Source organism: Euprymna scolopes, chromosome 15, assembly GCF_053919585.1.
Source record: "Euprymna scolopes isolate OS-2025 chromosome 15, ASM5391958v1, whole genome shotgun sequence".
In the NCBI taxonomy this organism is placed as follows: domain Eukaryota; kingdom Metazoa; phylum Mollusca; class Cephalopoda; order Sepiida; family Sepiolidae; genus Euprymna; species Euprymna scolopes.
In genome coordinates, this window is record NC_136496.1 from 11,815,871 (window position 1) to 11,960,049 (window position 144,179).

At 34.1% G+C, this 144,179-nt stretch overlaps 1 protein-coding gene across 4 annotated transcripts; it reads right to left on the reverse strand.

Moving 5' to 3' along the window:
* Positions 1–1,121: 1,121 nt before the first annotated feature.
* On the reverse strand, positions 1,122–108,331 carry LOC145293723 (serine incorporator 1-like). 4 transcript variants are annotated; one of them, XM_080140168.1, is made up of 14 exons: positions 108,121–108,290; positions 77,528–77,692; positions 74,751–74,950; positions 72,259–72,338; positions 67,052–67,189; positions 59,844–59,920; positions 58,027–58,123; positions 56,646–56,732; positions 56,055–56,178; positions 53,134–53,207; positions 32,968–32,997; positions 30,118–30,144; positions 5,905–6,058; positions 1,122–3,473 (listed from the first exon to the last, which is right to left on the reverse strand). In XM_080140168.1, exons 1-14 carry the CDS (start codon positions 108,151–108,153, stop codon positions 3,335–3,337), a joined length of 1,425 nt encoding a protein of 474 aa, XP_079996294.1. In that variant the 5' UTR covers positions 108,154–108,290; the 3' UTR covers positions 1,122–3,334. The 4 variants fall into 4 exon arrangements, with proteins under 4 accessions (XP_079996294.1, XP_079996295.1, XP_079996296.1 ...); XM_080140169.1 differs by lacking the exon at positions 30,118–30,144 and having other exon boundaries at positions 108,121–108,331; XM_080140170.1 differs by lacking the exon at positions 32,968–32,997.
* Positions 108,332–144,179: the final 35,848 nt, after the last annotated feature.

The following is a 144,179-nucleotide window of genomic DNA, read 5'->3' on the forward strand; positions in this document are numbered from 1 at the left end:
CCTAGGAAGGAGGTCCCTTGATTTCTGATAACTTTATCTGGAGTAAAATGAAACAAAAAGAGAAGATTATAAAGTAATTTACACATAAATTTACACATAATTTACACATTATGGTAAGGAGCAAAGCAGTTAACACAAAGAGTTACATTGTGCTTTTAGTAATAAGTTAGTGTTTTACTATTTTAAGACTCATTTATACAAGTTCATACATCATCGAACAAATAGAATTTTAGTAAATTTCACAAGAATTTTTCATAGAGTTCCTATAACTCTCAGAGAAAAGTTGATGAATTTTATCCTTTCTTCAGAGTAATTATTCAGTAAGCCATACTTTTCTATATTATGTTATAAATTTTAATAATTATTAAATTTATTGGGTGACCTAATTACAGGACATTGGAACATGTGTTAAAAAGTCAAGATAAACGGCATTCAGCCAGGAATTACTACACAATTTACGCACTCAAAAATTCAAACATTATTTTATTAGCATATATATGTTTATTTATATACCATCAAAATAAAAATCTGGAAAGTGATTGGTCATTCTTCTCATAAGTGTAGGAATTGCTGATTGGAAGTATTAAATTCTGGCCCTCTGTTAGTGGTCACCATTCAACCACTCAGAAGCAAATAACTCAAGATATATATTAGAGATAAGAACTAGACAGTGTCCATTCAAGCGGGTGCATCCTAGGTGAAAATACTATTATGTATTTACATGTCATGTCAAAATTAGTAAGAATTCCAAAAGTTACAAATAATTGTCGAATAGGAGATCTACTAGAAAAAAATGAAATAAAACATTAGTGATCCATTATTTTCTATTATGAATTAGCAATTTATTATAAAGCGTATATCGCGTATATACCCTGGATCTTAAGAACTCTACATTAAATTCTGTGATTCAACAAACTATTTTTAATTGTAATTATTTTTCTACTTCATCTCTTTTTCTGAGGGTGGGTTACATGACATGCAAGTACATAATCGTGTTTTTACGTAAAATGCACTTTTTTGAAATCCAATTATACTACACAAGCACCAAACATGTCTATTAGAAAGTTTGTAGCCAAATATACTTTTGGTATACCCAAGTTAAAATGAATAAATCAACACAATTTGACTGTGACCACTGTTTATTCAAGACAATGGGGAAAGAAAAATAAAAAAACAAACAAAAATAACGTGCTACAAGAGTAGCTAAACCATTTGTATCAAGTTTTACAGATTTTATATATAGACAAGAATAATGCACAAAGAGGGGAGGGGGTGAAGAAAAATACATATAATTTCTTCCATCTTACTTTCAAAGTCTTTTGTGCCAATTAAATTTTCTTTTTCACAATCATTTGTTTCCGTCACATTCAATCAGACTCCTTTAGGCCACAATAAAAACAAAATCCAAAGATAAAACAGAAATTTTTTAATGTAAAAATTTTAAAAGAAAAATCTTCGATATGAAAACCTATCACAAAAAAAAAAAAAAATTTAAGCAAAGACAACGCCAGTTCCAAGGGAGATAACTTGCTATATAAAGTTTTCAAAAAAAATTTTTTTTTTTCATTCTTTGCCTTAACACAATGATTTCTTCAGACAAAAACAGAACAAAAAACAGGAATTAGTTGCAAGGTTGGGGAAGAAGAAGGAGGGGTAGACAACTTTTTAAAAATTTTAATTTGTTGTTGCAAAGTTTTTTCTTGTTTTAATTCAGCTGAAACTGATGATGAAGATAACACATTTGATGAGATAATCAAATAAAAAATGGTAAATACAGAAGGCCTTAAAAAGTCATAAGATTTCTATTGAGAATTTGTTTTATCTCTTTACAAGAAACAGATTAGTGAATTTATTTCAAAAGCATGAAAAATGCAATTAGCAAATTTTGTGTTTAAGTGTTGTCATCATAAATGAATTTTTTTCCATGCTACCCTTTTTTAAATCATGCTACTAATATAATATAGATCGATTGTTGATCAGTTTAGTTCAATTCTGTAAAACACTTAAGATGCAGAAATCAATATCATTCTAAGAATGCAAACTAAAACTAAAAAAAAATAAACTAGATGCTGTATTTAAAATTTTAATTTTTTTCTCCTTATTTGATTAAGGATTATGATCTAATAAATAAAATAAAGCCAGTTTATTGTTTGTCATCAATAGCTTTCTTGTCGCAAAATCAATTCTGGTTAGCCAGTTTTTTTTGTCGATCAGTACTTCATGTTATGAATTAGAAATTTTCATTAGATTATAATTCTTTCCAGGCCAATCTTTGACTGGAGCAGAATAATTTTCATAGAGACACCATCCTAATAATAATAATAATAATAAAATTCATAACTGCTTGTCAAAATATTTTAGACACAAAAAAAAAAAAAAAATACAGCATAACTCAAAAAAAAATTACAAATTCAAATACTACCCATTAAGATGGGTAAGTACAGCTAATATTTTTTATGGATCAGATTAGCATCAGCAACAGGTGATACATCAATAATCAACATATTGACTGGCTTGGACATGCTATAAGATTGGCCCCAGAGAGAATTACTAACCAAGTTCTGCAATAGACCCCCGATAAAAAAAAACACCAAAAATGAACTGGAAGCAAGCAATCAAGAGAGATTTGATTGCAACAAGAAAAAGCTGGAGGAACGCTGTGGATTTGGCTTTAGACCAAAGACGATAGTATACTTTGACTGCCTCATGCATCGGAGGATGCACGAGTTCCTAAGTTTAAGTTAAGTCTAGAATCAAAGTGTAGTATCTGTTTTTACTTTGTCAACTAGGGAGGTTATTAATTTTTTTACAAATTCAGAACGCCCTTTTGGGAGAGTTGGATATTCACGAGCTTGCATATTCGCGGTAATCTATCAACGATGCACCGACATTGACTATACAGTTAGACTAAACTTGAGACCTACAATGTGGTATCTCTTTCGATTCAGTGTGCCCCAATTTGGGGGAGCTGGCTATTCTGTGCATTAAAAACCGACCTTGTGTCAAACTTTGTCCTTGCAGGAAGGCAAGTAAATAGATACTAATAATAGTAATAAATAGAAACAAAAAACTAATACTTGCTAAAATAAAACGTACACATTCCTAGAATTTTATTGATTTCGAACCATTACATAAAGCGTTTTGTGGAAAGAAGTGATCCACCATCAGCCTCACACAATATTAGCAACAAAATCTTAACGTAGTGTCAAAGTTTTTAATTTCACAATCTTATCAAAGAATTTTCTTTTGTATAATGTTTTGTTTTTTTTTAATTAAAGTTGTATCACATTGCTACTCAAAACTTCCTTCCACCTCCTTCCGCAGCTCGTCATTCTTAATTGAAGTCCCTGTTGCTGAGTAAAATCGGTGCAACTAGTGTCCATACGTAGAGGGCCAGGGCCAGCCAACTGGAGATGATTTTAACCCACATGGAGGCTGTGTTAGAGTTGAGAGTTTTCAAGTCAGAACTTGGTCTGAAAGAAAGAAAATAAAAATAAAAATGCAACTTTTTGATAAAGGATAAAGTGTATGTATCAACTGAAGGTTTGTACACAAGTGTAAGCCTACCAACTATAACCCATTAACTACCAGAGTTTCAAAATTTGTTACTGTTGAATGGAAACCATAATGACTAAAAATGGGTTGAAATTCGTGATGGAACCATTCCAATACTTTTCCCCAATTCTGTGCTAAATTCCCGATTCCCATACAATTACAGATTCAGATTCTTTATAAATCTGTAATTACTTAACTATAAGATTGTTATTTTCTCTGATTTTTGTAAAAAAAGTTAAAAATGCAGCTATTTTCCTAAATGTCAAAATACACTTGTGGAGGATGATCTATCGATTTTAGTTTTATTGGTATTTTAATATCAATAAATATTTATTATTTTATCATTGTTACCAGCAATGGAAGATTTTACTTTAAACAAAATAAAATTTTAAAAAAAAAGACAATTAAAAGAATCGTTTTGGCATCGGAAAATAGGTATCAATTTTTCTGATTCCAATACCGATTCCCCGAAATCTTCCGATATGAGTAGAGCTTCTTTCTCAGAAGTGCACGATTATGAACTCTCTTCCGTTTGCCTGTTTCCCCACCTGACTACAAGTTGGATGTCTTCAAATCCAACATAAACAAATTCCTAAAAAACCGCCCCCTTAAGTAAGACACACTATCAAATGTCCAATACTAATGATTACTACAATACTATCTCATTGATTACTGTACACGCAATAACCCTTATCCGTGAGTGGATGTAAAAAAATAAATAAATAAAAAAATTCCAATTCATCAAAATACACAAATTGAAAGGAAAAAGTTACTTTATTTAGAAAGTGAAATATTGACTGTCCCATAAATATAAATGCTTATTTAAAATTACACTTGTTTAAAAAACAAAAAAAATCTTTATACTGCATGTACTCCTGGAAGGAAGAAGTCATATTCCAAAGATTATGGAAATTGATCAAGTAGCTATTTTTTTTTTTTTAAGAAAATCAAATTTTACGATATGCTACTAGACACCATATTTTAACATTTGGAAAAATTCAAGATTGACAATTAAATTTTACTTCCAGATTTTCTTTGTATTCAAAAAAAGACATTTTAATTGCTAAAAATCATAAAATTTGATTTTCTTAAAAAAAAAAAAAAAAAATTTTTTTAAATAGAAAAATATTTGATCAATTTACATGATTTTTAGAATATGACATCTTTGTTCCATGATGAGTACATACATCATAAAGATTTTTCTGTATTTTTTTTAATTAAGTGTAATTCTAAATAAGCTCATATATATTTTAGAAACTAAGAGTCTATACATTCAAGATAAAATTGACACATTAAGTAGCTGTATTCATAGATGTCCCCTGATTTTGCAAGCAAGTCAAATGATCATCGCCATGGCGTTCCTCAGCCAATCAGCCGGCAACATGCACACACCATCATACATAAAGGACAGCAATGTTTCGACATATATTGTGCAAATAATCAAACATAACTTTTGCATCCAGTTTTGTGAACCAATTCTTAATTTATATTACAGATTAGCAATGGATGCACTTTCACACAAGTTCATACATAATTGAACAAATCAAAATTTCAGCAAATTTTACAAGAATTTTTACGAGGATTTCAACAACTCTCAAAGACAAGTTGATGAATATAGATAAATTCATCCTTTCTTCAGAGTAATTATGCAGTAAACACTGCTATTATGTATTATCTTTTAGATTTTTTTAAAAGAAATTATTTGGTGTTCTATTTATTGGACTGTGGAATCTAAGGAATCAAAATGAGCCAATCATCCTATAGTTAAAAAATAGTATCTTCTAGTTTTGATTTTTTGATGAGAGTAAAGAGAAAATGTTACTCAAATAATCCTCTCGTTTAATGCAAGTCAGAATTAAAATATGGAAACATAAAAGTGTACCGTTGTTCTCTCTGATCACCACATTGGCTAACTCTCAGCACACGGAACCAGACACCGCTGGCTCTCAGCACACGGAACCAGACACCGCTGGCTCTCAGCACACGGAAACAGACACCGCTGGCTCTCAGCACACGGAAACAGACACCGCTGGCTCTCAGCACACGGAAACAGACACCGGTGGCTCTCAGCACACGGAAACAGACACCGGTGGCTCTCAGCATACGGAACCAGACACAGCTGCCAGGTCGGTCGGCTCACTTTCTAAGAGGTTAGAGGATAAGACTTGCAAGTTTGTACAATCGCCATGAATTTTTTCCTTCTCTTCACCTCCCTTTCTTTCTGATCTTTGTTTTCCATTCTGTAACGTCATGGCTTAAAATGCCAACTCGGCACATGAATCGTTGTTTAATGGAAGATCCAGACTACATTACAAAAAGACTAAAAGAACGTCGTCCAATAGCACTCACCTGAACCAATTTGTGAGGGTCATCATCACGTAGAGGGAGGCAAGGCAGAACATGAAATGAAAGAAGGAATAGCTGTAGGCTACTTCTTCTTCCTCGTTATCCCACACATTCTGTCCACCTTTCCCAGTTTCCAAGTCATCAGACTTGTTGGATCCTAGCAAAAAATAAAAATTGTAATTTAAAAAACTTGCAATCAATTTGGGTTTTTTTATAAACAAAAAAAAAAAAAAAAAAAAAAAAAGGTGAAACTGTACTGGGGGATCACTCGAAGATGGTCAATGTGCACTGGTTGTCCAGCCTGCAAACGGTGTTTATTCCGAAAATCATTCTTAACATGGTGAGGTTGGGGGGGGGGGGGAGAATGTTTATTCCAAAGGTATTTTCTTAGTTTCAACCTCCCATAATCAATTTCTTAAAGGTAAGTCTTCAGGTGGGTCCCGAGTGCATTTTAACCAAAAAAAAACTAAAAATTAAATGAAGACAATTTACCAAAATCTGTAAGGCAAAAGCATATTGAAAAACAAAATTTATTATCTTTGCCACAACATAATTTCTCTTACTTGTGCCATTATCTTACAGGTTTAAGTCAACTAGTTTACAATTAGGAATAAAAAATCTCATAAGGGTCGTATCCAAGGAAAAATAACAAAAATAATTTTCCCTACGACACCAACATTTACATACTAGTGAAAAAACAATGACGATACTAAAAAGAGCTCTTGGTTGGTTTCAATAAAAAGCAGAGGAATGTTGTCAGCTGGTTCGACTACACCATACCCAGCATTACAAGCTTAAAAAAAGTGAAAAGATCAGCTGACCAAGTGAATATAAAAATAATACACTACTCCCATTATTATCCTCATCTTTGTCATGTTTAAAACGTTTCAGCCATTGTACCAATTATGTTAAACCTAAACAGATTCTCACTTTAATTAAAAAAAAAAAAAAAAAGGTCCAGTAATATGATCAGTGAGAGGTATCATGTAGAAGTAAATTTCCACTTGAAGTGATATTAAGCAAGAATAGAAAATTTCCACAAGAAATTAATGTCTTAGGAAATGTTGTCTCAGTAAGCCTGGAGAGAGAGAGAGAGATGACAAATACACAAATAAAATCTTTCCCTTTTTTTTTTGGTCTGCAACATTTCTCCTCTCCCCCATGCATAACATTCTATAGAGGAATTTAAAGAGAAAAAAAACTTTTTGGGGTATACTATAACTTCATAAGCAACAGCACAAGAATGTTATTGCTGTTATCACAGTGAGAGAGCCAGATGACTGCTATCAATATCACAAAGAAAAGAGAAGGAGGGTGATGATTAGTCTTGCAAAGACAACACTTCGATATCTATCTCATATATAAAATGTGTGCGAGTTCATTCCCTATGGACTCCAAAACGGCTGCGCATTTTTTTTTTTCAATTTCACACAAATGTACTTTATGTATCTGGGAGTGTTCATCAAAATGCCTTTGAAAAATAGAAAAAAATCAATAATCAAAAAAAAAAAAAAATCCGATTTAAGAAAGAACAGTCTGATCTGAACAAAAACATCACAAAAGTATTTGAGAAGTGTTATGATTGCACAAGCAGAAGAGCCCAACGTATAAAATCAACATTACATTCTTTGATAAAGCAATCCATTTCAAAATAAATGTTTCCGTTTTAAACATAATTGAACCGTGATACTTGAATTTTGCATTTTAAACCTTAATTCAAACCATTGCATAAAAATGATTCTATAAAATCAACAGTAGGTTCTCCACAGTGTAATCTAGACTACAATGTATTGTGGACTAAATCGCTGCAGGGAGGCATGTGAAGCTTCCTCTTAGTGAGAGTAGAAAAGTAGAACTAATTCTTGCTCTCCTTTAGTTCTCACATTTCATGAACGAAGTTTGTGATAAGGAAAGAATTGCTGTTTTGTAGGTTGGAATCTAACACGTATTGTTGGTTAATTTTTTACGTGATGTTTTGCTTTTTCTTTTAAAAGCTTTACATCAAGTGGCTTCATGACTTGTCTGGGGCGATTTCCATTTAAAAAAAAAAAAAAAAATCTACAAAACATTGGGATAACATGACCCAATGACACTTGACAACTAACTTGGAAGTGCATATATATGTAAACATTATCAATATCAATTATTGTCATTGCCAAAAACATACAAACCAAGATAACTTCTCGGAGGCAAGCCTCAAAAGAGGCAGCCATGTTTTTTTTTTTAAATGAAGAAATCGAAATTATGTTAAACAGACGTTAATATGTAGATAAGCAATTTCATTTTCAAACAAATACAAAAAAAAAAAAAAAAAAGAAAAAAAAATTTTCTTTTTTTTTGCCAATACATGCATTAGAACAAAAAAATAAAAAAAACATTTTGATCGGAGGAAGGAGTTTAAAGTAAGACATATCAAAGACACGTACACATTTAATAACAATAGCACAAGAATTGAATATGTTAATTAATAATTAGAAATCCAATTCGAACACGAGAAAATTCTAATACAAGTAACAGCAAAATAAAAAAAATAGAAAATACATAAAAATGACATGGTCTGTCGGAGGAGCAGTCTCTACCAAACTACTGTCAATTTTTAATCTAAAACTTTAAACTTCATATATAGGGAATTTGGGCCTGTGGAACAAATTTGGTTTGGTTTGGTTTTTAGCTGGTAAAAAAGTTGTAGTCAGGTGGGAAACAGGCAGACGAAACAGAGTTCCACAGGCGTGCACTTCTAAGAAAGAAGCTTTGTTCATGGAATCTACGTTTTGGTTTTGGCACAGATAAAGAGTGGGGAAAATTTTTGACAGTGATTTCAGCTAGACGGGTGTTTCTCGTGAATGATCGGCGAGGGGAGACCAAGGATTAGAGCTCAGACGAGCACCTGCCATGGAAGTAACGATAAAACAAAGACAGGCTCATAACGTCTCTCCTGTGGGAGAGAGGTTGCAGGGAAGTGAAAAGGGGCATCCCCCACCAAGCCACGAAGCCTATTTTGTACTCTGTCAAGGCAGGATAGAGCGTTTTAGCAGCTCCAGCCCAGATGTGGAAACAGTACTCCATCCTGGGACGTACTTGGCTTTTATATAAGTAGAGAATTGACTAAACTATTATATACATATAATATTCAATAAAGAATTTGCTCTGTAATAATAAATACGAAATCTATATGAAATAATATATATTTAAGCACATTTTATGACCAGGCAATGCCATTAACCCTTTATGACCTGAATTATGATGTAGATTAAAAAAATATTTGTTAATTTTAGATGGCGGCATATTGAATGTAAGTAATTGATAGTTGCAATCTAGAGGTATCTGACATCTACCCAGATACTGAACTAATATGTACAAGGCGTGTTTGAATCGATTCCCACTTTATTTATGCCGTTCTATTCATTTATTTATGAATGAACAAATTAGTTCAACCAGGTCATAAAAAGGTTAATAAATAAAAATGCTGAACATCAAAACAAGTCTTAAGGTTTCAAAAATTCATTCCTGAATTGTCCACATGTATACATGGCCTAGTGGTTATTTGCATTGTTTCACAAGCAGTTTTAAGTTGAGGTTGAAGGTTCAATCTTTGGTACAGGCGATGATAACTAAGAACATAAAATTAACCCTATTTGAATGAGAATAATTTACCTCTGTGATAAAAATATAGGCTCAGCTTGAAATTCTGTCAGAGACAATAATTTCCCAAGCCAGCTAGAAGATTCCAAAGTTTAAAAAGATGCACTTGAAGACTGTCGGAGACTACATTGGTCGGAACATTGCAACTGTACCTATTTACTATGCCTCCCCACGGGACAGAGTTAGACACCAGGGTCGTTTTTTAACGTGGAGAAAAGGTACAAAAATAAAAAATTGTCTCAGTCGTGAAGGACTGATCCTCCACCGAAAGAGAACAAAAAATGGAAGTGCAGCATCTGAAGAACAAATACTACACTTTGATCTTGACCAAAAGGCCAAGTTATTTTCTAACAACCAATAATAAAATAAATACAAAAATGTTTTTCATTTGAAGAAATAAAACGAAAGTGAATTATTTTTGCCTTTCAAAAAAGTTTTTAAAATTTTACAAATCAAAAAAAAAAGTTGTTTTTTTTTTATAGTGACTTTTTTTTTTAGTGCCGGATGCAAGTGGTGTTTTTAATTTTGTGTTTCAAAAGAAAAAACGAAATTGGGAAAAAAAAAAAGTGGAAGAAAATGTTTTAAATTAACTTGATACAAAGATTTGGTGCACAAGTGGTGTCTTTTGTGTGTGGATCAAAAGCAACAAAGAAAATAAAAATACTTTATTTAAAATAACTTTGTTTGCCAAATTGAAAAAAAAAAAAAAAAAAGCTCATTTAATATACAAAGTTAGCTGAATTATCAAGTCAAACCTACATGGCATTGCAGATGACAAATCGCTAATTTATTCTTACTAACCAGTCTTTTTTTTTTTTTTTACTCTAACTCCAACCAAAGCATAATGCCACTTTAAATGTAAGGCCCACTATTCGGGATCGTGTCTAACAGGGGGTTGTGGGGAGTTGAGTAGTAAGATATTTGTTCACATTAAATTTAAATTTCTAGTACAGTCAGAAAAGCAAGAAATGGAGAAATTCCAGGTCTGGCAGGCCAAGGGAAGAAACTATTAGAGTAGAAGATTTTCTGGCATCTAGGAAAATTAACTGAAGGGGTGAGATTTTGCTACTTTGAATTAGTAGGGAGTCTTTACACTGGGGAGGGGAAGGACAAGTGATGCAAGTTCATCAAAACACACGCAAAAAGAAAAACAAAATTCCAATCATTTTCAATTATTTCATTTTCTTTCCAACTCATTATTTATGTAAAACACAGTCGATACTAGTACAATGTAAACAGAGATTGTTGTATTGGTTATATGAGACAAAAACTTGTAATACAAGGGGCGTGCAATAAGTAATGCCCCTGGCCCACTTCCCATAGCAGTAGAGCAACGAAACTTGGCAGTTATTAGTCTTTCTCTACATAGGAACCACTCAGTTATGCATTTCTCCCATCGTTGGATGCAGCTCTGGAGACAGTTTTTGTAGAACACCTCAGGTTGGTCCTCCAACCACGATGTAACTTCAAAAATCAAGGCTGCATCATCTGGGAAACGCTTCCCTTTCAAAAACAACTTCATGGCTGGGAAGAGGTGAAAGTCAGAGGGTGCAAGGTCAGGAGAGTAGGGAGAATGGGGAAGGATTTCATAACCACACGCTCGTGCTTCTGATCTGACGACATGCGAGTTGTGAACCGGAGTGCTGTCCTGCAGGAGGAGGGTACCTTTGCTGATCTTGCCCCGCCTCTTGATTTTGATAGCTTCCCTTAATTTCCTCAAAAGTGAAGCATTATAGGCTCCTGTAATTGTGGTACCCTTTGCCAGGAAATCTGTCATCACTACTCCGTCCTGGTCTCAGAAGACTGTGAGCATGACCTTGCCAGCGGAGGGCTGCACCCTTGCCTTCTTTGGAGGTGGTCAGTCCAAGTGCTTCCACTGCATTGACTAGATCATAGTAATGGACCCAGGTTTCATCCTGTGTAATCAGTTTTGAAAAACTTTGACTCATCTTCTTGGCACATCTCCAAATTCATCCTCGAGCACTCGACACGTTCTCGCTTCTGGAACGGTGTGAGCAACCTGGGAATCCATCTGGCAGACACCTTATGCATATGCAAATGGTCATGAATGATAGTTTCCACAGACCCTGTACATTAGTAATCTTGACATCTTGGGCTATTTGCAGAATAGTAATACGGCGATCTTCCAAAATGGCAGCCTCAACTTGACGGACAGATGCCTCATCAATGGCAGAAGGGGGCGACAGGGTCTGGGAGCTGTTTCCACAGACTTCCGGCCATGTTTGAATTCACAATGTCAGCGTTTTACAAGGTCATATGATGGGGCATTATCACCATAAGTTTCTTTCATTTCATCAAAAGTCTCCTGTGGTGTGCGTCCTTTCAAATACAAAAACCGGATCACTGCTCGGCATTAAACAGGCTCCATTTCACACCTGACTCAGTTCAAACACATGTAAAACAGAAACCACAATTAGTTCAGAGCTGTAATTTGCCACATAACCCGTAGAGATATAAATCATTGCACATGCAAGATTTCAGCTAGATCAGACAACTGGAAGTGGGTCAGGGGCATTACTTATTGCACGCTCACGTAGAAGCTAATTGATCACTCAAGCGGAAAAAGTAAAGGAATGTTGAGTGAAATGAAACATAATTTAAAGACACACCACTTAAATTTTTTCTTATTTTTTATAGTTTATTCTTTGATTGTTATCCTTATCCTAACCTAACAAGCGGCAAAATCCTACCCCTTCACTATTAAGGTCATAGACACTGGAAAACCTACTCTAATAGTTTCTTCTCTCAGACTGCCAGAATTCGTTTCCTGCTTTCCTGACTGTACTGATATGCAGAAGTTTCAGTTTAATGTGAACAGACATCTCACTGCTCAACTCCTCACAATACCATTAGACACAATCTCAAATAGTGTCTCCTTATGATCAAGTGGCAATTTACACCTTTAAACAAAAACTTAACAGACTTTGAATCAGATGTTTTATTTTACGCCCAAGTGACTATCAGATGATCTAAAACACGATATTATACTTTGATAAGCATTTTCTAGGAGGCAGTATATGTTCAAAAAATATAACAGCAATATCAAGACCAGTTGCATGGACAACCTGCAAGGTACTTTAAGTGCACTTAAACATTTTTAACCATTCACCAATGACATCCAGTGTTAATACACCTGAAGATGGTCGAAACATTGAAAAAATATCCAAAATCAGAACAATAGTCCGAACAATTCTCATCTCAAAAATATACAAATATCATACCAAAAAAACTGGAACAGACCCGGATTTATTTAAAAGACTTGTTGTTGTGTTTCTAATTTCTAATGACTGCTCGTCGGAAAACAAAAACATTTTTCACCATTTACCAATAATATCCAGTGTGAATGCACCTGAAAACGATCGGAGGTTACATCAGCCGAAACGTTGTGAGCAAAACAACCAAGGTGAGAATAGTCCAAACCATCCAAATAATACAGAAAATAATCTCATCTCAAAAATATACAAACAAGACTTAAATGTGTTGAAAAGTTTCGCCTTTACACACAGAACACACACAGCACACACAAAACACACACAGCACACACACACAAAACACACACACTTTGAATCTGATTGTTTATTTTTATTTTACAGTAAAATCCAAGACTGTGCCAATAAAGTATTAAAAAGACCAACAACCAGGAATTAAACCGACTTTTTCATGTCATTCAAAAAAACTAATTCTTCAGTGTTTAGCGATCGGATTTCACACTTGGTCTTTAGCATTTCATTTCAGTTGAGCATTTCAATAGATTTGAAGATTAACAGTCCATCATTTGATTGGATCAGGTTGAACTTTACAGAAAGCTTAAACTCAAGGTTAAATAAAAGACATCCTTTCACTATTCATCGTCTTCTTTTAGCTTCAATAGAGCGGAGTCAATTACGATTAGCAAAGAAAAGAAAACCTTATCTTTTCTTCAGACCAAGTGGTGCGAATAAATTAAAGCAGTTAAGAAAGTAACACAGTTCAAAAACAAATGGGAAAACTGAATAAGATCAAGATCGAAAAAAAATATAGTTTTATAAATGTGCTTTCGTCTTAACATATCAAACCAAAAATAATTTCTCATCAAGTGTTAATCTCACTACGTTTCAGCCGATCTAACTTCTGGCCTTCAAGTATATTTTGTTGAATTCAGAAACCTGCATGCTCTCATTTTTTTTTAATAGAACCCTTTAATTTATAATATTGTCCAGACTGAACCCTTTATTCAATTTATAATATTGTCCACACTGAGGATTAAGTACTTGGTAAAATTCAGTCCTAAGTGACACTCTTTGAAGGTTGAAGGTTCAATTCACAATGTGGATGATTCTAAGAATACAAATGTGACACAAGGAAACCATGCTATCCTGTGGATTAAATAAAAGATTCTATTCAAAATCACATGTAGATTCTTAGAGTTCTAAAATAAAAAAAATAACAAAAAATTTTTTTTTAATTTTTTACTTGGGAGTCACCACTTATCAAGGCTCGAAGGCCACTCAAGGATAAGAGTTAATGAATGTAAAGTAGTAGTGTATTAATCGTTAATGGTGTAAATTATGTAGAATTTGATTATTTATAGAGACAACTCAACAAGAACTTGTTTACATTGGATTTGAAGGCTGCCATGTTGTATTCAACTGGGAAGCAGGACAGCAGAACAGTGTTCCACAGATGGGCATTCTGGAAAAGAAGCTTTGTTCATGGAATCTGTGTTTAGATTTATGCACAGATAGAGAGCGGGGGAAATCATATGTAGTGGCTGTAGCTAGTCGAGTATATTTTGTGAAAGTTTGGCAGGGGGGAAACCATAGATTGGAGCTCCAATGATGCCAATGAAGAAGTTTGGAGGTTACATCGGCTGAAACATTGTGTGAATAACACTCAAGATGAGAACAAATAATCCAAAGAAAACCAATTATCATTCCTTATCTCAAAAGTGTAGACACATTATATCAAATCAATAGAAAGTCAAATTAATATGAACATGGAAATGACTAGATACTATTTCATAAACACATCACACATGTGGAATTCTAACGACGTTGGCTTATCGGGCAAAAAACAAAAAAAAAAAAGTACAAATATTCTTTCCACTATTTACGAATAGAAGCCATTGACAAGATACACCTGAAAAAGCTTGGAGGTTATATCAGTCGAAACATTGTGCGAATAAAACTCAAGATGAGAACAGTAGTCCAAATCATACAAATTATCAATCCTCATCTCAAAAATTTAGAAAAATTAAATTTCTGAAGTTTTATCTTTCTTGCTTTTAGTAGAATTGCATTTTCTAAAAAATAATTTCATTATAACAAGTAAATTAAACCAGGAAATTTTATTTTAAAATTCAGAGAAGCATTTAAATACAAATTTGAATTTACACATATAGTGCTTGATACCTTCTCACCAGAGCTTTAGAATACTTGGATAAATTAAGTTTCTTTTATTTATTTATTTTTTTTTTTGTATTAGTGTTGAGCAATGGTTTCACACCTTAAACAATCATTATCCAACTCAAACACGGTAGATGTTTTATGGACTTTCACATGATCATTCTGATGCAATTTACTGCATAGGACTGAAGGTATTCCATGTGGAGAATTTAACGTTTTTTTAACCTTGAAATTTATATATAAAAACTTTAATTTTATTTTCAGTCTTCCATTTGAAAATTATTTTTCTAGTAAGTCATTTAATCTCCTGCAATCGCTGAACCAACTTGCTTTCTCAAACTCACAATAGTCTAAAGTTTTCAGGGATCATCAGTTGTTTACCATGAAACACTGTTTCGGGGATTTAAAAACAAAACAGTATATTATATCATGGCTCCTCAGCAGGATATTGCATCCAGTTTTTTTGTTTGAGATTAGATTAATATATATATATATATATATATGTATATATATACATATTGAATTTTATAATTTTAAAGTATAAATTTTGGAAACATCATAGATTCAGGTAACTTTTTATAATAGACCGTTTCTATACATTTGAGGATTTAACCATGTGGAAAAAAATGTATTCATCACACACACACATATATATATATATATATATATATATATATATATACACACACACACACAGTGGAACATCTAGATACGAAAGACTATGCTTACAAAATGTGATGTAAAAAATTATTTTTATCCCTGCATACAAAAAAATTTTAAATATGAAAGATACAAGTAACAGAAAACTATTTTTCAGGTACCAATTTTTTTTCTTTTTAAATCGGAATTTTATTCGATTTAAGAAATTTTTGTAATTTTCTGGAAATATTTGTGTTGATTTTTTTTTTTTTTTTTTTTTTTAATCTAGTAAACATTTTTTTTCTCGTACTTGAATTTATTTTTTCTATTTACCTCCATCCCCCAAATTGAAATTATTTTAATAATTGAAAAATTAATGTATTACCATTTTTACCAAATGTGAGGAACATAACAATGAAGATTTGTTTTAATTTTTGTCTGAAATTTTTATAAGAGGTGGGAGAAGTTTTTTTCTTATTATTTCTCTGAGAAAAGTAAATAATCCATTTCACTATGAATCCTTTTTTCTTCCAAGCACCTGCATGCCATAGATTTGATCGAGATTGTTACCTTATGAGTAATGATTAAAATAAGGATTGAAAAATTATGTCATATCTTTCAGTTGTTTTTATTCAATAGAATTTTAAATTTGGATGTCAAATTAAAGTAAAAGAATAAATAGCAAGTAACGGTATTAACAATTAGGTTAAGTAATATTTGGCTCTTGTTTCATTCTGGTTTTGTACTTATTGTAAAATTTAATGAATGTTTGCATAGGGATTGGAATGGATTAGACAATTAAAGTGTTAAATGCCCTTCAGGATACAAAAATTTCAAGATACGAAAGCCAAGCCAGAACCAATTAATTTCGTATCTAGAGGTTCTAATCTCTCTCTCATATATATATATATAGATAGATAGATAGAGTTGATGCAGTGATTAAATGACTTGCTGACTAGATGGTTTTCTAACGATTGATAAAAAAAATTTTTTTTTTATTTTTTTTATAGTTTTAAAGGTTAAAAACTTCAAAGACTATATATACAGGGTGATCCAAAAAAGGCAAAAAACATAGAAAGTATATCTAGAACATATGCTGTAGAAAGGAGAAAAAAAAAGGCCAAAGACCCTAGTGTTTTGATGTGATGTTTTAAATATAATAAACTAGTTATGACCAAAGTTTCATTTCATTCGGACAAAACACTAAGAAACGAAGCCTAATTAGAGTGGGAGCCCGTTTTTTGGGTCACCCCGTATATATATAAAGGAGTAAAATCTAAGATTAGATAATTAAATGAAATCTTATTAAATAGGGCTATGAAAACAGAATATTCTTTTCATTGTTTTGACTCTCGAATATATATCCGACACAGACACAGTTAATCAACCGAGAACCACATCACTATATAAAAGCATATCGTAGTGGTGCATAAAAGAAGCCGGGAACTTTTAAACACACCGGAAGTTGGCACCTGCATCTCTCAGTTTAGGTATGGAAGCACATAATCGATACAATTTTCAATTATATTTTACACTGTCCATATTTTTTTTTATTTTCTTTTAAAGTTGAGGAGTTCCTATTATTCTGATGAGTAAGGGCAGAATAAATTCAAAAATTGACATAATTTCTACATGAATGACTCTGCGCTATGAAACAAGTGCTGTCAAGAAAAAAATGTAAACACTTCCATAAATTAAATGAAAAACTCGTGTACATAAACAAGGGTTCATGCCAGCCAACCACAGTGTTTTAAAATATGGTAGATAATATTAGCAAAAGAATATCAAGACTTCCTTCGAACGCCGAACTGTTCGAACAGGCAGCGCCATATTATAACGAGGCACTGCATAAAAGTGGATTCAGTGAAAACATAAAATTCCAACAGACTCAGGATCAAAAGAAAAAAAGGAAAAAGAGACAGAATATAATTTGGTTCTCACCTCCGTTCTCACTTAATACAAAAACTAGAGTTGGACGCTTTTTTCCGTAGACTTCTAGATAAGCACAGACTGTACAAAATCTTTAATAGGAACACTGTTGAAGTAAGTTACTTGACAGCACCATTGATCAAGTGTATCATATCTAGGGAACCAGGAAAGATAGTCAATGCAGGTTGCTCTTGCAGGATCAAAAATAAGTGTCCATTGGAGGGCAACTGTAAAGCTGAATCCCTTGTTTATGAAACTACAATAGCGGACCAATCTACAAGCATACCGGAAAAATATATAGGTATGACAAGGTCCATTTAAGCAAAGATATGTACATGAGCTCCTTTAGAGCTAAAACAAGGATAAAAACAGCATTAGCAACCCGGGTGTGGGAAATAAAATGGCGTAATGTAAGCAAACTATAAGGTATTTTCAGCTTCTTTTCCAATTTTCGGATTTTTTTTTAATTATGTCAGAACGCATTTTATTTTCTTTTGGTGGATTGATTCTTACTATTTCTTCTGATGAGTTAAGGGCAAAATAGATTCACTGATTGATATAATAATTACGTGATTTTGTGCTACAAAACAGGTAGTCAAGAATTGTAAGTGTCAACTGAATTAAAGCAATTGTAAGATGGTCAACGTCAATAAATTTGGAATATAGACTTTTGTCATTCATTATATGTTCTCTAATTACATTAAGCTTCTTACATAAGGATTGTCATATATTATGAGGAAATAAGTGAATAAAGAATATTTCCATAGAAATATATATATATATATATATATATATATATATATATATATATATATATATATTGTTTAAGACAAAAAATATGCCTATGTCAACAGCAATTGTTATTATACAGCTAAATGTACAAGACGATTAGTCAAGAAAAGATGGATTTTTTTCTGAAAATGCGGGGGGGGGGGGGGGGGCATGTTAGAATCCCATTCGCCTAGGCGGCAGGTGACATGTCTAGGTAGAAAGTGTTTTTTTTTTTTTTTGCTTTAGTTCGTATAGTCACCACTCATCAAGACCCGAAGCCCACTCAAGGATAAGGATTAATGGATACCGGAATGGAAATTTGATAAATTTCTTTTAAAAAGGACAGTTCTTCAAGAACCTGTTCACGTTGAAATTTAAAACGATCAGGTCATAGTCGGCTGGGAAGAAGCTCTGTGGTATTATATTCCTCAGACAGTTCTAGGAAAAACTACTCTTGGAATTTTCGCTTAGATTTAGGCACACAGTGGTGTTAAAAAAAAAAAAAAAAAAAAAAAAAATTTAATAATGAGATGTACGAAAAAGAAAATTATCTGAATAACCTTTTTATTGGTCGAAAATTTTAATTTAATTTTAATAAATAGAAAGGTTATAAAAACAAAAAAAAATATGCATTTTTCTGATCGTTTAAGGCATGACATTTTAAATTCCAATATTAACAGTGATTTGTTTTTTTTAAACAGTGGATATTCTATTTTGGCATCTAATAATAATTGCCAAACAAATATATGAAAATCGGAAAAACTAATAAAAACTTGCAAGTGAAAGAAAATGTTTAAAAAAAGGTGAAAATTTAGAAAGAAATACTAACACTATTTACAAGATTTATCTATGGCTTAACTCTTCATACTAAAACAAAAAATTAGAAACGTCTACGTAAACAGCAATTGTTTCTATTTTAACATTATTTACATAATTATTTTGTGCGTTAACCACCTATACTAAGAAAAAAAAAAGGGGGGGGTGAAATATATAAAAGTCTATGTAAACAGCAATTATTATCATCATGCCTTAAATAATACAAGATGATTAGTCACGAGAATATTGCTTATCATCCGGACATGTGAGAGGAGCATGGTGTTAAAATGGCATTCGCCTAAGCGGCAGAGGCAGGTGAAGTGTCTAGGTGAAGAGGAGTAGGAGTATTTCAATCAAGTGGTGTAAAAAAAAAAAAAAAAAAAGCATCTAATGATGATTGCCGCAAACACATATAAAAATTAGAAATAAAACTATTCAAAACTTGTAAGTAAAGAAAATGTTAAAAGGTAAAAATTTAGAGAGAGAGAGAGAGAGAGAGAGAGAGAGAGAGAGAGAGAAAACAAAACGGCTTCATTTGTTTTAAACAGAATTTGCAACATTCATTTAATTATAATTATTTACATAATCCATTACCATTTTATCTATTTTTATTATAATTGATTAACAAAAGTTGTTTTTGTTTTCAACCACTAAAATGTTTTAGCACGTAATTCATTAACTTGTTATTCCAGGTTGAATCACCATATTTCAAAGAATTCGTTGAATATGAAAACAAATGGATTGGCATAGTTTGGAGGGAAGTAAAAATTGGTAATTTATGACATGATAGTTAATTATCTTTGCAGTTTTAAGCAATACAATATTCTTGACATCCTTATTAAAATAAATTCGCCATGATGTTATCTCACATAGTAAATCTGGCATTCCGGCATATTTCTCCAGACATTTCATTGTTGCATTGCTTTCACCATTTTCTTGACAGTGATAGCTGATTTGGCATCCCCGACGAAACATCTTCCAACAGATAGTTTAACCAAAGGAATGATCACATTCTTAGACGAATTATTAATATTATTATCAAACATTCCTTGACTGAATTTATAATTAGTATTATTAAAAATTCTTCAGCAATATGATGTACTGAATTAGTACTTACTAGACTGGGTGCCTGGCATTGCCCGGGTATTTGGAGGTGTGTGTTGAGCAAAAAAAAAAAAAAAAAAAAATGGTAGTAGTGTGCGAGCCTTTTCTAGTCTCACACAAAAACGTTCACATTTCAAGCTATATTACTTGTTATATACATACGCGCACGCAAACATACGCACCCACGTCCACACACGTACATATATTCACGTTCGCATACATACACTCACATTCACGTATATACACACACACGCTAACGTACACACATGTACGCGCACGCGAACACACACATGGACGACGTCACTTCCGCTTTCAATGGAAATCCACACATGCGCAAAAGACCACCGGAAACGAGTATAAAAGAAAGAGACATTAGCGGCTTCTGCCTTTTCGAGACTAGCCGCCTCTTAGGTGGTTGGTCAGCGCGCTAGCCGCCATTTCGGCAGTCGCGCGCACACGCGTACCAACAGACCATATGTACACATTCTCACTCTTTCTCTCTCTATCTACTACTGTTCTCTGAGAACACCTTCGCGTAGCTAACTGACGTCAACCCTCTATCCTCTTCTTTGTCTACACGATGGACAGCCATTTCTCATTCTATTACATTACTCACTTCTCTTCCCACGCGCGAAAAAACGATAGTGACCCAAACTTGAGATAAACACAAATTTCCTTTTCTTTCTACAACACCAGTCCCGCAACGAACATTGGTTACACACGCGCGGACATGAACACATGTTATAACTAAAACGTTCATGCTTTCAACAGTAAATAAACGACGTTTATCTTATCCATCAATTAAGTCTTTGTTTCCTTCAATTCCATTCATTATTTTCTTGTAGCAAGCTAGGGTATTATATATCCTGGTCCGCAACAGTAGACAGGCTTGAACCCGTGATGCAAAGGGGGAAAAGAAAGTGAAAGAAAAACTGATATATTACATGTACGCTATGATGCCACAGGTAGTGAAAATGTTCAAATTTAGCAATGTCAATGAAAAAATTGCCAACTCAATGATAATTAAGTTAGAATCATAGGAGTCTGTGAAGACATGAAAGTGGCTTTTAAACCTGGCCTATGGCCAGTCAAGCTTTTGCTTTCTCTCGTGGCATTTATTTTCTTCCCCAAGAGGTCATTCCCCACCCCCCCAAAAAAAAGGGGAAAAGCATCCAAATGAATAGCAATTGTCTGATACGAGGGATTTCCCCTCACCATGATCAAAGCTAATTGCTTCTGGACGTCCCTGGAATGAAAGCCAAGAATCTGCCTTCGTTTTCAGTTAGTTTCGCTTTTATACGAAAAACATGAGAGGAAGGAATAGCGTGAATTTTGTAAAAGTCGCTCAAATAAAAGATAGAGACGACCTTCGTTCGCAAATCGTAGATATTATAATCTAGGAAGTATATATATATAAAAAGAAAAAAAACTATCAAGAGCCCACCCCCTCCCCAGAAAAAAACCTTTCTTGGGCATACAAAAATATGCACGCCACGCTTACCTTATATATATATTTTTTATGTTTATTGTTTTATATAAAAATAAGTGGAACAATGTGAACAATTCTTAATTTTATTGAATAAATGTGTAGTATTTATTTCTTGTAACTTTTTTTTTCACGTGAAACATACTTTAAAGTAATTAATTTTTTTTTTTTTTTACAGAAATACTACTACTAATAATAATTTTTCTAAGAATGTGATAAATTCCTTCGGTTACAATATCTGTTGGAAGATATTTCGTCGGGGACACTAAATCATCTATCACCATCTAGAAAACAGAGGAAGTAACCCAACAATAAAATGTCTTGAAGAATATGCCGGAAATCTTCACTTATGGTGTTAAGATTATTTTTTACATTTTTTTTTTTTTTTTTCTTTCTTTTTTTTTACATTTTCACCCCAAACAAGGCACATTGCCACTTTGATGTAGGGGGATACTATCAGGGGTATTATGTAGGGAGTTGGGTAGCAAGATGTCGGTTCACATTACACTTGAACTTCTGCATGTTAGTACAGTTGGGGAAGCAGGGACCCATCAGGGAATTCCAAAGTCTAGCGGTTCTGGGGAAGAACTAAGCTGTAAATGAAGATCGCTTTTGTTTGCTGAATGAATTGAAAGATATGCATAGGAAATTCGATATTAAATGTCAATTACAACAGGTTTGTATAAATTTGAATCCAAGCTCAAATATCAAATCCGAAAATATGCTTCTAACCATCAGATTTATCATGAAACTAAAGTAAAATGGTAAGACTTAATTTTTTTTTTTATAAATATATATAGATAGATAGATAAATAAAAAGGAAGTGTGTGTCTGTGTGTATTTATGTCCAGCTAAAAGGTCAAAAACTACAAAACTAAGATCCACAAAATTGGTATAGTATACTTAATCAGTGTCGTATTTTAAGTGTTATGTACTACATTGGAAAGCAAATGCTGAATCATTCCACGAGGAATCTATTATATAAAGGCGAGTTGTCTGTACGTCCAACTAGAGGAGAAAGAGGGAGAACGAGGAAAGGAGAGGGAAAGAGAAAGGTAGAGAGAAGTTTTAATAGAAATATTATTGCACTTTTGTCTCCGGCAACACCTGGTAGCCCTGCTAGAGTGTATATATATATATATATATGATGAGAATAAAGGAAATAGCATACCAACGAAATAAAAGAAAAAGGAACAAACCAAGTTATGTGTTCATCAACGTTTCGTATTTATTGCAAGACTTTCTCTGGATGAATGAAATTAAGAAAACAAAACACCAGTACAAATATTTGAAAATATATGACCCTGTTCCATTTTAGAAACAAAAAAAGTCATGGGAAATTCGGGAGGAGGGGGGGGGCAGTGCTGTGAAAGAGTTTTTTTGTTTTTTTTTTAATATATAGTTGTTAATATATTTAAAAAGATATGATTCAATTCATATTCTTTTCGGAACAAATATGTCCATTATAATGCAAATATAGAATTTATATTTATATATATATATATATATATATATATATATATATATATATATATAAAAATAGATACACCTACTATAATAATTAATATATATAATAAGTCAATAAATCATATAAAAATACACTCATTTCATTTTAGTTACCCATCCATATTTGAATAACATTTTTTGAATTTCCAACAACTCCTTTCAATTATGAAATGGAACATACATTTCGTTACATCAAGAATATATTTCCAAATATTTGTGCTGGTGTTTTGTTTTCTTAATTTCATTCATTCAGAAGAAGTTTTGCAATAAAAATCAAATGTTGATGAACACCTAACTTGGTTTATTGCTTTTCTAATCTAAAAATGTAAATTGAACCAAATTAACAGCAGATAAATCTATATAAATAATAAAATATAATTGGCTGAATGTGTTTCATGTGAATATATGCATGTTCATGCCGACATTTTTTCCACGCGTGTTTCTCAATTTTTTTTAGGGAGGGAAGCTATTAACACTGCAATAAGTTGTTTTTTTTTTTTATGTTCTTGCAGACTTCACACATCTCTAGTTTCTTTTAGCTTTTTTTTTCACCAAACCCCTTTTCATCCCGCAAAATTTTTTTTACATTGTTTCCGAGTTGTTTAGGAATCTTTGACTATTAAATGAAACACGTGTAAAACATACTACATTAAAAAAAAAAGTGTGAATTAAATACATCTTTTGCTTTTGGAATGATAACTACATGCGGCGTCTGGAAAAGATATGCCTACGATAATTAAAAAATAGTTTTGTTAGAACACTCAATGCCAGTCATTTTTAGCGGAATAATTTAAATCCCGATGTTAATGATGGCGGCGCAACTAAACTTTGACGAAAAGAAATCAATTATAAAATGCTATCGGAAGTACGAAAATGCAATTAAAAGGCTTTTCAGCCAAAACAGGTGTCATTTTGAGAACATCAAGTGACGATACAGTAATGTTACTGTTTGCATATTTTAATGCATTTGGAAAATGTAATTAATTTTAACAAACACCTGCTTCGCAGTAATTCAAAAAGGTGTGTACAGCCTTTTGAGACACTGTTTATAATTACATTGTATGATCGGATTATTTACAACACTGATACTGTTCAAATTTTTTTTTTTTTTTTTTTTTTTTTTTACTATTTTTCACCTCAAACAAGGCATATTGCCACTTGGAACGTAAGGATCTAAGGATCTTGTGTCAATAGGAGCTGTGGGGAGTTAAGCAACGACTTGACATTAGATTTAAATTTCTGCAGGTTAGTACAGTAAAGGAAGCAGGAAATAGGGAAGGAATTCCAAAGTCTAGTACTCGGAGGGTAGAAACTATTAAAGTAGGCTAGGGACCGGAATAGTACAAGGGTGGGATTTTGCTGCTTCTTGGGTTAGTCATGAGTATGTACATCGAAGAGGTACAGGTGCAACGAGTTCATCAGTGCACATTTCATTCAAGTATTTGTAAAACAGGCACAAGGATGCAACATTGCTGCGATGGAATAGAGGTTGGAGCTACATCGTTTGTATGGGATTAGATTTGAAACTCTTTTTGGACTCTGTTTAAGACTGAGAAACTAGTGGTAGATGCACCAGCCTAGATGTAGCAAGAAAACTCCATGCATGGGTGAATTGTGGCTTTAAGATATATAAAGATTGATGCCTCCGTTCAGTCTCGAAAGACAAGGGATAACCCCTGTAGGGGCAGCTGCGTGTGTAATTGTGAGGCAAGGGTTGCGCAATCCCAACCACACTTCCTGAATCGGTATTGTTCGAGTCCAGTGGCAAGGAGAAGTCCAGGACAACTAGAAACAATGCCGAGATAAGCAGAGAGTACATAAAGCACCTGGAAGTCCAAAATAGTCACCCATTTAGCAATGACCAGGTTAAACGTGGCTTAACTTTGGTGATCTGACGGGAATCTGTGTGTCAACGTGATTATGCCATATAAAGATACGTCTTAAATCATGGATGCTCAACCTATTTAACCCTGGGGACACAACCTATAATTTTTTTTTTGTGGATTTCTATATTTAAGTAACAGACAATTCATTTTTTTTTTTTTTTTAATTATTGAAATTTTAAAATAGACCGTATCAAAATAACAAAAGTAATTTTTATGAGTAATCAATTGAAACAGTTAATATTCACCATTTATTTATGTCAAACTTTACTATTCTCTTTTTTTCTTTTTGGTAAATGCATCAATCTGCTTCTACAAGTCAGGTAGTTGTGAAAATCGACTCAATCAAATCATCTGCACATACACATATATATCATTAGTTATCATTCCAAAACCAGAAGATGAATTTAATTCACACACATAATATTTTGTTCATATTTTTATGAAGTATATCTTACACAGGTTTTGTTGAATAGCAAAAGCCCACTAAACAAATCATCAGAGACAAATGTATGTTCCTTGGAAAACAGTTGCTAAGTTTGTTTTTGTTTTTGTTTTTCATTTTCTTCTTCCTCGAAATGAAAAAAAGACTTGAAGAAAAAATATTGATAAAAGGAAATGGAGACATGTAAAGTTTGCAAAAATATTAGAATAAAAAAAACACTTGTTGGAGTGTTTATATGCACCCATCCGCAAAAAAGAAAGAAAATAAATTCAAAGCTCATGTGGAGACAATATCTTATGACATACAGTGCCGGCAAAAAGAAATTTTTTAATTTGATTTTTTCAAAAACTGCAAATTTAAGTTAAATTTAATGTAATTGTTTAAACAACCTATATACCTCATTTGATCCACCTTTTATTACTCTTTAATTTTACCTATTCATATTTGACTTTTAATTTAAATATTCTAGTGTTCACGTCAATTTAAAAAATTACATTAAATTTAGCTTAAATTTGCAGTTTTTGAAAAAATTTGCTGACTGTATATTACATGCTGATATATATGAATTTGTTAGTTTTATTTCAATATATCTCCTAAAAATACCTTTTTGTACTTTTGATAACTGGACTTTCTTTTAAAAAAGGGTATATATTATATTTTATGTATTTAGCACTCATGACTTACATGAAAGAAAAATTCAAGAAACCATTTTCCTATCCTCAAATTTGGCTGTACTACTACTGCTGCTACACGTTTATCATCACTTGTTCAGATTTAAGTGAAGAGCATTTGGGTTTTCAACTTGGTAGAATGTCTTCTTTAGACTTGATTCGATCCATTGCTTCTGTTCAACTATGATGTTTCAAGTCTTGCTTGATGTTCGCTCTACCTTTTCCTAGGTCAATCTCTTGAACAGGCTCTAGGGACAACAAAGTTAATGATTCTCCTTTTTGTCACTTGTTGACTGCCATGCATTAGATATGGCCAAACCATCTCAGTTTATTCCAACATAGGGGCTCATCTACTGAACTGAGGTCACGCCTGAATCTCAGCTCATCAAAAGAAGTTCTACCAGCAAGCTTTGATGAGCACATCCATCGTATCATAGCATGATTGTTGCGAGTTAGTCTGGTAATGCCTTCATCTGCAACAAGCCAAGTCTCACTGGCATACAGGAGACCGCTTTTAATACTGTTTTCACAAGCACAAATTTGAAGCCGCTTTCTAAAGTTAGCCTCCACTTTCACTAACGAAGAGCAAGGAGCATTCGTAAAACATCAGTTTCCTGTGACTAACCCTGTATATATATACAGATTCAAAAAAGTTCAAGTTTACAAATTGAATAATTCTGTAAACTTAAAGCAAGTATAAATATTAATACTAATATTTACAGGATATCCTTACCAGATGAAAAAGCTCAATATTTGAGATAGAGCATTTGACTATGAATATTATTTCGCAAACTACTTTCCTCCTAAGATAAGAACCATTTTTTTTTTTTTTTAAACTGCATGGAATAAGAAAAAAATGTTACGTTTTTGACTTGTATTCATTGCTAAATAATAAATTGTTGTCAATTCTTATTTGCAGAGTTGAAATTGAATTTCTAATATACACACACCTTCAACGCATGGATCATAGTGTGGCCTATAAAAATTGATATAATTGTCATCCTTAGTTCCAATCCTCAAGGCCAACCATAGAAAAGATGGACCAATAGCATCGATAGGGATTTGAAGAGCACCGGCCTCAAACCTGAACAAGCAATGGATCAAGAACCGTGAATTTAGGACCTGGTCGACAGCAGAACTTCCTATCCTCGGACACACGAAAGAAAGAGAAGTAAAACCAACAAGTAAGTACGTCCACAAATGTACACGTACAACTGATGAAATTGTTTATAGTTAAGTACGACTCATCACAAAGAATTGCAAACAATAAATCTAATAAATTGTTTTATGAAATAATGTAAGCAAATATAAAATCTCATTGAATTAAAACGAAAGGAAATTTCATTTAAATCGAAAAAGAAATTATTTGACCAGCAAAATATAAGACTGAATGCTGACAACAAATCACAGCAGAGGCTAATCATCATTATCATACTCTGGACATAAAAATACAGAATGTTGCGAAACGGCATGCCATGCAACAAGACAACAAAAATAATTACCTTAGCACATCACCCTTTTCTCCCCCTACACACACACACCTTTACTTATGGACAGGGTAGATTGCTTAGTTTTCTTTACTACTGTATATATATTTGTATATAATAATAAAACAAGGGGAGTAAAATTGCCTTTAAATTGATATTTAAAATTGAGAAATTTAAAGGATATAGCCCTATAAAAAGGCACTAATCTATATATCTATAAAAGTGAAAGTGTCTGTCTGTCTGTGTGTGTGTGTGTGTGTGTGTGTGTGTGTGTGTGTGTGTGTGTGTGTGTGTGTGTGTGTGTGTGTGTGTATGTATACATTTCCCTACTCAATAACTGTCAATTTTCAGTTTACAGACTCGAAATTTGATATACAGGGTACTGAGATTTGGGAAAATCGATGTGATCGGTTTTCGGCCAGAAATTTGGCTATTAAGGGGTCAAAGTTCAACGATTTGACCTTTGAGAACTCTACCAAACTCCTCCGACAATTTTGGGTCTACACACTTGAAATTTTAGATATAGGTTCCTTGGATATGGATCTAACTTAATAACTTGATTTGAGCCCAAAACAATAAATGTTAAGGAGCCATAATAGGCGTCAAAGTTTTTAAAAAATTGACCGCTTTTTTTTTTTTTTTTTTTGCTCAACATACACCTCCAAATACCCAGGCAATGCCGGGCACCCATGCTAGTATATAATAATATATAAACTATATAAAAAAATATTTTTATATATGTATAGAAAATCTCATTTAAAGCTATCCAAACAAATGTGGCGAAGAGTGGAAGCTCAATATTAAATGTGATAGAGCTTAATATACAAGTTTATAAATTTAAAATGTTATTTAAATGAAGTTTCATAAGTAAAAAGTTGCCCCAAAAACTTTTTTTATTGACTGTTTCAAAGTTTTATAACATAAACCATCAAATGACAAACTCTTCAGAAATTGCACACACTGTTTAAGTACACTTACTGAAGTGGCGATCTGAAACTGTCAACAAGTTTATATTTTGGCCAATTATATCTTTAAAGTAGAATTGTTTCCTAATGGAATTAATTTTAAAATATTGAAGCCTTTTCTTTTTTTGTCCTTTCTGGAGGTTCAATCTTGGTTTTCTTTTACCATCTGAAACTTATTGGGCAAGTCAGGCATAGCATGAATCTTATCTCCTAAATATGGTTGGATTGCAGAAACGATTGTAGATTTCTAATCGGAATCGGAAAAATCAGAACTTTTGCGGTTAAGCATATTTTCCGATGCCAAAACGATTCTTTTAATTATCCTTTTTTATTTGTTTAAAACAAAATTTTCCATTGCTGGTATTAATATTAAATAAATATTTATTGATTTTAAACTACCAGTAAAGCTATAATCTATAGGTCGTTGCCCACAAGTGCATTTTTACACTTGAGAAAATACGTACACATTTAACACAACAAGCAAACGATAAAAAGTCACCATCTATGATTAATTCTCTTGTAGACAATTCACTTATAATTAGGTTGTTTTTTTTTTTTATTTCCTTTTTTAAAGCCATGGCAGCGCCGCATCATATTCTGTACACAAGTTACAAAATCAGGATTCATTTGCACAAATAACTTGTAAATTTGGAAGAAATTATTTTTAATCAATGCACTAATCTTAAATCTGCATATTTCCTTTTAGTTTTTTCTATTTTTATGGGTATAGCATTTGTTTCGATTCTTTTTCCCTATTTTCAGTCCCGTGAGTCTATATATCTATAAAAGTGATAACGTGTGTGTGTGAGGACAATTCTCAACCTATATACTCAATTTTTTTTATCTACAGACTTGAAATTTGGTATATACGGTATTCAAACATGTGGAAAACTTTTGAACTGGGTTTCATAAAAAAAAAAAAACAGGCTGCTAAGGAAGCGAAATTGAAAAATTGGTACTTGGGGGGGGGGGGTCACCAGACTTATCTGTTTGTCAACTGTTTCACAACTGCGTGTGCGCATTTGTGAAATATGACATTACTTATGTTAATAAGTAGGTTTGAACGTGTCAAGCTGGTTTAATGGTTATTGTACTTGATTCACTGTCTTTAGGTTTTGGTTTCAATCACAAGTATTTTTTTTTTTTACTTACAAGAAGTGAACTGTTTAGAAAAAAAAACAATCGCATGCACATGTCTCCGTTTCTGTATTAATTAAAATATAATATTTATACATATTTTATAACTGGGCAACACCAGGTGGCCTGCTAGTATGTGTGTGTGTGTGTGTGTGTTTTAAGGTAGAATAGCGAATACAGAATTTTGTGCCAAGCTTCAAAAAGCACAGAACAATCGATCTAAAAGATGTAATTGTTTTGTTAATAGAAACTATCTTTCTCTCTCTCCCTCCCTCACCCAGGGGTTCATGTAGACTATAAATAAAGATAAGATTGTGAACATGAATTTACCTCCATAAAAACTTCCTTCAAGTCGTTCTGGAAATATTAAAAATACCAGAAATATTTATCCATAAAATTTTTTTTTTTTTTTTTTTTTTTTAAATTTTCCTTTTTGCCTGTTCGCTCAAGAGAATGGCATCAATTAGTAGAGAAAAAAATTAATAGGTGTACACATATGCATGCGTGATAATAATGGCACAGTTTAAAATGGCACAAATGGAGAAAAAAAATAGGAAATAATGACACCTGGTTAAACATAATTGTTCTTAGCATGACCAAAAACTAAAGTAGTTTTTATAAATAAAATATTTATTAAAGTTATAATTTTATATATTACTATGATTACCAAGATCAGTATTTGAGCTTAGCTTAACCGATGTAAAATAAAAAGATTTAGTACTTGTCAAGAATTTCCACAGTATTAAAAATAAAACAAAAATCTGTATTGATGTATGTAGCTCTAATGAAATGAAAACATATTCCAAAAATCACGTAAATTAATCAAGTAGTTTTATTTTTATAAAGGAAATGATATTGAAACGATTAATGAGAATTCATAGACATTATAACATAAATCTTTCAAGTTTGAAAATATTGAGTTATCTCCCTTTTTTCTCTTAGATTGTTTTTCAAAATGGCGAACATGTCTAACACTCTTTGATTGTAAAATTTGATTTTCTTAAAAAAAAAAAAAAAATAAACTCCCTTATCAATTCACGTGATTTTTGTAATACAATATTTTCGCTTCGTCACAACTATGTACATCATGCAGATTTTTCTTAATATAGGGGAAATTTTGGACAAGAACCAAATATTTTTTAACAATGAGAAATGAATGAGGATTTAAATGGTTATCAATTTTAGAGGAATCTTTAAAAAAAAAAAAAGAAAAAAAAAAGAAATGAATAAAAAATGCTGTATAATATCATTTAAAAATAATTTATATAGAAACTATTACGTATATTATTTTTATTGAAATTCATTATTGAGATGTGTATTATTGATATTAATTTATTTATTGCGGACTATTATTCTCATCTTTCTAAGATGTTTCATGACACTTAAGGGTCTGTGGCGCAGTTGATAGAGATGTTGAATCTCTACGGTTCAAGGTGAGAATTATCTGAAGATAGTGGTTTCAATCTTACACAAAGTCGACCAGAGGTTTACTTGGCCAAAAATGTGGGGAGACGACAACAACTACGGATGGCAGTGCATTCAGTCAGGAGATTCAGAGTTCCTATCCATCGTGGTTACCACCTGATTGATGAAGGCCAGAGGTATAGTTGGCCAAAGCGCCGTGAAACAACATCTAAGAAAGATGAGAATAATAGTCCGCAATAAATAAATTAATAGAAACTATTACGTTTTTTGTTGGAGAAAAAAATTACTAAATTATAGTTAAAAAAACATCTTGTTACATTATATTAATATGGCCAATGTAAATAAATACCAAGTCTAAAGGGAAATAATTGTTTGTCTTATATAGCAATGAAAATACCCCCCTCACCTTTTCTTTTTCTTCTTTTTTTTTTAAATTAAGGTAGTGGGTTATTTTCCTTGCATAATACAAATAACTTTGTTTCCCTCCTGTCTCACACAATTTATTTACATTGGCCATATTTTAAAAAAAATATCCAATATGGCAAGATGTTTTGTCACTATTTTTGCTATCCTATTCAAATTACTTTCTGTTTGTTGCATTTCTGTTTTTTTTTTGTTTTTTTTGTTTTTTAATTTAAATTAATACTTTTACTAGTGATGGGACGATTCCAATATTCCCCCCCCCCCCGATTCCAATACAATTACCGATTCCAATTCTTTATAAATCTCTAAATATTTCACTATGAAATTGTTCCCCCCCCTCCCGATTACCATAAAAATACACGTTAAATGTGCAGATATTTTATCAAAAATAAAAACACATTTATGGAGGATGATTTATCAGTTTTAGTTTTATTGATAGTTAAAATCAATAACTATTTATTATATAATCATTACCATCAACAGTGGAAGAATTGGTTTTAAACAAAATCAAATAAAAAGTTCATTAAAGAAATCATTTTTGGCATCAGAAAATAGGATTTTTTTTTTCCAATACCCCAAAAAGTTAAGATTTTTTCGATTTCCAATTAATAGTCCCAGCACTAACTTCTACACAATCAAGTGATAACACTCTACCCCCATAAATCAAAGGGTTCGATTTAAAATTATATATATGCTCCCTGGTTTGACTATTAGATACAAGTTTTTAAAAATGAAGCAGAAGGTTAGAGGTTGTCGTGGCTCTTTGATAAGATGCTAGACTGCTGATAGTGTAGTTGTGAGTTCGATTTTTGTTGAATGATCTATGCCGACGACAGGTTATATTTAGAAACCTGTGTCCATGGATATACTTTATGCACGTTCAAATATTTAAAATATTTAGATAAAATATTTTATAAATAATAAAACCAACGTAATCCAAATTTAGAAATTTAATAAAAATTTTTAAATTATGTTATTTCCATTTTTTTTTTTTTAGATTTGCACTATACTTAAGTATGCCATAATCACACACAATACACATATTACATAGAATAAAAATCGTCAGGGGGTGAGAGGGAGAGGGAGATAGGGGAACAAGTGCAAACATGACATAATGCAGACATACAAATCATTCAAGACATCAGCAGAGAAAATAAAAACATTCAAAAACAAAAAAAAATAAATAAATAAAAAATAATAGAAAGGCAACAGTAACAAATCAGCTGGACAAAAATGGAGATAAAAAAAAAAATAAAAAATGATATTCATTTAATGAATGATTTTGTGGTCAAGCAAGAAAATGAGAAAAGACAAAGTGAACAGTGGACATACCATTGTCATTAAGAAGTATGGCCTCTGTCGCTAAATGGCCGCAAGTAAGAAAAAAAAAAGCTCACCATTAGACGTGGCTATAGAGAATCAGAATGTCACATTACAAATACAGAAAGAAAAAAAAAAAAAAAACAGGACAATCACACTTTTTTTATTTTGTTTTTAAGGGGTTCCCATTCATTTTTTTAATGGGTTTTTCATTCATTTTTTTAATAGGTTTTTTTTTTTTCATTCATTTTTTTTTTCAAAACAGTTATAAAAAATAAATATTTAAATATGGTTTCATGAAATATCAATTTCTCACAAAATAATTTGGAAAGGATCCACACTGAGCCCCTTCCCTCCAAAGGTTGCCCATGGAATCATTTGTAAATTCACAATGCTTTCTGAAATCCAATCATATTTGGTACAAATAAACAAGTTCCTGATGAACCGCCCACTTAAGTAAGACACTATCAGATCTCCATTACTAGCTATTACTACGATATTATTCCATTGATTACTATACACACAATAACCCTTATCCCCTAGTGGCCTCCAGGCCTTGATAAGTGGTGACTTCCTTGCAAAAAAAAAAAATTTTTTTTAAATAAACTTCAGTCTATGCAAGTTTCAGGCAAGAATATTCAACAGTCTTTCAATGATGAACGCAACTTGATACAGTATGCAAAATTATCAACTGACACTCCTGTCTTGACATCGTCCTTATTTTGGACATGAGGGCCCTAGTCAGTTCAGAAATAATCCAGAAATTGTTTCAATAGACATTATCTTTAAACTCACAAATAAAAATCTGGAGCTGGGGGTGATATGGCTCAGTAAGGAAGACACCCATTCAAGATCACACCTAAGGTGACCAGTGAAGTCAGCAGCATCTTATCATTGAATAATAGAACAAGGACTGTTGGACATTCATGTCGGAAATCTGGTGGACATGTCAGGCAGAGACAGAAGTTAATTTGCCCCAAATATGATTGAATTGCAGAAAAAGGTGACATTTTAACCATTACTCTGTACAATTTCAATTTATTTTTTAAGTATTTTTTTTTTTTTTTAATAAAGACAACTTATTTTACAATAATGAAAAGACTTTTCATTTACATAAATGTTTATATATTAATCTCAACCTAAAAATAAAAAAAAGAAAAAAGTCATATGAAAGAACCTCAAAAAATACACTTCATAAATTGATAGTCAATCATGCAGGATGTACGTCTGCAGGTTCGTTAACTTATTTTATTCTACAAGACTCAAAAACTCGATATTTAATGGAATGAATACACTGATTATACAGATTGTCATAAGACAAAGCAAAAGGAGTGAGGGAGGGGGTTATTAATTTAGTTATAAAAGTTCCAGAGAAAGCATAAAATCCTCATATTCATTTTAATAAGTGCTTAACACAACATTTTCCAAAATGTACACCTTCAATCATGTTTGCAATGTTTTTGATTGATTTAAGAATTTGTGGCATGACTTTTTGAAGCTGAACAATTTAAGTGCGTTTCATTATTGCGAACCCATCTAGGGACAGGTATTTCAACTAGCTGAGGATAGCTGATGCCATAGCAAGGAATCCTTGCATCATGAAAAAAGGTATTAGATGCAAGAATATTAAAAAAAAAAAAAAATCTTAGTATATGCTAAGATCAAAGTGTAGTATCTATTCTATCTACAGTAACCAGAGAGATCCTGCTAGATTGAAGCATCTGTTTTGTATCAAGTATCCTCTTTTTTATTGGGATGGGAGGGGGGGGGAGATTTTCCTCATATTAAAAGCAAACCCAGTATCTAACTTTGCAAATAAATAGAAATTTTAAGTGAAAACTTCTTCAGATTTTACAAATATTTTAAAGTTTTTTTGTTTTTTTTTTTAATAAAAAAGGGAAATGTTTTGGGGTTTTTTTTTTACGGATTTTCATGTGCATTCAAAACATTTCTGTTCTAGTTTTTTTTTTTTTTTTTCTTTCACATATCCCATTTTCATTATAGAAGATAAAAAACAAAAAAAACAATCATCTAATGCAAATCGCTAACAGTTCATTTTTATTAAATCGAAAGACTTCATCAAAATTTAAATTTCTGAAAGGCATTGTGCGAAAGCAAATCTTAGCTAATAAACGCTTGTGTTATGTTAATTAATCAAACTATTATTCTCATCTTGAGTGTTATTAGCACAATGTTTCGATCGCTGCAACCTGTGACCTTCTTAGGGTATTGAAAACATGCTTCTTTTTTCCTTAGAGAAAAAAGAGCTGGCTCTGCATTACAAGAATTCAAACCGTGGGGTTGAAGGTGGGTCTGTAGATCATAAAGAAGGTTCAATCTTCAGGGGTCACTAAGATATTTTTAAAAGGCTTTCCTATAGTTCGAATTCTTGTAACGCAGAGCCAACCTTCTTTTCCTTAGTAGAGATAAAGAAGCATCCAAAGAAAGTTGCAGCGACCGAAACGTTGTGCTAATAATACCCAAGATGAGAATAATAGTCCAATTAATCAAAATAACACAAGCATTCACATCTCATCTCAAAAATTCAGAATTAACCAATAAATATTGAGGATATATGCTAAAGAGAAATAGGAGAATTATGTGGTAAATGTGTAATGTGAGTTCAATATGATGAGCTCTGAGGAAAATTAAATCTAGTGAGTAAGGAGAGCTTTGTGCAGAGCAGGAGACTTTGTTGGTATGGCCACAGTAGGGGTTAGTAGATATTAAACAGTTGAGGGTTGATTCGCAGGAGTGAAAGACATAAAAAACATGGGAAGCTGAAGTGATGAGGAGGAATTAGAGAGAAAAAGCATCAGCCAGAAATTGGTTAGTTTGGAAGTCAATTTCTCAAAGCCGTCCAACACATGCCAGCATGGAAAACAGATGTCAAACTGAATATGACGTAAAAGGCAGCAGACATAAGTAAAAAGCAGATTTTTTTTTTTTTTGCTTTGTTTTTATTAAGGAGTTGCCACTTATCAAGGCCAAAAACTACTCGAAGACAAGGAAGAAGTCAGAAAAACAGAAACAAAAATTTCACAAATGCCATATTGGGTCTAGTTTTAGTAAATATCCTACTGTATCTTTGTTTTCTATTTGTTTTTGTTGACCTTCCTTCTTTCCAACTTTTTGGCCTTCTCACATCTGTTGCTTTTATTTATTTTTTTTTTTTTTAATTTTTGCAAAACTTAAACTCTGATGAAGTCTTCATTAATAAAGACGAAATATTTGCTATCCGAATATGTTGATTGTATAGTGTTTGATTACCTACAACATTTAAAAAGGCATGTAACAGAAAAATAGGGCAGATACTAAACTTCATATAATTAAATACTAATATAATTATCAAGATTAACTCATGCCTGATAATTTGATGAACTACATTGAAAATATTTTTAAAAAATTAAAAAAATAAAAATATTAAAATAAAATGAATTAAAAAAAATTAAAACTCCTTTTGTTTAAATGTAATAAAAAGTCTTTTTTGATTATTCTTTATTTTTTCAAACAATGTATTGCCACAGGTTAGTACAGTTAAAAAGGGCATTATGTTGCACCATTATATATATGTTTATTTATACAAATATTATTGGCTACATATGTGCATACATGTTTCTGCTTTTGGTTATAGCATGTCTTAAGGCCAGTGTGTATTCATAAAGATCAAACTCGAGGTTCTTGAGTTTGATCTCAATTAATACACCCGTTTGAAGATGCAATATCTCTTAAAAGAGATACTGCAGAAACATATCTGCACATATGTAGCCAATAATGTTTATATAAATAAATATTACGCTCTGTTCAGCCATTGAGTACTCTTTAATAAACACAGAAGTTTCAGTGGATTTACATCTAGAAAACTAAAACTATACAATAATTATAAAAAAAAAAAAAAGTTAAAATGTTGCAATTTAGAATTTACAACATTTATTAATCTGTATCCCTTTTTTCGAATAAGAAATTTTACCTTATACTATGAAGTTTCAAAGAATGGCTTATTTTTCCTCTGAGGATAAGAGCCATTCTTAGAAGCTCAATAGAATAAGAAAAAAAAAAAATTTAAACTGTATACCTCATTTCAAATAATAAATATTTAAATTCTAATTTACAAAATTTTAACATCCTTCGCATACTGGCGCTCTATCTCAAATATTGAGCACTTTTATCTTGTTAAGATAGTCCTATAAATATTAGCATTAAGATTTATTCAACCACTTTAAGTTTCCAAAGTCGAATTTCTAAACTACATATTTGCAAGTACTTTCAATTTGACATATCAAATTATCCAGCGAGGGTAACCCCCCCTTTTTTTTTGTTTTATACAGGAATCACATTATCAAGGCCAAGAGGCCACTCAAGGATAAGGGTTAAAGAGTGTACAGTAGAAATTGGACAATATAGTAATCATTAGTAATGAAAATTCAGTAAATTTGATAACTTAGATGGAACAGCTCATCAAGAACTTATTTACGTTAGACTTGAACACAACCATATTGTAGTCAGCCGGAAAGCAGGAAAACGGAAGACAATTCCACAGGCATGCAGTTCTAAGAAAGAAGCTTTGAACCCTTTACACCTATTTTCTCTTACTGTTAAGTTTTTATAAACTAATGTTAACTGTAAAATGATTATATACACAAACAATTGAAAGGAGTTTATCCGAACACTTTCATGGTAGATCCGATCTTCAGAATATTCTTGTTCTACACGTCTGCATGTATTTAAATATACTATAAAAAGACTGGAATAAGACTAGGCTTCCAACGATAGAACCAACTGTGAAACTGCAATAAAGTTTTAAGATAGACTTTTAATTAGTTTATAAGGATGTATATGAAAGATCTGTCATGGTTGCTGAATCAAGACAAATCATTTCTGTTTCTATTCTGAGAATTTGATATTTCATGTTTGTATATAACAATAACAGATAGTACATAGAGACATGAATTGATCAAAACATTTCAATCGTTTGGTTCATGTCAAATAAATGGTGGGGAAATGTGTGAAGAGGAATGCTCTTAACCGGTGATGTTGTTATTACTGCAAAGTGATATGTAAAAAGGTAGCTGCCTATTGAGAAATAAAAAATATTAAAAAAATAAAAATAAAAAAATTTTTTTAAAAAGCATCCAAATGACCAAAGTGAGATGAAGCTAACCTCAACCCAATCGGAACAAAGATGAGGTGGAAAGAATAAGATGTGCATGCGTAAGAATGCTAAAACGGTTCTCTTTCTCTCTTACCATAAATTGGGGAGGGGGGGGCAGTTGCATAAATCGGCCATCCCTGAAATGGAAGTGCTGACAAATGGTCATCCGCTGCACAGTCATTTTAATTAAAAGTGGAGAATTCATGAAATGTTTAGTTTTTATAAATTGTTGACAGATTTATTTTTTGTTGCAATATTCAAGATATTATATATCTAAAAAAAAAAAAAGTAAATAAAATAAATAAATAAAATAAAAGATTAAAAAAATAAGGAGTGAAATGGATATTCCTATCCGAAGTCACCAGTCAAAAATTGGGTTTGAATATTTACATTCGTGCTCACCACAATCTTTGGCGTTACGAGACATAAAGCTATTTAAAAAGTTTTAAAAAAATACTCTTTGACTAAAAATGAAATTCTCTAGCAATATTATCTAACTTCTCTCCATGAAGTTAGTCAAGATCAGATGTAGTTTTGAAAAGCCAATGCACCAAGATAAATATACTCTGGCCTACAAAAAATACCTGAGCAGTTCCATTGGCATTCCCTGGCAGACGATTAACAATAAGTAACACGTTCTAAGAGAAGTTAATGCTCGAGAGAGTGAACCTCTTGCGATTAAATAGAACCGTACCTCAGTCCAACAACAATAAAGTCACAGCTGCACTAACAGAGCTGAGGACGTATCCCTGACTTGTACGAACACATACTCATGTTAAGTAAGCAAGATCATATATAGATGAAAATAATGAACAAAATGGTATTTTTTATGGAAGGTTAAAAGTAAGCAGAGAGTAAAAAATTCCATTGGAAGAAAAGTTAGAGTCTAGAAATATGTATCAAGATATTATGTCATGGACAAGAAGTCTGAAAAGAAGCATGACAAAAAGAGAAAGATCTGCCTCTGCGGCCTGTGAGCTAACTTTAAAGCTATATCTTCATTCACTTCTGAAGGGAGAAGGCAAAATATGAAAACAAAAAACAAGCCGTTAAACAAGAATGTTGTTTGCGTTTTATTTGGTTACCTTACTGTAACTAGGAGATGTGAAGATACAAAAACTTCAATTGCTACATCACTATCAGGATCATCCTTACAACCAGATGTCACCATCCAAGTAGCCATTTACTACTAGCAATGAACAGCATTTTTCTGTCACTGTAGAGTCCATGGGGGTTGAAGAATTTTCCCTAAGTTTCCATTCTGTTGATTAAAATTCTATTTTAATTTATTCGAGATTGCATGTTAGGTGGCTATCAGTTTTGCCAATCAGATGCATTAGTCAACCGAGTCGCTGAGCACGGTTAGAATGTACTGGAAATACTGGTCTTTTACCAGCAGCTGCGAGTGGCAGACTATCAGTTTGGCCAACAAGTCAAAAAAAAGGGGTGGACTTGCCATATTTCTTTGAAAGATGGATGAATATAGATAATTACAGAGTGGTTTCTGAATAACTAACTGGTAAGATGGGATGATTTGCTGCAACAAAATCTGGAAAAGTAGGGCTAAAATAGGACCATTCATTCTGACCTGAACGAACTAGACACTGGCTGGCATTGACATTTCAAATCAATAAAAAAAATCAAATTTAATTTTTTGATCTTAACTTAACACAACTCGTACATTGATTTATACAAAGTCACTTATTAACAGAAAACCTGCATAAGCATACACACCCCAACACCAAAATCTGAAGCATATTAAACATGAGAGGTGCTAGTTTATAACTAAAACCCTTCTCCAAGAAAAAACAAAAATAAAAGAATTATGATGATGTATGTACCCATGACATAAAAATATCATACACCAAAAATCATGTAAATTGATAAAGTAGTTTTATTTTTATAAGGAAAATCATTTTTAAGCGAAATTTGAGTTTTTTCCAATACACCCCTTCCCCGTGTAAAGAATGGTTTTCCAAAGTCTCAAAGTTTGAATTATTTGAAATTATCTCCCTTATCTTGCAAAAGAGCATCAAGAAACCGTTGTTTAGCCTCAAAAATTTATTTTGCTGTTTAAAAAATAAAACTATTCAATAAATTCATGTGATTTTTTTTTTGTTTTTTTTTTTTCCCCCCCTGTAATGGTACGTCCACCATAAAGATTTTTTATTTTAGTATTTATGGAGTTGAGTAGGGATATGGACTTGTACCTACTAAGTGCTATTTGTCTTTTAAGCTTGTTTACAAATACTTGTGTCATGTGAAGTTATGCGACAAAATAACAGTTAGCAGTGAAGACATCTGCCAGGAATTTTTTATTCAAAACATGCAAATTTGTGTCTTTTAGAAAACTAAGAATTTTCATCATCTAATTATGTCCATATTAAATGGAATTGCTTTTTATACAACATATTGGCATCCTAGTTTTATTGCTTAGCCTTTTGATTAGAGCAGAGTGTCGTATCTGTTCTGATACTACACCATAGCTTTTCTGTCCTTGGTTAGTGAAAGAGAAATCCTTCTGAACTGATATCATTTTATTATCTTTTGGATTTTTCCTACTTTAAAAACTGACCCGAGATCTAACTTTGCCCTCAAAGGGAATAAAACTGTTATCCTCATCTTCATAGTGTTGTTTCAAACAGCAACTATGAAGACGAGGATAATAGTCTGAAAATAAATAGACAAATTACTCATCTCAAAGGATTCCAATAAAAAAAAAAAAAAAAAAATCGTAATAATATAGAAGATACATATACACCTTAAAAAATGTAAACAAGAAAAAGTATTTTTCAAATAAACTTCATTCCAGAATATTTTAATTATTAAAAATCCGAAAAAAATATATTTACTTAAAAAAAAAGAAAAAAAAATAGATAAAAAAATATATATATATATATATATATATGTGTATGTTTTCTTATTGGAAAATTGAGAGCATCAAAAATTTTCGCAAAGTCTCTATTTACTCTCCCCCTACCCCCACCCCAAAAGAGCACAGTTAGACATGAGGACAGTTTCTGATGTAGGAAAAATCCAGCTCCCAAGAAGGTTGGTAGGGGTCGGGGGTACTCTGGATTGAAACAAAAATTAAATTGCTCGACTCAAGAAAAATTTCTCCATTAAGTCCAAAAAAATCTAAAATGCTATATCAGAACAAATACAGATTCCCGCTTTGATATGGAAACTAAATTTACAATGCATCTTTCTTTTGGGAAGTGAATATGTAAAATAATTGCAAACATGGGTGCCAGCATCTGTCACCAGCTTCTTAAGCCGCATGAGAACCACATCAACCGATTTCACAATTTTTACTAATCACATTTATTTCACATTTATGGATAAGAGTTAATGAGAAACAGTTGAATAATGAACAATACTATGAAAGGATTGAATAATGATTGAAAATCTCCACATAATGAACCCACTCAAAACACTCGACCAAGAAAATAGCAATTCTTCCCTCTGTCAGGAACATTACTCACACAATGTGAAAATTAAAGAAAACAAAATAGAGGAAAACCATATAACTTTCACTCCCTGGTTCATTGATAAGTAAAAAAGAGAAATCAGTTGATGTGGTTCCCATGTGGCTTGAGATGCTGATGACAAATGCTGGCACCCGTATTGAATTCTAAATAAAATCTCATACTATACACTTTCTTGTTATATTCATTTCTTGTAAGGGTCATATTTTAGTAATAAATTACAAGCATACAATAATAGGCAGTTACAATAAACTAAAAATAAAATTAAACTAAAAATATAAAAATTTAAAAACTAAATAATTTCCACTTAAAAATGTTGTTTCTAATAAGTAATGATTGGAATGCACGAAAAGAAAGAAAAGTGTTCTATTGTTTATAGAGTCAGCTTCACGTAACGTCAAATATGCGTTATGGGCAAATAGAAATGGTGCTGAAAGTTTGTTTTTTTTCTCTTAAATAGAAAGGAAATGCTCTTCATAACTAGACAAAGGGCCAAAAATAAAATGCAAGGAAAATCCAAAAGAAAGGAATCAAATTTTTAGCAATATCTGAACATCTCTTTCAGAGGAAATCCGTTAGTAAATCAGTTTGATATGCTTAAGTTTTTTTTGTTGTTTTTCTATCGGTCATGATTAAGTTCACATAACATGTTAGATAACTTTCTAGAAGGTTCTACTTGTCCAACATTTGTCATGTTTAAATTTGAAATAGCAATTTTTTTAATTAAATAGACATGAGATACCATTTGAAATTAAAGATATTTTATGAAATTTAACAAAGCCAAAAACGATATTGTTTTCTTTCAAATAAATTATTTACGCAAAGGATGAATAAGCAAACTTAGCCGTACAAGATCTTTCTCAGTTCTGAATTTTAGAGATGAGGGTTGTTTGTATTACTTGTTTTGATCGGACTATTGTTCTCATCTTATGTGTTATTTGTGCAACGTTTCGATCAATGTATGCCTGACGAAGGTCGAAAGCTACATTGACCGAAACATTGCACAAATAACACTCAAGATGAAAACAATAGTCCGAAGAAATCAATTAATACAAGATCTTTCTCAATCATTTTTTTTTCTTTGTTAACCATTTTTCAATCAAGGATGGAAGTCCAATAAGGTGTTGATCATGTATCGTCCTCAAATCTCAAAAGTGCCAATATTATTCTACAGGGTGGTCGCTAGAAAAGTGGGAAATTTGAAGGTCAGCTTAGATCACGAATAAAATGCATGAATGCTATTTTTTGGTTGGTGCTGTGTGAGTGTTGTAAAAATAAATCGTTGTTTGACACGGCAGTGAAGTGTATGGACAACATTTTGAGTATAATATAACATTTGTCTTTGTAAAACTTATTCTTTGTAAAAATAAATCGTTGTTTGACAAATTTCCTGGTTTTCTAGTGACCACCCTGTATTAACCGCGTCACGTAAACCACAAAAAAAGATCAGACTATTCGAGATCAACACCTGATCAGACGTTAATTCTTGAGAGATTATTATATCTGCAACAAAAAGAAATGCTTGAGAAGGACCTTATATGATTGAAAGTTTGCACATTCATTTCATTAATGCAAATAATTTATTTAGAAAAAAAAATTGGCTTTAATCTATATAATCTGCTTGTTCCTTCCTTAGTCTGTATGTTACGCTTTCAAAAAGGCAAAATACAATTTTTTAAGACTAAACTGTTCCAAAAAGGCCAAATTTGCAAAATTTATAAAAACAAATCTGGTAATCCTAGACAAGAATATGAGAGTGATCTCCCATTGATATAGCCTCGTTTTTTTTTTAAATATTATAATGATAATATATGCCGATTGTTGTAATGTAATGAGAAAGGAACTTGTAATTTTGGACATGCAGTGATTCTTCAAAGAAAGAAATCGGCGAAAAGGGAATATTCAAAAGAAACAGGGGAAAAAGAAAACATTGTCTGCGAATAAGTGCTGAACTGAAGGAATAAATTAAAGATTGTCTTTTACAGTGTTATTTGATTATTTGTATTGAACTATGTAGCATAATATTACTTTGAGTATTTATTAGTATTTATTAATTTATCTTATTCAGGTCAGTTTTATATTTAAAATACAATGGACACTATTTTTATAGGAATAGTAATAAACTTATTTGCTGTGGGTTATTGGTTTTCCTGTTCCACAAACTAATATTTTGCATTATCCAGAAAAATCTCAGCTTAAGTATGAAATTGAATTTTAAGAATTTTTTTTTTTTTTTACGTAAAGGTGTGTTTCTTTGGTAAGAAACCTCAGAAATTCTAGCCATAAAAACTTTTTGTTTCTTTAAACTCAAACACCAAATAAATGGTAGGAGAGAAATGCTCGAGAGAGAAACCAGCACCATGAGAAATGAAAAGGCGAACTTAAAATAAATCATGTTAGTTTCACTTACCAATTCTGAAAAAAAAAAAGGTTTTAGTAAAAGTAATTTTAAGTGTTTTAAAGGGTTTTTTGTGTCAATGGTAATATATTATATTAAGAAAGGATTTTCTTGGAGAATCATCAGACATGTAGTATCAAATATCTTTCTCAAAGAAATGATTTTTTCGATTTTCGATAATCAATCTAATTTTTTCATTTGTTTTTTAAATTAAAAAGATGAAAGGTGACAAAATCCCCTTCCATTGAATACCTGTTCTATGTGCAGGGAGTATATCCAAATCTGTTAATACAGAAATAAAATCGATATCTCAACTAGGCCTTGGACAATTGCATGCATTGGCTCTGCTGTTTTGATAGCATTCGCACCCACAGCTCTTCAAATTGTAGAGCCATGGTAATTTCAGAAAGACAAGTAAAGGCGGCAGTTTCCTATTGCTTTCTGTCTTGACCCCCCCCCCCGAGAGTTAAACGTGCAACCTAGAAATTTCTACGACTGTACGGTGCATACAGAGGCTAGTCTTCCCCTAATGGTCACTCATCTGGTACTGGTTAGGCTCATTGTTGCTTACCTTTGATGATCTGGCAAAAACCGGTGTGTCTACGTGATTGTGCCGTATATTGGACAAATAATCAGAATGTTTTAGACTATTGCAATCAAAAAATTTGTGCCCATCATCAAAAAACAATTTTTTTTTTAAAAACAAACTTTTTCATTTACTGATACTCGTGATAATTTGATTTTTAACTGGCAGTAAAACTAAAATCTATAGTTGACAACCCCACCCCCATCCACAAATGTATTTTTATATTTGCAAAAATATGCAAATATAAAGCGTGTTTTTTGTATTGGAACAAGGAATTTAGAACAGACTTGGTAATTATATCTGAAGCAGGAATTTTGGTAATTGTATCGGAATCTGGAAAAATATTGGAATTTTCCTATCACTAATCAGAAACTTTTTTTACACTCAGAAGAATTGCACCATTTTTTTGACAGCCTAAACACTGCATACAATGCACACTCACAATATATAGCATAACATTAATGCACTGGTTTCATTAGATCACCTAAACAACATTGAGCCTGATGAATACCAAATAGGTGTCAATTTGAAGATATCAGGCACTTTATGTGGGAGGATGGCTATACCTCCCTGAAAAAAATCTTCCGACAGATACATACAACTGCAGAATGCCTATGAATTTAATTCATTAGAAACTTCCTCCTACAGGACCCAGGTGGATGTCACACTAACAGACGTTGCATTTATTCACGCTGGCCGAAATTCACTAAAAACTACCCTTGATACTTCCACCTTTATACAAATGTACGACTCATACACTGTACATTTTCCTAGAAATTATACATTATCTTATATACCATACATGGCCTCTATTCAGTCTTGAGAGACAATGGATACTTCCTGTATGGATGCCTGTGCATGTAATTGTGAAGCAAATGTTGCACAATGCCCCCCCTCCCAAATCAGCAACCAATCCACCTGGATGAGTGAAAACGGATTCTAATCGCGTATTTTGTGACTTCATGTTCACATCCTGTTTTAAAAGGTTGATCCTACATTTTTCTTTTTTGATGCATGGTTGTTTTTTCATAAGTTTCTTTTAGTTATAGATTATTTTTAGTCACGTGCAAGCGACTAAGTCATTCCGTCGGTCCGTAACACTGGTGCTTGACCATTTTGGTTAAGATCAAAGGTCTGTTGTTGATAGATGCTGTTCTTAGCTTTTTAAGCTTTTCTTGGCCTTTTGGCCAAGATCAAAGTGTAGTATCTGGCCGGCAGATACTGAAAGCAAAGACCATATGTGGGGGCGACCCCACATATAAGACCTTGATCAATGTAGGGGCAACTCTTCATACCAATTGTCACTATCCAGCTCCCCTACTCCCCGGGGAGTTGGTCCCCATTACCCCCTTCACTCCTCACATTAAAAATCGACCTTGTGCCTAATTTGCTCGGTGGGGCAGCAAATAAAGACCCTTTTCTTAGCCTTTTGGCCAAGATTAAAGTGTAGTATCTGTCCTTACTACATGCTGTACTTATGTCTAACTTTGTGATATAAAGTGGGGGATCATTTTTCTGTATTAATTTAATGTAAAATGATCTCCCACTTTATAACCAGTCAGTCTCAAAGCCATTCAAGTCATTCTCCAGATCATTCAAGTTGTTTTTGAATGATTCCAGTTATTTTTTAAGCATTCAAGTCATTCTTAACGTCATTCAATTCATCATTAAAGTCATTCTAAGTCATTTACTTTTTATTTATTTAAGTCATTTCAGCCAATTTTTCGGTCATTTTAATTTATCTTTAAGAATTTCATGTCAATCCTACATTCACGCATTCATTCATTACACGAGAGCACGCGATGATGGCCATCAGCCTTGTTTAAATTATAGTGAATTTATTTACAACTGAATAAACAATACAGCGTCTGAGTACAAGTCAAATAATTAAATTCTATTTACAACCGTAATGTAGTATGATATAATACAACCAACTTCAACCAGCCCTGGGGGCAGGAGGAATCTTTGCTCCACCTTCCTTATTGTTGCTAAGCAAGTCATGGATGAACGGATGGTCGTCCCCTGCCGAGGATGAATTGGGTAGATCAATAGGTTTGTCTCAATAGTTTACAGTGCGGTGTCTGATCTACTAAATACGACATCCTGAGCCTGAAGTCAAGTGAGCTACAAGCGATCTCTCATCTCACGCTGCACAGGGGTTCAAAACAAGACAGTAACATCACACCGCTACACATTTCAAGTCAATTGGACAATTCGCATATGTATATAATTGTTATTAGCATTATTTTATTTTAGAAAATTTGCAATTTTTATAAAATTCTTTATTCCATTTTATGTTCGATTTAAAACTATTATCTAATATAGAAAAGACTATATGACTGTCTCCATATATTCAAACTGTATCTCTTCTGAAACTAACAGTGTTAGGGGCCTCAAATGATTGCATTTTTTACGGACCGTTCTTTTATGGGTCTTTAGCTGGTTAAAATAGTTTTTAAGGCGTCAAAATTGAAAAATATCGTTACACATTTTGTACATTCATCTTAGTTTATTTTTAATCAGTTCATATGCGTGTCACGTTGGTACAGTGGTAACATCACCAGCTTTGAATACTTTCGTTTTCGATTCTATCCGATTGTACCCAAATACTTTTTTTTTTTTTACTTTTGAAATCACGACTATAATAATATATACAAAATCTAGACAAATTAAAATATATTTAAGCGTGTTTTACGGTCGGGCAAAGCTGAGTGCCCACCCCACTAGTATTTCTTTAATTTCATGGAATTTTCCTTTTATATTTTTTTTTTTTTTATAATGTCTAATTGATAATATATGCTTTTCCTTTTACATCTTTTTTTTTTTATAATGTCTAATTGACAATATATCCTTTTCCACTTAGTATTTGATACTTGAAGTGTAAAAAGCTTACTGTAACCCTTTGTTTCAATAATATATCTACTTTCCCGATATAGCCCTTATAAGAATTTTTCTAAATAGATTATATTTGCATTATTTATATCTTGCTTTATTTTATTCATATATAATATATATATATATATATATATATATATATATATATATATATAGGGTGGGCCATAAGTCACGCACCAAAGAATTAAGCGATATGAAACTGTAAAATCTGCCGGGCAAAATATATTTTCTTTTCTTTCGGCATAAGATACATTTTTATAAAGTAATAAAACTTTTTGTTGTATTTATCAGTTGCTATAACTGTCAAATTTAATTTCAATCAAAGTTTTTTAGTTATAATTTGCCTTTTAAAAATTGTTTATTTTAATTTCAGGCATTCATTTGACAATTGACGAACGAGTTGAACTGGTGCTTATTATTTCAGTTTATTGGTTAAATTTGGTTTTGATAAATAACGTTTATTACTATCAGAATTATTTCAAATCCTTTGGTGCGCGATTTATGGCCCACCCTATATATATATATATATATATATATATATATAAAAATGATAACATACACAATATATCATCAAATGAAATGTTATGAAGACCGGATATGTGTAAAAAAAAAAGAAAAGGGAAAACAAATACAAGAATAGATCATCAGAAACGAAAGCTTTACCAGTTTCGTTTGGAGCAACAACCTCGTTTTTGATGATTTATCCGTGTATTTGTTTCTCCTTTTGTCTTTTTTCACACCCACACAACATATACCCTCCTCTACAGGTGGAGCACTCTTGCGTAATGCAAGATTTATGCCATAAAAAGAATTGAAACCTCACCATTATCAGTATCATTCAATAAAAAAAAAATTTTTTTTTTTTAAAATAGAATAAAAGATTTTAAAAAAACTAAATAAAAAAAAAAATTTTTTAAATAAAATAAAAATTCATTAAAAAAAATTATATTTCTTCCACCTACAGTCAGACAACAACGACTCCGACATTAGTGGGTCATGATCGGTCGTAAGTAGCATCAGGATTAATGTGCTTGCTACGTCTAGCCACACTAACGAGTCATGAAATGCGAAAACAGCTACCCGTGAACAACAGAACTTAAACCTATAGAAACGATTATTAAAAGGTTGGGTAAAATAAATCTGTTGTAATTATGAGGATATAAATTTTAGTTAAGAGAGATTAAACGTGCCATTAATAAGATGAAATGTTAGTAATACACACACACGTTCGACGATGAATTATCAGAAAGTGGAGAAGGTTAGAGAACTAACATGGGACATGGAATAGGCAAATAAATACATTACCAGGGATTCAAAAATTATGTTCAGTTTGAAAAAATTCAAATTTAAACCCACCTTTATCTGCAAGAAATTTAAACAAAAATATAAAGCAACTGAAATAACAGTTTAAGTCTACTTTTGAAATTTATATGCAAACTTGGTTATGCAAAGGATAATTTTAACAATTTCAGCACAAAATTAAAGTGAAACTAAATTTTATCTTCTACTTTCTTATACAGAACAAAATGTATTTTTTTTTTTTTTTACATGGGGATCACCACTTATCAAGGCCTGTAAGCCACTCGGGGATAAGGGTTATTTTGTGTACAATAATCGATGGGATAATATCGTAATAATAGTTGGTATTGGAGATTTGATAAAGCGTCTTAAGGGGGCGATTAATCAAGAATTTGTTTATGTTGGACTTGAAGACATCCAAGTTGTAGATGTTTTTAGAAGTGAATTATAATTATTAATCCTTCATTCTTTTGAGTGGCTGTACAACTGACAGTAAATTATACTCTAGTTTTTATGCTATGTTTTGCCGTTGAACTTTGTGTCTAGACACAGCGCGGATAAAAATCCAAATTATCTCAGAAATGATTGTATCTGAAACTTGAATTCATGGAACATATATAAATTATGGACATAGTCAATCCTTCCAATATAAAGAACAAAAAAGTAGCCTGTGCGATGCATAAAAATTTGGAAGAGAAATTTGCATAGAGTCCAGCCAAACTGATAAAAAAAAAAAAGAAGAACACAATTAAAATAGGACAATTGTTTATTGTTAAATCTTTTTTTGTGTGTGGATTTTAAAAATTTTGTTGCATTGTTTACTTACAATCACATTACAAAAAATATCAATGAATTTTTATACACACATGAATCATCCTTATTGAGGAATCATCAGTGTGGAAGATAATTATTCTACCAGTCAAACATTTTGAAACCCTAAGATCCAAGTTCATCTGACTAGATATATTCAAAAACTACATTAACCAAAGCACTAGATATATTCAAAAACTACATTAACCAAAGCACTAAGATATATTCAAAAACTACATTAACCAAAGCACTAAGATATATTCAAAAACTACATTAACCAAAGCACTTAGATATATTCAAAACTACATTAACCAAAGCACTTAGATATATTCAAAACTACATTAACCAAAGCACTTAGATATATTCAAAACTACATTAACCAAAGCACTAGATATATTCAAAAACTACATTAACCAAAGCACTTAGATAAGTATGTTTCAGTTTGAACAAAAAGTGATGCAATAATATTGTGGGATGTGCATCTGCGCTGGACATTAATAGAAAGGAAATATTTTAAGCATGGCAGCAATATATGAACATGCCATTGTGCATTTGCTGCACCAGCTGTGGTCATCCCTTTTCATTGTACCCGGAAAATTCCAAAACAAAAACCACAAGCCCAATTTATCTCTACTTAATATATAAAAGGCACTTTTTTGTATGTGTGTGCATTTGTTCCCTATGCTGAAGCGGCTGTGCAGATTTTTTGAAATTTCACACAAATGTACTTTATGTGTTTGAGAGTGTTCTTAAATAGGTTTTGCGTCAGAATGCCTTCAATAAATATCAAAAATCAATAAAAAAGAAGGATTTTGACCAAAGTTAACACCCTTAACACAACTTAATACCACAAGTGCATCTGAAAAATTTTGTCACACATGCAGAAGGGTTTGTATATAAAAATCAACAGAAGGGTTTTCAATGAGACAGAGGTGCAGTCAAAATGAATGTTTCTGTTTAGAACACATTTGTATCATGATACTTGACTTTTGCATTTTAAACTTTAAGTCAAGCCACTGTATAAAAATAATTTTATAAAATCAAGAGAAAGTCGGCTTTCACTGTTTCCTCCTCCCATCTCCTAAAATCTTAACCGCTGACAGATTTTGGACTTTTGTTAGTGATCACCATTCAACTGCCCAGAAGTTGACTACTGCAGATAATGGTAAGAAAAATTTTATTCAAAGAGGCTTATCTGGAGCTCATCTAGAAAAAAAAATTAAGTCACTCTTCCCAACGTCCCAGCATAACTTTCTCATTCAATTAGGTACTATTTTTCTAAATAAAATATTTGCTGCACAGTTGGATTGATCATGGATACATTCACTTCTGTGTTGCCTTCTCACCTTTTGATCAAGCATGAATCACCTGCAAAATCTTCCACTCATGCAAAACAGAAGACATCAAGTGGAATTTCCACAGGCCCCACTAGTTATAAATTAACAATTAAAATAACTTTTTTCTTTTAGTTCCAAGATAAACACATATTTTCATATTTAAAAGTTTATTATATTTTTGCTTGTTTATGTTATATTTGGTTTCAAAATTTTAGAGACGATTGGTAATTTCTATTAATCGAACTGTTGTTCTTATCGTGGACAAGATTTTCACATTTCGAATGATGTTAGCCTTAGATATTCTTTAAGTACATTTTATCGAATTCAGGAATTTGTACAAAATTTCAAACTGAACCTTCAATTTATGAGAGTAAAATGCTCTTATTCTGTCAGATATGGCTGGAACAAGAGCAATTTACCATTATGGGTGCGTTTTAATTCCAAACAGATTCAAACATTCAACAAAAATTACCTAAAAATAACAAAAGGTTACATTGGCCGAAACATTGATGAGAACAGTAGTCCAAATGATATAAATTATTCCTATGTTAATGTTAAGTTTATTAGTTTTTTTTTTTTTGTTTTTGTTTTGGGAGGGGGGTCTTTTTCACACGGTGACAATATTAACTAATAAAGCAAATAATGTAAGGGAAATAACTCGTATTATAAGCTAGAAAGATTTATCTCCCTTACATGACGAGTTATTTATCTCTACATTAATAATCTTTTTCTTTTTACTAAAGAGTCAGCAAATCTACTCTAGGATAAAAGGTTAATGAGGTGGATTGTTAGTTTAATGATGAAGAATATTATAGGAGGATTGAAAATAATGAAATGAACAAAGTTTGAATATTTATGGGGATGGTTTGAGTTTGATGATATTATATTCGAAGATGGTCATGTCAGTCTCCAGAGAAGCAATCTAATGATAATGTGTTCTACAAGTGGCTTGCACATTATTTTACTTTGTTTCTTTTAATTTTTTTTTTTTTTTGTTTTGTTTTAGTTTAAATTGAAACTTTGTTAGGATAATTATTAAAATAAAAACTTCTTTTTTTTTTATAACTTTAGAAAATATGCAACAAATGTTCCGGGGAAACACTATATAATAGAGAAAGGTAGTTTGCTTGGAGCATTGCTGGTAAATAGATATGGAAGAGTATAAGAAGGCTATAGCAATGCAGAGAACCGGCTGTTGTATTGGTGTGATGAATGAACAAAAGAGGACAAATGAAAGAAGGTTTTATTTGTTTTGTTATTTTACTTAACTTTGCATTTCTAATTACATCAAACAGTAAGTTAATATTTACTAATTTGTATTGTGATTATCTTGAAAAATAAATGGATATTATTTATTTAAAATTAATATTTCAGAGATAGTCTCCATCAGAATTTTATAAATTTTTTTTTTTTTTTTTTCTCACGGTGTTAATATTACATTGTAATTTGGCTTATAAACATTTTATACATATTATATTTTAAAATTTAAACACCACTTCTATCATGGAAAATACAACTGACTTTCGTATCATGTGCGACAAGCGTAATCTTCTGGCATTTTAAAATTAACACCGCAGACGGAGACAACACTAACTCTTTTTCTTTTCAATTTATCATGGCGAGGAAAAAAAAGAAAAAGAATGTATAAAATTCTGAGGATAGCATCAATCGCCGAAATTTTAATTTTTAACAAATATTTGTTTATTTTCGTAATATTGCATTGTAATTTGGCTTTCAAACGTATTTTATAATTATATATTTTTTCTTTACAACAAAAAATTAATCAGCAAGGAGGATAACTCTTATTTTCGATTGAAGAAAATAATAGAAGTTGACTACCTTATGTGAAAAAAATAAAAAACTTCACTACATCCCATTTGTATAAGTAAAGCTAGTACAGGAATAAAGAAAATACCTGAGTTTTGTGAAAATATATATTTAAATCAAAACATAATTTATATTTCCAGAGTGTGTGAAAATATATATTTAAATCAAAACAAATTTATATTTCCAGAGTGTGTGAAAATACATATTTAAATCAAAACATAATTTATATTTCCAGAGTGTGTGAAAGAAATGGCAAGCAGTGCTGATGGAATGACATCTTTAAGAAAAGAAACTTATTACAATGCTCACCATCACCACAAAACAAAACCAAAGATACACAAAGGGAAAGGCATAGAAGGCATAAAAGATCTATTATTTGTACGTACCAGTATCAGCCTGGAGTATGGTCCGTTCAGACATGGTAATCTTGCCTACCTGGCTATTGCTGGATGTCCTGATGCTGAAAGACGAAAATAAATACAACCAATTAAAAAAGAAACGTGTGTGATCTTGGAGGCGCATACATGTGTATCGGATGTGTGGTAACGAACATATTTAACCAACATAAATAATTGCCGGCTAATTGACAGACACCTACCTGGCTGGAAGTATAAACATGCAATGATTTGACTGAAACACAAGCAAACATAGTGTATAAAAAATATGTCCGTTCTCAAAAGAAACAATACAGAAATGGAAGTCATATTCTGTAAAGAGTGCACAGGCGACATCCTAGAACAGACGTTTTAGTTGTGGATGTGTGGGTATCCAAAAATATATTAACTAGCTCGATTTGAAAATAGGAGAAAAATAGTCGGTTAACAAATTCATGAGATTAATTTCTGTCCACATTGCACTCTTCATTCTCACTAATTCTTTTTAATCATCACAACCAAATATACAATGTATTTTTTATACATAAGTGTTTGGGTTTTTTTTATAAGCACAGCAACAAATAAGTTTCCAGACTTTTTTGTACGGGCATTTAAAATTGTGGTAGACTCTTGAAAATAAAGTATGTTATTGCTATATATCTTGTGAGATGACTGACAAATTTTTATTATTTCAGGTTTAAATGAACAGCTACAGCAGGAATTGGAATACGCCCTACTAAAGCCTGATCGTCACAATTGGTGAATTTCAAAAATGTAATCTGGGTGTGAGGTTACTTTACAAGAACGATATGCAATAAAATTCTGTTTTAAACTTGGAAAATGCCACAGAAATGTATGGAATGCTTCAGACTGCTTTTGGACCATCTTACATGAATCGAGCATCAGTTTTTGAATGGCATAAAAGATTCAAGGAAGACAGAGAGCATAAGGGATGATGAAAGGTGTGGGAGGAGTAAGGAAATCACAATACCAGAGTTGATTAGCCAAATAAAGACTTTCATAGATAAAGGCTGTCATGTGTCTATAGAGACAATAAGTACACATTTTAATGTCACTGTGGGAACTGTATGCACAATTATTCACGAAGAACTGAAGATGCGGAAGATTTGTGCAAATGCACCAGTTCACAATTCCATCCTTGTCAAAGACGATTTAACCAACATGAGCATCAAGACAGTTCCTCACCCTCCATATAGTCCAGACCTTGCTCCCTGTGACTTTTGGTTATTCTCTAAGCTTAAGGAAAACCTTAGAGACTGTCGCTATGAGACAATTGAAAAAATGAAAGAAGCTGTAATGAGGGTTATTGACATGCTCACACGCCGGCTTTCATGGGGTCTTCCAGAAGTTGTTGGAACAGTACACCAAGTACATCGCAACCAGACGAGATTAATTCTAATAGGAGACTAGAGTTTCATCAATAAAAGTGGCCATATGCAAAAAAAGTCTGGACACTTATTGAAGGCACCTCGTATGTCCGCTATCATACTACTATAGGTTTTAGAAGGAAATAGCTTGTCTCACTTTCAGGGTAAGGTGTTGCTTTGAAACCTTACTTTTTTGGAGAGTCAATACTATAAGTTTTAGAATTTATCTTGCACAAATCTCAAGTATTTCTTTGAGATTCCTGATAGAAAGAAAATAATGGCAGTGAGCATCATGTCCCAGTAAAGGGCTCTATCTAAAGTGGACTGGACTTTCCTCAGCAACAATGTCTTCTCTACTAGGATGACCACTTTTTACATGATTTTTTTATGAACAATTACAAAACCTGCATGTGAGAAATTGGGGATATCCACAAATACAAGCATTTGATTCAAGTGTACAAGTTTTTATTTTTTTTAAATTCAACAAGGCATTAAATTAGGATTGTGTCTAACAGGGGATTATGGGGAGTTAAGCAGTGAGATGTCTTCACTTTACATTTAATGTAGTGTTAGGTAAATGCCAGGTAGAAAGCATTTAACCAGTTATTTGTTCATCTATCTATTTAATTATCTATCTGGTGAAATAAATAGAGATTGAATCATGGGAAACAATAAGCTGAGCAAGCATGCAGGTGCAAAAAGGGTCAAAAGGTCATGTTGTGACATGTATCAAACTTGCTTGACCGGTCAGTTTGCACCGGAAGTATTTGAATGGGGACTGGAGAAATGTGTCAGGTGTTCCAGTTTGAATAAGCCGAGTTAAGTTTAGCGAGTTGGTTTTGAGACGCCAAAGGAGCAAGATGGGTTAAACAGGTCTCCCCATAAAAGGGAGACAGTTTCCAAATCGATGCAGAGAAACCACAAGCCAAGATTCACTCTAGTTCTGCTGTGAGGAGATACCTGTAGAGTGAATAAAATATATATAAAAAACACATTTGTCTTGAGTCCCCGTCTGGAAGCACTTCCTTTAAACAGATTTCAGCTCCCCGAAGGACAGTTGGCGAATCCCCAGAAGCAGCCAGCAGCAGAACAGGTATGTCGTCAGGTTACATGTATTATGTGTTCTGACACGCACACATACCAAAACCACTAGACAAGTCACAGGCCGTTAAGTAAATAGAGAGGAGAACAGGCCATCAAATAAAAGTTAGATAACACACATATATTATAACATTAATACAGTCAGGGAAGCCGGAGACTAGGAGAGAATTTCAAAGTCTAGCAGTTTGAGAGAAACTACTACAGTAAAAGATTTCCAGCGTTTAAGGACTTCAACAGTGAAGGGGTGTAATTTTGCTGCTTGTCGGATTAGTCAGGAGTATGTACATCATGGAGGCACAAGTGCTACAAGTTCATCAGATCACATTTCATTGAAGTACTTTTGCATGCATACCTAGCAGCATCTCCAAGACAAAAAATAAACATTCACTGCTAAAGATGGGAAAAATAATACAAAAGTTTTTGAAAGTCAAAAGTGAAACTTACCTGGAATAGAGAACGGCACAAAACCAAAGAACCAAAGCAACGATGCTCTGCCAATCGAACGGGCCGAGTTTTGCAAAGTCACCGTTGGCAGCACCACAATCTTTCCTTGGGTTACAGCGGCAGTCTGGAGGGGAAATGGTCGAAGAGAACCGTGAAAGATTTTCCAAAAATATAAAGACAAAAGGTTCTTATGCAGAATAAGGACTGTGCTATCACTGAAATTTTCCACATAGTTTACGCAAAATGCTAAAGGGTGCCATCAGATTTTTTTTATTTTTGTTTTTTTAGTAGAGAGAGAATTCTGAACAAGAACCACTTAATTAAATTTATGTTACACTTTGTTCTTGTAGAAATCAGTTAATTGTCTGATTATTATTTTTTTTTTTTTGTTTTTGCATGAACATGTAGGTTTTTTGTCTATCTCTGGGATTCAGTGCTCCATTTAGCATATGTGTAATATGTTGACCACCCCTAGTGTACAGCCTTAAACTTAAAATGTTGTACTATCAAGTATCAAAATAATTTCATTGTAATTTATAGAGTTCAAAAAGCCTGTGAAGAATGAAAAGCTAAGTGGAAAAGTGAACTTACCTGGATTGTTGGTCATAGCAGACCATGTCAAGTACATGGTATAGATGGTGATGACGGAAGCTTGTAAAAGACCAGATCTTGGTTGGGCTAAAAGGAAGAGGAGAGATTTTCTTAAATTGCATTTAAAAAGATCAGATATATATCCACACCAAGGTAGTTTTGTGATAATGGGACATAACTCTAGTATCTACAATATTACAATGCAATTTCAAAATAATGTATTTTGCTTTTAGTTTCAATATTTAAAAATATTTTATAAATACTTAAAATAATTTAATAGTATTTATTCTGATTTTATTTTTAATATTTCGACACAAATTTTTACTGGACATAAAGAATACAATTTTCAAGGCATTTCAAAACATTTTCAAGATATTTTTCAAAGTCATAAGAAATAAGGACTTTTCAAGGCAAAAGTCAAAAATTAAAGAACTTTTCAAGTTTGTGTAAACCTTGAAGATCCTATATATATTCACACCTAATTTGGGCTTGAAATAGCATTTTTATAAATTTAAGGGTGTAATATCTGAGAGGATTTCCCCCTTTATAAAAGGAGGTAATTCCTGGAAGCAAAGTCTTATGATAGCATCCTCCTTTGGGAAGGATGGAGTAATATAGTATCTGTTGCACTGTCATGAGATCATCTTCCCAAGAATGACCTTTTTCTATTTAACAGTTTGAACAGCCAGAAATTGACACAGAAAAAGGGAGATAATTGCAGTGTATTTATAACAGTGTCCATAGTACAATGTAAGATGCGAGCGAATTCTAGGCTTACACTAATTCATTTTTTTCAGGGATGCAGATAACAGCGTTATGATTTGGTAGATTTGTGATGCGAGCCTGGACAGAATTAGTTCAGACGCTTTGCTATTGAGGCTTAATGTGGTCAGACATACAGTTAGCTCTGTGCTGCAATCACTTACAGTGGTATGACCATGCCTCTGGTTGGAAATCAGGGTTTGTACAGATTTTCTTTGTCCATTTTCAAAGACTTTTCAAAGTTTTCAAGGCTTTCTTTTTTTTTTTTTTTTTTTTTTTTTGCTTTAAAACCATGTTGGGTTTCTTTTTCCAAAATAATATTTTTTTGTTTCTGTCAAAATAAGATATCTTTGTATAAACAAATACAGAATTATCTCCCCTTTTCCTAAGATGATTTTAAAATAATTCCAATCCGGACATAGTATTTTCCAGAATGAAATGTAATTCAATTCTTTTTTTTAACTACAAGTTTTCATAATTCACAAGAAAAACCGGCAAAGAAACATCAACTATTGATTGTAGGAAAAAAAAAAAATGAAGAAACCGACTACATTTTATATACGAGGTTATTAAATTAAAACTGTCATTTCAAATATCCTTTTGATGTATAATGACTCACCTTCTTGCACTTTAGGGAGCACAGATATAATAGACACGATGACACAGAGGATGAGGTTGAAACTGATGAAGAATTTATGCAGCGTACATCCTGGGTCCTGAGAATAAATACAGGAAAACAAACATGAAAATTTCTTGCAAAAATAAATCTTTTTTTAATGCAAATAGTACACAGTTTGTTTATCTATATATATATAAAAGCGAAAATGTGTGTATGTATGTTCGTTTATATGTATGTATGGGGGGGGGGTCAAGAAAAACGGTCTTCTCGTGACGACGACCGGTTCTAAGCATGCGTCAGATGACGTCATGACCTGATTTACTTTAAATAGTTGAAAAACTGAACAAATTTCATGTACGTCACTTTAGGTCAGTTGATTAGCGCGTTGGTTCGTTATTTAAACGTTTTGGGTTCAAATCGTGGTGCGAGATGTCTTTTCTTTTTTTTTTTTGATTTTTTAAATTTAAATATTGAACCAGTGTTATTCAAGCCATTTTTCACGTAACATTCATTTTTCCAGGTTTTTTTTTTTTTTTTTTTACTTCGCTTATACACCCCCGACCACACACCCAAAAACACCCAGGTACCCACCTATTATTAATTTTAATATCAAAATAGGCCATTTTTCACGCATTCGTTTTTCTGTTTTCATCGTTTTGATTGATATAAATTTAAAGGATCCTGTGTATCAGTTAATCACAACACTTAATAACACGACATCTTAAATACAAAGCTTGATATCTTAGCTCTTCCACCTCACAGAAGCTGAAGAGCCAAGATATCTTCCTGCATCTATTTATTAGAAAAGATCTATAATATAAATCTCACCTGTGTTTGAATGCATGTATGTTTATATGTCTGTCTAAAACTTGACAGATGCGACAGATTTTCACGAGATTGGTATCATTTTGAAGTTGGACATCTCGGACGACAAATATCGAAAAATTGTCCAAAAAAATTAATTCCTTCACCCTCAACTGGGCAGTTTTCTACAAGGAGGGGTTGAATATTTGCAAGCAATTTTTGCAAGTCATCGTATGGGTTGGATTGACTTTGCCTAATTTTAACGTTCCGAACTTCTGGTCGCATCATGGAGTAGTGGTAAGACGTCAGATTTTCTTTCCCTTTTTTTTCCGCCTCTGCATCACGGGTTCGACCTTGCCTGCCAACTACCACTTTTTTTTTTTTTAAGCTCACCACACACCTTCAGGCACTCAGGCTAGTTTATTCATCAGTCTCCATAGGTCACATGACAAAATCTTGGTCAATTGAATTTTTTAACTACACCATGCTGTAGTTAATAGCATGAAGAAATAAACATAAAAAATTCTATCCATTCATTAAATTTTATCAGCCAAACCTAACACCACCAGCACCCCCTGCAATTTTGTAATCTAATAGAAGCTAGGGGATCTTACTGTTCTTCATAGCAACTTTATCACAAAAAAGATGTACTAGTTTTTCTCTAGTCTGTTATTTCAATCTCTGGTTCCTACTTTTAAAACCTTGTCTTCCTACCACAACTGCAAAGAATTTTCCTTTCTTTTATGTGCCTAACAGAAAAGATTTTTCTTCCAAGAACGTTCCATATGTAGAACCCGTTGCTACAGGATTGCTTACCTGCGAACTACAAATTCAATTCATCTTAAGCATCTTCAATAATCAAATTTTATTCATTATTTTCAATCCTCTCATAATATTAATAATCATTCAAGTGTCAATCTATCCCTCTCATTAATCTTTATCCTTAGGTTTCTTTTAACTTTAATGAGTGACAATCATGTAAGACATGTAAATAAAATAGTGATTATACTTACCCCAGCATAGTATATGTAGAAGAGCACAACAGCCGTGAGAGAGAGGAGATAAAAGAAGCCAGAGAAAAACAGTAAACCTAAAAGATAAGAAATATAAATATATTTTTTTTTATTGTTTAATGCATCATTAATTATAATATATATATATATTAAATAATTTCTCTCTGATAGGCTCATAAGAGTAGTGGTAGATGGACAAAAATCGGAGGCCTACAATATAAATGCTGGAGTCCCTCAGGGGTCAATCCTGGGCCCAACTCTCTTCCTGATCTACATCAATGACCTCCCTAAACACATACTTAAATCATTCGTTGACATCTATGCTGATGACACGACCATCTACGGCAACACATCAAAGGCTGTAAATGACGAAGTTCTCTCGGATTCTCTCTCCTCTGATCTCGAGCGCGTGGTTCAGTGGGTGAAGATGTGGCTAGTTACCTTTAATGCATCCAAAACCAAACTCCTATCCTTACATCATCAACGCTCTGATCCCCAGCTGGCATCAATTGTGATGGATGGCTCTCGTCTGGGTGAGGCCCCGTGTTTTGACAAGCTTCTGGGTTTGACCTTTACTCCTGATCTGAAATGGAACACGTACATCAAGTCTGTGGCCAAGGTCGCAGGAAAGATGGTGGGATCCTTCTACCGCTCCAGAAGATATCTCACTACTGATGCAATTCTCTATCTATATAAAAGCCAAGTACGGCCAAGGATGGAATACTGTTGCCATATCTGGGCAGGAGCTGCCAAAAACAGCCTATCATGCCTTGACAGAGTACAAAATAGACTTCGTGGTTTAGTGGGGGATGCCCTTTTCTCTACCCTGCAACCCCTCTCCCACAGAAGAGACGTTGCGAGCCTATCCTTGTTTTATCGTTATTTTCATGGCAGGTGCTCGTCTGAACTCCAATCTCTGGTCCCCCCTCGCCAATCTTTCACGAAAAACACCCGTCTAGCTGAATCCACTGTGAAAAATTTCCCCCACTCTATATCTGTGCCTAAATCAAAACGCGGATTTCATGAGCAAAGCTTTCTTAGAACTGCACGCCTGTGGAACTCTGTTCCGTCTGCCTGCTTCCCTCCGGACTACAACTTGGATGTCTTCAAGTCTAATGTTAACAAATTCCTAATGAACCGCCCCCCTAATTAAACACTTCATAAAATCTCCTCACTAACGTGATGTACTTACAATAACCCTTATACCTGAGTGGCTTCCGGGCCTTGATAAGTGGTGATCACTGTATAAAAAAAAAAAAAAATATAAGTTATAAAATATGGCGATTAAGCAATTAAGAATCCTAGAGTGGATGAAACACGGAATATTCAGTGTAGCTTAATCGCCATATATATTTTATAACTTACTAATTAGCTCTACCTACGTATTGAACACTGTTGAAGTAAATACTTAAAGTTTACGCATAAATTTATACTTTCACATATTAATTTATGTGAGCAAATGAAATGGGTGTGTGTGTGTGTAAAGACAATTCTCAATCTATATACTCAACAAATTTTTGATCTACGGACTTGAAATTTGGTATATAGGGTATTCAGACATGTGGAAAACTTGTGATTCAGTTTTCTTCCGGAAAAAAAGGGCTGCTAAGTGGTCAAAATTGAAAAATTGGTATGTGGAGGAGGGGGGATCATTGGATTTTTATCTCTTTGTCAACCGTTTCATGAATGCGCATGCGTGAATAGTTCACATGACAGATTGCTTTTGTTAAGAATAAGTAGGTTTGGAAACACTTTTAAACGATCATGTCAAGCAGACCTAATGGTTATCATACTTGACTCACTGTCTTTAGGTTTTGATTTTGATCTCAGCCAGAGTATTTGTATTTTTTACAAGAAGTGAACTGTTTAGAAAAAAACAATCCTTGCATCACATGGCTCAGTTTCTTTTTACTTCATATTGTTTTTAAAGGAATTTAACGTTATGTTTAATACCTACGGCATTTCTGTCTATAATAAGAAATCTGCATTAATTAAAATATATTTATGCATATTTTACGACCAGGCAACGCCACGTGGTCTGCTAGTATAGATACACAAAAGTAATCTTGTCTGTGTGAGGAACAGTCTCTACAAAACTACTGTTAATCTTTGGTCTACAGACTTGAAACTTAGTATATTTGGACCTGTGGAATAAATTTGATTTTTTTTCTTTTTTTTTTTAGCCTGTAAAAATAGCTGATAAATGGTCAAAATTTAAAAAAAAAATTAACTTTGCCAGGAGTAAGTCAATTAAACCTGTTACTTCTACAAATGCACAAATATACATTTATATATTGAAGATGCTTACTTTTGAACATTTTCCTATCAATTTATCAATGGTTCAAACGGTAACAACTAAGGTTGGAGCGCTAAATATCTTGGTTTCGATTCTAGTTGATGGCACCCAAATCATTTTTTTTTTTTAACTTTTGAAATCATTACTATATATTGGGTACAATATAATAATCAAGAGAGGAAGGACTCTAAAATAAATACAAAATCTGCATGAATTAAAATATATTTAAACACATTTTATTGCCAGTCAATGTCAGATATAAATTATCTTGTTTTAGTAACTGATATACTTCATGTCCAATTTATAAATCGTTTCACATACCTTGGGAGATTTTATTTTTTCACATATGTGGAAACGAGGTCAGCATTTTATTTTTTTAATTCGTTAAATTGCATCCAAGATGCAACAGCATGGTTGGAAAAATATTTGGCAATTTTTTTCCACACATATGACAGAAAATATGTGAAACTTTTTTTTTTTTAATTTAATTATCTTCATTCTTTTATAAAATCTAACTAAAAGGAATCAACTCACTTGAAAGCATTCTCCTATAACTTTTTTTTTTAAGTTAAAAACCCTAACCTAAACATGAAAAAAAATGTTCTGAAGTTTTGTTGGAGAAAAAAATTGAAATAATTTTTTTAAATTTATTCAATTTTTTTTTTCTGGGGGAAACTGATTAAAAGTTTTCCACGTGTCTGAATACTCTATATACCAAATTTCAAGTCAGCTGATCAAAAATTCATTGAATATATAGGTTGAGAGTTGTCTTTGCATATTATAAAATCAACACAAAAAAGTTATTACAGGGGTTAATAATTAGATATTAAGATTAAAAAATTATTCATAACATTAAAAAGTCAAAATATGGCCAAAAATTGATATATATATATAAAAATAAAATTTATATTTATGTCTCAGAAGTAGAGTGAAAAGCACATCTTATTTTTCTTTTATTAATATTATTTGAATCTTTTCTTTTTTTCCTTGTACACATTTTTGTGAATTATTCCATGGATTTCTGCCATTGGATTATTATGGACCATCTTCTAATTACGGGATGTCGTTGGACTTTACTTGTACAAATGGAAATTCTTTTAACTTTCTTGAAGTTTTACATTTGGATTTTACCGTCACTGGATTTTTTATCTTCCACCAGACTATCTATTCGTGTGTAATCACCTTTTTCTTCACCATATTCCCTCTGCTTCACTTTTTTGTTTTCAAGTAAGATCTTTGACTTACTTGTTGTTTCATCAAATACTTCTGCATGCAAAATCCGATCCCGCATTTTGCTAATTCCTACCCTCTGATGAGAAGGAAAGTATTTCTTTGAAACTCTGCGGATTAAGGACTATCCATTTATCTAGTGTTTCCTTTTCAGATTAAATATGTTTTTAACTCATTCCAAAGTGTTTTTTAACATATTTTATTAACTGTTTACTCATATATGTATATATATATATATATATATATATATATATATTGTATTGGTAGTAATTATTTGTTTGTTTAAAACAAAATATATAAGTGTGTCACCCAAAAGAGTGCTCAATGTTTAGACAGAGCCAAAATAAGTGAATTTAGTTTACAAACAAATGGCTACACATAAGCATACATGTTTCAGCGAGAACCCAGTAAGGGAATCGCTTCGTCAGGTCAAGGACAACTCTGGCTGTTTCAACTCAAACATTGCCTATTTATAACTAGGATTACATCATATTTAAGTGTAAAGGGGGAGACAGGACCTAAAGAGAAAGTATATACATTAAAATGGATCATCCATTATGTTAATTATATTAATTTTTTTGTTTTTTTTTTATTTTCTTTAATTTATAGTGCGTCAAGAGTTTCAAGTAGAGTTTCAATATTATCAGTAAATTCCTAGTTCAGTAGGTAAGTTGTGTAGAATAGGAACCCAAGATTTAAAAAAAAGGGAACGGCTGTATTCAGCTGTAATATGTACATCATAAGTATAATTATATATTAACATTAATATTAATCAGTTAAAATATATAGTTATGTGAATAATTCATTAGGCCACTAATTAGACTCTGCGGAACTTACGGATCTGGTGGGTCTATACATATTGTACACATTAACTAATGATAATTATATTGAAGTAGGAAGCATTGGTTTGTACAGGGACGATGGACTTATGATTGTAAATAATACTAATAATATAAAATGTGACCATATTAGAAAATTGTTACATAAAAAAATGAAATTTTTTGGACTCAAGGTTGAAATTAATAGTAACTTGAAACGAGTGGACTTTTTAGATGTTAACTTTGATTTACCTAATAATAACTTTAAATGAAAAATAATGCTAACCCTATATACATAAATTCCCAATCCAACCACCCACCGGCCATTATAAAACATATACCCGTCTCCATAGAAAGTAGAATTAATAATAACTCATCTAATGAAGAGGTATTCAATAATCATAAAAATATTTATAACCGGGCACTAAAAGATAGTGGTTACAAAAATGCTAACATTACTAACAATAATATACATAATAATAATATATACATTACTAACAATAATATACATAATAATAATATATACATAATAATTATACATAACAATAATATACATAATAAAAGCAATAATCTGGAGGAGGGCAGTAGCAGTGATAATAATAATGATAGTAAAAATGGCGGTAGTTGTGACAATAATAAGGATACTAATAATAGATCTAGAAAAGTGATTTGGTTTTCACCTATGTACAATAGCTCACTAAAAACTAAAATTGGAAAAAAGTTTTTGCAATTAATCGACAAACACTTTCCTCCAGGTAATTTACTACACAAGATTTTTAACAGAAATACCATAAAAGTGAGTTACAGCTGTTGCGACAACTTAGAAAGAATCATAAAAAAGCATAACAATAAGATGTTAATGAAATCTAATGTTGCAACAGTTAATGATTCTAAAGTAGTTAACAATTGTAATTGTAAATTTCCTACGACCTGTCCCGTAAACAAAATGTGCCTAACACCTTCGGTAGTGTATCTAGCTAAAATATTCCCAGAAGAAAACCCTAATGATGAAAAATTTTATATTGGGAGTACAAAATTAACGTTCAAAGGAAGATACTACGGGCATAAAAGATCGATGAACAACCTAACTTACGAAAAAGATACTTCCTTATCTATACACTATTGGAAGCTAATTAGAGAAAACAAAACGCCTAGAATACATTGGAAAATAATAAAAAAGGCTAAAGCATGTTACTCTTTGCAGTCACCTTGTTTCTTATGCCTGCATGAGAAAATGGAGATTACTAATTTTAAAGACCGTGACAAACTTTTCAATATAAAACAAGAATCGGCCATCTCCTGCAAGCATTTTCAGATACATATGCTTAAAAAATTATAAAACGCCTAAGTTTGTAAATAATATTTTTATAGTTTTTCCAGTTTCCCCCGCCCCTTTTATCCTTTTCCCATAATTAATTTTATTCTATACTTAAACTATTCTAAACGTTAATTATTTTAAACATTTGTATTTTAACATCAAATAATCATACCCTATACCTAATAAGTTAAATTTTTAAATAAAGATATTTTTTATTTGTATTTTATTTATCTTTAATCGTAATGTAGTTATCTTACCATAATTATACTTTTCATAATCGTTTAACGTAGGTTTTAATGGTCACCTCATCGAGCCTAATTTATTTTATTTTTATACTTTAATCACCTATTTTTATACGTAATTTTTGAAACGTTAGAATTTACAAAAGTAATATTATACGGACACTAATTTATTTACACACGTAAGTTTTTTTTAAACGTTAGCATTTACAATGAATAATATAACTGTCATTATTTCGTTAATTATTCGTAAACTTTTTTCAAAAAATGTAAACTATTTATTTTATTTTAAACGTTGGTGGCCTAATGAATTATTCACATAACTATATATTTTAACTGATTAATATTAATGTTAATATATAATTATACTTATGATGTACATATTACAGTTGAATAAAGCCGTTCCCTTTTTTAAATCTTGGGTTCCTATTCTACACAACTTACCTACTGAACTAGGAATTTACTGATAATATTGAAACTCTACTTGAAACTCTTGACGCACTATAAATTAAAGAAAATAATAAAAAATAAATAAATTAATATAATTAACATAATGGATGATCACATTTTAATGTATATACTTTCTCTTTAGGTCCTGTCTCCCCCTTTACACTTAAATATGATGTAATCCTAGTTATAAATAGGCAATGTTTGAGTTGAAACAGCCAGAGTTGTCCTTGGCCTGACGAAGCGATTCCCTTACTGGGTTTTCGCTGAAACATGTATGCTTATGTGTAGCCATTTGTTTGTAAACTAAATTCACTTTATATATATATATATATATATATATATGTATATAATGATTACAGTCTCTAAAGAAGAAAATAATTTTTTATTAAGACAATAAATTTACACTTTCAACAAGTACACAATCACTCAAGCAATTGCTTTAGTCAAAATATCGTCAAATTAGTAACTTGGGACATATGCCCAAATATGGTTATTAAGTGCCATGCTAATAAATTTAACTTAAAAAATTTATTTTATCATGAAGACAAAATTATGCTAGCAGCGAACCCTCAAGTATCCTCAGATATTGACTAGGGATTCAGACCCCTTCAAATTAGATTTTTTTTTAAATGTCTATCATCAAAACAAAATAACATTTCCAACATGCTCTCAAACACCTTCAAAACTGACATTTATAGCTAATTTGGGCATAATGTGTAGCAGTGGAGACAATTAACCTCCTTAAGGGACAACTCCAGTCCCAACAGAGATTTAGTGGTAAACATTAACTAAGGTTAAACGTTTTGGAAGGATAAGTTTTTTTTAGGATAAAAAAAAAAAAAAGTTTTTGTCCATACCAAAGTAGTAACATTTTGATTCCGTGTCTTCATACCTCTCGACCCAACTTTCACTCCAACCATGGGCAAAGTCAACCAATAGAATCAACTGGATGAGGATGAAGAGCAAGCCACCTGTCATGCCGATACCCATCCAAGCTGCCAAAAATAAAAATTATTTTTATTAAATAGAAGTAATAATGAAAATAATTAAAACCTGATAGTTTTTTTTTTTCAGAGTAACTACAATAATAAAAAAAAATATACTAATCAATGGGAAAAATGTTTAACAGCCAAAGAATTTTCCTGAAATAAGCACAAAAAAAAAAAATAACATGAAAATACAAATCACTACGGCATAATCACATTGACATATCGGTGTAACAGATGAGGGCCCTATGATAGCTAGCAAGTAGGTTAGCTAGATAAACATGCAGTTCGCACAGCTAATGCAAGAAATGTTAGAAAGCTAATTTTGAAAACAAATAGGTAAATATTTGACAGAGCAAGAATTCACCAGAATAATAAACCAATAAACCAAAAACATTGGTCTCATCTTCAAATTTTAAAGATGACGTAATTGGAGTTTCAGAACAGCTGAATATAGGTTAACGACCAATCAGATTTGATTCAGTTACAGAGTTGTTCGCTTAGCAAGCGCATTAGCTCTTTTATGTTGAGGGGAAACCAAAAAACGTTACGATTTAAGATGTAAAGACGAACGAGCAGAACTTGAAATTGCAACTGATCACCACGCTACCAATGAAATAAAACTACATTAGAAACTGTAAAAAGGTACAATTATTATTGCTTAAAGACCCGTGAATGTTGAACTGGTTGTTCTTTTAATTATAGATACGTTTCGTTGACTGGAGTTAGCAGCCCGTTTGAAAGAACTGTCTAATGCTCATATGGTTATTTTATATGTTAAACATCCACTGACGCGCACAGACCATACATTGATACGCAGTATATGGACATTTATTTAGTCTTGCACTAGTGTCCGTATATACACACCTCTATGTAACAGTCGGTTCTCATGAGATAACCCAAGCCAGGTTTAGTTTGATCAGTACTAAATACATGACCATTTTGGAATATCAAGTGTTACATATAGGAGGACAGCACTCTACAAAAAAATAACACTTAAGCCGATTGTGGACTACAAATAACAAATAGAAGTTAAATTGTCTTACAATAGATCAGTAGATCTTCATGACAGTTTAAAGTACCAGACTGTTGCATGACCTGCTGCTTTGTACAGTTCCAAGTGCTTACCAACAATGAGGAAGATGGAATGAAGATTCCTTGTTATGGAAACAAAAATGTTTGGAATTGCATTGCTTGATCGCATTGGCAATGAAAACATCTGAGAACACAACAGCATTGAACCGATTGAGGGCAAGATGAGGGCAAGATGAGGGCATGGCAACTCAGTTTGGATATAAATCAAGGCTCAATAACTTTACTTTGCATTAGAAGTTGCTGAGAAGTAACCCAGAGAGGAAGGCCTAGGAAATAGGAAGATGCCCTGTACAAAGATCTTTATAAGAGTGGCCTTACCCCTACCGAACCTGTGATAGTGTTAAGTGGAGATAAAAGCCATCATTACAAACTCTGCCATAGTTCAGGAGTAATATAAGAAAAAGTCTATACTTCTCAACATAAGAAAACATTAGGTTGTAATTAACATCCTGAAAAAAGTGTGGTGGTGGATCGGGTTTCAATTAGATTTATTAAAATAAATAATTCATATTAACTCATTTTTTTCTCATTTATCATTGCTACCTTTTCTATTCTTAACCTAACAAAATTATCTTGTGAGTTTTTTAAAAGTTGGGTCTAAATAAAATTTGGTTCTTGTCGAGAATTCTCTTGTATATTTTTTTTTTTTTTTTTTTACAAAGGCATCACCACATTATCAAGGCCCAGAGGCCACTCAAGGATAAGGGTTAAAGAGTGTACAGTAGAAATTGGTCAATATAGTAATCATTAGTAATGAAAATTTGGTAAATTTAATAACTTATATGGAACGGCTCATCAAGAACTTATTTACTTTAGACTTGAACACAACCATATTGTAGTCAGCCGGAAAGCAGGAAAACGGAAGACAATTCCACAGGCGTGCAGTTCTAAGAAAGAAGCTTTGTTCATGGAATCTACGTTTAGGTTTAGGCACAGATAAAGAGTGGGGGAAATTATTGATAGTGTTTACAGCTAGACGAGTGTTTCTTGTGAAAGTTTGGCGAGGGGGGACCATAGATTGAAGCTCAGTTGAACACTTTCCATGAAAATAACGATACATCAGAGACAAACTCGCAACATTTCTTCTGTGAGATAGAGGTTGCAAGGAGGAGAAAAGGACATCTCCTACGAGGCTACGAAGTCTATTTTGAACTCTATCAAGGCAGGCCAAGTCCTTTCTAGCAGCTCCTGCCCAGATGTGGCAACAGTATTCCATCCTTGGACGTACCTGGCTCTTATATAGGTAGAGAATAGCATCAGCAGTGAGATATCTACTGGATCGATAGAAAGATCCCACCATTTTTCCAGCGGCCTTGGCAACAGATTTGATATACGTGTTCCATTTAAGATCAGGAGTAATGGTCAAGCCCAGAAGCTTGTCAAAACTTGAGGCCTCCTGAAGACGAGAGCCATTCATTTCAATTGATGACAAATGTGAATTAGAATGTTGATGATGTAAAGAGAGAAGCTTGGTTTTAGATGCATTAAAAGTAACCAGCCACTCCTTTCCCCATTGTACTACGTGCTCAAGATCAGAGGAGAGAGAATTGGAGAGAACTTGCTCGTTTACTGTCTTAGATGTGGTACCATAAATGGTAGTGTCGTCAGCATAAATGTCTACAAATGATGTAAGGATATGATTTGGAAGATCATTAATGTAGATCAGGAAAAGAGTTGGGCCCAGGATAGATCCCTGAGGGACACCGGCATTAATACTGTGAGCTTCTGATTTTTGCCCCTCAACTACTACTCTTATGGACCTATCAGAAAGAAATGATTTAATAATTGAGAAGACTTTTCCAGCTATACCATAGCTAGCGATCTTATGAAGTAAACCTTTATGCCATACCCTATCAAAGGCTTTAGATATGTCAAGAGCAATTGCCCTAGAAAGATTGCCACCGTCGAGAGATTATTTAAATTGATCAAGTAGTTTTATTTTCAAAAAAAAAAAAAAAGAAAAAAAAAAAAAATCAAATTTTTATGAGTATCCTAGGAGTGACCGTCTCACCCACCATTTTGAAAAACAATTCAAGAAACAAAGGGCGATAACTCAATTCATGCTAAATTTATGTTATAGTGCCTACAAATTCCCTTTTAATCACTTAAAAATTATTTTCTTTACAGAAATCATTGATCAATTTATCTGATTTTGCAATATATATCTCCCTTTTGTCAAAGATGCATACATCAGAGATTTTTCTTTTTTAATATAGAGAGAGGTTTGGGCAAGAACCTCAAATTTAATCTGATTTATCAAACTGACTTTGTAGCGATATTATGGATCCCAGGCAATGTCAACCGACCTCGCTGGTGAATTCTCAAAATTTATTTATGGAAACAGGCAAAGCTCTAGTTCTCAACATTGGCATGAAAAGACCAACTGATAAGTAGAGGAGGCCATGAAGATCAACTAATATGTTTGACAAATAACTGATAGGTTTCACAAATAAACCAGCATTTCTTATTACATGGGGAAAACGCTGCTTTTCTAGCGAGAAAGGAGAGGGGAGAAAAAGAAAGAGTAAGTTGTTAGATATTAGTCTCAAATGAAAGAGAAGGGGCAAATGATAGCTTAATAATAAAAAAAAAGTTTTTTTTTAAGTTTTTTTTTGAGGATTAAGGATTTCCTTTATCATTGCCAGAGAAAAACCATGTCATTTTGGGACACAAGCGTCTGGACTTACAACCAAGATTGTCAACTCAACTGTGACCAGACGAACTTAGAAAAGAGTATTAAACTGAAAACAGACTAGCTATCCATAACATATTTCTTAAATCAGAAAGAATTATAACTACTCATTGTAACTTTCTTTGTATACAGACATATATATACTATTAGAATATTTAACCGAATAATTAGTCTTTTTTTATATAAGAAAACAATAACAAATGACTTGTGTTTCTTTCCTTTTTTAGATTTTGAAAGTGATTTAATTTTTCATAGACATCAACAAATCAAACCTTTCCAATGATGAGGGTTTTCAGCCAAATGGTGACCTTTTTGGTGAGAAAAGAAACCACTACAAACGACCAATCTCAGAGACGTCCCAGGGAGCAAAAGTAACATTTTAGGGTCCCGTGGAAACTGTTGCCATATGGACTTAGGACCCGCATGTTTTTGTGCACCTCTGAGCTAAAACTGATAACATCTAATGAATGCCTGAAAACATTTAAAGAGTCCGAGACAATGTCACATTTATGAGCCCCTAGTTGATGATAGCATCGAACTTATAATCCACCATGATTGTGGGTTGGCTGATTGTTTTTGTTTTACTGCATATCAACCCTTTTCAGGTTATTTAATGCCGAATCCGAAGATTTAAAGAAAATTTTTTTAATAGAATACATTTGTTGTTTTCAAGTCGGTTTCTATTTAACACATAGTTGGGACCCTAACAGGTACTACCACTCCGGGTCAGAGTGGACCTGGGAGCAATGGCAATTAATGGGTGGCTCCACACTCCCCAAAGCCCGCAAGCTGGGGCCTCACCACTGGATATAGTTTAAGGTCATATCCAGGACCATGACTGGGCAATAGTCCATGGAAGGTAAGGGTTACAACTTTGACTTGTGCGGTTTTTATTGTTATTGCTGTACCATTCACATCATAAAAACGTGCATCACAATTTTTCTTGTTTTGTTCCTTTTAATTATATAAGCCACTCAGATAATTGATATGGAAACATTTTTTTAATTATGACTGAAAAATCAAAATTACCAACACATTTTTAATTGAATATAAAGAGTTGTCTCCCTTACAAAAAAATTAATTTCCAAACTAAAAATTAATTTCTTTTGATTGTTGTCCAGAATTTTCTCAAACATTTAAAAAAAATAAATAAATAAATAAATTATTTTTTCTGTATAAAATTTTAAAATGTGTGAACAAAAATTAATAACATGGCATCTTCAGCAATGCCAGGCAGGTACAGCTAATCAAGTTAAAAACGTTTTTTTTTTAAATGTTATCATTGACTCACCTTGACCAAAGGTGCCACGGGGAATGAAGAAAGCGCCAACACCCAAGGCAATCAAGAAGAGAAACTTGAAGAACCAGAAACTGAAGAAAAAAAAAAAAAAAATTTTTAGATTCATCTAACACAAACAAAATTAAATACAGAAAAATAAAACAAAAAGATATCTGGTTTTAGAAATTTCTCTTTTGTAGGAATTCTCCAATCATTTTAACCAAATTTATAAAAACTAGTGAAACCCCATTGATATGTCATAGTTGCTACCTTCAGCTATCTGGATAAGTTACATTATTTCTTTTTCTTTTTTGTTTGTTTTGGCCATTAATGACTAAAGCAAAAAGATTATCTGTCAAGAAGCAAAAAAAACGATGTTCTAAGAATGTAAGACTGTTCAGCTGGATTCTGACCAAGATTTTGACCGTATGGTAGAGAGAGAAATCCGATACAAACTGATGCATAGATGTTGAAATTTGTGAGAAATGAGGCTCATGATATTTTGTTCCACAGATGGAATGTTTGCAAAAGAAAATAATGACAAATATTTCTATCAAAATGATAAATGTATATAATAATAATACACAGGGTCCTAAACTGGAGAATCCCCTTCACACATTGTTCTATTATTAAAGTTGAAACCCTAAAAGCCGATCCCGGATATTTTATTATTATTATCACGTGCCTGCTACTGTTTCGAAGCCACTTTTAAACTCTTACTGTAAAAATAAATGCCAACTAAAAACAATCTTTAAATTTATTTTAACAATTTAAATGCTTTTAAAACAATAGCATTTTATAAAAATAATTGTCAACTAAATATTCTTTAAGTAAATAAAAACAAAATGTAACCGTTTAAAATCGATTCAAAATTACAATCATTTATAGTGTATTAACTTTACATTAAAAGAATACAAAAGATTTTTAAAACTGATTATTTCAAAGTCAACAAAATTTGAATTTGGAACAATTTGTAATAGTTGGATTCTGCAGGCTACTCTTCTCATCTTGAGTGCTATTTTCACAATGTTTCAGTCAATCTAACCTCCAACCTTCAACGTCAAATTTTGGAATCTTTCTATCAAACTGAAATCTGCATGGAATTTTGAATGGAATCATTTATTAATCCACGACACAAGATACGCCTGAAAAAGGTTGGAGGTTACATTGACCAAAACATGGAAATAACACTCAAGATGAGAACAGTAGTCAGAAAAAAACCAAATCTAAATAATCAATCCTCATCACAAAAAAAAAAAATAAAATAAAATAATATGGGAACAATTCATTTTGAAATGTGTAAAGTCAAAATTTTTAACACTACTATAGATATTTCTTTTTGTTTGTTTTTCATATTTGGTAAAGAGATAATTTTTAAAAATCAGGTCATTTAAAAATGACCCTAACCATCTACAAGTACCAGGTCCACCACATAAAAACAAGCTTGTGCATTATATCCTACCATACAATTTACTGCAAAACATCAAATTTCAAACCCCTTTTGATGATGCTCTGAATTTAGAATTAGATTATTCTCATCCTGTTTGTCTGCCTTCCTCCCACAGCAATAAAGTTATTGTGAAAATTCAACTCTCCCAAAAATGGAGAGGGGATTACTCTAGATAGGGTAGGTCGATTTTTAAATTCTAACAAGCCGCAGGAAATGTGTAAATTACTATAAAGAATAAATCGCAAAATATTTTTTTTCCAAAAACTTTGTCATTACTCAAGGAAATGAATGTAAAGTCTAAAATAATCTAGAATTCTGTCACGATAAGGGTTACTGAATAATGTCAGCTGATAGAATTGAAACCAAGCATTAAAAGAAAATAAATGCAGTACACATATGTAAGAGTATATTTTTATGTGCAATATTCATACTGTTCAATAAATCAAATAAACGTTAAAAAATTTATTACTGAAAAATGGTTAATCTAAAATAGAAATCATGAATCAGGTCCATTCCTTGTGGATCGTAATGAATTATCTCCCTTTAACAATGTATCTAGAAACGGTGAATTTCTATAACAGTTGATTATCCAAAATAAATTAAATATATATATATTTGTTAAAAGTATTTAAAAATAAAACTATTCCAGTAATAACTCTTGTAAGTGAATTGAATTTTTTTTAAAAATAAATAAATTCATACATATGAAGTTTTTTTTAAAAATCACAAAACCAAGTTGGTTGGTTGCTTTTGTCTTATGGCATATCAACCCTTTTTAGGTTATTTAATGCCGAATCCAGTGATTTTGAAGAAAAATTTTTTAATAGAATATATTTATTTTTTTTTTTAAGTCAGTTTCTATTTAACCCATAGTTGGGACCCTAACAGGTACTACCACTCCGGGTCAGAGTGGACCTGAGAGCAATGGCAATTAAAGGGTGTCTCCACACTCCCGTAAGTCCGCACGCTGGAGCCTCACCATCAGATATAGTTTAAGGTCATAACCAGGACCCCCCCCCAAAAAAAAAAAAACAAGAAAAACTGCATGACTTACCCATTTTGAATTCCAGATCTTGGATCTCTCGAGGACTTCACATTAATCATTAGCAGAGAAAATATAAAAAAGAATGCAGTCGTCGCAAAGCAAACCCTGTATACGGACAAATAACCAACAACTTCATCGCAGAACGCAGTGCGGTTGTTCACGTTGTGTATTATGTCTTCACTGAAAAAGTTCTTACACAAACCCGGTATCTGAATAAAAAGAAAAATTTAAATATCCAAACTATAGCAACAAAAGAACTAGGAAAATATTTTTTAAAAAGTTACAAAAGAAATTTAATGTAACAAATACATTTTTTAAAACAACATCCTCATATTGTTTATTATCATATTAAAAGCATAATGGCACAGCTTGGGTAGGTTATATTCACACTAGTCAATACATCCACGTCCTCAACACAGCCCGACTGAGTTTTGACCATTTTTGAATAGGAAATAACCTTCCATCTGTCAGGCTGAGGCATGGTTCTAAGTAGTCCTAGATTGTCCACCCTCCCAGTTCATAGCTTCCTGTCTTTCTGGTCGAGTAAGTTTATTCCCTTACCAGGAATCCTACAAGATTGCTTAGGCAATTTTTAAAAATCCAAAGTGCCTCTCCTTTAGGGATGCGGGCTTGACTGTCCACCTTGTGTCGCATTCTTCATACAGAGGGGGAAAATATTTACTAAAGCCGAGTATATTAATGTGCACATTGTTTTATTTTTTAGTTATCAATAGGTTATTTATTTATTTTTTTTATTATTTAGTAAAGCACTGGAGTCACTCAATAAGTGTTAAAAAGATTTCCAGTTGAATAAACACCACTGAGAGAATTTGAATGAGTGGGTGGATAGGCAGAAGTTTACATGAGAGGAATTGATTATCCAAGAAGATGCACAGCTCAGCAAGTATTTGTTTACATTAGAATTGAATAAAAACTGCTTGTATTTAATCAGAAAGTCGCGTCATGGTATTTTATGCACTTATTGTACCATGCTATTTTTTTTTTTAATAATATTTTCAAGTTAAATTCAAATTTTACAATATCTTTATTTTATTATTAAATTGTTAGGGGAAAGTACAGAATAGTTACAAAACACCCTCCCTATGTTAATGACTTTCTAAATAATTATTTCAGCATGGTACAATAAATTCAAAAATACAGAAAGAAACTTTGTTCATGGAAGACTCCCACATAATAATTTTTTAATTTTGACCCTTTAGGTCAGATGAAAATGGATGAAAAAGTTTTCCACATGTCTAAATACCCAATATACCAAATTTCAAGTTCGTAGATCAAAATTTTGTTGAGTATATAGGTTGAGAAGTGCCCTCATATACATTCTCACTTTTATCGATATATAGATGTAGAATGAAAAATTATTTTTAATAAAAAATGTTTGAACAGATACATCACAGTTTAAAAATTATTAAATCAAATCAAAGTAGAATAAATAGTGACAGTTGTAAACAAATGAGTCAGGGACATATCTAATCTATATAAGTGACCTTGTCTATCTCTGTGAGCAATGATCTCTGCCAAACAACTGTCAATTTTTGGTCTACAAACTGGAAACTTGAAATGTAGGGAATTCGGATCTGTGGAACAAATTCGATTTGGTTTTTAACCTGTAAAAATAGCTAAGGGGTGAAAACTGAAAAACTGGAACTTGGCAGGCACAAGTCAACTTAATGTGTACCCTCTATGCATGTGCAAATATTTAATTGCATTAATTTTTGAAGTTTTGATACCTATTTGTTGTTAACTCTGAAGATAACCATTAAGGCTGGAGGGCTATAGGTTTTGGTAACTTATGGCACCTAAGACTTTTTTTTTTTTGTACTTTTGAAATCACTAGTTGGAAATCTTTCTGTTGCATGAGTACTTGGAAAAATTCAATTGTAAAACTAATCTTCTTCTGAAGGTTTGACCCTTAGTGTAGACAACTGAAAATACCATTGTGAATTACTTACAACTTTTATTCAGTCACTGCTAGGGATCTTTATCCTGGGCTCCCAAAATCCAACAGAGATTAAATCATTCCTGTAATGATCCATCCCTGCTGATTTTGTGGTAGGAGTAAAGTTTTGTGCAGTTCTAGGAGGTCCACCCTCCCAGGCTTTGCCTTCTCTCTTTGAGAAGGGGTTAGTTTATTGCTAACCGCCTGAGGCGCTCTCACTGGTGAATGCTGACAGGACTGCACAGGCACTTTTTTGCAGGTTAGTGTGCCCTTCCTTTGGAACACTGACTTCTCAATCCCACTTTCCGACACTAGTGTTGCAGTTCTTGCAGTGGGAGAAAACTAAATACCCTATCCAGTCATGGCAAACAGAATGAGAGTATGCTACTCCCATGACTTATATAAAGGGTTCCATTTGAAATTCAGTGAAGATTCTCCGAGTTGGGCAGAAAGATTCTCTAGTTCGACAAGATATAAAGCTGAAGAATGTAGGAGATTAGATTGACTGAAACATTGTAAAAATGGCACTCAAAATGAGAACAGTAGTCCGAAGAATCCAAAGAATATGAATAACCAACTCTCTTCTGAAAAATTCAAGATTTCAATTAAGGGATAAAATCTGAGAAAAACGCATGATCAACAATCTGATGTCGGAATTCATCGCAGAAATTTTGTTTGAAAACAATTGTTTTTGAAGTTTATCATTTGATATTTAAGACAAAAACCAATTTTTTTTTTTTGTCATCTTATTCTTTTCAGGAACACGCAAAAAAAAAAAAAAATTGAGGATATCTAAAATAAAAAAAGCAATAAAAAAGAAAACAATTACCTGATCCAGTTTGGTCCGTAGATCTGGTATAAGCATGATACTAGCAACAATTGTACTGAAGACCAGCATCATGGCGTAACCAATGCGACTTGCTGTAGAGGATTTGCAAGACGGACAGGCTGAGCAACATAGGGAACAGGCAGCACTGCCACAGCAGCATGCCAACTGAAAAGACATGCAGGGGAAAAAAAAGTCAAGATAAATAAACAGAAATGACAGAAAAATAAAATAAATTAAAAAAAAAAATAAAATCAGAAATTGTAGCATCATAAATCATTTATTAGATTTACTCTAGTCAATGAGATTTGTCATTCAGAGGGGAACTTATCTACGGCGATTACTGGTATAACATTATGGTCAACCAATTCTTTAGAACATTATGAACAGGTAATCATAATCATTAACATGCAAGTAAGCAACTCGAGTGATAGTGTAGTAGTCAGTGTGTAGATGCTGATATTGTGTGTTTGTGTGTGTGTGGCTAATAAGGGAGACCATTATAAAGAACAACAATAACTCAATTATTTTGCTCTGGGTTGAATCTTAGTTTCTGTGAAAGTGTTAAAAATTGAAAAGAAGTTTCCTCAGCAGAACAATACTGAAGTTGTTCAGCAAGATACACAAAAGGAAGCTGAATAGAATTGTTAAGGTGTGGCAGTGATTTGGGACAAAGGACCAAACAAAAGATCAGTCAATATATTTTAGAGACAAAGTTTATGAACAGTCTTGGGTGTGCAACAGTTGATAACAGTTACAATTAAGGACAGTATGTAGTTGAACATAGTGGAAGGAAGATTGTGGCTTGGACCAGATTGAGATAGCTTTAGGAAATTGAAATGAGCGGACATCAAATGTTGAACACAAGCCAAAATGTAGATGTGGACTTTAGCGTGTAGTAGGTCGATGGTGTCATGCACACACAGAATGCAACTGATATTTGCAGAATGTGTCAGTTTGTGTTTCATTTTATTTTTTTTATACTTGTGAACCTGTGCACGCCTCTTGGTAGCCATCAATGTGAGAGATGACGATATGGTCAGAATAGAAGAGGGAAGAGAAGAAATTCACAACACACATTTTCCTAACTTTAATCACATACAGGTAAAAATCAACTTAAAGTCCATTTGCACAAAACCCAGGAAATTTTAATAGTCTTGCCAAACTCACGAGCTTTTGCACAGCTCGCGAGCTCAAATCAAACCTTTTGCACAGCTCGCAAGCTCAAATCAAACCTTTTGCACAGCTCGCAAGCTCAAATCAAACCTTTTGCCAAACTCGCGAGCTCAAATCAAACCTTTTGCCAAACTCGCGAGCTCAAATCAAACCTTTTGCCAAACTCACAAGCTCTATCATTATTGCCATATTTGCCAAATTTTTATAAACAAACACTCATCTAACTACAATCACCAATTTCCTCCACTATCTGTACCTAAATCTAAACAAATTCCATGAACAATGTTTCTTTCCTAGAAATCCCAGCCTATTCCGTTGGCCTGCTTTCTGACCGACTACAATATGGTCGTCTTCAAGTACAATGTAAACAAGTTCCTATTGAGCTGGGTCTTTAAATAATCAAATTATATCCAATTTCCACTACTAATGATTACTATGCTGTTGTCTTGATGACCACCGTAACCCTTCTCCTCGAGAGTGGCCTTTGATAAGTAGTGACTTGCTTGTAAAAAAAAAAAAAAAAAAAAGTTCATTCATGCCTTAGTGGAAAGAGTGCTACATCTGCTGTATGTGCAATGAGAAGCATGTGTCTATTCCTCTTATTCATCTGTTAGTAAACACAGCAGCTAGCCATGTTTCTTTTTTTGTGTAAACTCATTTTTTCCACATTGTTCAGTTCTTTCCATGGCAAGTACTCGTCTGAGATCCATTCTTTCCCCCGCCCCCCCGCCAATCTTTCACGAAAAACACCCGACTAGCTGAAACCACTGTCAATAATTTTCCCCACTCTTTATCCGTGCCTAAATCAAAACGTAGATTCCATGAACAAAGCTTCTTTCTTAGAACTGCACGGCTGTGTAACTCTCTGCCGCTTGCCTGTTTCCCTCCCAAATTCAACTTGGATGTCTTCAAGTCCAACATAAACAAATTCCTGATGAACCGCCCCCTTAAGAAATGACACCTATCAAATCCCCAATACTAACTATTACTACAATACTATCCCACTGATTAGTGTACACACAATAACCCTTATCCCCAAGTGGCTCCTGGGCCTTGATAAGCGGTGACCCCCATGTAAAAAAAATAAAAATAAAAAAAACAAACATTGTTTTTGCATAGTAATAATGTCAACACATTCTTTGTATTCTTTTGCAAATATCAATTGTTCATATTTGACCTAAAATAATATTTTTTTTCCCATTGTTTATTGCTAACATCAACAAACAAAAACTATAAGTAAACAATTTTTTTTTTTTTTAAATATTTTTGGCTAGGACAACAGAATATTCTTTTCATTGTTTTTTACTCTCTAGTATATTTCCGACAGTTAATCAATCGAGAACCACATGACTCCGTATAAAAGACATATCAGATATCAATGGATATATATTCTAGAGTCCAATGAAAAGAATATGCTTTTGTCTTAGCCCTAGTAATTTATGCTAAATTATCCATTCAATCTTGTTACAGATGGACAGCCATAAATTGGAAGTAAGTTTAAACCTTCAAGTCTAGTTTTTACAAGGGTTGTTCCATAAATAAAGCCTCCCTTTTTTTCACTCAAAAAGCTGAAGAGCTATAAAGATAGAAGTAATACTATTACAACGAGTAACTTTTTGTGCTCCAGAATTCATTTTTCTACATCGTCACCATCATTCTCAATGCACCTTTGCCAAGAATTCAATAACACATCTCTGCTTCTGATGCACATCCATGACAGCCATTGTAAACAATTCATTGAACACAAATTACTATTTTATTCACACTGTTATCAACATTATTTTAACTTAATGGGATTTCAATTTTGTTTAGTTAATTTCATAGTTGGTGGCAGTGTAACACTAGGGAACCAATTTTTTGATCCAAATAAATTATCCGTACACCAATTGGAACATCTTGTCTTTGAGTAAAAAAAAAAAATAAAACAAGCATTATCTCACACTTCTAACAGATATTTACAATACTGCATCATATCTGATCAATACCTTCGAGTTTCTTCCAGCAAAATGCAATAACTTTAGGCATAAAGCCAAATAGCAATTGATTTAGAACTAATAGTAGCAACTAATACACAAGCCTTTAATTATTTCTAGTGTTATTATATACAAGGCGAGTCATGGGAAACGGATGCTTTTAGAATGCTCCTTTCTCGCTTCATACAGTTCTGTTTCCTTAAAAACGTCTGTTCCCGTGAATCACCGTGTGTGTGTGTGTGTGTGTATTTTTTTTTTTTTTTTTTTTTTTTTTTATTACATTTTCACCCCAAACAAGGCACATTGCCACTTTGGTGTAGGGGGCTACTATCAGGGACAGCAACTACTGGGGTACTATGTAGGGATTTGGGCAGCAAGATGTCGGTTCACGTTGCACTTGAACTTCTGCATGTCAATACAGTTAGGGAAGCAGGAACCTGGAATGGAATTCCAGAGTCTAGCGGTTCTGGGGAAGAAACTACTGGAATAGAAAGATCTTTTACATCTAGGGATCTCTACTGTGTTGGGGGGGGGGGGATTTAGCTGCCTGTCGGGTTTGTCGAGGGTGTCTACGTCGTGGGGGCACAAGTGTCTGCAGTTCATCAGAGCATTCACCATTAAAATACTTGTAGAACAGGCAGAGGGACGCAACGCTCCGTCGATGAGAGAGGCTGAAGCTTAGATGCCAGTTCGGGGCCTATCAGATTGGCGACTCCTTTTTTAATCTTGTCTAGGAGCGAGAGACTAGTAGCAGATGCACCAGCCCAAATGTGACAACAATACTCCATACATGGGCGAATGGTGGCCTTATAGAGGTACAGGATACTTTCAGGTGTCAGTAGTTTTCTAGCACAGTAGAGAAAGCCTACCTTTTTCGCAGCGGCTCTAGCAATGTTTTCAATATAATTGTTCCAGCTCATGTTTTCTGTGAACGTTAGGCCAAGCAGTTTGAAAGATGTACTCTCAGACAGGGAGTAACTGGCCATTGCTATTGGTGGCAGAGAAGGTTTCTTGTAATTATTGAAGGAAACCAGTTTAGTCTTGGCAGCATTGAATGTGACCATCCATATATGTCCCCATTCCACTACAGATTGGAGGTCATCCTCTAGTGTTTTTGCCATTTTCTTAGATATGTGTTCATTTGTTTTCCTGTCGTGCCTGTTATAGAGTGTAGTGTCATCAGCATATATACCCATTTCAGAGGCAATTTTATCGGGGAGGTCATTTATTAATATCAGGAACAATAGAGGTCCAAGAATAGACCCATGAGGCACTCACGCATTTATATCACACTGTTTAGATGTTCGACCGTCGAGGACAACCTGGATTTTTCTCTTGTCTAAGAAGGATTCAATTATGCTAAGTATTCTACCAGTGATACCGTATGATTTAATTTTCCTGAGGAGGCCCTTGTGCCATACCCTGTCAAAAGCCTTAGATATATCTAGAGCTACCACTCTGCCCTCCCCCGCTTTGTCCAGTGAATGGTATATACGTTCAGAGATTACAGTGAGGATGTCAGCTGTGGAACGGGCTTGTCTAAATCCATATTGTTTGTCAGTCAGAAGTTTAGCATCTGTAAGGTGCCGGACTAGAGCATGGTTAATTATGGTCTCAAATATTTTGGCGAAAAGTGGGAGAAGGCTAATGGGGCGATAATTTGATGGGTCAGTTCTTTCGCCAGAATTCTGGAATATTGGTATCACAGAAGCAGTTTTCCAACAGTCTGAAAAGCATGATTCATTAAGGCATTTGTTGTAGAGTTTGGAGAGAACTGGAGCTACTTCGGCTGAGCACTTTTTTAAGCTGGGATGAGATCAGGTCCACATGCTTAAGTGTCAAGATTTTTTATGATAGCATGTACCTGAGCAGGGGTGATTTTTAGATCGTCTAGCGTGGCGTCTGTCCGCAAAGAAAAGTCAGGGAGGGGGTGGTTGGAAGGGTCCAGTGTGGAGTTTGAGGCAAACCGACTGGCAAGCATATTAGCCTTGTCGGTTGCTGAGCAAACAACCTCGTGATTGTTGATTAGTGGGGGAATTGTTGATTGCCCATTATTTACTACACTGTTGTAGATTTTCCAGAAGTCACGATTTCCTAATTTTTGTGCTTCGAAGAGTTTTTTAGTGGTTTCAGTAAATTCTCTCTTGGCTGTCGCTATTTTTTTTTTTTTTTTTTTACACAGTGATCACCACTTATCAAGGCCCGGAAGCCACTCAGGGATAAGGGTTATTGCAAGTACATTACGTTAGTGAGGAGATTTGCTGAAATGTTTACTTAAGGGGGCGGTTCATTAGGAATTTGTTAACATTGGACTTGAAGACAACCAAGTTGTAGTCCGGAGGGAAGCAGGCAGACGGAACAGAGTTCCACAGGCGTGCAGTTCTAAGAAAGAAGCTTTGTTCATGGAATCTGCGTTTTGATTTAGGCACAGATATAGAGTGGGGGAAATTTTTCACAGTGGATTCAGCTAGACGGGTGTTTTTCGTGAAAGATTGGCGAGGGGGGACCAGAGATTGGAGTTCAGACGAGCACCTGCCATGGAAATAACGATAAAACAAGGACAGGCTCGCAACGTCTCTTCTGTGGGAGAGAGGTTGCAGGGTAGAGAAAAGGGCATCCCCCACTAAGCCACGAAGTCTATTTTGTACTCTCTCAAGGCAGGATAGGCTGTCCTTAGCAGCTCCCGCCCAGATATGGCAACAGTACTCCATCCTTGGACGTACTTGGCTTTTATATAGATAGAGAATTGCATCAGTAGTGAGATATCTTCTGGAGCGGTAGAAGGATCCCACCATCTTTCCAGCGACCTTGGCAACAGACTTGATGTACGTGTTCCATTTCAGATCAGGAGTAAAGGTCAAACCCAGAAGCTTGTCAAAACACGGGGCCTCACCCAGACGAGAGCCATCCATCACAATTGATGCCAGATGGGGATCAGAGCGTTGATGATGTAAGGATAGGAGTTTGGTTTTGGATGCATTAAAGGTAACCAGCCACATCTTCTCCCACTGAACCACGCGCTCGAGATCAGAGGAGAGAGAATCAGAGAGAACTTTGTCATTTACAGCCTTTGATGTGTAGCCGTAGATGGTCGTGTCATCATTCTTAACGTTACTTCTAGCTTCTATATACTTCTGTTTGTTTGAACTGGACTTATGTCGGTTAAATCTGCGGTATGCATGCTGCCTTTGAGCAATGGCAGTTGCGCAAGTTGAAGTAAACCATTGGGGAGAGTGAGGCTTGCTATAAAATTTCTGCATGGGAACATGTGCTTCCATTGCTGTTTTGAACCATTCAGTGGTCTCGTTTGCGCACTGTTCATCAGGAAGAAAAAAAAATATTTCCCCATGGAGCATCTCTGATAAGATCTCTGATGGCTTCCCAGTCAGCCTTTTTATAATATCTCGTTGTTTTGAGCACTGGCTCTTCAGTTTTGGGTCTAGAATTTAGGGCGATTTCTACCATTATCACTGCATGGTCAGCGTTCCTGAGTGGGTTGTCAGCATTTGTTGTACAATCCTCGGGAACTGTAGTCAGAAACAGATCTAGAAGTGATGCTTGTTGTTCTTGCTGGTCAGGAAAACGGGTTGGAAACGTAACCATTTGTGATAGGGAGTGAGATATAGCAAAACTATGTGTCGTGCTGCCCGCTGCATCTGTGTGAGTAGAGAATCCAAGCCAGTTTTTGTGGTGAACATTAAAGTCACCAAATACATGTACTTGTGCGCTAGTGTTGAGGGAGAGTACTGTGTCTATACTGTCAGAGACTTTGTTTATTATGGTGCAGTCTTGGGTCGAGGGAGAGCGGTAGAGAAAATCACAGTAGCTAATGTTGTGTTGCATGTTTAGTCTAAAGCACATAAAGGCTTGATCGTCCGTTTCTAGGTTTGTTTCTCTAGTCAGGGGGAGGGTGTTACTAATGTAGACTCCAAGTCCGTGCATATGTCTGTTAGAGTCCTTACGGCAGAGTGGGAGATAGGCAGGCATGGTGAAGTAGTTAGAGGAGTGTAGGTTAGTCTCGCTTAGTGCTAAGATATCCTGGGTATTTGTTAGGTGAAATGCTTCAACATCAGCTAAATTAGTTCTAAACCTACGGATGTTAGTGAATGCAAGCCTCAAGGGAGGAGGCAAGTTGGATTTGTTTGTCCCTAGGCCTGGTTTAAGCTTATTTTTTATATATATATATATATATATATATATATATATATATAGATATGATGCTTTTAAGGAAAAAACTCGGAAAACATGTTTTTAAGGAAACAAAACTGTGAGGAGAGCAAGGCGAGTTCTAAAATAAATCCATTTCCCGTGACTCACATTGTGTGTTTATATATATATATATATATATATATATATATATACACACACACACAAGTATAGTAGCAAGAAAACCTGATGTGCCCTGGACTGACTAAGTAACTGTGCTAAGCTCACAACACCCTTTTCTTTGTATTTTCTAATATAGGTAGGGGAGAATGATGTTCATTGACTGGGTGAGAGGATGTGTAAGGTTTGTTTGGGGTTTTTTTCACCCCTAAACAAGACTTATTGCAACTTGGAATGTAAGGGGCTACTATTTGGGTAAGTGTCTAACAAAGGAACTGTGAGGAGTCGAGTTCACATTACATTTAAATTTCTGCAGGTTAGTACAGTCAGGGAAGCAGGAAACAGAGACAGAATCACAAAGTCTAGCAGTTCAAGGGAAGAAACTATTGGAGTAGAAAACTTTCTTGATTTTATAGACATCAGTGAAGGGGCGAGATTTTGCTGCTTATCAAGTAAGTTTGGAGTATGTATGTTGAGGGAATATAAATGCTATGAGTTCAGAGCACATTCCATTAAAATACTGATAAAACAGGCACAGAAATGCGGAATTTTGGGGATGGGACAAAGTTTATAGTTTGGCTGATAATGCAGGATATGTTGATTTGAGACTCTTTTGGAAATCTTAAGAGTGCGATACTAGTGATAGATACACCAGTCGAGATGTAACAATGCTTCATGCATCAGTGGATTGTGACTTTGTAACGATATGGGATACTATTGGGTGGGAGTAATTTTCTAGCACATCAGAGGCAGACCACTTTTTTGTAGCAGCCTCAATATATTTGTTCAAAGATTTTTAACTGCCTCAAGGCAGGCCCAAGAATTTCCTAGGAATCAATCTGTGCACTTAAACTCCTGAACATGTTTATACCTTTTGTTTTGTTCAAGTTCTTTTAATTTAAGCTATAAACACTGCAAACTCCTTTGTCATGAATGGATTAAGTTATCCATTAAAGAGAGGTGGGAACTAGCAGAAAAAGATTACAGTATTTTTAATAGAAAGATGCCATAAAAATTGAATTTAACTTGAAAATCCTATCTACAAAAAATAGCATGGCAGAGATTTACGTTGAAAGTGAAAAAAAAAAAAAAAAAAAAAAATCACATTTGCGAGTTATTTTTTCCAAATCGTGACTAGTAATAATAAAACGCTTATCTTTTGGCGATTGTGGGAGTTTTTCTCACTGTCTTCCAAAGCTCATTACTGAGTGAAAAATCTTTTTTAACCTTTATTTTTTAAATAAAAGCACAAAGTCAAATTATTTAAACAATAAAAGGTTTAATAGAACAACTAACTTTTAACAAAGGCTGTTTAAAAAAAAAAAAATTTTTAAACATTAGGGGTTTATCAATTAATCAACAGGTAATTGGTAATCGACCTAATCAACCACTTTGCCGACTAATTGGTAATCGGCCAATTAATTACTTTTCGTTAAGTTTAAATCATTTCATCACTGCCAAGTGATTCATCAGATAGCTTCGATAAATTAGCAGTTACTGTGTTAATGTAAATTAACATTTAATTAAGTGTCTGGCCACTATTACGGCTTTTTGACTTTATTAACTAAAATTACAAAATACAAAGTACAATTTCCAATTCTTAAATGGATATAATATAAACAACAAGATAAGAAAAAAAAATTACAAACCAACTACAAAGTACAAATTGTAATTCTTAAAGTGAATAACTATAAGCTGAAGTTCTGCACCTGCTGCTGCTCTACTTCCTCTTCTATTCTTGCTGCCTGCCTCCTCTGTTCTCATAGTCTAATCAGTATTTAAAGTTGAATACTTTTAAGTTGTAATGTAGAAACATTAGATTTTCTCTATTCTCATGACACAGCCTGTTCCTCACAGGTTCATATGCATTACCCACTGTACTAAAAAGCCTCTCACTCTCCGCAGATGAAAGTGGTGCGTTTAAATATCTTGAAGCCAGTTTACTCAACAGTGGCAAGGTCTCCTGTGTCTTATTCCACCACTAGAATGTATCATCATCTCTTATGAGTAGTGGTAAGTTCTTTTGTGCACTTAAGCATTAGGAATTAGTTTAGATTGTGATTCCTGTATTTCTATAGTAGTTGCAGCATCCAAATTTCTCGGCTTCTACCTGTTCTAAGTTTTGATTTGTTAGTGTAGGTTTATTCAAAGTTAATTCATCAAACAGGTTGGAAAGAGTTTTATTTTCACTTTGATCTTCTTGACCCTCAACAAAGCTTGAAGAAATGTATCTTGCTGATTCTGCTTCATTATCATCAGTAGAAAGTTGAAGATGTAGAATCCAATTTTTAATAGTTTTCCATGTCATTCTTTTGAAATTTGAATCTTCAACATAAGCAGCACAGTCTGCACAAATCAGAAACATATCATTTGTAAACAATCACAGCGTTAACTTGAACAATGCCAATACAAAAATAAAACGATGTTAAAACAATAAAAAAAAACAATAATACTTATGCGGAGAACTTTCTGAAAACCCATTTCTAAACATGCTAACCACAAAAACTGGCTTGGATTCTCTACTCACACAGATGCAGTGGGCAGCATCACACATAGGGAGTGAGATATAGCAAAACTATCACAAATGGTTACGTTTCCAAACCGTTTCCCTGACCAGCAAGAACAACAAGCATCACTTCTAGATCTGTTTCTGACTACAGTTCCCAAGGATTGTACAACAAATGCTGACAGTCCACTCGGGAACGCTGACCATGCAGTGATAATGGTAGAAATCGCCCTAAACTCTAGACCCAAAACTGAAGAGCCAGTGCTCAAAACAACGAGATATTATAAAAAGGCTGACTGGGAAGCCACCAGAGATCTTATCAGAGATGGCCCATGCGGAAATATTTTTTCTCTTCCTGCTGAACAGTGCGCAAATGAGACCACTGAATGGTTCAAAACAGCAATGGAAGCATATGTTCCCATGCGGAAATTTTATAGCAAGCCCCACTCTCCCCAATGGTTTACTTCGACTTGCGCAACTGCCATTACTCAAAGGCAGCATGCATACAGCAGATTTAACCGACATAAGTCCAGTTCAAACAAACAGAAGTATATAGAAGCGAGAAATAACGTTAAGAAAGAAATAGCGACAGCCAAGAGAGAATTTACTGAAACCACTAAAAAACTCATCGAAGCACAAAAATTAGGAAATCGTGACTTCTGGAAAATCTACAACAGTGTAGTAAATAATGGGCAATCAACAATTCCCCCGCTAACCAACAATCACAAGGTTGTTTGCTCAACAACCGACAAGGCTAATATGCTTGCCAGCCGGTTTGCCTCAAACTCCACACTGGACCCTACCAACCACCCCCTGCCTGACTTTCTTTTGCGGACAGACGCCACGCAAGACGATCTAAAAATCACCCCTGCTCAGGTACACACTATCATAAAAAACCTTGACACTTCTAAAGCATGTGGACCTGATCTCATCCCAGCTGTGCTATTAAAAAAGTGCTCTGCCAAAGTAGCCCCAGTTCTCTCCAAACTCTACAACAAATGCCTTAATGAATCATGCTTTCCGGGCTGTTGGAAAACTGCTTCTGTGGTACCAATATTCAAGAATTCTGGCGAAAGAACTGACCCATCAAATTATCGCCCTATTAGCCTTCTCTCATTTTTCGCTAAAATATTTGAGACCATAATTAACCATGCTCTAGTCCGGCAACTTACAGATGCTAAACTTCTGACTGACAAACAATATGGATTTAGACATGCCCGTTCCACAGCTGACATCCTCACTGTAATCTCTGAACGTATATACCATTCACTGGACAAAGCGGGGGAGGGCAGAGCGGTAGCTCTAGATATATCTAAGGCTTTTGACAGGGTATGGCACAAGGGTTTTCCTCAGGAAAATTAAATCATACGGTATCACTGGTAGAATACTTAAAATAATTAAATCTTTCTTAGAGAAGAGAAAAATCCAGATTGTCCTCGATGGTCGTACGTCTAAACAGTGTGATATAAATGCGGGAGTGCCTCAGGGGTCTATTCTTGGACCTCTATTGTTCCTAATATTTATTAATGACCTCCCCGACAAAACTGCCTCTGAGATGTGTATATATGCTGATGACACTCTATAACAGGCATGACAGGAAAACAAACGCATATCTAAAGAAATGGCAAAAACACTAGAGGATGACCTCAAATCTGTAGTGGAATGGGGACATAAATGGATGGTCACATTCAATGCTGCCAAGACTAAACTGGTTTCCTTCAATAATTACAAGAAACCTTCTCTGCCACCAATAGCAATGGCCAGTTACTCCCTGTCTGAGAGTACATCTTTCAAACTGATTGGCCTAACGTTCACAGGAAACATGAGCTGGAACAATTATATTGAAAACATTGCCAGGACCGCTGCAAAAAAGGTAAGCTCTCTCTACCGTGCTAGAAAACTACTGACACCTGAAAGTATCCTGTACCTCTATAAGGCCACCATTCACCCATGTATGGAGTATTGTTGTCACATTTGGGCCGGTGCATCTGCTACTAGTCTCTCGCTTCTAGACAAGGTTCAAAAAACAGTCGCCAATCTGATAGGCCCTAAACTGACATCTAAGCTTCAGCCTGTCCCATCGACGAAATGTTGCATCCCTCTGCCTGTTCTACAAGTATTTTAATGGTGAATGCTCTGACGAACTGCAGACACTTGTGCCCCCACGACGTAGACACCCTCGACAAACCCGACAGGCAGCTAAATCCCACCTCCACACTGTAGAGATCCTCAGATGTAAAAGATCTTTCTACTCTAGTAGTTTCTTCCCCAGAACCGCTAGACTCTGGAATTCCATTCCAAGTTCCTGCTTTCCCAACTGTACTGACATACAGAAGTTCAAGTGCAATGTGAACCGACATCTTGCTGCCCAAATCCCAACTTAGTGCCCCAGTAGTTGCTGCCCCTGATAGTAGCCCCCTACACCAAAGTGGCAATGCGCCTTGTTTGGGGTGAAAATGTAATAAAAAAAAAAATTTTTTAAAAAAATTAAAAATTAAAAAAATGTGGAGGAGAGGGTGTTCTTTTTAACTAATCTGTACTTTCACCTAACAATTTGATAAACCATAGAAAACAAATGATTTATGCTACAAACATTGAAGGACAACTGAATTTTTTTCCTTGTATGTGTTTGACTAGGGAAGGGGTTGAGGGAACCACCTCAAATGGACAAATGTGATCAGTATCAAATGAAGAATTCAATTAATTGGTAATCGGCCGATTATTAAAGGCCGATTATTAAAGGCCGATTAATTGGTAAGCAGACAATTATCTAATCAGTACATCTTATCGACACGGATTTATTTCAAAATGTTGGAATAGTTGCACTTTTGCACTAATAGCTAAAATAAGGCAACTGTCATACTCCTGCTCTTATCTACTTTGATAAGTAGAAAAAATAAAAATGGGATGGCATTCACCTTAGGCAAGTTGAACCGACTTCCTTTAAAGGAGAAAGTGTCATAGGAATATTAAATTCACAAGTCATCCCCAGCTGAATGTATACCCAGTTAGGGGGAGATGACGTTAGATTTATACATCTCTTACAGGGAAGTATCGAGGCTCTGCATACAATGCCTAGTACTTTCAAATGGTCACTCACCTGGCACAGAGTAAACTCAAAGTTGCTTAACTTGGCAATCCGACAAGAACTGATCTGTCATCATGATTATGTGGTATGAAATACATAACAATCATCTGTTCTAAGATGGTATTGTGGGAAATAAATACCCCATACCGAAACAGGACTCACCCTAAGTGGTTTGAAACAGAAGGGAAAAAGTTTCTAGGAAATATCAAATTCACAAGTTGTCCCTAATCGGATGTACATCCTCGTCAAGGAAGATGACAATGTTATGCTTTAGCGGTTCTTGCAGGAAGATGTGTCAATGAAGTCCTCTTACATACAGCACCCGGTATTCCCAAATGGTTACAAATCTGGTTCAACATTGCTTAACTTCAGTTATCTAACGAGAACCAGCGTGTCGATGTGATTATACTGATACGTAAAAGCAGCGAAAGTAGCAATAATAAATAATAATTTAAAACAATAATCAACAATTATCGAATTAACAACTTTACTCCGGAAACTAACTAAAGAATATGCGAACCATTTCGTTGTGGGACTGATGGCTAGTTGCTACTTTCAGGAGCCGACTCAATGAACAATGTAAGCCTCGTCCGTAATCCATTTAAACTTTCTTTCCTCTCCTGATGAAGAGAATATATTCTCAGAAATTTTGGGAAATTCACATATACCATCTTGTATACACATTGTTAGTAACAGGGAAAATTGTAGCTAACCTGACAAGCATTGGTGTCATGTTCATTCACTTAAGAAAAAAAAAAAAAAGAAAAAAAAAAGGAAAAAACTAAAATGGTGACGTCACTTTTGTATTTGATGATCATGTGTGAGTAACGCAAACTGTATGCAAATTAGATTATGCAAGATGCATAAAAAAAGCGGTAAAAGGAATGACCAGTGAATTGAAAGACTGCATGTTAAGTGAACGGCCGTGTGTATTATTAAGATTTTTTAAGCCACTTCAAAAGATTGTAGGCGGGACAGAACACAACTTTAAAACTCCACTGAAATCAATTCTCAAACTAGAGGTAGTAAATAAATATGCATAATTGAAATTCATTCAATATTGTCCTCATTCTTTACTGCATACACCATTCTCACAAACTGCATTACCATAGCCCTCAAACATGAGCTTTTCACACTACACACAATGCTTCAAGCAAACTACAATAAAAAATTAGAATAAAACGTTTTTAAAAAGTAGCCATATTTTGCATAAATACATACACTATGAAATGAATGGCTAATAATTATCTACACATTTTAATTGTCTATGTAAAACGCAACCAACTTTTAAAAAAAAACTTACAGATGTAAAAATAATTTTAAAAAATCAATTGATGGAGAAATGTTAAAGAAAATCTTATCAAAGCATAAAAAAAAAGATGAAGAGAATCAGTTGCAGGAAGAGATGAAAAGAGAATCAGGAGAGATGTTGCAAAATGTGTTTCTATGGCAACATTACTGATGCACAATATTAATTCTAAAATCTTTATTGCAGACTTAAAAATCCAGATATTTTAAGTCGAAGAACATCTGCTAAGTTCTATCGAGAAGAATGTGTCTGTTAAATTGGACACATTCCCTGACAGATTTACCTTCGGAACTATTAATGCATCGAAAAAGTGATGTTTACCAAAGAACAAAAGAAACAGAAATAGAATCGATTTTTGTCTTGTTATATAACCATTCCCAAGATTCAATAAAATGTTTTTATTGACTTAAATTTTTTAGCATTGTATAAAGATTTTTTTTTTTTTTAGTTCAAGACAAACGATCAACATTCCATTTCACGTTATCAATTTTTTTTTTTTTTTTTTTTTTTTTTTTAAACTAAATCACAAACACCAAAGTTTCTGAATTTTTTTAGATGAGGATAATTTTGACTAATGTTTTCATCTTGAGTGTTTCAGCAGATGTGACCTCTGACATTAAGACGTATCTCGACAAACTTGGGACTCTGTACAGGATTTCAAATTAAACCCTTTATTTAATCCACGAAAGTAGCATGCTACTCTGTTTTGGCTGATGGAATGAGAGCATGCTACACCCATGGATTAAATAAAGTGTTTCATTCCAAATTTCATAAAGATCCAAGTTGAACGGAAAGATTCCACGAGTAAGATAGATCTGAAGAAGGTCAGAGCTGAAGGACAGCTGAAAATATTGTGTGAATGAGACTCAAGATGAGAACATTAATCCGAATTAGTTTTTGTGTATGGAATAGAACCACCAGAATAGTACGAATTGCTCTTAACATCTGGAAACAACTAACACTCATCGAAAGAGCAACTCTACGGACACATTCCTCAGATCTTAGTTCTGATCAAAATAAGAACCAGACTTGCTGATCAGTGCTTGAAGGCCGACGATGAAATCATCAGCAACATTCTTTTGTGAATGCTAAAACAAGGATGCAGTTCAGTGGGGAGACAGCACAAAACCTGCATCAAACACATAACAGACGACTCAATGGGGGATGAGATGCTGAGAGCATCATATCCTGCCTTGACGAGGTACAAAACCAGCTTTAAAAAAATTTTTAAAATCTGGTGATGGATGACCTGTTCTTCTCCCCCTCTTAATTCTTTCTCACAAAAGAGACATAACGAGTTTATCTCTGCTATATCATTTACATGGCAGGTACTCGGCTGAGTTTCAATCTATGACTGCTTCCCGTAAAACATTCATAGCAAACACTCATCTAGCTACAACCACTGCCAATAATTTCCCTATTTGTACTCAAAATTAAATGGAAATTCCATGAGCAAAGCTTCTTTCCTTGGAGCTGCCCATCAGTGGAACACAATACCATGGGGCTGATTCCCCGTCGTTTTCAAGTCTAACATAAAAAAAAAAAAAAATTGTTAAACCGTCCTTAGAAATAATCAATTCCTACCCAATTTCCACCATTGTTCACCAATTTATCAGTGTTTACTAATTAACCTTTATCCTCGAGTGGCCTCTGGGCCTTTATAAGTAATGACTTTACTGTACAACAATAAAAATACACACACATGATGACCTGCCTTGTGTGATGGAAGATAGAGACAACATGAAAGGATCCATGGCATTACAAATATTTGATGTCAAAATGTTGCCTTTTATTTTTTTAATGCTCGATTGATTTGTTTGAAAAATTGAACAATTCTTCCCATCACGTTAAAATGGAACAGACAAAAGAAATGAAAGAGAACTTTAAGTCAGTGTTTCCCAACTGGTGTGCCGCTAAGATATAATAGCTAGAAAGCATTTAATTTAATTCTGTTCAGGATGACACTGCTCAATTTAAAAAAACTAAATAAATAAATCAAAAAAAAAAAAAAAAAAAAAAAAAATCAGCAAATTTTTGGAATCTAAACATTTGCCACATACTAATTGGTAAGCTATTAGTATGGTTTATGTTAATGATGGGGCGATTAATCAGAATATCAGAAGGTTTTTAAAGTACTGAGAATCAGCATCGGAGCCAAATAATTCAGACCAGATTTCAATATCAAAACGATACCAGATATTGAATATAAGCTATATTGATTTATGTGAATAAAAATTCTCTTTATATAATCTTTTGTTTTGTTTTTTTTATTTTATTGCAGAAAGGCTTTACAAGTAGAAAATATTTTTTTTTGAGATAGACATACCACAAAAAAAAATCTTAGTGTACCGCCATTGGGAAAAAAAAAAGGTTGGGAACCACTGCTTTATGTAAAACGAGGAAAATATTAGAAAAAAAAAAAAAAAAACATGCGTAGTTGAAATGCAATCCTATTTATGATTTCTAATAATCCTCTTGTCAGCTTACAAGAAAAGAAACGTAGAGAAAAGCTTTGAAAAGATTTACAAACAGTAAATACTGAACAAGCAGAAGAAATGACAAATGCCAAAGAGAAATCAATAAAAAAAAAAGCCAAGGATATACGTAAATACAAATAAACTCTTAACAGAAGTTAATATCAAAAATGTGTTTAATAGTAGAAATAAAAAAAGGTGATGATGGTTAAATGGTTAATGACACCGACTGATGACCTGGGTGTTCCAAGTTTGAACCCAGTTTGTTCTACCAAAATCACTTTCAATGAGAATGTTGGCAACCTTCACATGGTCCTTCATCTAACTACCCGAGGTCTTCCTAGAAAGAATTCTGACCAGAAAATTATCAGGGAAATTAATGGAACCAATAGAATATTCTGCTTCATACAATATGCTGATGAAAGAATGAAACTGTTTTGATGGCTTTTGAATAATTTGGTGGTTGTTTCAGATTTAGTTTGTGCAAATGAAGGTTAGTATTTGATAACAAAAAGCAATTGTTGGTTGGTTGTTTTACGGCATATCAACCCTTTTCGGGTTATTTAATGCCGAATCCAAAGATTTTGAAAAAAAATTTTTTAATAGAATATATTTGTTGTTTTCAAATCAGTTTCTATTTAACCCATAGTTGGGATCCTAACAGGTACTACCACTCTGGGTCAGAGTGGACCTGGGAGCAATGGTAATTAAAGGGTGGCTCCACACTTCCCAAAGCCCACAAGCTGGGGCCTCACCACTGGATATAGTTTAAGGTCATATCCAGGACCTTCGGCTGATGTAACCTTCAACAAGGACCCATGGTGTAATGCAGATGGCTCTAAAATACCACCCCCCGCAGGCCACATCAGCCCGCCAAAGAAAGCTTTAATCCAACCCACGGAACTCTTGTGGAAAATATTTAAAAAATAGAAATGCGTGAAAATGATTAACAGAAGGTTTTGGAGAACCAGTTTTCACTAACAAGCAATGTTAACAAAGAAAAATAGTATAAAACACATCCAGGTGATTTTTTTTTTAATTTTATTTTGACTAAAAAATCTGCAATATGGTCTTCCCCATTCAAAACCTTTAGAGACCCCTGGTGTAGCGGATAAAGTACTAGGTAATAATTTAGTCCCAAGAGACATTCTTCTGAAGGTTGAAGATACAATTCACAATGCAGGTGATACTAAGACAATTACAAATTACTAAAGACTTCTCCCTGGTTACGCCAACACAAGAAGAGCACGTTACTCCCATGGATTAAATTAAAGGTTCTGTTCAAAAGTTATGTGCAGATACCAGAGTTCGACCGAAAGATACACCTGAAGAAAGTCAGAGGTCAGAGGTTACATACAATACACTTAAAAATGATATTTTAATTAATGTAGATTGCGTATGTATTATTATAGAATCAATCCTCTATTAAATATTATGACAAATTATTTACCCGGTGGATTAATTTGCAAAAAAATGTTTTAAATAAATAAAAAAATAAAAATCTTCAAATAATAATGATAATGTCGTTCATCAAATTGTGTTTGTTTACAATATCACGTCAGCTAATATTTGGGCTTGACGATCTTAAAAACAGTCTTTCTTCTCTTATAGATAAAAAAGAATTTTTACAGAGGAATAGTTTATGTTACACTGGTGTAACTTTGGCTGTTGTAACATAAAATATTCCTCTGTAAAAATTCTTTTTTATCTATAAGAGAAGAAAAACTATTTTTTAAGATTAGATTTTTTTTTTGATTTTCGATACTTAGATGAATTTCTGTACAAAATATATCTAAAGAACACTGCCAGGAATATAAATTATCTTCATGTGAAATTTGCAAAAGATAGGCGCAACCATTTCAGAACCTATGAGAAAGAAACACACACAAAGTGATTTTTATATAAGAGTAGAGATTTGTAAGTAATAAAAACCATCAGATGAAAGGAAAAAACAAAACCTATTTTATAACAATGAAAAGGTTTGTTGCCTAAACCATTGGATATAGATTGGAGAAAGTTATAGTGCGTAAGTGAGGAATGGACAAATTAGGACATTCTTTGGGATGAAAGTTTGTAAGAAGTTATCTCTAGGAATCTGAAACAAGCAAAAATGAGAAATCAAATAACAAAACTCCTGTGTAACAACAGACAGTCACAAATGAAATGCGAACAAAAGGCATCCTAGATTTTGACCACTGACGCAAAAGAAAATGTCAACATGAACAATAAGAGAATTTATGAATCGGAAATCGCAATTAAAGAGTAATGCAAACTAAAAAACAAATCAGGTTGAACAAAAATGTCAGTCACTACCCGAGATGGGACACATACTGACAAAGTTTGATCAGCATAATTAAGTCACTACTCCTCCATCCTCTCACCGCAATGCTACCACCAAATAAAAAGCGACTATTTTATAAACAAAGAGATTGTCATTTAATTTGTTAAAACACAAAAGTACACGATTTAAAATCGTCAAGAATACATTAAAAGGTCAAGCAGAAGTGTATCGAATAAATATACATCCATATGTAACAACTTGCATTTGGGTATGCAATGGATGGGAGAGAGAAAGGGGACGTCTTTCCTCATTGTTTTCATGCATCTCTCTAATCATCCATCATTCCCAAAGATACTCAAGTAGTCCTTTGTGGGACTAAGTAAATAATTGATCAGGGTATAACCAAATCACCTAACAGGGCTATTTCTCCTAAAGAGAAACTATGTAATTATTTATGACTGAAACACTGATTGAAGAGTAAAAAGCAAACACTGAAGTGATGCAGTGTGTGCTCTTCCTAATCAGATGGTAAAGTCAGTTTTCTAAGCCCATCTGGCTACAGTAATTTAATTTGTTAGATGAAAGTACAGAGTACTTAAAAAGCTCCCGCTTCTTTCTAAATAATATTTCAGCATGGTCCGTGAACTACACAAATACCGATTTTGTTAAGTATGCCTCATGAAGCAACACGGGTAACTTTGTTGATTTTAACTTAAGCAGCATAATACTGAGAATTTATCTCCATACAGAAAAAAATTTAGAGATACAGAAAATGTAAGTCACATAGGATTACAACCCGTTTAACAAGCTGCAAAATAAACACGGCAAATGGTTTGAAGCAGATTGTACCAATCTAAAGAACGACCAAAATACATAGTGACGACACAATGGTATTATTTAGATGCCAAGTCAACATAGCGGATTATAACGTGACAGTTTTTGTTTTCAACTAGTGTTATCAAAAAAAAATTTGATTGACAACATCAACATGACAATAATCCCCATTGACATTGTCAAGTTGCATCAGCGTTGCCACCAATTACCAATGAAATTAAAAAAGAAAAAAAAAGCTGTGACATGACATGAATTTGATGCAGTGGTTGTAACCATAGTTATATTGTTATGATATCCGTAATTAAAAAAAAAAATTGCTAATAAAAAGCCATGTTTCTGAATTTTTTTTGAAATGAGGATTGGTTATTCATATTATTTGGATTCATCGAACTACTGTTCTCATTTTGAGAGTGATTTTTCACGTTTCAATCAATGTAACCTTAAGGTTGAAAGTTCAATTCTCAGTGTTGGCAACCGAAAAATAAAATTGCTTAGGACAACAATTCAGTCATCGCTGATGGAACCTGTGAAGTAAATAAAGGGTTCCGCTCGAAATTCTGTCCCAATTCCAGAGTTCAACAGAAACATTCCCAAGTTCGACAAGATACACCTGAAGAAGGTCGAAGGTTATATCGACCAAAACGTGAAAATAACATTCAATATGAGAACAGTAGTCGAATGAATCCAAATAATATAAATACAAGTCATGATCTTATAATAAAATATCTAGTCACCACTCCTAGTAAATAATAGTTCAAATTTGCTACAAACTTAATTTTGTATGACGTGTAAAGTTCGGTTATGGGCATAAAATAAAAACCATAGTTATCGCATCTGATTATATGCTAATGTATCTCATGAAGTAATGTGAAATTTTGTTATTCATATGCAAATGAGACGGTTCTGGTTTGGATAAAAAGACGTTTTTCGGAGAAGGTGGAAAATTTAGAGTTGTGAGCTTGGATTGCAGTGTGACGACTAACCATGAAAGTTATTAGGTGAAAGTACAGAATAGTTCATTTATTTTTTAACCACACAAGCCTAAAAAAAAAAAAAAAAAAAAAAAAAAAAATCAATTAGTTGTTACGATATGACCAGATGTATTCTAAATTTATTCCCAATTACGTATCATGTTAATAAAAGGAAAAAAAAAAAAATGTAATATGCCAGTCATGGTATGTTACAACCCAAATGGCAAGGTAGTCTAAGGTTCTTTGATCAGCACCGTCATGAAATAACCCAGAGCACAATTCGACAAGACAAGAAAAAAAAAAAATTAAATAACCAGACGTGTGTGTGTGTGTGTGTGTGTATACTGGCAAATTTAGTTAGTATTCCCAAATGTTAACCCATCTGGTACTAGCCAGACTCATCGTTACTTAACTTTGGTGATTTGGCAGGAATTAATGTAACAATGTGATTCAGCTCCACCTCCATAGGTCATAGAAAGCGGGTGGTTGATGTAATACAGACACAATCAGGAATAATTCTATTCGTTGTTTTGTAACTCGTGCTGGGCAGAAGAGTCCTTTGGTTAGGACAATCGTCCAGTATGGGAAATGCTCAGACAGAAAGAAACTGCAACCTACTGTCTGTACAACTGCAAAGAAAAGCTATGGCAATACATCAAACACTTTCAAGAAACAGTGTGAATGAGATTCTTAATAATGAGCAACAATGAATTCATGAATGCCTTCAGGGAAAGAGATGGATGGAAAGTAATAGCTGTCCATGCCTATACCAGGTGGGACACCACATGAACAAAACAAAGTTTGCATTAATTTGAACTAATTTTATAGGGGAATCATAATGTCCAACTAGTCTCAAAAGCGAGTAGGTAGAGGAGTAACTTAAACTTTATATTTGTTTTTTTGACCATAGTTATTTATTTGTCTATACTGCAAATTGTCACACTTTGTTTAACAACGCAGGCAATTTTACAAAAATTAAATTATTAATTAAAAAAATCATTATATTATTATTCTATAGTTATTTGCATAGCAAGTGCTCAACTGAACTCCAATCTAAAGTGGATGTGGGAGGCACAGTACGAGATGGACAAATTACATCCGAACTACTCTCAGGCAGTCTCCGTCAGGCCTGCCACGTCCTCACTCCAGAGGACTTCAATCCTGTGTGTGGCGCTGCTTGAACACCGACAGCAGTTCTTTGTATCTGGCTAGCTATAACTAGCTAGACTTTCTATCTTGCTCCACGTTCCACTCTTTAGGACATTCAGACTGTAAATTGATTATGGCCCACTTGAACTTAAGCGATAGGCTTAAACTAGCCGGATACTGAAAGTTTAATAGCACCTGGCAGAAGTTTAGAGAGATATAATTCAGTGGGCACTAGTGGGGGCGGTAACGGGAAGTAAGTAGTAGGTTAGCTAAGATTAGATGCTTCTATGTCCAATAGAGCCAACACCTCACTCAAGAAAGAGTGAAGGCAAAGAAGCATGCAGCTGATAGGCTGACCCCTAGAAATAGCACTAGCTATGGACGACCTAAACCGCTTGGCTACATTAATGGAAGTTTCCAATGAAGCCGTGAACATTGATGCTCTTGAGCGCAAAGCTGCTTTATGTTGCGGTTCGGATGGGTACATTCGGAAAGTAAATAACCTGGAAGGACATACCCTCATATTGACGCGGGAGATCTGCAAAGGATTTTGGGAGCATTTATCAAAGCACTTCACCCAACTACCTAGACTCAGGGTCTCAAAGTTTGGCAGCTATTTAGCCGACACACCCCACCTCATGGCAGCTTGAGCAGCTAGCTGTGATGGTCCATGTGATCACATGGCTGTGGAAAGGTCAACAACATGGTGTGGACAAAAATTTAGATGATTATAGGCCTTTGACTTTGCTAAACACAAAGTTGAAGATTTTGGCAAAGATACTTGCAGGTTGTCATCATTGACTTGATCGAACCAGATCAGAGCAACGCTATGAAAGGGAGATCGATTCAAAACAATCTGCATTTGATCCACAAAATCATAGAGGGAATAGAAGATGACACCAAAGCTGCGCTGATTAATCTAGATCAGTCCAAGGCTTTCAATAGAGTCAACCATCATTACCTAAGATCTGTTTTAGAAACCGCTGGTTTTAATCAGGACTTCCGCAAGTGGGTTTCCATTCTATACAACAGGCCAACGGTAGTGGTGCAGATCAATAGTAGGCTTTCAGAGTCTTTCGTGGTCTCTCAGTGCGCCAGGGCTGCCCACTGTTGCCTCCGTTATACGTTCTGACGCTGGAACTTCTCCTTTGCAAGTTAAGGAACGAGGCGACTACACCAGTCCTGCACGGAATAGCTCTCCCTGGTAGTACACAAGCCAGGGTTTCCACGTTCGCCGACAACATCAACATGTGCGTGTTGAGCAGCACAAACATCAAAATGGTAACCAAGGCTCTCACTCACTACGAAGAAGTAACAGGGGCCTTCTTCAACCGCAAACTGACAGATTTGCGGTTGAGCACCTGAAATTGTGAATCTGCACATCTGGACCAATGGCCTAGTTTGCGTTCTCGGTGTCTAGTTTGGACCGGGTCTACAGCTGGATAAAAACTGGTCGAAAGTACAAACAAAGGTGGAATCATCGGTGGAGACTTAGATTTGAAGGAGATTGTGCTTGGAGGGTTGAGCGGAGGTCTTCCTTTACCGGATATCTGTACTACCCCTTTCCGCAAAACACCTCCAAGCTTTAACAGAGCTCCTCTCCTTGCTTTTGTTTGCAGGTCTGTACTAAAAGTCCAAGCAAGGGAGGCCTGGGACTGCCCGATCTCAAATGTCATAGACATGCCGAGAAGTTGGGTGTCCTAGGTCATTCACTAGAGGAGGACGTTCCATGGGTCCCTGAAGTGGGAAGTGCATTTCCCAACTTTAAGCCCGACCACTTGGTCAAAGGCCGTCATAGGCCGAAGGGGGAATCAAAGTTCTTTGCCGAATGCCAAGCTGCGCTTAAAGCTGTTTCGAGGACTAGTGTCCTTTCAGAGCCTAGGAAGAAACTTTATCTGGCACTAGTGGTAGGTACCACTTCGGATGCCCTTAGAGAGTGGCTGCGATAGTCTGAAAAAGAGTCGCTCACAGTGGAATTGGGCGCCGGGACGGCACTTTCTTAATAATTCCGAGTTTTCCCCTTACCTGGTGACTGGTCCAGAACGCACTGCCCCTCTTTACCAAACTTCAAAGTAGACAGAGTTATTGCTTCCTGGTGTCTGTACTGCAATGAAATTGAAATAGCCGAGCACGCCTTTTCTACTGCAGCCGACTTTGGGAACTCATGAAGTATGTCAAAGAAGTAACAGCTTACAATGACGCAGAGCACCCGATTTTCCTTGACGACACATGTATCATAGACAACATTGATCCACCACTGTCTGAAGAGAAAAGAAGGTTTTTTTTCTTTTTGGCTATCCTAGCAGTAGCAAGAATGGTGATTTGGATCACCCACTTCAAAAAGGTCTACAAGGGACATCTGTTTCAGATCGTGATCTGGTTGTTTAAACATCTGCTTAAAGTGAAAATCAGATGCGATTAGAGAAGGTTGTCTAAAATGGATTTTTATGCATCCATTGAGGAGCCAGGTTTGAATTCATGCTCCCTCTAAAGCATGGCACACGCGGTCCTGGGTACTTCAGAACGCATCCCGTAGAATAGCATAGTCCTTAAGAAGACTCTTGGCTAATGGTACAAAGGAGATCCTGTTCCTGCTTTGTTTATTGGTACTAGAGAACCTCAGAGTTTGCCAAACCCATGCATCTTTTTATTGCCACCCCGGTCTTCCCCCACTCGGAGGTCACCTTCCACCCCCACTTTCTCACCTTAATATTTTCTTCCACATCTAGTAAATCACCCCTTCCCCCATCCCAACTAGAGATCATCCTGCTTGTTTTCAGTTCCTCGGAAAACAATGGACGATCTAATACTATGATTAGGGTCGGTAGTGACTATACTAATGCACCCCAATAGGCATTTTATTTGGTTCAATCTTTTTTGAGGGGAGGGGTGGGTCAACTCCCCACCATAAACTTTTTACAATATCAAATTCAAAGACTTCTTCCAATGAACTTTTCTGTTTTTGTTTAAAAAAAATAAAAATAAAATAAAATTGTATATTTACACACACACACACGTACATAATTTCTATAAAAACGCTTGGGGGATTTATTAAGTAGGTTTAATTCCACAGTGTAAATGCGGTATTATAGTGAATGGTGCCAGCCAACAGTATTCTTCAAAGCTCTGTAGATATTTTAGAAAGACCCTGTACCCCCCCCTTCCCCCAAATTTCTTAAGGGTTTCATACCTAAGTTTCTTGCAATTTTTGCATTTTTTGTTTCACATTAGTTATTTTTTCGAACAATAAATTAAACAAGATCATAGTGTAGTAGCTGTTCTGATGCTACACTTCACCTTTTCTGTCCTCAGTCGATGGAGGAAAAATCCTTCATGACTGAGACAATTTGTCCATATCAAGAGAACCCCTTTTTGGGGAGGAGTTGGACTTTCCCCACGTTAAAAACCGACCTTATATCTGAATCTGCCTTTGTGAGGAGGCAAGTAAATAGGAACTACCACCTTAGATTCATAAAGCCCTATCCTCGAGTGGCCTTCGGCCTTGATAAGTGGCAACTCCCACGTCAAAAATAAAATAAAATTAATCGTTATTTGAATTATAAAATTGAAAACAAAATCAACAATATCTTCAACTCACGTGATAAAAATTCAATTTCGATCATTGTTTATTTTTAGAGGTTAAGAAAAAAATAAAGGTTTTTTTTTTGTGTGTGTGTGTGTGTGTGTGTGTGTGTGTGTGTGTGTGTTGATGATTAATTAGCAAGTTGTTGCATCGACAACTGAAGGTTTCGTGGGAAATAAGAAAAAAAAAGCTATTTCCAAATTACTGGATGCGCATTGAAATAGGAAGCAACATCTCATCGATTTTGAACATTCGAGGTTGTGTAAGGGAAAGATCCATTCGCCGAGAGACAGGGAAGGAGGGGGGGGGGCAGGTGCTTTCCAGCAGAAACAAAGCAACAACAATAAAACTATGCGTTTGTTGTTATTTTCGCCAATTGTTGATTTATTGACGGTTTAATTTCTCATATGACGATAGAACGAAAATGAGGTTAATAAATAAGGAACAGTCATTTATCAGAAATTTTCTTTTTTTTTTTTTTACGTAGTTACACAAAGAAGCAGTTTCCAGTTGAAAACATAATTCTGAAGCTCACTGACTAAATAGAGAGTGCTCTTCTTCTGAATGTGGTTTTATTAAAGTGCCCATCGCCCCATCGGTTGCTTCGTCATAAACAAGTGTTGAATCAAAGAAATGTTCAACTGCTGATGTGAAGGAAGGGCAGAGGGCAAATACGGTTAGTCATAATGAACTCCAACTTTATTACTCAGTATAAATTATATAAATAAAACTGCACAGATAAATTTTACCATTTGCCCCCATGCTCCGAATTGTTATTTTTATTACTTTATTTGGTTTTAGTTAAGTATCGCACGTCTTCGTTTAAAAAGCCATTCGACGGAAGTGACATCAGACCAATTTTTAGGTACGGATGACCAAAATATTATATAACGTATTTTTTTTTTTTTTTTAATGCAAATATAAAAATAGAAGTTTTATTCAAACAGTCTTTATTTGAACTTTTAGAACAAAATCAGGCACTTCTGCGTGACAATGCCATGACGCGAATGTGTGCATTTTAGTTTCAAGAACGGCCGATAAATCGTCACTCATTGAAAAAAATATCTATCTATATATATATATATATATATATATATATATATATATATATATATATATATATATAAATTTATAGAAATTTTTATAAATAAAAACTATATTAAAATTATATTTTGCTCTATTGACAAACCAAAACTTATATTTTGATATGTTTATACAATCGTACTGTGAAAAAAAAAAAAAAAAAATGGGGGGTTTGTATTACTGTACGTACACATAGATTCGAAAAAGTTGTCAAAAAACAAATATATATCAAATAAATGTTATTAAAGGCAAGATAAGTTACTTTTCTACCAAACAGGATACATTTTTTGTGTTTTTATTCAATGTAACATGTTTATTCAGCTCGAAAAGCATACAGTGTTTACCGATGTATTGGAAAATTCAAGATGGCGCCCGACTCTCTCTTTAATACGGTAAGTTCAGGAAAAGATGTTATAAATAATAAACTAGACAAAATACTGTTATAATCGCTCATTATATGTTACCGTGACACAAGTTGACATATATTCGGTGTTTTTTTAATAGTATTTAGTCTAGTTTATTATTTATAACACCTTTTCCCAAACTTACGATGTTAAAGAGAGTGTCGGGCGCCATTTCGAATTTTCCAATACATCGGTAAACACTGCATGTTTTTCGAGCTGAATAAACATGTTACATTGAATAAAAACACAAAAAATGTATCCTGTTTGGTAGAAAAGTAACTTATCTTGCCTTTGATAATATTTATTTATTATATATTTGTTTTTGGACAACTTTTTCGAATCTATGTGTACAGTAATACAAACCCAAACTTTGTGTGAAAAAGAAAATATATATATATATATATATATATATATATATATATATATATATATATATATATATTCTTAAACTTCTATGTTTCAGGTTTTTAAATTATATTTTGCTACATTTCGCTAAAATTATATTTTCATAGATTTTTATATAATTTTATTGTGAAAAAAAATATGTTGCTACATTTTATACAATCTTAGGGGGGAAAAAAACAAATAATTATAAAAACAATCTTAAATATTTCATATTTTTGGCATTTTATTTTCACTTAACTCCTTTTAAAAAAATATTAAAACATTAAAATTATATTTTTTATACAATAAATGTTTTGCTTTTCATATATTTTTGTGATTTTTATTACGTTATTATATATTTTTGCCTTCTCGGAGACACTTGTTTATAATTGAGGTTTACTGAACGGCCGGTAGAGGGCATTTCTCATTCAAAGAACAGGGGGTCGATAACTAGTCTCAGTCGCCTCCAGGCACTGTCATGCCATGCAGAAGTGCTAAAAATTATAACCTTTATAATAAAAATGTTTATGAATTTTTATTTTTTTTATATTATAAGCTTTTTTTTTTTTTTTTTTTACTTACTGATATAATAAATATATTATGGACGTTTTTGTTTTGTTTTTTTTTAAAACATCAAAAAAGGTAGCTGGAGTCATCTGCAAGAATTCCTCTGACGGCTAATCAAAGATAATTATTTGGGAAATATTCTTTATAGGATGCTAATGCACTTACTGATCCGCACTATTTTTTTTATCGTATTTCCAAGTTTTATGGGGTTTTTTTTTTTTATTCAATTATAAGGCTAACGTACAGAATAGGTACAAAACGCCCTTCCGTCCCTATGTTAAGAATGGCTTTTTAAATAATAACGTTATTATTTCAGCACGGATCAATAAGTGCATGCACTGCATGAGTACCCTTTATAGGATATGTTTTTTTAATGATTTTGATTTAAAAAAAAAAAAAAAAAAAAAAAAAAAAACATATTTCATAAATATACTTTCATTAAAAAGTGTAGAAGCGCCGATTTTTTTTGTATGAAAACTTCATTCCATAACGAGTACGTACAATATAACTTTTCCAATATTTTCATTTTTTGATGTCTTGATTAAACTGTACAAGTACCTCCAATTTTACTAAAATTCAACCACACAAAAGAAAACACGGGTTTTGAATAGAAAAAACAATTTAGTGTTTGTTCTCCAGGCTTTATCTTTCGTCATGCGGGTAATTTGTTATTTTTGTTGTTATTAAAACAACAAACGACTTAACCACGTGGTTGAAATACATAGGACTTGAAATAATAACCAATAAATTAAAATTTAAAGACAGTTAGTGCGTCTATATTACTACGCTGAAATAACGTTATTATTTAGAAACCCATTCTTAACATGAAGAGGGGGGGTGTTTTGCAACTATTCTGTACTTTCAATAAATATATCCTAGAAATTGTATTTAACTTGAAAATATTATTTTAACAAAAATAACACGGCAACATAATGTCAATAAACCACGGAGAGTTTTTATTCTTTCGGATTTTACCGTATTAATATTGGCAGCCATGATGGGGATGGGGACATATCGGTACAAGCACTAAACAAACTAGATTTTGGATTTATAAAGATTTTAAACGCCTTTATTCCGAATTCGAGGCCGATATCAATAATCTAATTCTATACAAAATAGACCTAAACATTTTGGTTTCAAATTGATATAACGACACTAAAAAAGGCACTTCTGCACTTTACGGACAGTCATATTTTTAGATGGATTTTCAAGTTAAATTCAATTTCTACGGCATCTTTTCGGAACGAATGTACTTATTGATCCGTGCTGAAATGATAACGTAATTATTTAGAAAGCCATTCTTAACATGGGGCGCGAAGGGTGTTTTGTGCCTATTCTGTACTTTAACCTTACAATTTAATAAAAATATAACTTTAATTAAACTTAAATAGTATTTTTAAAAAATAGCGCGGATCAAACCATTTTTTCTTCGTTAAATTGTTAGGTGAAAGCACAGAATAGTTACAAAACGCCCTCCTCCCCATGTTGGGAATGGGTTTCTAAAGTCATAATGTTATTTTAGTAAATAACAGTGTGGCTTTCTTCAAGATAAGCACTCCTGTGTTGACAAGGCTTTCAAAAGGATTTCTCCGGTCCTGCAAGCTGGACGAAAAAAAAAAAAGGGGGGGGGTGCTTAAGATAGAGTCGACAAATCGATTTTTTAAATATGTTGTTTTCAGCAAAAACGGTAGACCAGGTCAATCGTTTTTGCTGAAAACAGTATATTTAAGTATAACCACTCCCAAAACCACCCCATGTTAAGAACGGCTTTCGGAAAAAAAAATCCAATATCCCCACGTTAGGAACGGCTTTCGAGACAGGGAGGAGGGGGTATTTATTTCCAAAGCCGTTCTTAACATGGGGAGGTTTGGGGTTTTATAATACGCTGGGGGGGGGGGCACGTAAAAATTTACCAAATAAATAAATAAAATACGTCGCAAAAAAATTGAAAATCACAAGTATGGAAGGCCATACTTGTAATAATAGACAACGCGTGGTCGTTCATTTCAGGGCTGTCATTTTTTTTTTTTTTTTTTTTATCACACTAAAACAAATCGGAAATATATTTATGGTTTCAAATGAGTAATATTTTTAACTAAAATTAAAAAACAAAATAATGCAAACATTTTGAAAAACGATAAAATAAAATAAAAAATTTAGCATTTTAAAACCACAAAGAAAACACCCGAACAATGTATGGGAGCACAACAATAATAAACATAATATTCCCACATACCCATTAAAAACCGAAATTATACAAAAAAAAAAATAATAATAATAATAAAAAGCAACAATATCAGGATTATAATTAATAATAAACTAATAATTAAGTCTTCATTTCCTTAAATAACAAAAACTACGTCAATTATTAAAATTTAGATATAAACTTATTTGTTGATATCGACAAGAGAATAAATAAAACAGAAAATCACAACGAGTAAAGAAAACAAAACAAAAAACACTGATTATAAATAACACAAATACTTACGCTGGTCCCTAGTCCTCCAAGAATGCAACCCATGATTATTTTTCGAACTCAATCCTTAAAAAAAAAAGTAAACTTCGACTCTATTTTCTAATCTTTTTACTGCTTAAACAATTTCCTCAACAATGGCGGACGTTTTGTTGTTGAACTGAACAGGTGTGACGTCACAGATCACGTGACCATGAGGCTGCTGCTGACGGCGCTGATGATGATGGCGATAATAGTGATGCTTATGCTGCTGATGATGATATTGCAAATTGTTGCGTTGTTCTTCTTCATCTTTTCCCATTATCAATATTATTTTATTTAAGAAAGAAAGACAAAACTCTATTAATCACGGCCACCTCTGTGGACGCGGTTTAATGCTTACATCCAACATATACTATAAATGAATTGAAAATGTGCTTTTTGATTTCCCCCTCCCTACGAGGGCTAAATCAGACACAGGGTCGTTTTTATGAGATGGGCAACATCCAGATACTTAAAAGGGGATGCAAAATTTGTCCCATTCAAGAAAGATTTCACCTCCTCCGACTGGATACAGAACAGATACTACACTTTCATCCTAACCAGAAAGAAATTTCAAATTTCTTTTAAAAAAAAATGAAAAATAAGGGATTTTTTTTTATTATTATTATTATTATTATTATTATTATTATTATTATTATTATAATAATTAAAAAAAAGGCATATTGCCATTTGAAACATAAGAAATCGTGCCTAACATGTGGACGGGAGTTGAGCAGTTAGATGCCTGTTCACTTTACATTTCAACTTCTGCCGGTTAGTACAATTAAGGAAGTAGAAAATAGGGAAGGGAATTCCAAAGTCTAACAGTCCGAGGAAAGAAGGTGTTAGAGCAAAAGGTTTTCCGGCATCTGAGGACCTCAGCAGTGAAGAGGTGAGATTTTGCTGCTTGACAGGAGTATGTACACTGAGGAGACACAAGTGTTACAAGTTCATCAGAGCATATTCCATTAAAATACTTGTAAAATTCATCAGAGCATATTCCATTAAAATACTTGTAAAATTTACACAGGGATGCAACATTGCGGTTATGAGACAAAGGTTGGAGCTTGGCCAATAGTGCAGGACCTATTAGATTTGAGACTCATTCAGGGATCCTGTCTAAGAGTGGAAGACTAATGGTAGATGCACCAGCCCAGATGTGGCAACAATACTCCATGCATGGGTGAATTGCGGCTTTTTAGAGATACAGGATACTCTCTAGTGTGAGTAATTTAGAGTAAAATGGGTTTTAGCATTACTTCCCTAAACTTTCTTACTTAAACCATGTTTTAGTAAAAGAAATTTTTTTAAAGTGTAAAACTGAATCCCTGTCTTCTTCTTCTTCTTCTTCTTCTTCTTCTTCTTCTTCTTCTTCTTCTCGTATCATGGCATGTTCATGCCAAAGATGAAATCATGGTTAATGTTCTCCATAGACTTCAGTCCATTGTTGGTCCGATTCCTCTGAAGACATCACATAATTTGAACTTGTCAGAATACATGGGGTAGGTTGCCATTACCTTTCCCAGCACAGTGGCAGCTGACTCGCCTGTTTGCACCTATCCGTTGTCCTTAGATCATCTGCATAGCTGCAGTCGAATAACGTAACTCTTAATACCATAGAACGTTGATCTGCTAGAGATTCATCCTTCTCCATGGCCATCCAACGTCATGCTGCCAACGTCATCAGAGTTACCTTCTCCTAGATACATGTCTTAACAAAGACTAGGGATGCATCTCTCCCATTGAATTAATGCGCCTTCAAATACCAACCTGCATATTTCTTATGACTCGATCTCTGTACTCCATTTATATTAAATTCTACTTTTCAGAATGAATGTAAACAGCCTGAAAAATTTCTCAGTAAAAAAGAAATAAACTAAAATAGAAGGACGATATTTTAGACTTTAGCATAAGTGATAACTTTTGCATATAAATTTAATGCAAATGATCACCTACTTCTGGACCGGATAGCATTTTTAAGAATATACAACAAAATATTTTTTTAAGGGAGATAAATGTATGGCCGCCTGTTGATCCTGTACTTGAGGAGGCCTCAAGTTTTGACAAGCTTCTGGGCTTGACCTTTACTCCTGATCTTAAATGGGACACATACATTAAATCCGTTGCCAAGGCCGCTGGAAAAATGGTCGGATCCTTCTATCGATCCAGTAGATATCTCACTGCTGATGCAATTCTCTATCTATATAAGAGCCAGACACATCCAAGGATGGAGTAATGTTGCCACATCTGGGTAGGAGCTGCTAGAAAGGACTTATCCTGCCTTGATAGAGTTCAAAATAGACTTTGTAGCCTCGTAGGGAATGTCCTTTTCTCTTCCCTGCAACCTCTTTCTCATAGAAGAGATGTTGCGAGTTTGTCTCTGCTTTATCGTTATTTTCATGGCACGTGCTTGGCTGAGCTCCAATCTATTGTCCTCCCTCGCCAGACTTTTACAAGAAACACCCGTCTAGCAGAAAACACTATCACTACTTTCCCCCACTCTTTATCTGTGCCTAAACCTAAACGTAGATTCCATGAGCAAAGCTTCTTTCTTAGAACTGTACGCCTGTGGAATTATCTTCCGTTTTTCTGTTTTCCAGCTGACTACAATATGGTTGTCTTCAAGTCTAACATAAACAAGTTCTTAATGATTGTTAGCAAATTTAAACGAATTTCAATTACTAATGTTTACTATAATGTCCAATTTCTACTGTACACTCTTTAACCCTTATCCTCGAGTGGTCTGTTGGTCTTGATAAGTGGTGATGCCTATGTAAAAAAAAAAAAAAAAAACTTGAACTTATGAAGAGAAAAAAATAAAAAGACATGGCTGTAGAGGTGGGGAGGAACAGGATCCTGTTATGCAGAAGCTCACGAATGAATTGATGGACCAAACCTATTATTACTTGGGCTAAATGATCAGTAATTCTTGTGGCACATTGGGAGTGGTGTAACAGGAGTAGTGATTACAGACGACCACTGCAGTTTACGATTTTGAATCAGTGTTTGGTTTATAAGCTTGGTGCAAGCAGTCTATTTCCCTCCTGGCTTGACCAATCAGAAACCATCTCTTAGACGACCTGAGCTTGTGATAGAAGTTGATAAAAAGGGTTAATACAGATTACTCTTTTTTTGACCAGGAGAACAAAGTGAGATGATCCCTTTTACAGTACTTCTTTCAAGCTTAACCTTTTCTCTTGGGGTGCAACCAAAATTCCTCGGGTTGTCCAGCCCTGGGGTTTGACAAGAAACACAATTGGTTTAACATGACTACTACAACAGCACACATATAGACTTAGTCTAACATACAAACACACATTGATTTCTACACTGGATGCCATCTTCATATACAAACTTGTTACTAAAAGATTTTCTCTAGTTTTTCGTGACCAAACAATATTTTTAGAGAGTTAAAGTGTTATACTCCTCTCAGATCTCAAGCCGTAAAACTAGTGCCTCATATGTTAAGCACTTAGGATTCTTGCTTAGTAAACCAGATGATTCTAGATTAATTCGAACTGCATCTGCAGTCATTATGTCTTCAGCATCAGCTGAAGTAGCTTTCATTGTGAATGCATCTTGCATCAAAATAGTTTTAATGATAGGTATCATCATTAAGGGTGCTATGTTTATGTCAAAACCCAAGCGTGTCAAACAATATCTTTTTCCTTTGATCCTTGCTGCTTGAAATGGCCATAATGACTCATGGACCCATATCTGCAGGTAGATTCTCTTTAAATCCAGCAATGCTTAATTAATACCTTCTGATGCCACTTCCACAGTTTAGCGGCACACACATTATCATTTGCAGTAAAAGCATCAACATGTTGATTTAATTCTTGATAATCTATTTTAGGTCACACTTTGCTTTTAGTAGATTGCTCAGTAGCCATGAGTGGGAATAATCCTTTGGGGGCGGTCTCAGACGTTCCTGTGGGTATGGTATTAATTAACTGTTACCAATCCACTTCTGAAGTTCTCTTTCATATGCAGTTAGATTCTTAGTAAAATCAGCATACTCTTGAATTGTATTGCACAGCTAGTCTGGCGCTTTGCTCATAGTCCACTTTCACCTCACAATCCAGACTCTCTCTCTCTTTGTGGTCAAACGTAGCATAGATGTCTTTCTTCTCGATAGAAATAGCTGTACAGTGTTCTTTCTCTAGACCAAGTGTTACACTTCCAACCGCTGTGATTATGACATTCCCTAAAGCTCTGTGTTAATTCCAATTAATAGTTCAGTTGTGTTAGTTTTCTCAGTCTAGATCGTGACAGTCCCTACACCACAACATGCTTGGAATAAGCCATTGATGGTCATAGCATTCACTCATTGCTACTTCCACATCTGACAACGATTTGCGCTAACCATAAATCGGAAACATCCCGTGTCTACAATGGCTGTACACCGCATGTTGTTAATTTTGATGCCAACGACAGATAATTCTGCATTCATTGTTTAGCAGAAGGCAAGGGTAGCAACAATACCTTGCCCCCAAATTTGTTTCCCAAACCATTGCGAGATATGCGACCCAACTCACCGTAGCGTTCTTTGTCTTCATGGATAAGCATTCCTTGTATCACTTTGACTATTGATGCAATTGGAATTGATGTAATAAGAGGTTTAGGGAGTACCATGATTACCGCGGTTGGAAGCGTAACATTTAGTAAAGGGAAAGAAGTCTGTTGCCAAGGTCGCTGGAAAGATGGTGGGATCCTTCTACCGCTCCAGAAGATATCTCACTACTGATGCAATTCTCTATCTATATAAAAGCCAAGTACCTCCAAGGATGGAATACTGTTGCCATATCTGGGCAGGAGCTGCTAAAAACAGCCTATCCTGCTTTGACAGAGTACAAAATAGACTTCGTGGCTTGGTGGGGATGCCCTTTTCTCTACCCTGCAACCTCTCTCCCACAGAAGAGACGTTGCGAGCCTATCCTTGTTTTATCGTTATTTCCATGGCAGGTGCTCGTCTGAGCTCCAATCTCTAGTCTCCCCTCGCCAATCTTTCACGAAAAACACCCGTCTAGCCGAATCCACTGTGAAAAATTTCCCCCACTCTTTATCTTTTTTTTTTTTACACAGTGATCACCACTTATCAAGGCCCGGAAGCCACTCAGGGATAAGGGTTATTGCAAGTACATTACATTAGTGTGGAGATTTGATGAAGTTCCTGCCCAGATATCTGTGCCTAAATCAAAACGTGGATTCCATGAACAAAGCTTCTTTCTTAGAACTGCACGCCTGTGGAACTCTGTTCCGTCTGCCTGCTTCCCACCTGACTACAACTTGGATGTGTTCAAGTCCAACGTTAACAAATTCCTAATGAACCGCCCCTTTAAGTAAACACTTCATCAAATCTCCACACTAACGTAATGCACTTGCAATAACCCTTATCCCTGAGTGGCTTCCGGGCCTTGATAAGTGGTGACCACTGTGTAAAAAAAAAAAAATAAAGCTATTTCTATTGAGGAAAAACGCATTGGCGTCTCAGATGTTCCTGTTGGCATTTTTTTTTTTCACCCCAAACAAGGCACAGTGCCACTTTGATGTGGGGTGGGGGGACTACTATTTGGGGCATAATTTGCAGGGTTACTATGTAGGGAGTTGAGCAGCTTTGGTTTTGATTCTCGGTGGTGGTGCACGAGTCATTTTTTCTTTTTTTACTTTTTAAATCATCACTATATATTGGGTCCAATATGATATGAAAATAAACACGAAATCTGCATTAATCAAAATATGATATTTAAGTGTATTTTATGACTGGGCAATGTCGGGCGCCCTACTAGCACCTTCTAAAATAATTAAAATAATCAACAAGAAATAAAAATTCTTGCCTTTACAAATGCTATATCTGCCATCTTTTTTTTTTTTTTTAATAAATTGGACATTGTTTATATGTTTGTTGTATAATAAAGTGATGGAGCATTTATTTTTTCACGTGAATAAATGGTGTCATAACTTAAAAAATATTTCCATGTTACAACGCATTTGAAAGATAGAAAGGAAGCCGATGTTTGTGTGGTGCATCAGAATTGATACTGACACATAAAATGAAAAGGTTGGCCACCCTGGTGTAGGATGTCAAAGAAAACCAAATGGTGAGACATTGAAACAAAAGTCAAGGTGAATCTGTTGACATGTCGCCAATGATATGCATGCACAGGCAGCTATGTCATTTTGCAAGTTGTAAATTCAGGTGATGACAGATCCAAAATATCCAGCTGTGGCTCGACTAAAGCCATTTGTTGCAGGTTGATATTCAGTAAAGACAGAAAATTGATAGGAAGGTGGGAGAAGGCATCTGCCACAGCATTATGTTCATCAGAGATATGCTGGATCTCGCCGGAGATATGGTGGATCTCACCGGAGATATGTTGGATATCGTCGGAGATATGGTGGATATCATTGGTAAATTGCAAAACAAAATCGAGTTTTGCGAGGAGCACAACTTGACGACCCTCGAGTGAATGTTGGCAGTTTTTTGGGGTTTTTTTACATAGAGAATCACTACTTATCAAGGCCCAGAGGCCACTCGAGAGTAAGGGTCAAAGTATACAGTAGTCAATGGGATAATATCATAGTAATCATTAGTAGTGAAAATTTGGTAAATTAGATTATTAAAGGAGGGGTGGCTCATCAAGAACTTGTTTACATTGGACTTGAAGATGACCATATTGTAATCAGCTGGAAAGCAGGCAAACAGAAGAGAGTTCCACAGGCGTGCAGTTCTAAGAAAGAAGCTTTGTTCATGGAATCTACGTTTAGGTGGGCAGGAGCTGCCTTGATAGAGTTCAAAATAGATTACGTAGCCTCGTAGGGAATGTCCTTTTCTCTTCCCTGCAACCTCTTTCTCATAGAAGAGATGTTGCGAGTTTTTCTCTGCCTTATCGTTATTTTCATAGCAAGTGCTTGGCTGAGCTTCAATCTATGGTCCTCCCTCGCCAGACTTTCACAAGAAACACTCGTCTAGCAGAAAACACTATCACTACTTTCCGCCACTCTTTATATGTGCCTAAACCTAAACGTAGATTCCATGAACAAAGCTTCTTTCTTAGAACTGCACACCTTTGGAATTATCTTCCGTTTTCCTGCTTTCCAGCTGACTACAATATGGTTGTCTTCAAGGCAGGATAAGTCCTTTCTAGCACCTCCTGCCCAGATGTGGCGACAGTACTCCATCCTTGGATTTAGCTGGCTCTTATATAGATAGAGAATTGCATCAGCAGTGAGATATCAACTGAATCGATAGAAGGATCCCACCATTTTTCCAGCGGCCTTGGCAACAGATTATATGTATGTGTTCCATTTAAGATCAGGAGTAAAGGTCAAGCCCAGAAGCTTGTCAAAACATGAGGCCTCCCCAAGACGAGAGCCATTCATTTCAATTGATGCCAGATGGGGATCAGAGCGTTGATGATGTAAAGATAAAAGCTTGGGTTTAGATGCACTAAAAGTAACAAGCCACCTCTTTCCCCATTGTACCAGTTGCTCAAGATCAGAGGAGAGAGAATCAGGGAGAACTTGGTCGTTTACAGTCTTAGATGTGCTACCATAGATAGTAGTCGTTGACATCTATGCTGATGACACGACCATCTACGGCAACACATCAAAGGCTGTAAATGACAAAGTTCTCTCTGATTCTCTCTCCTCTGATCTCGAGCGCGTGGTTCAGTGGGGGAAGTCGTGGCTGGTTACCTTTAATGCATCTAAAACCAAACTCCTATATTTACATCATCAACGCTCTGATCCCCATCTGGCATCAATTGAAATGGATGGCTCTCGTCTGGGAGAAGTCCCGTGTTTTGACAAGCTTCTGGGTTTGTCCTTTACTCCTGATCTTAAATGGAACACGTACATCAAGTCTGTTGCCAAGGTCTCTGGAAAGATGGTGGGATCCTTCTACCGCTCCAGAAGATGTCTCACTACTGATGCAATTCTCTATCTATATAAAAGCCAAGTATGTCCAAGGATGGAATACTGCTACCATATCTGGGCAGGAGCTGCTAAAAACAGCCTATCCTGCCTTGACAGAGTACAAAATAGACTTCGTGGTTTAGTGGGGATGCCCTTTTCTCTACCCTGCAACCTCTCTCCCACAGAAGAGACGTTGCGAGCCTATTCTTGTTTTACCGTTATTTCCATGGCAGGTGCTCGTCTGAGCTCCAATCTCTGGTCCCCCCTTGCCAATCTTTCATGAAAAACACCCGTCTAGCTGAATCCACTGTGAAAAATTTCCCCCACTCTTTATCTGTGCCTAAATCAAAACGTGGATTCCATGAACAAAGCTTTTTTCTAAGAACTGCACGCCTGTGGAACTCTGTTCCGTCTGCCTGCTTCCCACCTGACTACAACTTGGATGTCTTCAAGTCCAACGTTAACAAATTCCGAATGAATCGTCCCCTTAAGTAAGACACTTCATCAGATCTCCACACTAATGTACTGTACTTGCAATAACCCTTATCCCTGAGTGGCTTCCGGGACTTGATAAGTGGTGACCACCGTGTAAAAAAAAAAATTTTTTTTAAAAGTAGTGTCATCAGCATAAATGTCTACGAATGATATAAGGATGTGATTTGGAAGATCATTAATTTAAATCAAGAAGAGAGTTGGATCCAGAATGGACCCCTGAGGGACTCCCACATTAATACTGAGAGCTTCTGATTTCTGACCATCAACCACTAATCTTATGAACCTATTAGAGAGAAATGATTTAATAATTGAGAAGACATTTCCAGCTATACCGTAGCTGGAGATCTTGTGAAGTAAACCTTTATGCAATACTCTATCAAAGGCCTTTGATATGTCAAGAGCAATTGCCCTAGAAAGGTAGCCTTCATCAAGAGATTCGCTAATCCTATGAGATATAACTGTAAGCACATCTGCTGTAGATCTAACAGAACGGAAACCATATTGCGTGCCACTAAGAAGGTTATTTTTGCTGAGATGGTTGATTACTTCTCTATTTAACACAGATTCCAGCAACTTACTCATGACGCACAGGAGACTTATTAGCCTGTACTGAGAGGGGGATGAGCGATCACCTGAATTCTTAAATACAGGGCATACTGATGAGATTTTCCAGGGCGATGGGAAGCAATTCTCCTTAAGACAACGTTTAAACAGTATTGTAAGGATGGGCGCTAGTTCTGGTTTAAGTCTTTTGAGTACTATAACTGGAATACGGTCAGGGCCGGTTGCTTTACTGGAATCAAAGTTTTTGATTAGCTTGGCAACATCACGTACAGATATTTGTATATCACATAGCATGTTTTCTCATACAGGAGGAAATATTGGAGGTTGGTGGCCTTGGTTACAAAGTGTAGAATTAGCTGCTAAGTTCTTGGCAAAGAGTTTGGCTTCGTCTGATGCTGTCGAGATGACCTCAGGTCCATTTATGACAGTTGGGATAGAATACACGCTTCTGTTCAGGATTCTGTTTGCTATTTGCCAAAACTGGTGGGAACCAAGCCGCTGCTCAGCTACTTTGGACTTGACGGATTGAGCATACAACTCTCTTGCGTTCTTTATTACTTTTTTACAGTGGTTGCTGGCAGTCCTGAAAGCGGCTTTAGTCTCAATACATCTATTACGTTGGAAGCAATGGAAAAAGTGATTTCTGTGCGCAATGGCAGCAGCACATTCTGGGGAGAACCATGGCTGGCTGTTAGGTTTTTGCTGGAACTTTTTCGAGGGTATGAAACGGTCTATACCTACAATTAACCATTCCATCAGGTCTGATACTATAGAGGACACATCCTTTTTAAACATGGAATGCAGAGGTAGATCTGATATAAATGTGCGGAAGCTATCCCTGTCATCCAAAGAATATCGATATTCTGTACGATGGAGAGGTACATCTGAGGACTTATTACATTTCATTTTATCTTAACTGATACAACAGAGTGGTTGGAAGATCCAAGTGTAGACAGAATGGAAGCTGAACACAATTCAGGGCAAGTTGTGAGAAAAAGGTCTAGGAGACTTGCATACTGGCCATCAGTATCGGGCACACGGGTGGGTTTGTGAAGAATCTGAGTGAGGTCATAAGCAATGGGGAAATCATGACAGAACCTCTCCTCATCATTGGTCTTGTTTGAGTGAGTTAACCATTCCACATTGTGAACATTGAAGTCTCCACAGACATGAATATTAGCTGAAGGATAAGCAGATAGTATGTGGTCAATTTTCTCAGATATGCTTTTAAAGATAGTAATTCCACTGTTGTGGGGGCGATAGAGAGCAAATATAAATGCAGTAGTTTGAGCTAGTGCAACCCGGAAGCACATATAGGGTAAGTTAGGATCTTCTCTGGAGATATCCCTACCACATGGAAAGCCATCTTTTATATAGGCACATATTCCATGCCCATGGCGATCTTGGGGGGTCAGATTTGGAAGTTAAATTAGAGTATCCTTTAATTACGAACTCATCTTACTTGTATGATGGAGCATGTTATAAATTATAGGCTTTTTTATTATTTCCTTCTTTTTTTATTTTTTTTTTTGGTAATTTTACAGAATTTGAGCCTTATTAACCAACTTTTGCTGAAGCAGAGTTTCGGAACTGACGAAAATAAACAAAGCATTTTTGAAATCAGAAGCCACAAAAACGTTTCTGGCAGACGATAAAGAGCATGACTGGTTTTGAAGAAAAAAATGTACAGTAGACGACTGCACTCTCTTCTACCTGTGAAGAAAAATCAAGTTCAAGTACATATTATTGTCTTCAACAGAAAACAAAAGCTTTGCTGGGTTTTCGAGTTTAATTTCACCATTTTGTTGTTTTCCTTTGTTGTTCATTTTTTTGTCTTCCCCTCAATTCCTCGGACAGCGATGATACAGTACTAGAAGAAATCGGAACATGAGGAAAGGTATTGTCCAATAAACAAAGATGATAGATCACATTAGTACGAAATACTCACTGTTGATGTATTCCTCACATAACTCTAATCACAGTCCTTCCCTTCTACAAAAAGTGACACTCTTTCTTTTCTCCAAATATTTCAGTGTGCTTTTTTCAGCAGAAAAGGAAATTAGTTAACTCCTCACCAGATCAAGATAAAACAAAAATAGATAACTTCAACAGAAATCAAAAGTTTTGTTGTGTTTTCGAGTTTGATTTCACCATTTTGTTGTTTTCCCTTGTTGTTCATGTACTTGTCTTCCCTTCCCCCTGACAAACTCGACAAGCAGCTAAATCTCACCCCTTCACAGTAGAGATCTCTAGGTGTAAGAAAGCCTTCTCCTTCAATAGTTTCTTCTCCAGAATTGCTAAACTTTGGAACTCGCTTCCGGGATTCCGCTTTCCCAACTGTACTGACATGCAGAAGTTCATGTGTAATGTGAACAGACATCGTGCCACTCATCTCCCTTCATAATACCCTTGCAAATTATGTCCCTGATAGTAGCTCCTTACTTCAAAGTGGCACTGTGCCTTGTTTGGGGTGAAAATTTGAATTAAAAAAAAGTTTTTTTTTAATTCCTCAGACAGCGATGAGACAGTACTAGAAGAAATGGCAACATGAGGAAGGGTATTCTCCAATGGACAAAGATGATGAATCATATTAGCATGACATTCTCACCGTTGATTTATTCCTCACATAACTCTAATCACATGCACTCAGCCGTTTATCAAAACCCCCATTTTTGTTTTCCAGTCAATGAGCCATAACAGCAAGCAAGGGAGATTAACCAAAGAACAGAACTCGTTTTATCTCAATATAAAGGGAGACAACTCAACACCCACCATGGCCAACGTCACATCAACCCGTGCAGAAGAAAAGATTGAGAAGATGGAGATGAGTGCTGTGCCTTTTATCATATGAAAGGGCAATTACAGAGTTCTGTCATGTGATCGATGAGGTGCAAGCCCCCACCAAAAAAAAAAAATGTTATATTGGACTGTAGTAATCTTGGACAGGACACGTAAAAATAAATTAAGTTAAATTAAGCCGAGAAATTGAAAATTGCATTAACAGTCAAAAAAAAAAAAAAAAAAAATTAGTTTCAAAGCTACACGTCAGTGTAGAGGTGACAGTTATACCCTTTGGACTAACTGAAAGCAGGCAGGAGTTATCTTTGCTTAGGCCTATAAAAAAACATGCGAGTACAAGCACCAGTGATCTTCTTGGAATGTTATTAAATGCTCCTCCAATTCTAAAGTCAGGATATGACGCCATGAAGAAGTTCAAAATGAGATTTAGAGCTTACAAAAAGATGGAGCTACAAAAAGATGGAGCTTATGAAAGTTGTGAGAATAACACTAAAGGTAAGGAGAATAGTTTGAATCATTCAAAAAATAGTCATGATATTGTAAAGAAATTCTAGGCTGAGGTTTGGAGCAGGCATTCTCATGTCCGACTGGTTTTCCGAAAAACTTCTAGACTGACTAAACTGTCGGTTCCGATGATGTAGCCAATTAAAGAACATGTCTCCTTAACATGACTTCTGGTCACCTATCTAAATGTGGCGCGATCAATGTTAATTATCAATTATTGTTCCAGATTTCTAAATTCTTATGTTTATAGCTAAGTACAGCTAAATTTCTAAACATATCACTTAACTTTTTACATAATTAACTTTCAGCTAAAGTTGTTTTACCAAAACGATATTTCTATTCTTAGTCTAGCAAGGTTACTGTTGTTGTTCACTTATAGATAGATAGATAGATAGATAGACAGACAGATAGATAGATAGATAGATAGATAGATAGACAGACAGACAGACAGATAGATAGATAGACAGACAGACAGACAGATAGATAGATAGATAGACAGACAAACAGATAGATAGATAGATAGACAGACAGACAGACAGATAGATAGATAGATAGACAGACAGATAGATAGATAGATAGACAGACAGACAGACAGACAGACAGATAGATAGATAGACAGACAGACAGATAGATAGATAGATAGACAGACAGACAGACAGATAGATAGATAGATAGACAAACAGATAGATAGATAGATAGACAGACGGACAAACAGATAGACAGATAGATAGATGATTAATACTTCTAACCCTGCTATTATCTAACATTAATAACACTGTAATGACTGATAATTAAAATAAGTTGAGTGCAAGGTGGAACAATAAAGTTGTCGCTTTAGAAAAAACGACATGATTTCATTTCCATTTGATGAAAACCGGTTTTCTTTTTTTGTTGTAGACCATCTACTGGTTGGCCAGTTGTGTACAATTCCCAAGAGTGATAGGAGCCTTCTATCATCATGACTGAAAGTGACGCAATATTCAACGAGCGAGATTGGAGATGCGCTGTTATACAACTCATGCTTTCTTCCAATCCAAGTTATGGCAACAGGACCATTGCCAGCACCCTCAAAATGCAAATCTGGATAACAGGGAAGTGCTCAGGGTGATGAAAACAAAGTTTTCGGCCACGATCATGGTCTTTGGTTTGGTTTCAAGTGAGGGCCACATCATGCCACCTCACATCTTCGAAGTCGGCTTAAAAGTCAACACCAAAGTGTACCTGGATGTGCTGAAGAGTGTTGTGATCCCCCGGTGCAATGAATTTAACCTGAAAAAAAAAATTATTTAGAAATAGCGCAGTACCAAAAATGCATAAACACCAAAAATACTTCTAGGTCTACCAAAACAACACCTCAACCTGACAGATGCAAGGTCATTCCCTGCTGGAAAATGGAAAAGATTCTGCCAGACTTAGTGGCGAGGACGTATCTTTAATTGGCGTGAATATAACCTGTGCCAAGTAAGTATCGTCACCTTTTTATTTTACAATATCAATAATAGTAGAAACACTAATTATTATTTTTCAAAACTCAATCATGTTCTGCAAAGTCAAAAACAAATGCAACTTTCTTTTTCAACAAAACAAACCAAACGCAATGAATAGAGGTAAAGAAATTGAAAAATAAAAATTTTTACAAACAGATTTATTGGATTCCACATTGATATACTGTAAAACAAAACAACCAAACCAAACTCCACGAATAAATATTTGAAGATATGAAGAAGAACGTGAAGCATAAAACCTTTTGACAGAACAACTCATTGTTGCAAGGGAGGTAACTCTAATTTACTAAGAATTGCAATGAAAAAATATTTTTTCAATTACTTCATTTAATGCAACAAAATCTTATTGCATTATTAATTAAAAAATAAGATGTAATATGCGACGATATTGCAATTTTGCTTAAACAAAGCATTCCAATATTTATAAGAAAAAATGTTATTTTCAACTACTTTAGAAAAATAGAGTTACTTCCCTTAAAACAATATGTTGTTATTCCGAATTTCCAGATCTCCCCCCCCCCCGCCCTGACAAAAAAAAAAAAAATGACTAGATGCGGCATTAAATAAACTCCCCAAAATGGTTGATCCGCTGTAAAAGAAAGACGATGAATCAACCAACTTAATATTTTTCAAGATTGTGCTGGATATTTTAAGGGGAAACAACTCCGACTTTCTAATTTTTGCATAATTATCTCCCTTAGTAACAACCACGCTTGAGAGTGTTGAAATCCCCTCCAGACTTTTAAACATTTTAATTCGAGCAGAATCGAATTTATTGCATGATAATATTTTCTTCTTGTAAGTAACAAATTCGCATTGCCGAATATAATTGATATTATTTAAGTTTTCACTAAATTTGCTAGAGAATATATTTAATTTTTTTTTATGATAGTTTCCGAAGGTATTATTGATTGCTCTGAGGTTTTCTCTCAAATTTGAATTTTTAAATTTTTTTTTTTACTGTTGGAGATTCGGAAGAATAACTCATTGTTCTAAGAGAAGTAACTTTATTTTAATAAGAGATTTATAAATTTATTTCATGCAAGAATTTAGGACAGTAAAACTAAGAAGTAAGAAGTGGTGATAATTGTATTAAACGTAACATTCGAAGAATTATAAGAAAAAAAAAACGATGGCATTATTTTTTGTTTATTTATTTATTGTACTTGAGATTTTGAACTGGGCTTATTTGCTGGGATTTGCCTGTAATTTGACGTAAGATGTCGATCAACCAATCGCAATGCATGGCAATAAACAGACAGCTTTTTGATAAATATTGATTAAGAGGGGTAAATAAATACAAGAAAAAATAAATAAAATAAAACTAAATGCTACATGGAAAGTATGGAGATTAACAGCACTATGAATTTATTAATGTTGGATAAACAACTGCTGACGCCCGAAGAAGAAGTTGTTTTTTGTCAAAATGTAGCAACCGCAACGCCCAGCCAGAATAAATCCCTAGCAGGAACATTTCATAGCTATCACCGTTTCAGCACCCACACGTATGAAAAACATGTACGTACATGATGTCGTAATGCGACTCCATGCATACATAAAACAAAAGGAACTATGTTACGTTACCTAGCATAGAAGTACAGTGAACAGGTTGGAACGTTTGAGAAGGCCTGTATATAAAGATTCGCCTGCCAAAAATCAAGTCAGTTTCCTCAGTTTTCTCTTCGATTTCTTAAGAACAGTACATGTTCAGGATAGCTCTGTCACCGGGAGATGTTAAAACCTCCATCCTGATATTATATGCAATTCACACGAACTTTAATTCCCATCATGGAAAGTTACCACATCAAACGAGAATTTAAATTTTCTTTTAAACAATTTTATTTTGAACTTTTTGTCTTCTGTTTTCCTGCTTTCCAGCTGACTACAATATGGTTGTCTTCAAGTCCAACGTAAACAAGTTCTTGATGAGCCGTTCCACTTAATTTAACAAATTTACCAATTTCCATCACTAACAATTACTATATTGTCCAATTGACTACTGTACACTCTTAACCCTTATCCTCGAGTGGTCTCTGGCCTTGATAAGTGGTGATGCCTATGTAAAAAAAAACAAAAAAAACTATTGTTCTTACAATATAAACACACACACATGCATTCGCTTATATAATTTGTAGACTGTTTTTCTCAGAAAAAAAGCCACATTAACTTTAAGCCCACATGTGGCATTCTGATCATAAAAAATCAGTAATTGCAAACATTGTGCTAATCTCACAATATCTTCACTTCACTAATCCTTCATTATGAACATCCCACACAAGGAAACACTTATGTTGGAACGATATAAACTAATATTCTTAACACGTAAATAAATGTTGTTTATTTCGTGTTAATACAGTGATTCCATGTTCTTTGTCAAGTGTCGTCAGTTTCTGGATTTCATTTTTATTTTTTATTATTTATGTAAGGATGTGGATTTATGAAACCTTTCTATTAATCAGCAATCCCGTTAAGTTTACCTTTAATGGTCCTGCAGATACACTCCTACTTTGGAATTTCAATAAAGTTACGACACACGCAACCACGGTCCTAAAAATTGATAAATGCCGATTATAAATCGGTTATTCTACTGAGCCACATTTCAACAAGGGATGACTCCGCCGTGAGTCATACAGCAACAAGAAATTAATCGAATTTCAAAAGAATTGTATTACATGTGGTTTTAGATGCATCATTTCAAAGAGAGGTTCTGTAAGGGACGGATGTGGTTGGAGGGTTTTCTTGCAATTTTCTTTTACAAAAATTTTTAACAATTGAACCATTTTTTAAACCTTTTACATTTTTCTTTGAAAACATAAAATTGAACAAAAAAACAAACAAAAAAAACACTAGAAAATATTTTTTTACTTTGAACTTTTTTAAAAGCTTTTTGAAAGACCCCCAAAAATACCTAATTTGTTTGGAGAAAAAAACAAAAACACTTTGCTAAACATTATTCATCAAAAATGAATAGTAAGACAAAATTACGATAGGTTGTTGTTTTCATTTTCTTTCTTTCTTTTTCTTAATCTACGATTTCCATTTATTTTACTACTTTTTTTATTTTTGGCAACGCTCGGCATATGCCAACGGTTGATGTCATGTTCCGGGCAAAGCCGGACGAACGCTTAGATAGGTCCAGTTCAAAATTTGCGCGAATACCTTTTTTTCTTAAATAAAACATTCGAGTAATTGGAAGAAAAAAATGATTTTTTTTTTCCTACTTTATTTAATGTAACTAAGTTTTATAACATTAATCACAAAAATATAAGCATTAACATTACGATAGTGAATAAAAAATATCTTACACAAAACCGTTTGAAGGTACAAAGATACTTTTATTCTTTTAAAAACATAAAATAAACGAAAAATGAAAACAACCGTAAAAAAGAAAATTGGAAGACCCAGGTTAAAAGGTAAATGACTCCGCATACTTAGTTATCTCCCTTGAACTATGACAAGTCTCAACTCAGAGGGTCTAACTTGAGTAGTCTTCACTGAAAAACTTAGACCATCTTTTCAACAACAGAGTTACCGTTGGAGTTTTTAGCGTTACCTTTTTTTTTTTTACTTGTGATTCACCACAATTATCAAGTCCCGAAGGCCACTCGAGGATAAGAATTAATGAATGCAAGGTGGAAGTGTAGTAATTGTTAATGGTGTAAATTGGGTAGAATTTAATTATTTATGGGAACGGCTCAACAAGAACTTGTTTACATTGGGTTTGAAGGCTACCATGTTGTATTCAATTGGGAAGCAGGCCTGCAGAACAGTGTTCCATAGGCAAGCAGTTCTGGGAAAGAAGTTTTGTTTATGTCTCTGTTGAGATATGATGGGTAAGCAGAATCCTATCGTTTTTAAGGGATTTGAAGCTGGGGAGGGAAGTAGAGTCTGTCTTTATGACTGCACGTGGATTATTGATAGGTTTGATGGGCAAACGGGTCTTTAGAATGATCTTCTGTAGCATATCTTTTTACTCATTCAGCATGAGGAGTGCAACAGTATATTTTTTTTTACTCACGTTCACCCTTAACAAAGCATATAGCCACTTGAACGTAAGAAGCTACTATTTCGGATCATGCCTAAGAAAGATTAACAAGATGTTGGTTTACATTATATTTAAACTTCTGCATATCAGTACAGTCAGGAAATCAGGTAGCAGGAAGGGAATTCCAAAGTCTAGCTGTTCGAGGGAAGAAGTTATTAGAGTAGAAAGCTTTCTGGCATTTAGGACCTCAACAATGAAGGGGTGTGATTTTGTTGCTAAGTGGGTTTGTCAGGGATATGTGCATTGATGGCGCACAAGTGCAATGAGTTCATCAGAGCACATTCTGTTAAAATACTTGTGAAGCATGTACAGAGATGCGACATTGCAGAGATGCGACAGGGTTGAAGCTTAGTTGACAAAGTGGGACCCGTTAGAGTGAAAACTCTTTTTTAGAGCCTGTTTAAGAGGGAGAAACTAACTAACTAGATGCACCAGCTCAGATGTGGCAACAATACTCTATGCATGATTGAATGGTGGCCTTGTAGAGGTTGTGCGAGCCTTTTCTAGTCTCACACAAAAACACACGTTCACATTTCAAGCTATATTACTTGTCATATACATACGCGCACACAAACATACGTCCACACACGTACATATATTCACGTTCGCGTACATACACTCATATTCACGTGTATATACACACACGCTAACGTACACACATGTACTCACACATGCACACACATACGCACACAGATGGACGACGTCACTTCCTTTCAAAGTAAATACACACATGCGCAAAAGACCACCAGAAACAAGTATAAAAGAAAGAGCAATAAGCGGCTTCTTCCTTTATAGGACCAGCTTTCGAGCTGGTCGGTCTACGGACCGACCGCGTGCCTCACACCACTTACTACTATGTGGGACAAAAAGCCAACAGACAGTATGTACCACTTTATACGTTTTCCCTCTCCATGGCCTGGATTGACTTTTTCCTCATTCTCACTCTTTCTCTCTCTATCTACTACTTGTACCAGAGAACACCACCGCGTAGCTGACGGCTAACATGGCACACAGTTTAACTGATGTCAACCCTATATCCTTTGTCTTTGTCTACACGCTGGACTATCATTCTCATCTCTACCATATTACTCACTTCTTTTCCCACGCGCGAACAAATGATAGTGACCCGAACGTGAGATGAAAACACATTTCCTTTTTCCTTCTACAATACCAGTCCTCTACAAACGATGGTTACACCCGCGCGGACATGAACACATGTTATATCTAAAACATTCATTCTTTCAACAGTAAATAAACGACGTTTATCTCATCCATCAATTGAGTTTTTGTTTCCTTCAATACATTCGTTTCATTATTTTATTTTGTAACGGGATTAGGATTTATATATCCTAGTCCTCTACAAGGTACAGGATTCTTTCAGGTGTGAGTAGTCTTTTAGCATGATAGAGGGAACCCACTTTCTTTGCAGCAGCCTTTGCAATGTCCTCAGTGTATTTGTTCTAGTTCATATTGCCCGTGAATGTTAGGCTGAAGAGTTTGAAGGAAGAATTCTCAGATAGGGTGTTATTTGTCATCAATATCGGTGGCTGGAGAGGCGTTCTTGTAATTGTTAAAGGAGAGCAGCTTAGTTTTACTAGCTTTAAATGATACCATCCATTTGCGGCCCCATTCTATTACGGTCTGGATGTCATTTTCTAACGATTCTGTCATAGTCTTAGATTTGTGTGCATCCGTTATTCTCTCATGCATATTATAGAGCATTGTATCATCAGCAAATATACCCATCTCAGGCAGTATATAAACTGGCGTCTTTCAAATCAGTTGTATGTTCCTCCTGATGGTATCAGCAGCAAACCTTAGCCGGAGTACATTTGAGAGGTCGTATTGCAATTGACGGCACAGTTACAGGTAGGGAACAGCTCAAGGAAGCGCATTGGTGACATGAGGATACAATTTTATTTACAACTTCAGTCAGGTTCAAGGCATAAAAATACGAGATTTCATTTCTCGGTTCAACTCAAGGAATGGGGCATAGCTGTTATCAAGAGACAAACTGTCAGTTTATCTCTTGATATATTGTTTGTCACAAACAATATATCAAGGTTATTCCTTCACACCTCAAAGGACGGGATAGTTTCGTTATTTCCCAGGCACCACTGCTTAGGGGTGCGTGCAGGCATACCAACATATGCTTGAGCAACTATTATATGTGGATAAGAGACACATCGATAGTCCAATCTCCTCACGATAATACCTTCAGGCGGTCGCACAATTGATTGGTGGGTAATATAATCCTTATTCACAAAATATTTTTTTTTCCCTTCAGAATAGCGATTGAGGGTAAATAATCCATTGCTATAACGCCAGTGATCAAAGAAGATATCTATACTCAAAAGTGTTTGAACGTTCGAAGAGACTTTTATTCTCGAGCGTACAAAAAAAAAAAAAACCCAAAAAACAAAAACAAAACAAAAACAAAAAAACCTAAATTATAAAACCTAGACGAGAAGGATAAACAACTCCGTCATACTAAGTTATTTCTCTTAGTTATCTCCCTTGACCGGTAGCTGGTCTCCATTTAATACTAGTGACAGAAAAATGAACATTTTTTTTTTACAATTCATTAAAGGAACACACTAAAATATATTTTTTTAAATGCAAATAGAAATAAATGTAAATAAAAATTATTTAAAGACAATATAATTTACAAATTGTGTCAATATAAACAAATTTTATTAAAAAACAATAAAAACTCTAAAATTATCTATTATATTTACTTTTTTGTTTCTTATTTTTATTTTTTTATAATGTTATAAAACTATATTACATTAAATAAAGTAGTTGAAATAAAATAATTTCTTTTTCTTAAAATTACTCGAATTTTACATCTTTTTGCCAATTCGGAATCTTAATCATTGTCCTAAGGAAGATAACTCTATTTTATTGAAATAGTTGAAAAAAAACAAAACAATTTTTCTTAAAATTACTCGAATGTTTTGTTAAGAAAAATTACAATATCGACGCAGTTTACATTTTTTTGTTTGTTTTTAATGTTATAAAACTTTGTTAGCATAAATAAAATAGCTAAAAATATTTTTTCTTACAATTCTTATTAAAAAAGAGTTACCGCCCTTAGAACAATGAGTTAAGCTTCCGAATTGCCCATGTTGTAGTTAAAATATAACACAGTATTTCTGCAGTATATGAACTATGCTGAAATAATAATATTATTACTTAGATAATCATTCGGTCCTTATCCAGAATTTCCCCTAAATTTTAGATTTAACTTTTATGAATATTCAAGGAGTGACTGTCTCGTCTGCCCTTTTGAAAAAAAAGATCAACAAGCAAAGGGAGATAATTCAGCAATAATTAATACTTAGGTTGATATTGTAATACATACGAATTCCCTTAATCGCTTTAAAATGATTTTCTTTATAAAAATAACACTACTTGATCAATTTGTGTAATTTTGGGGATATGATAATTTGGCTTTGTCACGTGCACGTACATCATACAGATTTTTCTTTAGTGTTTTTTTTTTTTTTTGTGTAATATGGGGAAAATTCTGGACAATAATCAACCATTGTTAACAGGAGTAGAGAGCTTTGTTAACTATTCTGTACCTTCACCTAACGATTTAATAAACAAAAGATACCACCGAGTTTAACTTGGAAATCCTATTTTAAATATAGCACAGCCTGTAAACTGTAGCAATACCTATAACACTAAACATTACCTTTAATAAATTATAGTCAGTTTAATCGTACACACGATATGTGAAAAAAAGGCAAACTAGTGGACTAAAAATAAATATGACCGATATGAAAAAAAAAAAAATATGACCGATATGAAAAAAAAAAAATATGACCGATATGAAAAAAAAAAAATATGACCGATATGAAAAAAAAAAATATGACCGATATGAAAAAAAAAAAATATGACCGATATGAAAAAAAAAAAATATGACTGATATGAAAAAAAAAAAATATGACCGATATAAAAAAAAAAAATATGACCGATATGAAAAAAAAAAAAAATATGACCGATATGAAAAAAAAAAATATGACCGATATGAAAAAAAAAATATGACCGATATGAAAAAAAAAAAATATGACCGATATGAAAAAAAAAAATATGACCGATATGAAAAAAAAAAAATACGACCGATATGAAAAAAAAAAAATCAAATTTGACAATGTTTTTATTTATCTTTGATTACTTACAAGTTACTGCAATTTTCTACCTATATTTCTTACTAGAAAGTGTTACGAATCGTCTTCAATTAGTTTCCAGACTTCTTTGTATGGTCACTTTATTGATAGAACGCACATGAAACTCTAGTCCCTTCGAAGTAATCTCCCCCAGTTGTAATGCACTTGTTGTACCGTTCCAACAACTGGGAAGCTCCATGGAAATCCTCTTGTGTGAATATGTCAATAACCCTCATTACAGCCCCTTTCATCTCCTCAATTGTTTCATAACGACAGCCTTTAAGATTTTCATGGAGTTTAGAGAATAACCAAAAGTCACAGGGAACAAGGTCTGGACTATAATGAAAGTGAGAAACTGTCTTGATGTCCATCTTGGTCAAATAGTCTGTGACAAGGATGGAATTGTGGACTGGTGCATTGTCCTGGTGGAAATGCGACTGACCCGATTTGAAGAGTGCTGACCTTTTCCGACAGAGTTTCTTACTGAACTATCTTAAAACCTCAACATAGTAGTCCTTGTTGACTGTCTGTCCAGTAGAGTCCAGTGCATGTAGATCATGACCATGCTGTCAAAAAAAGGAATCATCACAAGTTTCTTGGTAGGTTTGTTTTGTCTGGCCTTCTTTGGTCTGGGAGAACCAGCAGGCTTCCACTGAGAGCTCTGTCTCTTAGTCGTTGGATCATAGCATTAGATCTGGCTTTCATCGCAGGTCACCAGAATATCAAAAACTGCAGGACCTGAATTGATCAGCTCGACCGTCTCCCTGCTGTCATTATAACCGATATGTCGTGTATAACGCTAAGTAAGCAATCAACAACTAACCTGTTCTAGTTGGTGTCAGTTTATAAAAATGAGCTTAATTTGCATATCACTACATCTCCCTATAATAGGGGACTTTATGCCGTGAGTACTTCTTGTATTTCTTCTTGTGCCCTCCTGAACATCTTCCTTTATCTCTCTCCTTTCCCTTGGAGATCTGGATCTATCATGTCTTTCCCTATAATCGATCTGTTCCTCCTGCATATTCTGATCTTCCTCTTCTACCTTGTCCTATTCTACTTCTTCCTCTTCTAACTCGCTCCTCTCTATAGAACTTCAATCTAGATAAGGCATCAACGTGCAGTATCGTATTCCCTTTAACATACTCAATCAGTCTAATCACTCAACATAATATTCTGGACGTTGTAACTTTCGATAGTTCTTTTTTTGGGTTGAAAATAAATTTCAGTGGTCTGTGATCACTTTTCAACAAGAATTTTTTTCCCATCAAGAACTGTCTTGCTCTATCTGTTGTCCACACTATAGCTAGTGCCTCCCTTTCTATATTCGAATAATTGTGTTCAGCCATTGTTAATCTCCTCGATAAGTACATTATGGAATGACCATCTTGTGACAAAATGCCGGATACGGAATGCTCACTAGTGTCACTAGTGTCAAAATAGGGTTAAAAAATTTGTACTATTGGCTTTTTTGCCAGAATCTGTTTTTAGTTTTCAACGGCTTTTCAGTTAGTGTTCTAACCAAATGAGTTCCGCATTTTTTTTTCTTAATTTTGCAAATGGTTCTGTCAACTCATTTAATACATTTAAAAAATTTACCGAGAACTCCAACTATTTTTTATTTTTTGATGTAGGTATGTGTTGTGAAGGAACATAACTGGCTATACACCGGTTACAAACTGTATATATATATTGGACTGTTTGGCAGACAGCGGCAGACAGCGGCAGACAAGCAGTCGCAGTAAGACGGATAGTCTTACGTGTTGATTATCAGACTTTCTTCCCCATACTTGTTACTATGTACTTCTATTTACCTTAGGCGAGCAGCCTTACGTTTCTGTATTATAAATAAACCCCATTACACATACCACTCGGTGTAACTCACGTTTGTCTTTATTTCCTAAGTATTTAGGAATATAACAATGACGACGAAAGGATGTTCTTTCTCTTAACAGAGATAAATTACCGTACCAAGGACTGTGTACAATGCAAGGATTTTTTGTTTTACGAAAAAAACAAACTACACAAGGACTTTTGACCACGTGCGTCAATGAATTTAAAAATTTTTCCTACCTAAAGTAGCGAAAAGTACGGATTTTTCTTCGTAAAGAACTCACAAGAAATTATAGAAACATGTTCAAGGTAAAGTGGAATTTATATTTATTTTGACAAGTAAAAAAAAAAAAAAAAAAAATGGTCGCAAGTTGAATTCGAAACTACACTAAAGGATTACGAGTTTCGAAAGAAAAAATATAAATACAACGACTATTGTACCATTTTATGCCACGTGGGAACGGCAGCCATATATTTTTTTTTTTGGAAAATTAATTGTTTGTTATTGCCTTTATATAAATAATTGGAACTATTTGTCGTGGGAAGTAAGAAATATTTTGTGTATGAACTTACGTTGTTGAAAAAAAAAAAAAAAAAAAAGAATTATTTTACAAAGCCTGTTGAATTACTATGGATGAACTTTGTTGAAACGTGTTGTGTCTGCATATTGCTACTAATTTACGATATACGTAAATTTACGATTTTTCTTTGGAATTATTGTGTAGAATTCGAAAAGACATTTTTGTACTAGAAGCTAACATGGAACAATTAGCAGAGTTAACTAAGGCTCTAGCCCTTAGCATCCAGGAACAGACAAAAATGACTCAACAATTTTTAGCGCAACAACAACAACAACAACAAATTCAACAACAACAGCTACAGCAACAGCTGCAACAACAACAAGAAAGAACACAAAAAACTTTAGAGGCACAACAAGAACAAACAAACATACTACAACGACAAATGTCGACACAGCAAAAGAATTTAGAAAAGCTAATTCTAACGTCGACCGGGAAGAAGACTAATTTTTCTGCCGAGGGTATTTCAAATTCACTAACGGAATTTCGTTACTCCCCGGATACTGGTGTTACTTTCCCTGCATACTACAGAAGATACGAAACAATTTTTACGAAAAGATGTTTAGACTGGACCGATGAGGAAAAAGTTACCCTGCTACTACAAAAACTGGGTACTGATGAAAACACCAAGTATGCAAATCTAATTCTACCAAAAAAACCGGAGGAGGTTTCGTTCGAGGAAACAATTAGTACCTTGTCGAAAATATTTGATAAAAGGGATAGCCTATTTCACTCTAGATACAAATGTTTGAACATTCAGAAGGCAGAAGCTGAAGACTATCTAGAATATGCTTGCACTGTGAACTGTTTATGCGAATCATTTAAATTGAATGAAATTTCCGCAGACCAATTTAAATGTTTAATCTTTGTACAAGGTCTCACAGCACCAAGGGACAAAGATATACGTTCACGGATCCTAACAATTATGGAGGCGGATCCTAACATAACATTGCAAAAAGTCACTGAAGAGTGTCAACGTCTGATTAACATAAAGAAAGACAACACTCGCATTGAAGAGAAAAATATTTTTAAGGTGCAGCAAGTAAAAAGGCAAGGGACCACAAGAAAGTCCAGGTTCCAAGAACACAGGATCCTTAAAGGATACAAAGACCCAAAGCTAAAGTGTAAATGTTGTGGTAGTTTAAGACACAACAATAAGACCTGCTGGTTTAGGAACAAAATATGTTATGAATGTGGTCTCAGAGGTCACAAGGGAACATACTGTGCCCAGAAGAAAAGACAAGGGACCGATAATGTAAATACGCTTCGCATGAATAAAGAAAAAAGCTGCGAAAGACGGAAATATGTTGATGTTCGGATAAATGGACATCTGGTTACATTGCTTCTGGATAGCGGTGCAGATATTAGTATTATAAATGAAGATATATGGAAAAGGATAGGTCGACCTGAATTAACGAAAACCAGAAAGATGGCGAGAAGTGTGTGCGGCAAAAGATTAGAGTTCAAGGGAGAATTAAAATGCAAAGTGACATTCGCTAACCAGACTCATAAATCCAAAGTGTACGTCGTACCAGGAAAGAATACATGCCTGTTTGGGGTAGATTGGATTGTCCTGTTTAATTTATGGGAGAAACCCATAAATTCGTTTTGTAACGTTTTAACTGCAGAAAAAGCAAACCAAAGGGAAGACTTCCTGAAGGATTTGAAAACTGAATTTCCCAATGTTTTTGCCGAAGGACTAGGACTCTGTATTAAGACAGAGGCAAAATTTGAATTAAAGAAAAATGCCACTCCAGTATTCAAACCTAAAAGGAATGTGCCTTTTTCAGCGATGGACGCAATCGAAAAAGAGTTGGATAGACTTCAACAACTGGAAGTCATTGAAAAAGTTAACCACACAGATTGGGCAAGTCCAACCGTGTATGTAAAGAAAAAAAATAACAGAATAAGGGTCTGTGGAGATTTTTCAACGGGTTTAAATGACTGTCTATTGGACCATAATTATCCCCTTCCGTCCGCAGAAGATCTGTTCTCTAAGCTTAACGGAGGAAAAATTTTTCTAAGATAGACCTCTCAGATGCTTACTTGCAAATTAAGATCAGCGATGAATGCTCCAAATACTTAGGCATAAATACTCATAAGGGCATTTTTAAGCTAAAGAGGCTTCCTTTTGGATTAAAGGTTGCTCCTGCTATTTTCCAGCAAATTATGGACACGATGCTGGCAGGGTTGGAATTTTCAATGGCCTACCTTGACGATATCCTAATTAAAAGTGAAAATTTGCAAGATCATAAGAAGCATGTAAAAGAAGTATTCAAAAGAATACAGGAATTTGGTTTTAAATTGAGCCCAGAAAAATGCGATTTTTTTATGAAAAAAATTAAATATCTAGGTCAAATAATCGACAAAGAGGGTCGAAGACCGGATCCACAAAGGACTGAAGCAATTGAAAAGATGCCTGCTCCAGATTCAGTGACAAAATTAAAATCGTTTTTGGGATTAGTTCAATACTATGCAATTTACATCCCTAACATACATAATTTAAGAGCTCCTCTTAACGAGTTACTGAAAAAGGGTGTTAAATAGAACTGGAATAAGGAATGTGAATCTGCTTTCCAAAATATCAAAAGATGTCTACTGTCAGACTTAGCATTGGCACATTTCAATCCAGAAAAGGAACTAATACTAGCAACGGACGCCAGTGATTACGGTGTTGGCGCTGTATTACTTCACAAGTATGAGGATGGTAGGACAAAAGCTATCGCCCATGCTTCAAGAACGTTGGTTGCAGCGGAGAAAAATTACAGCCAAATTGAAAAAGAGGCGCTGTCGATAATATTTGGAATTACAAAGTACAATCGATTTCTCCATGGACGATCTTTTATTTTGCAAACCGACCATAAACCCCTACTTACCATATTTGGATCAAAGAAAGGCATTCCCACACATACTGCGAATCGATTACAGCGATGGGCTGTAACCCTCTTAAACTATCAGTTTAAGATGGAACATGTATCCTCAAAAAAGTTAGGACACGCAGATGCATTATCACGGTTGATCCCTAAAAGAAGCGAAAGTTTCGAAGAAACGGTAATTGCTGCGCTTAAAGACGAAAGTGAATGTACAAGTTCAATGTGTAATATGATACGTGAACTTCCGGTAACTTTCGAAAAAATAAAAAAAGAGGCAGTAAATGACATTTTCATTAAGAAAATGAAAAATCAATTGGGATGGATAAAAAAAAATAAAAAGGTAGATCAAACAACGCCTTTTTCCATCTGTGAAGATGTGCTCATGTATGGTGAGAGGATCGTAATTCCACTAACGTTACAGAGGAAAATTCTGAAGGAATTTCATACAGGTCATCCGGGCATTTCGAGAATGAAATCCCTTATGAGAGGATATGTGTACTGGCCTGGTATGGACAAGGAAGTTGAAAAATGTGTCAAGACATGCAGAGGATGTCAATTAGCAGCTCGAGATCCTCCAGTAAAAACGACGCCATGGCCAAAGACGGACCTACCCTGGTCACGTCTGCATATTGATTATGCGGGACCTATAAATGGTTATTTTTACTTGATTATTGTAGATTCTTTTTCAAAATGGCCAGAAATATTTAAGTTTAGACATCCAACAGCAAAAAACACTGTGAGTGCGCTTAATGAAATTTTTAGCCGTTTTGGAGTGCCAAAAACCTTAGTGAGCGATAATGGAACAGCATTTACTGCTCATGAATTCAAAGAATTCTGTGACTCACTAAATATTCTACATATGACAACACCTGTGTACCATCCACGATCGAATGGGTTGGCCGAAAAATTTGTAGATACGTTTAAAAGGGCACTTAAGAAAAATCTTACTACGGACACAGACGAACAATGTATTCAAACATTTTTAGCAATTTACAGGGTGACACCAAATCCTAATAATAATGTCAATTCTTCCCCGGCTGAGCTAATGTTTGCAAGAAAGATAAGATCTGTCTTCGATAGGCTGCTACCAGAGAAAAAGAAAGTTTTCAAAAAAAGAAAACCTTAATACCAAGTGCTTCTCCCCAGGTGAAAATGTATATTTCAAAAATTTTCAAAATGGACGAAATCAGTGGGTTGAAGGTATTATCAAAAAAAGGATTGGGAGCATGGTCTATACCATCCAAGGATTAAGTTTTGTCTGCAAAAGACACAGAAATCAAATACGTCCCAGACTGTCTCCAAATGTGGAAGAGACACCAATGGAAACATTGTGCGATATTTTTGATATACCAAAACCAGCGTGTGTACCGCAAACAATGAATATTTCGCCTGAACCGACCATACGGGCTGGACAGAAACCTTTACCCCGGGTAACGCTGACCAGAACGAAAAGCGCAAGAAAGAGAAAAGTTACCAGGAGATTAAGCCCTGACCCTAAAAGGAAGAGGTATTTAAGCTAAAATCAGGAAGATTTCAGCTTCAGGGGGAGGTGTTCTGAAGGAACATAACTGGCTATACACCGGTTACAAACTGTATATATATATTGGACTGTTTGGCAGACAGCGGCAGACAGCGGCAGACAAGCAGTCGCAGTAAGACGGATAGTCTTACGTGTTGATTATCAGACTTTCTTCCCCATACTTGTTACTATGTACTTCTATTTACCTTAGGCGAGCAGCCTTACGTTTCTGTATTATAAATAAACCCCATTACACATACCACTCGGTGTAACTCACGTTTGTCTTTATTTCCTAAGTATTTAGGAATATAACAGTATGTATAAATTCTAGACACATATTCAAGGGCATGTTTGTAAGTTGTAACTGTTCCATTAGCTTATATCTATGTGCCGAATTATGCATACCTTCAATTAATCTTAGTTGGATTAAGTCTTCTTCTGTTGTCTGTTCTTCTGTTCCTAGTTTTTCGAATTCACAGTATTTACTCGCACTTCTTAACCGGTGTAAATATTTTACTCTCGGTTCATCCATTTAGTGCTTCATTGGTCCTTTCTGCAATCAGCAGTCTTTTCTTCGGACTCATGTTTCCCTTGATAACCTGACTTATTTCTTTGAAAGTCATTTCTTCTAGTTCTCGAGGGTAAACCATTGTAGCAACCTTCATAATTGCTTCACAATCCTATGTGAATGGCGACACTATTGACATGTCGTGTATAATGCTAAGTAAGCGTTCAACAACAACCTGTTCTAGTTGGTGTCAGTTCATAAATATGAGATATTTGCTCATATGCAAATTAAGTATAATTTGCATATCACTACAATAACATCTTTTTTTCTGATTTTCTCTGAGCACACTTGGGACAAACTTTGTACAAATCAGTTTCTCATGAATAATTGTGTTTACAGTTCCCACACTGACATCAAACTGTGCACTTATTGTCTCTATAGACACACGGCGGTCCTTATCCATGAAATTCTTTATTTGGCCAATCAACTCTGGTGTTTTGATTCCCTTACTTCTCCCACACCTATCATCATCTGTCACAGACTTCCTGACTTCCTTGAATCTCTTATGCTACTCAAAAACTGATGATCGATTCATGCAAGATCGTCTAAAAGCAGTCTGAAACATTCCCTACGTTTCTGTATCATTTTTTCCAAGTTTAAAACAAAATTTTTATCGCATATCGTTCTTCTAAAGTGTCCTCACGTCCAGATTGCATTTTTGAAATTCACCAGCTGTGACAATCAGGTTTTAGTAAGCTGTGTTCCAATTTCTGCTGTAGCTGTTCATTTGAACCTGAAATCATAAAAATTGGTCAGTCATCTAATAAGATGCATAGCAATAAAATACTGAATTTTCAACAATTTTAAATGCTTGTGCAAAAAAGTCTGGAAACTTATTTAAGGCATCTCATATATTTCTCACTAGACAATGTTATCTTTGAAAATAAAATATGATAAACTCTCCCTTCAGGTTTTTCTTTCTTTCTTTTTTGTATCAGTGATCATTTTTTCTTAATCGATTGATTTTTTTTGTATGTATGATTGAATTTACTGTAACTTAGTCTTTTTAATGTTTATTTATTTTTTTCATTTATGTATTTATTTATTCTACAATAACCCTTCCCAATCCTGAAAAATATTTACAACAAACACTCGTCAACTACAACCATTGTCAACAATATTCTTTACTCTCTCTCTCTCTCTCTCTCTCTTTCTCTCTCTCTCTCTCTCTCTCTCTCTCTCTCTCTCTCTCTCTCTCTCTCTCTCTCTGCCTAAATTGAAACTCAAATTCTATAAAGTATATTTTTCTCCACCTATTGAGCTCTGTTTTGCTGGGCTGCTTTCCAGTTGACTATAACATGGTCATTTTAAAGTTCAATGTAAACAAACTTTTGCTGTGCCATCCTTCTTAAAAAATCAAATTCTAACCACTCTCCACCACTACCCATCATTATAGCATTTAAAAAGGAAGCACAAGATAAGTGGATAGTCCTTAATCCGCGGAGTTTTGAAGAAATACTCTCCTTCTCATCAGAGGGCAGGAATTAGCAAAATGCGGGATCGGATTTTGCATGTAAAAGTATTTAATGAAACTACAAGTAAGTCACAGATCTTACTTGGTTAAAAAAAGGGTGAGGTAAGGGGAATAGGAGGTAAAAGAAAAATATTCCTCCGGCCTTGGCAGACGTGTTTTAAATATTCTCTCCAGTGCTTTTTCTGTGCACATTTGAACTTTTCTTTTAATGATTTGGAATTCATTCCATTTGTAATTTTTTCCAAGGAATTCTGCCTTTTGGACCATTTTGGACCATTTGGAACTTACCTGTTGGATTGGAAATTTTTAATTCGACCGTGTTTGGATTTTACCATTCTTGGATTTTTTACCCTTCACCGGACTATCCATTCATGTGAAATCTTTTTATCATTTTTCTTTTACCTCCTATTCCCCTTACCTCACCCATTTTTTAACCAAGTAAGATCTGTGACTTACTTGTAGTTTCATTAAATACTTTTACATGCAAAATCTGATCCACCATTTTGCTAATTCCTGCCCTCTAGTGAGAAGGAGAGTATTTCTTCAAAACTTCGCGGATTAAGGGCTATCCACTTATCTTGTGCTTCCTTTTTAAAATTAAATATGTTTTTAACTCTTTTTCAAGATGTCTTTTAACATGTTTTATTAATCATTTGTTCATATATATATATATATATATATTTTAATGCTAGGTTTATTTATGGTGTCTTTTAAATTCAATAAAAACCCTTAAAAATTTGCTGATGAGGAGACCTTGCTTATCAAAAAACTATATATAATTATTGTACATAACTTGATGTATACCACAATAAAAAGCATTGTTTTCCGAAACGATCGTACAGATAATTGATTTTGTTGTTGTTCCGTCTTATGAAACGGATTTTTAATTTAATTAAATTTTGATTTTTAAATTTTAAATTATCAATCACATTACTTAATATTGAATTAGCTCTAGGACATTTAACTATCGAGCTTATTATATATCTAAATTACAACGAGCACTTTCTATTTCCTGTATTTTAATTAAACTAGTAATTTCACTGTTACATTAAAATACACTCAGCTCTTTAGACTATTGTTCTAATCTCCTTTAAATTATATATATATATATATATATATATATATATATATATTTGTAGTCATCGACATACAGTGCTGTTTCATTGTATCACAACACATCAGTGCCGCTTAATTTTCTTACTTAACATTTCTTATATTTCATCGGGCAAGGCCGAAAAAAGGCTCCCACTAGTATATATATATATATATATATATATATATATATATATATATATATATATGAAATAAAATGGAGGTGGAAGGCTTCCCTTCCACCTCCATTTTATTTCATATCGTCGGATTTAATCCAGCTCAATAATCATATATATATATATATATATATCCCACTAATATATATATTTAAGTTTGTTTTTGAAATATCGTTAATTTCGATATATATATATATATATATATATATATATATATATATATATATATATATATATACTAGCATTTCAACCCGGCGTTGCCAGGGTGTTTGGAGGTGTATGTTGAACAAAACAAAAAATAAAATAAAATCGGTCAATTTTTTTAACTTTGACCCCTATTATGAACCCTTAACATTTATTGTTTGGGGCTCAAATGAAGTTATTAAGTTTGGTCCATGTTCAAGGAACCTATATCTAAAATTTCAATTGTTTATACCCAAAATTGGCGGAGGAGTTTGGTAGAGTTCTCAAAGGTCAAATCGTTGAACTTTGATCCCTTTACAGCCAAATTTCTGGCTGAAAACGGATTCCAAAGATTTTCCCATCTCTCAGTACCTTGTATATCAAATTTCGAGTCTGTAGACTGAAAATTGACAGAGTTATTGCGTAGGGAAATGTATACAGACACACACACAGACAGAAAAACACTTTTACTTTTATAGATATACTAGCATTTCAGCCCGGCGTTGCCCGGGTGTTTGGATGTTTTTGTTGAAAAAAAAAAGTGGTAGTAGGAAGGCAGGCTCGAACCTGCACCCCGAAGGAGGAAAAGAACGGGGGGAAAAACCTGACGTCTTTGCTGTTACAACCACCGCCAAACCGGAAGTGACGTAGGTTTAAATTAAGGCTAGACAATCGAAAGGAGAGGATGACTTTCGAAAATATCGGCGAAAAAAAGCTAACCCCCCCCCCTGTAGAAAAGTGCCCAGTTGAAGGTGAAAATATTAATGTTTTCAGCCAATTTTTCGATATTTTTCGACTAATATTTCTCTAAAATATTATATTTTGTTTATTAGAAAGAGCATAACATTTCACATTGACCCTTAAAATATCGTAAAAATTGAAGTAATAGAAAAATTTTGATAGATTTTTAAAGTTAAAAAATTGAAAAATATTTAACTCGTAAAATTCTATTGATTTTATTACATAAAAAAATTGCTACATGAAGGCACGCTGGGATTTTGTAAACGTTTTGTAAAAACTGTATTTTAAAAAATAAAAAATAATATTTCTATTATTTTTTAAACAACTTTAATAGTTTATTTTCGAAGTATATTCCATACAGAAAATAAACAACCCACTTTAAAAGGAGAAATTACGAGTTTTTTTTTTATATTTTATTCGCAGTTTTCTGTTAGGGGTATCAAAAAGTCCTTCAAATTTCTGATACACACACACACACACACACACACACACACACACACACACACACACACACACACAAAAAGAAAACTCAGTTGTCACTAGCGAGATTATATTTTGATATTTTTTTCTTAATTAAAAAAAAAAAAACTTAAAAATATTTTAAAGGCTTTAACCCCTGAAAATAGTTAGGAAATAATTAATTAGAAAGAATTTTGCAAAAAACATGATTTTTCTTAAAAACAGTTAAAGCGATATATTTTCATATTATTTCTCTTAATTAAAAAAAAAAAAATCTTTATAAAAATGCTGACTGGCTTAGTCGATGCCGAATTGTCCCTCCACCGAATCGGCCTCGGCGTCGATCAAAACAGTGACGCCGCAACGGCGACGCTGAATCAGCCACGCCAAAACATGCCATTCCCGGATATGAAAAGTTACAAAAGCGATAAAAACACAGAATAAACAAAACATATTCACATTTTATAAGAATAAAATTACAAACTATTAAGTTGATGCAAAAATAATGTTGCTTTTTGTGTAAACAAGTTGAACTTGGGTATTTGGACAATGTCAAAACACTGTTAATTCACTACCTGCATAGCAGCAGCCGAATAGCGCAACGGTTAGAAGCTCCGACTGTCGTTTGGGCGGTTGGGTTTCGATCCTGGCTTGAGGTAGTTGCTTGTCTAGCCGCACGGATGGCTATATATATATATATATATATATATATATATATATATATATATATATATATGTATGTATGTATGTATGTAAACGACATTATCTTTGCACCAACCTAATAAACACAGCAAGCAACTATTCACAAAATACAATGCTCCGGTATGAAAGAACCTCCGATATACCGCTAAACTAAACAGACAAACAAAAACAATTTTCCTCTACAAAACAATCAAACCAAATACCATGAATAAATATCTGAAGATATAATGATAAGAACGTGAATTATTAACTTTTCCCCAAATTACTGAATTCAACATTAAATAATACGAAAAAAGGTTGATATGCCGTAAAACAAAACAACCAATCGCTATCGCTGCGTCACATTTTATTACTGTCCACCAAAGACAGAAGACAGTTTTCCCTGGCTTCCACGCACGTTTGGGTTGTTCAGCTCTTGCTTTTCAGTGACGTTCGCCCTACACTAATATAAATCTACTGACTGTGCTGGCCAAGACATCAGTCGAATGGCGTGCTCTTCCTGTTTGACAGAGTTTGACAATTATCTTGCATGAGTACAAATCCTTGACCCACAAGCCGTGTTTCATATGAAATGGCGTGATACTATAGTATACTGAGGTAGTCTTTGTCATTCAGTTTGCACTCTCGCTCTTCCTCTATACGTGTATGTGTGTGTGTGTGCGTGTGTGTGTGTGTGTGTGTGTAGAATGCCATCCCACGAAATCATTTTGTGATTTGTTCGAACCTTCAGACCAGCAGTAATTATCACTCCCTACACTTACACTTAAACTAATACATGTTTTTAAAAAAATGTTATAGCTATGAAGCCCTTTTAAGAAATTAAAGCTGAGAGGAATTAAAAAAAAACAGTAAACTTTAAATGCAACGTTGTCGTTGAATACTATGTATACATATGTGCATACATGTTTCAGCTCCACCTCAGTTAGAGATCCAGCCTCATCTGGCCTCTCCTAACTCTGAAACCATAAAGGCCCAGGAGGCTGGATCTGTGTATGAGGTGGAGCTGAAACATGTATACACATTTGTAGCCAATAATATTTGTATTTTTTTTTACATAGGCATCACCACTTATCAAGGACAAGAGACCACTCGAGGATAAGGGTTAAAGAGTGTACAGTAGAAATTGGACAATAAAATATACATAATATATATATATTTGAGTTTTGTATATTTAGGCAGAATTTCATTATTCGCGCATATTTTATTGAAGAGGATCTTCATTCTTCTTTTTATGATCTTTCTTTCGAATTTTTCTTGTTTTCGTACGAGTATTTTTGTTGTGGATCCAAAGTTCTTATAAAGTCCCCTAGTTTACTGAACCATTAATAAAATAAACTTTGACAACAGCAGCCGAATTGTCCACCTATTCTAACACGATAAAGGTGAAGAGGAGGCAAAAAAAATTCAAATTAGGCGAAACTACACATAGTAAATTAGTAATAAAAACAATAAAACGACAGAGAACAAATAAATCAATAAGTAGGATGCACAGGAAGAACAACCCTGACGATGGTCAATCGAGACCGAAAACGTTCGGTAAACAGGGGGACTTTATAAGAACTTTGGATCCCATAACAAAAATACTTGTACGAAAACAAGAAAAATTCGAAAGAAAGATCATAAAAAGAAGAACGAAGATCCTCTTCAATAAAATATGCTCTAATATATATATATATATATATATATATATATATATATATATATATATATATATAACTACTTCATTTACTCACATAAAATTAATATACGAAAGTATATATTTATGCGTAAACTTTAAGTATTTACTTCAAAAGTGCTCAATACATAGGTAGAGCTAGTTAGTAATATATATTTTATAAATTAATATATATA

Bases quoted from the DNA above. Each gene is read 5' to 3' on its own strand.
- LOC145293723 (XM_080140168.1), bottom strand. From the start codon at position 108,153: ATGGGTTGCATTCTTGGAGGACTAGGGACCAGC. The intron at 59,921-67,051 runs GTATGGACAAAA...CTTATCTTTTAG, and splicing joins ATCAAAATGTTACTACTTTG to GTTTACTGTTTTTCTCTGGC. The intron at 32,998-53,133 runs GTACGTACAAAT...GCGGCCATTTAG, and splicing joins CATACTCCAGGCTGATACTG to CGACAGAGGCCATACTTCTT.